Genomic DNA, 144,179 nt, shown 5'->3' on the forward strand with positions numbered 1-144,179 from the left:
ATGAAGACTGACTTCAAAACTGTTTTGTTCACCGATGAGTGCCGGCTATGGCGCCAACAAGGAGGAGGTGGAGTAATGTTTTGGGCTGGAATCATGGGGAGAGAGATTGTCGGCCCCTTTAGGATCCCTGAAGGGGTAAAGATGAACTCCATAATGTATGTGGAGTTTCTCAAACAGCACTTCCTGCCATGGTTCAAGAAGAAGAACCGTGTATTCCGCAGCAAGATCATTTTCATGCATGATAATGCACCGTCTCATGCTGCACATAACACATCTGCATCTCTGGCTGATATGGGCATAAAAGGGGACAAACTTATGGTGTGACCCCCATGCTCCCCTGACCTTAACCCCATTGAGAACCTCTGGAGCATCATCAAAAGGAGAGTCTATGATGGCGGGAGGCAGTTCACATCTAAGCAACAGCTCTGGGAGGGTATTCTGTCCTCATGCAAAACAATTGAAGCAGAAACCATCCAAAACCTGACAAATTCAATGGACGAGAGAGTTCAGAAGCTCCTTTCGAACAAGGGGCCCTATGTGCAAATGTAACATCACCTAGAATAAAGTTTTGAGTTGAAAACTGTTTGATTTCAGTTTCTAATAACCTGCTAATGCTTATAATTTCAAAAATGACCATTGTTTTGTTCTTTATTAAAATGAAAAGATGGATGTAAGAGAGTGGCAACCCAGTAGCCAGGATTATTTCGAATTCTGACAATCTGAGGGTCATGTTGCAGGTAGTGCAGCAAGAAGGCACTCATGTGTCTTGCGCATCCAGGAGCACCAAGTCCCTGTTTTGTTGGTGGCGAGGTAACAATCATGCTTCCTTCCTCTGCCCTCTCCCCCCAACCTCGCACAACAGAAATGTGATCAAGGTCTCCCTCATCTGATGAGTCTTCCATCAGTTCGTCCTCCACTTCCTCCTGGGCTCCTGCACCTTCCTCACTAGTTTAGCTGCTACCATATGCCCTGGTAAAACCATCTCCCCCACCCTCACATGCCTGCCGCCTTGGTGCTGCCAACCGTCTGGACCTTGCAGATGTCAGCCATTCCGCATACAACTCCTCCTCCTCTACTTCCTCCACCTCCTCTTGTGCCACCACCTGACTCCGAATTCTGTTTAACATGTGCTTAAGCATGTAAATCACCGGAATAGTCATGCTGATAATGGCATCGTCAGCACTAAACATCTTCGTCGCCATTTCAAAACTGTGCAGAAGGGTGCGTTGGTCCTTGATCTGAGACCACTCCTCCAGCGTGATTTGCCCCACCTCTGGATCTCGTTGGCCCAGGCTATACGTCAGAACATATTGCACCAGGGCTTGTCGATGCTGCCACAGTCGCTGCAACATGTGCAGAGTTGAATTCCACCGGGTAGGCACATTGCATTTTAGCCGGTGAAGTGGCAGGCTCAACGACTTCTGTAGAGATGTAAGTCGCTGAGCTGCAGGATGCGAACGGCGGAAGTGAGCACACAGCGACCATGCCCTCTGCAGAAGGCCATCTAGTCCGGGATAGTGGGCTAAAAATTGCTGGACAACCAGGTTCAACACGTGAGCCATGCAATGCACGTGTGTGACATTGCCCCTGCGAAGGGCCGCACCCAGGTTTGCAGCATTGTTGCACACGGCCTTCCCTGGTTTCAGGTCCAGTGGAGACAACCATTCATGAAACTGGTTCTCCAGAGCTGACCACAACTCCTCAGCTGTGTGACTCACATTTCCGAGACATTTCAAAGTAAAAACCGCCTGATGACGTTGAGACCTGCTGCCAGCATAGTAAGGAGGTATGCAGTATCCCTTCTGCGCAGTTAGAAAGCTTGTGGCATGACCAGACAGGCTTTGGGTGCAGGTGGAGGACTGAGAGGAGGTTGAGGAGGCAGAAGCAAATGGAGGAACTTCGAGATAAAGAGGATTCACGCACAACTCGTGGGGACGGCAAGACTTGGACAGCAGCCCCTTGTCCTGCTGTCACCATAGTTACCCAGTGCCCAGTCAGCGACATGTAACGCCCCTGTCCATGCCTACTCATCCAAGTGTCTGTGGTGAAATGCACCCTGTCACACACAGAGTTTCTCAAAGAAGCGGTGATGTTGTGTGCGACATGCTGTTGGAGCGCAGGCACACCTTTCTTTGAGAAGTAGTGCCGACTGGGCATCTGGTACTGGGGCACTGCGACAGACATAAGGTCTCGAAAATCCTCTGTGTCCACCAGGCGGAAAGGCAGCATTTCTGTAGCCAAGAGCTTGCAGATGGTGAAATTCAACCTCTTAGCTTTCTCATGGCTGGGAGGAAATGGTCTTTTACTTGTCCACATCTGAGGGACCGAGGACTGGCTGTTGTGCTTAGACGGGGTTGAGAAGAGTGTCCCCGGCAAACTGCCGATCTGTGAGGAAGATGCAGGTGGACATGTTAGGTTGCCTTGATCTAAAGGTGGTGCTATCGATGTCGGACTGCGCTGAACACCAGCTGGTGTTTCCACCTCCAAAGAAAATGATGACCTGCCAATCACGCTGGCTGTTGCGGGTAAAGAGGTGGCAGGTCTGCGTCCCAAAACACGTGTGACTGCTGTCCCCCCAGTCACAGAGGATGAAGAGGCCGCGGATGCACATGATGTGGCAGACGGTGGTTGGCCTGGCCGGCTAGGCCGCATTGTAGCACAGTGAGCTTCCCACTGCAACTTATGCTTCATATCCATGTGCCGGTTCATGCATGGAGTACTCAAACTATGTATTTTTTGGCCTCTACTTAGCTTTTGCTGACAAATGTTACAGATAACACGAGCTGGGTCAGCCTTAACGATCTGAAAGAATGCCCAGGCTATGCAAGGCTTAGCACCCATGCGACCTGAAGAGCCACCACGACATGTGGTCAGAGGCAGAGTTGTGTTTGAGGATGCAGTTGTTGACGTGCTTCTAGTACTACGTTTCTGTCCAGGAAGGCGCAACCTGACCTCGTCGTCACTAGCATCCTCCTCCACCTCCTCGACTGACCTCATCGACTGGCTGACTGTGGGTTGACAGTCAGTGGGATCTCCAACCTTGTCATCATCACCCTGTGTGTTATCACACCCGTCGTCCTCAGAACCAACCTCTTCCTGCCCTGACTAAAAACTCAAGTTGTCGCTCCAATCAGGTATTTGAGTCTCATCATCGTCTTCCTCATTGTCTCCACCAACAGGAGTCACAGTTTGGGAACGAGGGTCTACATTATGGTCAGAACCTTCTGCGTCTGTTCCTGGATCCGACTCATAAAGATTCTGGGCATCAATGCAGATCATTTCCTCGTCTGGATTCACAGAAGCTCTGGAGCTGACCTCTGATTCCCAGGCTATAGTATGAGTAAACAGCTCTGCAGACTCAACCATCTGTTCTACCCCATACTCAGACGGGCAGCTGGAGACTTGGGAGCTGTGAGGAAGCAAGTGCGATTGGGGTGACACCTCTGAGGACTGGAGTATTTGTGATGTTGAAGTTGAGGTGGAGGAGAGCTCATTTAAAGGAGCACTTAATATCCGTTGAAGCACCTGCTGTTTTTTTTTTGCCTCATCTGGAATTTGTAGCGATTGGCGTGGCCGTAAGAAAGGGATCTTATCACATTGTCCGCTAAAAAAAGTTGACATCTTAGTTTGGCTGGAAGATGGTCTTTCTTCTGCAGATGTTATCGTTGCTTTAACACCTACCCCATGGACACAACCTTTTTTTCCCTTCCCAACACGCCTATTTCCCTTTCCACCAGCAGCAGGCCTTTTTCCACTCATTTTGGTGGTTAACTAATTGACAACTCTGGAGTTGTTTGCACAAAAAACAATGGATGGGAACCGAGCAGAGCTGAGTGACCAAACTGTGGTATTAGCCCAAAAGTATTGGCTGGGTTAGATGCAGTAAAACAATTTTATTACATACACAGGTGGTGGAGGTTAGTATAGATGGACTAATAGAACATGTCCCACACACTGCTACAAGCCCAAATATTTTTTCAGAGCTAGATGCAGATAAAAATTATTTCGAATTTGCAACCTGGTGGAGGTTAGTATAGATGGACTAATAGAACAAGTCCCACACACTGCTACAAGCCCAAATATTTTTTCAGAGCTAGATGCAGATAAAAATTATTTTGAATTTGCAACCTGGTGGAGGTTAGTATAGATGGACTCATACAACAAGTCCCACACACTGCTACAAACCCAAATATTTTTTCAGAGCTAGATGTAGATAAAAATTAATTTGAATTTGAAACCTGGTGGAGGTTAGTATAGATGGACTAATAGAACAAGTCCCACACACTGCTACAAGCCCAAATATTTTTTCAGAGCTAGATGCAGATAAAAATTATTTTGAATTTGCAACCTGGTGGAGGTTAGTATAGATGGACTAACAGAACAAGTCCCACACACTGCTACAAGCCCAAATATTTTTCCAGAGCTAGATGCAGATAAAAATTATTTTGAATTTCCAACCTGGTGGAGGTTAGTATAGATGGACTAATAGTACAAGTCCCACACACTGCTACAAGCCCAAATATTTTTTCAGAGCTAGATGCTGATAAAAATTATTTTGAATTTGCAACCTCGTGGATGTTAGTATAGATGGACTAATAGAACAAGTCCCACACACTGCTACAAGCCCAAATATTTTTTCAGAGCTAGATGCAGATAAAAATTATTTTGAATTTGCAACCTGTTGGAGGTTAGTATGGATGGACTAATATAACAAGTCCCACACACTGCTACAAGCCCAAATATTTTTTCAGAGCAAGATGCAGATAAAAATTATTTTGAATTTGAAACAAGGTGGAGGTTAGTATAGATGGACTAATAGAATGATGCTATGCCCAAAAGGTTTTACTTGGCTAGGTGCAGTAAAAATTTGTATTCTATACACAGGTGGTGTAGCTTTCAACAAAGATAGGCTACTCCACTGACTAACACACACTGCAAGAGGCCAAAAAGGATTTGCTTAGCTAGATTTAGCCAAATGCTGTGAAAAAAACTTGCACAGCGCTGGCACAGACCTGCCTGGCAAAAAGTGATAGGAACTGATGTAACCTAGTCCTCAAAAGGACTGCAATCACAACTATTCCCTACTCCCAAGCTATCTGTAGATTTGTGCGAAAATTGGCTTGAAATTAACACTCAAAGTATAGCGCACACAGCAACAGCGGTGCCGTCTAACATGCAGCTGCAGCAGTGAGAAAATGGTGGCTACGTGGAAAATGGCTGGGTCTTATAGGGCAAGGACATGTGACATACACTGCCAATAACACATGCCCTTGCTTGTGTGAAAAAAAGCAGTTCGCTCCGCGTGTGCGCTGCTGATAGGCTGACAGATTGCACCTCCCCACTGTAAATGCAGGAAAGAGAAAAAAAAATGGAGATCTTCTTTATTTATGCATAGATCCATCCCCTGCCCCTCCCCCCGCCCCGCTGTTCACTCAAACTGGGTATTAACATTAATTTTCAGCATTACTGAGAAAAAATCCAGTTATGATTTTGGTGCACGAACAGTTATCGAACATAACCTCGAACAGTCAAATTTTTTTCAAATTGTTCGTGTTCGCCGAACGGCTCGAACACCACCCAAAACAGCTCGAATTTGAGATTGGCGAACAGTTCAAGTCGAACACCGCTCATCTCTAGTTATATTGGCTGTGTGCTTAGGATCATTGTCTTGTTGGAAGGTGAAACTCCGGCCAAGTCTGAGGTCCAGAGCACTCTGGAAGAGGTTTTCATCCAGGATATCTCTGTACTTGGTGGCATTCATGTGTCCCTCAATTGCAACCAGCATCCTGTCCCTGCAGCTGAAAAACACCCCCATAGCATGATGCTGCCACCACCATGTTTCACTGTTGGGATTGTATTGGGCAGGTGATGAGCAGTGCCTGGTTTTCTCCACACATACCGCTTAGAATTATCACCAAAAAGTCATATCTTTGTCTCATCAGACCAGAGAATCTTATTTCTCATAGTCTGGGAGTCCTTCATGTGTTTTTGAGCAAACTCTATGTAGGCTTTCATATGTGTTGCACTGAGGAGAGGCTTCCATCGGGCCACTCTGCCATAAAGGCCCGATTGGTGGAGGGCTGCAGTGATAGTTGACTTTGTGGAACTTTCTCCTATCTCCCTACTGCATCTCTGGAGCTCAGCCTCAGTGATCTTGGGGTTCTTCTTTATCTCTCTCACCAAGGCTCTTCTCCCACGATTGCTCAGTTTGGATGGACGGCCAGGTCTAGGATGACTTGGTCTCAAACTTCTTCCATTTAAGGATTATGGAGCCCACTGTGCTCTTAGGAACCTTGAGTAATGCAGAAAGTCTTTTGTAACCTTGGCCAGATCTGTGCCTTGCTACAATTCTGTCTTTGAGCTCCTTGGGCAGTTCCTTTGAGCTCATGATTCTCATTTGGTCTGACATGCACTGTGAGCTGTGAGGTCTTATATAGACAGTTGTGTGCCTTTCCAAATCAAGTCCTATTAGTTTAATTAAAAACAGCTGGACTCCAATGAAGGAGTAGAACCATGTCAAGGAGGATCACAAGGAAATGGACAGCATGTGACTTAAATATGAGTGTCTGAGCAAAGGGTCTGAATACTTATGACCATGTGATATTTCAGTTTTTCTTTATTAATAAATTTGCAAAAATTCCTGCATTTCTGTTTTTTTCAAGCAAGAGGGGGTGCAGAGTGTACTTTGATGAGAAAAAATTAACTTTTTAGAATTTACCAAATGGCTGCAATGAAACAAAGAGTGAAAAATTTAAAGGGGTCTGAATACTTTCCATACCCACTGTAGATCCCTTTGATCTATATTTTAGCACCATTATTGCTATGATTTTACTTTTGATTTCAAATTTGCAGTGTACAGAGATATGTGACAATAGAGACTTCAAGGTCTTTAAGCCTATCCAAAAAGTCATATAAATCCTAAAGACACCTATCCTGTAATATTGTAATAATAGGCTGCAAAAAGAATCTACATAAATTGCGAGGGGCTGTAACAGTGAATCATAGTTATACACTGTAGAGCGTCTTGGGGGATTTAACAAAGATTTATGAATTTTTGGAAGTAAGTATAATACTGGTACTCTAGAACAATTAACAATCAAGCATTTTTAAACCTTTTCAGAGATTATTCCATCCAAAACACAATCTAAAATAAAGTCATCAATTTCCTTCTTAAATATTAGGGTAGGATCTGTAGGTAATGTTCTGTACATGCTCTCATAAAACAATTGATTCAACACTTCAGAGACTTAGGATGTGCAATCCAAAACAACGATCACACCTCCCTTGCCATATTTTTCTTTATCACAATGGATGTCACGTTTTAAATTATTAAGTACTTCCTTTTCTCTTTTAGAAGGATTGCTCATAATATCAGGGCCACTATTCTGTGAGTTTCTTACTTTAGTTGAAACAATCTGCTGAAAAACATCAAAGGAATCATTTTTAAATAACAGATCTACAGTTCTCCTGACTTTCAGTTTGTCGTGAATATCATCAAGAGGAGACAGATATGCAGATTATTTTTGATTGATGTTAAGAAACGTTATTTTAAAACTATTTTGAATTTATTAAATTGTATAAACCGCATGATGTGAACACTGGTGATGCTCAAAATGGGATTATATGTGAAAAAAAAGTGATTTCGGAGATACATCTGTTGCTAGACACTTTTTATGACTGCCGACATAATATCAATGAACTTTGTTATCAGGTGTCAGAGGAAGTAGATATTATTTGAGATGAGACAGCTAACAAGAAAAGTCTATTACAAGGTGAGATTTATTGGATAGTCCAACTTAAATCTATGCAACACAAAGAGTTAAATGAAAGATTCAATTTCAACATATTCTTATGATATCTCTCTCTAAATTGTTGGAATTTGAATGATTATAGCTTTTTTTATATTATATCATAAACTCAATGATGTTTATTACCATATATCTATAGTAACTGGTGCTTATAAAACAGTCTGGCTGATTCATCCTTCACGAGGAGGGGAGTGTGTCTTCTCGAAACATTGTGTCGGTGTGATATCATGTACAAGCTGTTGGTTGCTGTTACCACTTATTGGTTTATTTAGTAACGAATGTCATAAAAGCCTGCAGATATTTGCCCATTATACTCTGCATTTGTTGGTGAACTTGCCTGTCAAGTCTGTGATAGCCTGAATCTGGGTGTTGTTGTTTGATCAATACATTCCATATGGTATGAGGTGCTGTATGATTGATGGGGCTCGTGGAGATGACCTTATTTTCGGTCCAAGCACGATCCAACAAAACATCGGATCGCACCCAGACCAATGTTATTCTATGGGGCCGTGCACATGTCTTATTTTTTACTTGGCCTGAGTTTGTCCAAGGAAAAAATCACAGCATGCACGATTTGCATCCGTAAATTGGATCGCACTCAGCCATGCAAGTATATGGGTCTATGGAAAACAACAGACTGCACTCAGATGACATCAGAGTATGGTCCGATTTTCAGACCCTAGCCTTAGACATGTTTGCCACTCAAATCAGAAGTGACTTATTGATTTTGGAAAAATTTATCACAAAACCAGGCTCACTTATCTACCCAGTAACCAGAAGTGAGATTGAAGTAATATAAAATATCAATTTTTATTAATACATCAGTTTTCAAAATAATTTTAAAACAGTAAAGGTGCTGACATATGAGGGACACAAATTGTGAACGTATTAAGCATAGAAATCTGTGTGACTCTTGGCTACAGGTTTGAAACAGGCAATTGCATTAATAAGTAGTGTTGAGCCACCCCCGTAGTGTTCGAGATTGGTTCGGTTCGTCGAACACCCGTATGTTCGCCGAACTGTTCGTCGAACTGTTCGTCGAACACCTTCGAACACCATTAAAACCAATGGCAGGCAAACAAAAACACATAGAAACACATAGAAAACACCTTCAAAGGTGTCCAAAAGCTGACAAACTGCTCAGAAGACACAACTAACACATGGAAAAGTGACAAGTACATATAGTCATGCGAAAAGAAAAGAGGTGGAGGAGTAAAAGGAGGGGGAGACACAGATATAGGCATGTCATGCCCTTCTAAAACCAAAAAAGTGCGAAGCCGACACGGCCAGTCCGTTCCTGCCCGTGCGACCTCCGTGTCACTGGGTTTGTGCCAGAGCTGCAGTGGACCCTGACGGCCAGCCCCCCTCTCCCAATACTGGTGCCTGTCCGCTGGTGGGTCGAGCGATCCCCCCTGCGGTGGAGGCAGGTCTAATCTTTTTAATTTAAATTGTCTCTCTAATTTGAATGAATACACTTTAAATCCTTTAACAAGGATCTATTGGAGGGCAAGTCTCATGCCAGCAGCCGTGGTAATTCCAGCTCCAGTAGCATCCACTAAAGCTGCTGCAGTTAAAAAGCTTTTATAAGGATCGAGCTTGGCCATTCTTCACTGAGTGTCCCGGGGGCCCGAATCATTTCCTTTGAAAAAATTAAGTGTCCAAACTACAGGTGGTGTAGCTTGCTTAACAGGTGGGATAATCCGCTGACTAGCAGACACTGCTGCTAGGCCCAAAGTATTGCTTGGGCTAGATGCAGTTAAAAATTTGTAATTAGATACTCTCGTTGGATGCTGAGAAAGCATTCCATAGAGTCTCCTGGCACGCCATATATTATTCTCTTTAAAAGCTTGGGGTAGGGGACCCTTTTATAGCCAAAATCATTGCCCTGTATCGCAATCCGTCAGCTAGGCTGAAGATAAATTGAACATTATCATCACCTTTCATAATCACCAAAGGGACAAGGCAGGGATGTCCTCTGTCCCCTCTCTTATACATCCTAGTGATGGAGCACCTGCTCTCATCAATTCACGATAACCCCAATATTAGGGGGATTGAGGTGGGAGGCACCGAGTACAAGTGCTCTGCATTTGCTGATGATGTCCTAGTATATATCTGTAATGCACACGTCCGGGCTGAGCGGCGTGTGCGTGTGATTCCACTGGACCGTGCCGGAGAGTGAATGCCTGGAGGGGACGTAACTAGGTATTCACCCTATCTGACCAGGGTCGCACCACGGCATACGACGCCAGTGCACCAAGGAGGAACCGAGCAGAGGGACCAGGTGCTACTCCAGGACAGACCCCGGACACGGCTGTTGACCCACACAGAGGAATACAGGAACAGACAGGTTAGGCTGGCACACAGACTGGTGGGTATAGGCAGGCACGACTGGTATGCAGGCAGGCGGGTATGCAGGCAGGGGGGTACAGGCAAGCACGGCTAGAGTGCAGACAGGTAGGCACTAGCAGGTAGGAACACAGGCGGGATAGGACCCAGTACACACTGGGACTCAGGAACAGAACCACAGATGTGGCGGACAAACACAGCAGAGTAAGGCCGCCCAGAGTGGTGAGCGAGAGCAGGGCAAGATGAGACCGCCTAGAGCGGTGAGCGAGAGTAGAGCAGAATGAGGCCGCCTGGAGCGGTGAGCGAGAGAAGAGCAGGAGGAGGCCGCCTGGAGCGGTGAGCGAGAGAAGAGCAGAACGAGGCCGCCTGGAGCGGTGAGCGAGAGTAGAGCAGGAAGAGGCCGCCTGGAGCGGTGAGCAAGAGTAGTCAGAGCAGAGCGAGACTGCCGGAGCAGTGAGCAAGGGGTCATAGCGGAGCGAGACTGCCGGAGCAGTGAGCAAAGGGTCAGAGCAGAGCGAGACTGCCGGAGCAGTGAGCAATGGGTCAGAGCGGAGCGAGACTGCCGGAGCAGTGAGCAAAGGGTCAGAGCGGAGCGAGACTGCCGGAGCAGTGAGCAAAGGGTCAGAGCGGAGCGAGACTGCCGGAGCAGTGAGCAAAGGGTCAGAGCGGAGCGAGACTGCCGGAGCAGTGAGCAAAGGGTCAGAGCGGAGCGAGACTGCCGGAGCAGTGAGCAAAGGGTCAGAGCGGAGCGAGACTGCCGGAGCAATGAGCAAGGCAGAGCAGGCTAGTACCGCCGGAGCGGTGAGCAAGGCAGAGCAGGCTAGAACCGCCGGAATGGTGAGCAAGGCAGAGCAGGCTAGAACCGCTGGAGCGGTGAGCAAGGCAGAGCAGGCTAGAACCGCCGGAGCGGTGAGCAAGGCAGAGCAGGCTAGAACCGCCGGAGCGGTGAGCAAGGCTGAGCAGGCTAGAACCGCCGGAGCCGTGAGCAAGGCAGAGCAGGGGGGACAGGGCTCTGTTCACACGGAACAGACAGGAAGGGAAAGGCAGAACCAGATACCCACAGGGTACTTGCAGAGAAGTAGCAAGTGGACCACAAACTCTCAAACGGAAGTACAGTGACAACGAGCAGGAGTTAGTTACGAGTTCAGACTGTGCAGAAAAAGGAAAGGTATGGACATAGAGAAACACAGGAAACAGGCTAGAAGAGTATACAGACAAGAACAGACACAGTAGCAAGGTACAGGAGCGGGTCTAGGTATGCAGCCCCTAGAAGGCGGGAGGAACAGGCTAGGAGCGTGTTCAGACAGGACAGACAAGATACGGGAGCGGGTCTAGGTATGCGGCCCCTAGAAGGCGGAACGAACAGGCAAGGAGCGTGTTCAGGCAGGACTGGAAATCGAGCCTACAAGAAAGGCAAGCAAGCAAACACAGAGAGGGACCTGGCACATTCAGAGTGAAAGAGCACACTGAATGAAACACAATGCTCAGGCAGGGATTCATTGGAGCAGCTGGGTTAAATACCAGGTGACAGACAGCAATAGGCTGAGGACGCACAAGGGGTGTGCCCGCAGCAGGTACAAGAAACAGGAAGTGATCGGGCGCCGCCCTTAAGCAGCAGACACAGAGGCAAGCAGACAGCATGGAGGGAAGCCAGGCTAGCAGACTGGACTGGAGATCAAGTGCGCGCTCTTGCACAGTGGGAGATGGACCACTATGCAAGGACGCCGCCAGGTATGTTACAATATCACTCAACCACATATATCCATCACTGCTGTTATGGCTGAAATAGATCACTTTGGTACATGGTCAAATTTTAAAATCAATGCAGCGAAGTCTGAGGCCCTCGATGTCTCCCTCCCCAAATCCATACAGGATTCCATCCAGTCCAACTTTCCCTTTGCCTGGCCCTCACAGTGTATCAAATACTTAGGAATTCATATTCATAGAGACCTCTCCCGTCTATTGTATCTTAATTTTGGGCCCTTTATTGAACAACTCCATAGAGATCTTACTTCTTGGCCGGTGAAGGATTTTTCCTGGTTCGGCAGAATAAATATACTAAAAATGAACGTCCTACCTAAACTCTTATACCTCTTCCAAACCATTCCCGTGGTAATTCCCTCAAATTTTTGGAAAAGACTACCCAGTAGCTTTTGCAGATTTATCTGGGCAAGTGGGCGTCCACGCATTCGGGGGGGACGTTCCGATCAGACACAAACAAAAGGGGGGCCTTAGCCTTTCGGATTGTAGAAGGTATTACATGGCAGCAGTACACACTAGAATCCTGGACTTCTTCCATCATTCGGAGGGGAAATTGTGGGTCAAAATAGCTCAATCCATTTGTCCTAAAGCTCTTACCACTCTCCCATGGTGCGCCCATTTAATTGTCCCCTCTCTTGGCCTCATGTCATATAGTACTTATGCCACTGCATTGGCTTTGAGATCCCCAAAAAAAGCTTATCCTCAATCGACCCCCAGGGCCCCTTGCTCCCGATTTCAGATAATCCAGATTTCCCACCAGGACTATCTGCAAATAGATTTCTCGGTTCAAATAAATCCCATCCAATATTATTTTCTCATGTCATCTCCAATACTTCGCTGCTCCCCCTCAATGACTTGTTAATAGGGAAGAGCCACTTCCCCGAAGGCTAATTTTGAATATAGCCAGTTACAACACTTCTATTCAACTGTGAAGAAGCGCACACATCTTCATAGAGATCTCACAAACTTTGAAAAATTGAGCCTATCATTGTCACCCCCTACACACTCCATCTCCCTACTGTATAATCTCCTCATTGCCCAGGTAACTGACAATAGGCCAGGAATCTGCGGTGCATGGGAAAGGGAACTGGGGAAGTCCTTCTCTGACTCACAATGGGATAAATGTTTCTTCCTAACACATAAAACCTCAATAGGGTCCAAAGCTCAGGAAACCTCCTTCAAAATTATCTCTAGATGGTACTGGGTACCAGCAGTCCTTCATAGATGGTATCCAGTAGTCTCAGATAGATGTTGGAGATGTGGGGAGGGGGAAGGGACAATGTCACACATATGGTGGGCATGCCCTATAATAAATGCATTTTGGGCAAAGGTGGTTCCCATGATTGAGAAAATAACTGGTTTGACTATCCCTAATACGCCAGAAGACTTCCTTTTATCAATGTTACCAATAAGCAAACGTAGTTATAAATGGTCATCAATAGGCTACCTAATACAGGCTGCTAAGAATGTCATTCCACGACACTGGAAAAGCAGAGACCCACCCACTGTGGAGGAATGGTTTGCGGAGATCTGCCTCCTTAATAGGATGGAGCATCTGATTGCCATCTCATCGGCTGATGTTGATAGATACTGTGTGATTTGGAGGGATTGGATTGATTTGCAAAACTCTGACGCCTACTATCTAGCCCCCAACTAAAGTTATCCGTGATGTCGGCACAACAATGATCATTATCGCACTCTATTGATTGGTGGTCTGCCGTGGTCCGCTCCCTCTCTCTCTATCTTTCATATGGAAAAATACATGCTTGATCTGGATATTGATGGAAAACCCTCACTGTACCCCCCAATGTACTGTCGTTATGCATAGATTTATAGTTATACTACCCCTTTTACTATGTATATTGTATTTTCTTGTACTTTTTCAACACAAAATTAAAAAAAAACTTGAATTTGACAAAAAAATTTGTAATTAGATCTACAGGCGGTGGCTACTCCGCTGACTAGCAGACACTGAAGCTTTGGAGCAGACCTCTGATTCCCAGGCTATAGTATGAGTAAACAACTCTTCAGACTCAACCATCTGTGTTACCCAAGCCATAGTGTATGTAGTTTATTACGGTTAAAAGGGGGGGGGGGAGACCCGACCCACCTGGAATTGACGATGGCAAAGTCATGTAAAACACAGCAAGGGGACTCCAAAAAGAGTCCCCATTTTTTCCCATTTGTGGCAAAGACACCACTTAAGTGGCATCAATTGTCCCAGAGTTGCTTAAAATGGTTGGTGAGGTGATTTTCCAAAATCCTGAAGTTTTTAGTCTCCCCAGAATGACACAGGTGGGGCAGATGGTGGTTGTCCCGGCCCGCTAGGCCGCTTTGTAGCACAGTGAGCTTCGCACTGCAACTTATGCTTCATATCCATGTGACGGTTCATGCATGAAATACTCAAACTATGGATTTTTTGGCCTCTACTTAGCTTTTGGTGACAAATGTTACAGATAACACGAGTTGGGTCATCCTTATCGATCTGAAAAAATGCACAGGCTATGCAAGGTTTAGGGCCCATGCGACTTTGCTACTAGCAATACTATCAAATGATTGTCTGGGTTAGATGCAGAGCGTCTGGGTTTGGTTGGGGGTCCCCACAGTCTGCCTAGGCTAGATGCAGTTAAAACTATTATTAGATACACAGGCAGTGCAGCTTGCTTCGCAGCTGGGCTAATATGCCCAAAGTATTGGTAGACTCTATACTAAATAAGGAAGGATTCACTGACTGTGGTGGCCCCTCCGTGGGCCGTGGCGATTGGTGGAGATTTGGTGGATGATTATAGGAGAAAGCTCCTTAATAGAGAAAGTTGGTGGATTTATACTTTAAATACACGTGTACCAGCGGGTTTAAACATCAGACATGATTTGATGTATCATTATGAATGATCATTTATAGATTATATTATATATATGTTCCTTTTTTCTTCTTTTCTTTTTCTTTTGGATTATTTACATTTATATGCATTGTTTCTATGCTATACGATTTTAACATGGTATGTGTGTTTAAATTTCTGATTAACTCAGCCTTGAACAGGTGCATAGCAGGGCATGACATATAAATACCACTTCCTTGCTGTTTTTTTGCTATGCAATGATTAAGAACCTTTAGTTCGAAACGCGTTTGCTGTTCTTCTCCAAGGTGGACTTTTAAAATATTTTTTGTATGACCCAATAAAAAGTGGATTTTAAAAGATTTGTTCAGCTGGATCTTCCTGGTTCCTCATGTTCATCTGGTAGCACTCCTGGCTCCGTGCTGTTGATCTTCTAGGTGAGTGAGCTGATTTTTTCCATTCTTTTTCTGCCATGTGGTGATTGGTCATCCACTTTCGCTGCCCCTTACTCAATGAATTCATAAACATCTCCCGTCAGTTTGGAGTCCCATTATGCCCAACCAAAAACATAGGCCCCACAACTAAAAAAAATTGTTCTTAGGCATCGAAATCGACACCACAGCAAGGTTGTTCCGCCTCCCATGGGAAAAAATACCAAAACATTACACCTGATCTAGGTTTTTTGCGCAGTATCGAAAGTAACACTACAGCAGATGCAAGTATTACTAGGTCTGCTCGTGTTTGCGAGCCGGGTGATGCCAGTTGGAAGGGTTTTTTCTCTTCATTTATCGCCCACTACAAAAGGGGCATCTAAACCGAGTCATACAATCAGAATCAGCAGGCAGCTACGGGCGGACTTAGAGGTGTGGAAAACCTTCTTATAATCATTCAACGGTCACACGTTATTTATGTCAGCAGAAGAGTCCAACATTCAACTAAGATTATTCACCGGGGTGGCAGAATCAGGCGGATATGCAGTGATACTAAATAACCAATGGTGCACAAGCTTATGGCCTCCGTATTGGGCAGAACAAGTGCTGACAAAAAACAGACAGTCCTGGAACTGTTTCCAATAGTGGTAGCAATAGAAATATGGGGCGCGTGCCTGGCTAACAAAAATATACTCTTCTTAACAAAAAACGCCAGCCTAGCGCACTTCATTAATAATATGGCATCATCGTCTCTCCCAGTGCTAGGCCTACTATGCCGGCTAGCATTCCTGTGCCTAAAACACAATGTATGGGTACGCGCTAGCCACGATGCTGAGGGGTCTAACGCTGCTGCTAATGCTTTATCACAATTCAATTGGCAGATTTTCACAGAGCTCCTCCCCAACGCCCACTCATCAGGCAACAGTTGCCCAGCCTCCCTATGGGATCTAGTGGAGAATAGTTGATGCCATTAATCAGAGCGTCAGTTGCCCCGTTGATGTGGCAAGCATACGGTAAGGCAAGGGAACAGTGCAGGGGCGGACCTACCGCCCGTGCAGCCAGTTCATTGAACGGGGGCCCCCAAGGGAGAGGGGGCCCCTCCAGCCTCCAGCAGGGCCGCCATCAGGGCATGACTGTCCTGACTCCAGCATGGGGTCCGGCCGGTCGGGGCCCCCTCGGAGCCCCGTTGGGGCCCTCCTCTTGTGCGTCTTCTCATGGGGCCCCCCCGCAGGATCCCCACGCCGTCACATGACCGGAGATGTCCCTGCGCTCAGCATGGTTCCCCGGCCCCATGCTGAGCGCAGGGACATCTCCGGTCATGTGATGGCGCCGGCACAATATTTACCCCTCCCCGTGCCTCCGCAGCATCTTCCGCATCCTCTGACTGTGACATCTCAGGTCAGAGGGCGCGGTGATATGTTTATGTGGCGCCCCTGAGGGTTCGACCGCCACAGGAATGCTGCACTTCTTTAATGGAGTGTGGTGTTCCTCCTCTGAGGTAAGGCCGGTGTGATTGTAGTGACCTAGCCTTTTGCATCCAACACCACATTCCACCAGAGGGAGCTAGTATGCACTAGTGCTGCTCCCCTGGTTACAGGGAGACTGGGGAACACAAAGTGGTAGGAACCAGTTAGTGGGTGTGGGTGGAGGAACACTAGTAAGTTACACTTCAAATTTCATATTTAATAGAATGCCATCTTTGATCTTTGTTCTTGGTCTGTCAAGTGGTCGTACTGTGCTGTCAAAATACTGTGTGCAATGTGACTTCCCTCCGGGAGCGCAGATCCTGTGTGGGCCTGCACCGGTATGGGACACAGCCCTCGTACCCCGATCTATGGGACGAGAGGAAGGTTGCAGACAAGGAATGTCTCAACCCGGCCAAGGACCAGGATCAAGAAGGCCCGGGAGCTTTAGAGTGTGGCTCCCTAGCAAATGGGTCCCGGGGAGGATGCAGACGGAGCGGAGCACGCCACCTGTCCTCGCCTACCTGATCTATTCAGAGGGATTCCGGCTGCAAGAGGGGTACCGGCCCCCGACACCCGACCTCGCACTCTATGTCCAGGACGGGAAAGCCTGGTTAGGCCCTGAGGATCCCGCCGGGCCTCGGATGGAGAGGAATTGCCACCCGAGCCCTACACCTGAGAGGAGCTCAGAGGGAGACCCGGCCTATCTACACACGCACAGACGGGAAAGGGTAAAGTCTGTAGTGCAGGAACACTCTGGTGTAGGGATGCTACCTCACACTGGACTTCCTCGGAGGTAGTCGGACCCCCGTCCCTGGTGGCCGCAGGACTCCGTGAGGAGCAGGGAGAAACCTTGCGCTGCTTGAGAGAGAACTGTGAGTAAAGCCTTGGAAGTTCATCCCTATGGCCTCCGGACTGTTCATTACGCGCCATACCACGCGACGCGGTGCCCTTACTCCCCGCACTACTAACCCTCCTCAATCCTGCCTTGCCTGCCCTGAGGCCACGCTCCGCCTGTGGAGACCAGCGAGAACTCTAGCCGCCATGACACCGGGCCTCAGCGGACTGTAGCGGCGCTGGTGGCGCATCACCAGACACCACAGGTGGCGTAGTCGACAATTACCACTCAACCCGGAAAGCCCTAGCATCATTTTTAATGTGATGGCCCTGGGCACGGAACGGGTCCAGGCCACGGCTGCATCCCCCCTGCAACATCTGACCCGGCTCTGAGTATCTCCCATCTTCCCAGGGCATGGCTTGCGAGCGTCACATTTACACCGCGCACGATCTCTCCTGAGCTGTCACAGCGGGAAGACGCGGGCGATGCTGGAGTCCGGATCAGCAGCAGGTAAGAAGTGAGGTGAGTATTTGATTTTTTTTTTTTATGCATGGGGCCATGGGGCATTATATGGGGGGGGGTGACATCCTGCATGGGGCATTATATGGGGGGGTAACATCCTGCATGGGGCATTATATGGGGGGGTAACATCCTGCATGGGGCATTACATGGGGGGGGTAACATCCTGCATGGGGCATTATATGGGGGGGTGACATCTTGCATGGGGAATTATATGGGGGGGTAACATCCTGCATGGGGCATTACATGGGGGGGTGGTGTGACATCCTGCATGGGCCATTATATGGGGGGGTGACATCCTGCATGGGGCATTATATGGGGGGGTGACATACTGCATAGGGCATTATAAGGGGGGGAGTGACGTCCTGCATGGGGCATTATAAGGGAGGGGTGTGACATCCTGCATGGGGCATTATAAGGGAGGGGTTGTTACATCCTGCATGGGGCATTATAAGAGGGGGAGGGGGGAATTGACATCCTGCATGGGGGCATTATATGGGGGTGGGGGTGTGACATCCTGCATGGGGCATTATAAGAGGGGAAGGGGGGGAAGTGACATCCTGCATGGGGCATTATAAGGGAGGGGGTGTGACATCCTGCATGGAGCATTATAAGGGAGGGGGTGTGACATCCTGCATGGGGCATTATAAGAGGGGGAGGGGGGAATTGACATCCTGCATGGGGGCATTATATGGGGGTGGGGGGTGTGACATCCTGCATGGGGCATTATAAGAGGGGAAGGGGGGAAGTGACATCCTGCATGGGGCATTATAAGGGGGGGTGACATCCTGCATGGGGGCCTTATAAGGGGGTGGGGGTGTGACATCCTGCATGGGGCATTATAAGAGGGGGAGGGGGGAATTGACATCCTGCATGGGGCATTATATGGGGGTGGGGGCGAGTGTGACATCCTGCATGGGGCATTATATGGGGGTGGGGGGTGTGACATCCTGCATGGGGCATTATAAGAGGGGAAGGGGGGAAGTGACATCCTGCATGGGGCATTATAAGGGGGGGTGACATCCTGCATGGGGGCCTTATAAGGGGGTGGGGGTGTGACATCCTGCATGGGGCATTATAAGAGGGGGAGGGGGGAATTGACATCCTGCATGGGGCATTATATGGGGGTGGGGGCGAGTGTGACATCCTGCATGGGGCATTATAAGAGGGGAAGGGGGGGAAGTTACATCCTGCATGGGGCATTATAAGGGGGGAAGTGACATCCTGCATGGGGCATTATAAGGGAGGGGGGTGTGACATCCTGCATGGGGCATTATAAGGGGGGAAGTGACATCCTGCATGGGGCATTATAAGGGAGGGGGGTGTGACATCCTGCATGGGGCATTATAAGGGAGGGGGTGTGACATCCTGCATTGGGCATTATAAGAGGGGGAGGGGGGAATTGACATCCTGCATGGGGCATTATAAGGAGGGTGGGTGTGTGACATATTACATAGGGCATTATAAGGAGGGGGTGAGTGTGACCTCCTGCATGGGGCATTGTAAGGGAGGGGGTGGTCTGACTTACTGCATGGGGCATTATAAGGGATGGGGGGTGACATCCTGCATGGGGCATTATAAGGGAGGGGGTGTGACATCCTACATGGGGCATTATAAGAGGGGGAGGGGTGAATTGACATCCTGCATGGGGCATTATAAGGAGGGGGGTGTGTGACCTCCTGCATGGGGCATTGTAAGGGAGGGGGTGGTCTGACATACTGCATGGGGCATTGAAAAGGGGGGAAGTGACATCCTGCAAGGGGCATTATATGGGGGGGAGAGCTAACATCCTGCATGGGGCATTTTATGGGGGGTAGAGGTGACATCCTGCATAGGGCATTAAAAGGGGGGTGTCATCCTGCATATAAGGGGGGAACAGCCTGCATGGAGCGTTACATGCGGGCCAATATTCTGTATGGAGTGTTATATGGGGGTCAGTATTCTGTATGGAGCGTTATATGGGGGTCAGTATTCTGTATGGAGCATTATATGGGGGTCAGTATTCTGTATGGAGCGTTATATGGGGGTCAGTATTCTGTATGGAGCGTTATATGGGGGTCAGTATTCGGTATGGAGCATTTTATGGGGGCCAGTATTCTGTTTGCAGTGTTATATGGGGACCAGTATCCTGTATGGAGCGTTATATGGGGACCAGTATCCTGTATGGAGCATTATATGGGGACCAGTATCCTGTATGGAGCATTATAAGGGGGTCAGTATTATTTATGGAGCATTATATGCTGCCCATAATACTGTATGGAGGACTATACTGTCCGGTCTGCACTGTGCGCTGTGAGGATTCGCCGGTTTCAGAGCTATTGTAGAATTTACAATAGATATCGCTCGAGTAATGGGGCATTATAAGGGGGGAACAGCCTGCATGGAGCGTTATATGGGGGCCAATATTCTGTATGGAGCGTTATATGGGGGTCAGTATTCTGTATGGAGCGTTATATGGGGGACAGTATTCTGTATGGAGCGTTATATGGGGGCCAGTATTCTGTATGCAGTGTTATATGGGGACCAGTATCCTGTATGGAGCGTTATATGGGGACCAGTATCCTGTATGGAGCGTTATATGGGGACCAGTATCCCGTATGGAGCATTATATGATAACCAGTATCCTGTATGGAGCATTATAAGGGGGTCAGTATCCTGAATGGAGCATTATATGGTGCCCATAATACTGTATGGAGGACTACACTGTCCGGTCTGCACTGTGTGCTGTGAGGTTTTGCCGGTTTCTGAGCTATTGTAGAATTTACAATAGATATCGCTCATGTAATGTAGTAAGTGAAATCCTTGGCCTTGTACTATATATATATTTCTCTGCGGTATCTGTGCATCATGAATCATGGTATGTGTTAAAGGGGCCACTGAAACTCTGTCGCCCAGGGCCCACAAAAACCTGGAGCCGGCCCTGGGTGTAAGTATAACAAGTTTTATTTTTTTTTAAATACAATTAATTAACTAGGAATGGGGGGAATCAGAGATGCATGGGGGGATGAGAGATGCACGGGGGGGGGCCCTTCATGCCCCCTATGAAGGACAGGGAAGGGCCCCAAAAAAATTCTTGCACAAGGGCCCACTACAGTCTGTGTCCGCCCCTGGAACAGTGGACACGACTAGTAGCAGGCAGACGGGTTGATCAATGTGAACAAGCCAGATTACAAGTCACCATAGAATTTCTCCACCAGCTAATGATGAGGGGAAAATCAGGGGCGTCAGCGCAGCGGTGGCTGACCGGAGTAGCATTTCACTTCCAACTACTGAATTGGGGACATGTGACAAAGAGATTCATCATCAGACAATCCATAAAAGGGTGGAAAAGGGGTCAGCCAAGTTAGGAGTGTAGACGTCCCGTCCCGTGTCACTAAAACTGATTTCTCACATCATATCCCTAACACCATTAACATGATACTCACAATTCGAAGCAACACTACTGTCTACTGTATTTGCGATCGCCTTCTTCGGGGCGCTATGCATAAGTGAATTAGTCCCTCAATCCAAAATTAACACCAGTGGAGGCTTATTACACCAGGACGTAGTCATAGCCAATAATGCAATACATCTACGCATACGCAAATCGAAAATGGTTCCAGTGGGCAGGGGCACTTGGGTACTTCTACAACCCACAAATGGTACGCTGAGTCGGGTAACAATAGTAAAAACATATATAACCATCAGATCACAAAGTAATTTCTTCCTATCACACATTGATGGAACGCCATTATCAAGATACCAGTTCCAAGCTATATTTAATAAATGCATAACATCAGCAGGGAACCACCCCAAAGATTATGGGACACACTCATTCCGCATAGGCGCGGCCACGGAAGCAGCAAGAGCAGGACTGTCACAAACGGAAGTTCAGAGGATAGGGAGATGGCGATCCACGTGCTTGGCGAGATACATAAGACCGGACTTGTTATCCTAACGTGGTTTGTTTCTTTTACAGGTGACGCTAAGCCAACAGTGTGAGTGATAGGCCACTCGTATATATATTAGGCAGAAAAAAGGGCGAAAGTCCGCCCAGGCGGGAGGAAATTAGAGTTTCATAACACATATTTGAACTGGAGAGGTATTAGAGGCCTGCAATGGCCACAGGTACTAATGGAGGTAATCAAGGTAGGAAGAGAGGCAAGAGGTCCGGTCATCTTAGTTATACAGGCCGGGGGAAACGACCTAAGTTATCACAAGAGCGCATAACGAATGGCAATAATGAAACTAGACACTGAGCGCTTCAGAGAATTGTTCACAAAAATAGTCAGAGATTGTGCCGAGCGCAGTATGGCAAGGTGCCCGAGACATCACGGCCATCGAACGGACAAGGCGGCTAATAAATATTTTGATGCCAAAATTTTTAAGAGACAGAGGCGGACAACTGGAAGGAGATAAAGCAGGCCTCATACGGCCCGACTGTGTTCACTTAATGGATATTGGACTGGACATATTCCTGTCAGGACTCCAGGATGGAGTGGAACAAGCGTTAAGAGTGACGGATGGGGGTCAGAGTCCTGCATACGAGTACGCAGGATCCTCCGTGGCCTGGAAATAGAAAGGACATGTTGGAGAGTTACACTTGTTGGCCAACTTGCCGTTGTGGAGACTGGAGACACAGGGCATGCTACAACAAGCTGAATTATTTTAGAAATAAAATGCCTTTCTAATGTAATGAGTATAAACAGTTAATAAAGCTGTGACCGATCCTCACCCATCCAGTTGTAAGAGTTACATGATTGTATTGTCAATGAAAGGGAGGCGGTAGGGGGCTGAGCGTCTGAGTTTGGTTGGGGTCACCACAGTCTGCCTAGGCTAGATGCAGTTAAAAATCATTATTAGATAAACAGACGGTGCAGCTTGCTTCGCAGCTGGGTTACTACGCTGACTAGCAGACACTGAAGCTTTGGAGCAGACCTCTGAGTAAACAGCTCTTCAGACTCAACCATCTGTGTTACCCCAAGCCATAGTGTATGTAGTTTCTTACGGTTAAAAGTGTGGGGTGGAAGACCCAACCCACCTGTAATTGACGATGCCAGCGTCACGTAAAACACAGCAAGGGGACTCCAAAAAGAGTCTCCATTTTTTCCAAAAATTTGGGGCACTGACACCAAATAAGTGGCATCAATTGACCCAGAGTTGCTTAAAACGGTTGGTGAGGTGATTTTAACAAATACTCAAGCTTTTACTCTCCCCAGGATGACACAGGGGAAGAAAAGTCCTTGCGGATCCATGATTTGTTCATCTTTATGAACGTGAGTCTGTCTACATTGTCAGTGGACAGCCGCGTGCGCTCATCTGTCAGCACACCACCAGCAGCGCTGACCACACATTCAGAGAGAACGCTGGCTGCGGGGCATGACAATATCTCCAAGGCGTGAGTGGCGAGCTCCGGCCATTTATCGAGATTGGAAGCCCAAAAAGAGCAAGGGTCCAGTGACACAGTCATGGCTTCGATGTTCACTTGGAGATAATCCTGTACCATCGTCTCTAGGCGTTGACTATGTGTCAAACTTCTTGTCTGCTGTGGCCTTGCAAAGAATGGGCTAAAAAAGTGGTGAAAGGATTCCGCAAAATTGCTGTTACCAGCAGATACTGTGTTTGTGTTATGGTTTGAGTGCTGAAGACTCGACAGTCCCACAGTTGGCAAGTTAGAACTGTGAGATTCACTACGAGCACCACTGGTGTTTTGTGGAAAAGCACATGTAAGATTCTGCAACAGTCTCTGCTCTATACTCCTGCATGCGTGAATCCCTTTTTATGGCAGGAATTATTTCGGCAAATTTACTTTTGTACCGAGGATCTAAGAGTGTGGCTACCCAGTAGTCAGGATTATTTTGAATTCTGACAATTCGAGAGTCATGTTGCAGGTAGTGCAGCAAGAAGGCACTCATGTGTCTTGCGCATCCAGGAGCACCAAGTCCCTGTTGTGTTGGTGGTGAGGTAAGAATCATGCTTCCTTCCTCTGCCCTCTCCCCCAACCTCGCACAACAGAAATGTGATCAAGGTCTCCCTCATCTGATGAGTCTTCCATGCCCATCGCCAGTTCGTCCTCCACCCCTTCCTGGGCTCCTGCACCTTCCTCACTAGTTTGGCTGCTACCATGCGCCCTGGTTAATCCCTCTCCCACACCCTCACATGCCTGCTGCCTTGGTGCTGCCGACCGTCTGGACCTTGCAGATGTTAGCCCTTCCGCATACAACTCCTCCTCCTCTACTTCCTCCACCTCCTCTTGCCCCACCACCTGACTCTGAATTCTGTTTAACATGTGCTCCAGCATGTAAATCACCGGAATAGTCATGCTGATAATGGCATCGTCAGTAGAGATGAGCGGTGTTCGACTAGAACTGTTCGCCAATCTCAAATTCGAGCTGTTTTGGGCGGTGTTCGAGTTGTTCGACGAACCCGAACGATTTGCAAAAAATTCGGCTGTTCGAGGTTATGTTCGATAACTGTTCGTGCACCAAAAGCGTGTCCTGCATGTCTGGTGCTATTTAGAGCACCAATCATGCAGGGATTGTCTGCCACTCACTGTAATGCCACAGCCATGGTGGTTGTGGCATTACAGTGATTGCCCAAATCGATGGGAACAGTGCCAACAGTGAAACATGAAAAGCCGGCAATTCAGCAGCGGCATACACCGGTACCCGACAATTTAGAACCGAAAGAATAGAGCTTCACACATAGATTAGATAGATATAAACATGTCAGCCACATATATACGAAGTACAGTGAAAGTGCTGCTTAGTGTACTTTTCATTTAGTGTAAAGGATTTATCAAAAAAAATAATAGTGTTTTCATGCACCGTCTCTTTAAAAAAGCCGGCCGGCAATTCAGCATCTGTACCCGACAATTTAGAATAGAAGGAATAGAGAATCACACATAGATTAGATAGATAGAAACATGTCAGTCACATATATATGAAGTACAGTGTTGCTTACTGTACTTGTCATTTAGTGTAAAGGATTTATTAAAAAAAATAATACTGTTTTCATGCACCGTCTCTTTAAGAAAGCCGGCCGGCAATTCAGCAGCGGTACCCGACAATTTATAACAGACAGAATAGAGCTTCACACATAGATTAGATAGATAGAAACATGTCAGTCACATATATATGAAGTACAGTGATAGTGTTGGTTACTGTACTTGTCATTTAGTATTAAAATAAAGGATTTATTATTAAAAAAATTGGCGTGGGGTTCCCCTTAATTTTAGTCCCTAGCGGAGGTTAAGCAGACAGCTGGGGCAGATGTTTGAAGCCTGGGAAGGGGGTAATACCCACGGAGCTTCCCAGGCTACTAATATCAGCCCCCAGCTGAATACATAGCCTTTACTAGCTATTAAAATGGGGGACCCCCCCAAAAAAATGACGTGGGGTCCCCCCTAATTTAATAGCTAGCAAAGGCTAGGCAGACAGCTGGGGGCTGATATTAATAGCCCAGGAAGGGAGCCATGAATATTGGCCCCCTCCCAGGCTAGAAACACCAGCCGTCAGCCGCCCCAGAAATGGCGCATTCATAGGATGCGCCAATTCTGGCACTTAGCCTCGCTCTTCCACGCTGGCCTGGTGCGGTGGCAGGGGGTAATAGGGCTGGGGTTGATGTCAGCTGATAATGCCAGCTGACATCAAGCCCAGGTTAGTAATGGAGAGGCGTCTATAAGACACCCCCATTACTAACCCCATAATCAAAGTTAAAAAAAACACAAACACCCAGAATAAAGTCCTTTAATTGAAATAAAGACACAATTCTTTATTGTTCTAAATTAAACCATACTTACCATCACGCCCATTCCAGCTGAAGCCAACGATCTCCTGTAATAAAAATAAAATAATAAAGCAACCTCATCCTTACCTTTCCATGGTTCCCACGACAGCTTCAGCTCTGCTACATCGAGATGACAGGCTGGACCGCAGCAGAACGCTGCCATCCAGCCTGTCATCCCGCAGACACTGAGAAGCGCAGGCATGCTTGCGCTCTGCAGTGTCTGGCTGTGACGGCATAAAGATGAGACGAGTTCATGTCCAATGAACTCGGCTCACCTCATGCACGTCACTGACAGCGTGGGAAAATTCTCACGCTGAAGCGCTGAGTGCAGGAGAATTCTCCCACGCTGTCAGTGAGGTGCATGAGGTGAGCTGAGTTCATTGGACATGAGCTCACCTCATGCACGTCACTGACAGCGTGGGAGAATTCTCCTGCACTCAGCACTTCAGCGTGAGAATTTTCTCACGCTGTCAGTGACGTGCATGAGGTGAGCCGAGTTCATTGGACATGACCTCGGCTCATCTGGATGCCGTCACAGCGAGACACTGAGGAGCGCAAGCATGCCTGCTCTTCTCAGTGTCTGCAGCATGACAGGCTGGATGGCAGCGTTCTGCTGCGGTCCAGCCTGTCATCTCGATGTAGCAGAGCTGAAGCTGTCGTGGGAACCATGGAAAGGTAAGGATGAGGATGGTTTATTATTTTTCTTTTATTGCAGGAGATCGTTGGCTTCAGCTGGAATGGGCGTGATGGTAAGTATAGTTTAATTTAGAACAATAAAGAATTGTGTGTTTATTTCAATTAAAGGACTTTATTCTGGGTGTTGTGTTTTTTTTAAATACTTTACTAGAAATTCATGGCAGTCATGTCTAATACTGGCGTGACCCCATGAATTTTGGGCTTGGGGCCAGCTGATAATACCAAGCTGGCCCTAACCCCTTTATTACCCAGTGAGCCACCGCACCAGGGCCCTGTATGAGTTGGGTACAGCGCCAGAAGATGGCGCTTCTATGAACGCGCCATTTTCCGGGGTGGCTGCGGACTACAATTTGCAGCGTGGGGGGGCCCAGAAAGCTTGGGCCTCCCTGCGCTGCAGATTCCAGCCCCCAGCTGCCTAGTTGTACCTGGCTGGACACAAAAATAGGGCGAAGCCCCACGTATTTTTTTTTTAATTATTTCATGAAATTCATGAAATAATTAAGAAAAAAAGGCCTTCCCTATATTGTTGTGTCCGGCCAGGTACAAATAGTCAGCTGGTGGTTGGGGGCAGCCCGTTCCTGCCTGCTGTACCTGGCTGGACACAAATATAGTGCGAAGCCCCACTTCAATTTTTTTTAATTATTTCATGAAATTCATGAAATAATTAAGAAAAAAAGGCCTTCCCTATATTGTTGTGTCCGGCCAGGTACAAATAGGCAGCTGGTGGTTGGGGGCAGCCCATTCCTGCCTGCTGTACCTGGCTGGACACAAATATAGTGCGAAGCCCCACTTCAATTTTTTTAAATTATTTCAGGAAATTCATGAAATAATTAAAAAAAAATTGACGTGGGGCTTCGCACTATATTTGTGTCCAGTCAGGTGCAGCAGGCAGGAACGGGCTGCCCCCAACCACCAGCTGCCTATTTGTACCTGGCCGGACACAACAATATAGGGAAGCCCTTTTTTTCTTAATTATTTCATGAAATAATTTAAAGAAAATTGACGTGGGGCTTCGCCCTGTTTTTGTGTCCAGCCAGGTACAACTAGGCAGCTGGGGGCTGGAATCCGCAGCGCAGGGAGGCCCAAGCTTTCTGGGCCACCCCCGCTGCAAATTGCAGTCCGCAGTCACCCCGGAAAATGGCGCGTTCATAGAAGCGCCATCTTCTGACGCTGTACCCAACTCATCCAGGGCCCTGATGCGGTGGCTCACTGGGTAATAAAGGGGTTAGGGCCAGCTTGGCATTATCAGCTGGCCCTAAGCCCAAAATTCATGGGGTCACGCCAATATTAGACATGACCACCATGAATTTCTAGTAAAGTATTTAAAAAAACCACAACACCCAGAAAAAAGTCCTTTAATTGAAATAAACACACAATTCTTTATTGTTCTAAATTAAACCATACTTACCGTCACGCCCATTCCAGCTGAAGCCAACGATCTCCTGAAATAAAAGAAAAATAATAAAGCAACATCATCCTTACCTTTCCATGGTTTCCATGACAGCTTCAGCTCTGCTACATCGAGATGACAGGCTGGACCGCAGCAGAACGCTGCCATCCAGCCTGTCATCCCGCAGACACTGAGAAGCGCAGGCTTGCTTGCGCTCCACAGTGTCTCTCTGTGAGGGCATCCAGATGAGCCGAGTTAATGTCCAATGAACTCGGCTCACCTCATGCACGTCACTGACAGCGTGGGAAAATTCTCCTGCACTCAGCGCTTCAGCGTGGGAGAATTCTCACACTGAAGCGCTGAGTGCAGGAGAATTCTCCCATGCTGTCAGTGACGTGCAGGAGGTGAGCTGAGTTCATTGGACATGAGCTCACCTTATGCACGTCACTGACAGCGTGGGAGAATTCTCCTGCACTCAGCGCTTCAGCGTGAGAATTTTCCCACGCTGTCAGTGACGTGCATGAGGTGCGCCGAGTTCATTGGACATGAACTCGTCTCATCTTTATGCCGTCACAGCCAGACACTGCAGAGCGCAAGCATGCCTGCGCTTCTCAGTGTCTGCGGGATGACAGGCTGGATGGCAGCGTTCTGCTGCGGTCCAGCCTGTCATCTCGATGTAGCAGAGCTGAAGCTGTCGTGGGAACCATGGAAAGGTAAGGATGATGTTGCTTTATTATTTTTCTTTTATTGCAGGAGATCGTTGGCTTCAGCTGGAATGGGCGTGATGGTAAGTATGGTTTAATTTAGAACAATAAAGGATTGTGTCTTTATTTCAATTAAAGGACTTTATTCTGGGTGTTTGTGTTTTCTTTTAACTTTGACTATGGGGTTAGTAATGGGGGTGTCTTATAGACGCCTCTCCATTACTAACCTGGGCTTGATGTCAGCTGGCATTATAAGCTGACATCAACCCCAGCCCTATTACCCCACTGCCACCGCTACAGGGCAGCGTGGAAGAGCGAGGCTAAGTGCCAGAATTGGCGCATCCTATGAATGCGCCATTTCTGGGGCGGCTGACGGCTGGTGTTTCTAGCCTGGGAGGGGGCCAATATTCATGGCTCCCTTCCTGGGCTATTAATATCAGCCCCCAGCTGTCTGCCTAGCCTTTGCTAGCTATTAAATTAGGGGGGACCCCACGTCATTTTTTTGGGGGGGTCCCCCATTTTAATAGCTAGTAAAGGCTATGTATTCAGCTGGGGGCTGATATTAGTAGCCTGGGAAGCTCCGTGGGTATTACCCCCTTCCCAGGCTTCAAACATCTGCCCCAGCTGTCTGCTTAACCTCCGCTAGAGACTAAAATTAAGGGGAACCCCACGCCAATTTTTTTTAATAATAAATCCTTTATTTTAATACTAAATGACAAGTACAGTAACCAACACTATCACTGTACTTCATATATATGTGACTGACATGTTTCTATCTATCTAATCTATGTGTGAAGCTCTATTCTGTCTGTTATAAATTGTCGGGTACAGATGCTGAATTGCCGGCCGGCTTTTTTAAAGAGACAGTGCATGAAAACACTATTATTTTTTTTAATAAATCCTTTACACTAAATGACAAGTACAGTAAGCAACATTGTCACTGTACTTCATATATATGTGACTGACATGTTTCTATCTATCTAATCTATGTGTGAAGCTCTATTCTGTCTGTTATAAATTGTCGGGTACAGATGCTGAATTGCCGGCCGGCTTTTTTAAAGAGACAGTGCATGAAAACACTATTATATTTTTTAATAAATCCTTTACACTAAATGACAAGTACAGTAAGCAACACTGTCACTGTACTTCATATATATGTGACTGACATGTTTCTATCTATCTAATCTATGTGTGAGGCTCTATTCCTTCTTGTCTAAATTGTCGGGTACCGGTGTATGCCGCTGCTGAATTGCCGGCCGGCTTTTTTAAAGAAAGCGTCTTCTGAGCAGTTTCTCAGCTTTTGGACACCTTTGAAGGTGTTTTCTATGTGTTTCTATGTGTTTTTGTTTGCCTGCCATTGGTTTTAACGGTGTTCGACGGTGTTCTAAGGTGTTCGACGAGCAGTTCGACGAACAGTTCCTCGAACATCCCGGTGTTCGACGAACCGAACCGAACCCGAACACTACGGGGGTGGCTCAACACTAATCGTCAGCACTAAACATCTTCGTCGCCATTTCAAAACTGTGCAGAAGGGTGCATAGGTCCCTGATCTGAGACCACTCCTCCAGCGTGATTTGCCCCACCTATGGATCTCGTTGGCCCAGGCTATAAGTCAGAACGTATTGCACCAGGGCTTGTCGGTGCTGCCTCAGTCGCTGCAACATGTGCAGAGTTGAATTCCACCGTGTTGACACACCGCATTTTAGCCGGTGAAGTGGCAGGCCCAACGACTTCTGTAGAGATGTAAGTCGCTGAGCTGCGGGATGCGAACGGCGGAAGTGAGCACACAGCGACCGTGCCCTCTGCAGAAGGCGATCTAGTCCGGGATAGTGGGCTAAAAATTGCTGGACAACGAGGTTCAACACGTGAGCCATACAAGGCACGTGTGAGACATTGCCCCGGCGAAGGGCCGCACCCAGGTTGGCAGCATTGTCGCACACAGCCTTCCCTGGTTGCAGGTCCATTGGAGACAACCATTCATGAAACTGGTTCTCCAGGGCTGACCACAAATCCTCAGCTGTGTGACTCACATTTCCGAGACATTTCAAAGTAAAAACCGCCTGATGACGTTGAGCCCTGCTGCCAGCATAGTAAGGAGATGTGCAGGATCCCTTCTGCGCAGTTAGAAAGCGGGTGTCATGACCAGACAGGCTTTGGGTGCAGGTGGAGGACCGAGAGGAGGCTGAGGAGGCAGAAGCAGTGGAGGAACTTCGAGATAAAGAGGATTGACGCACAACTCATGGGGACCACAAGACTTGGACAGCAGCCCCTTGTCCTGCTGTCACCATAGTTGCCCAGTGCCCAGTCAGTGACATGTAACGCCCCTGTCCATGCCTACTCGTCCAAGTGTCTGTGGTGAAATGCACCCTGTCACACACAGTGATTCTCAAAGAAGCGGTGATGTTGTGTGCGACATGCTGGTGGAGCGCAGGCACACCTTTCTTTGAGAAGTAGTGCCGACTGGGCATCTGGTACTGGGGCACTGCGACGGACATAAGGTCTCGAAAATCCTCTGTGTCCACCAGGCGGAAAGGCAGCATTTCTGTAGCCAACAGCTTGCAGATGGTGAAATTCAACCTCTTTGCTTTCTCATGGCTAGGAGGAAATGGTCTTTTACTTGTCCACATCTGAGGGACCGAGGGCTGGCTGTTGTGCTTAGACGGGGTTGAGTAGGGTGTCCCCAGCAAACTGCTGGTCTGTGAGGAAGATGCAGGCGGAAAAGTTAGGTTGCCTTGATCCAAAGGTGGCGCTCTCAATGTCGGAGAGCGCTCAACACCAGCTGGTGTTTCCACCTCCAAATGAAATGATGACCTGCCAATCACACTGGCTGATGCGGGTAAAGAGGTGGCAGGTCTGCATCCCAAAACAAGTGTGACTGCTGTCCCCCCAGTCACAGAGGATGAAGAGGCCGCGGATGCACAAGATGGGGCAGACGGTGGTTGGCCCGGCCTGCTAGGCCGCATTGTAGCACAGTGAGCTTCCCACTGCAACTTATGCTTCATATCCATGTGCCGGTTCATGCTTGAAGTACTCAAACTATGGATTTTTTGGCCTCTACTTAGCTGTTGGTGACAAATGTGACAGATAACACGAGTTGGGTCATCCTTATCGATCTGAAAAAATGCCCAGGCTATGCAAGGCTTAGAACCCATGCGACCTAAAGAGCCACCACGACTTGTGGTCAGAGGCAGAGTTGTGTATGAGGATGCAGTTGTTGACGTGCTTCCAGTACTACGTCTCTGTCCAGAAAGGCGCAACCTGACCTCGTCATCACTAGCATCCTCCTCCACCTCCTCTGCTGACCTCATCGACTGGCTGACTGTGGGTTGACAGTAAGTGGGATCTGCAACCTCGTCATCATCACCCTTTGTGTTCTCACACCGGTCGTCCTCATAGCCAACCTCTTCCTGCCCTGATAAAAAACTCAAGTTGTCGCTCCAATCAGGTGTTTGAGTCTCATCATCGTCTTCCTCATTGTCTCCACAAACAGGAGTTACAGTTTGGGAACGAGGGTCTACATTATGCTCAGAACCTTCTTCATCTGGTCCTGGATCCAACTCATAAAGATTCTGGACATCAGTGCAGATCATTTCCTCGTCTGGATTCACAGAAGCTCTGGAGCCAACCTCTGATTCCCAGGCTATAGTATGAGTAAACAGCTCTGCAGACTCAACCATCTGTTCTACCCCATACTCAGATGGGCAGCTGGAGACTTGGGAGCTGTGAGGAAGCAAGTGCGATTGGGGTAACAACTCTGAGGACTGGAGTATTTGTGATGTTGAAGTTGAGGTGGAGGAGAGCCCACTTAAAGGAGCACTTGATATCCGTTGAAGCATCAGCTGTTTTTGTGCCTCATCTGGAATTTGTAGGGATGGGCGTGGCCGTAAGAAAGGGATTGTATCACATTGTCCACTAAAAGAAGTAGACATTTTAGTTTGGCTGGAAGATGGTCTTTCTTCTGCAGATGTTACTGTTGCTTTAACACCTACCCCACGGACACAACCTTTTTTTCCTTTCCCAACACGCCTATTCCCCTTTCCGCCAGCAGCAGGCCTTTTGCCACTCATTTTGGTGGTTAACTTATTGACAACTCTGGAGTTATTTGCACAAAAAACGATGGATGGAAACCGAGCAGAGCTGAGTGGCCAAATTGTGGTACTAACCCAAAAGGATTGGCTGGGTTAGAAGCAGTAAAACAATTTTATTAGATACACAGGTGGTGGAGCTTGGTATAGATGGCCTAATAGAATGAGTACCAAACACTGCTAAAGGCCCAAAATTATTTTCCTGGCAAGATGCAGCTAGAAATTATTATTCATTTGAAAGCTGGTGGAGCTTAGTATAGATGGCCTAATAGAATGAGTACCACACACTGCTACCGGCCCAGAATTATTTTCCCGGCAAGATGCAGCTAAAAATTATTAGTAATTTGAAAGCTGGTGGAGCTTAGTATAGATGGCCTAATAGAATGAGTACCACACACTGCTACAGGCCCAGAATTATTTTCCAGGCAAGAAGCAGCTAAAAATTATTAGTAATTTGAAAGCTGGTGGAGCTTAGTGTAGCATCGGCGTCTCTGTCCCTTGCTAGGCAGAGACGCCGTCCCTCTCACCTCCCCGTTCCTGGCGCGGCGTCCTCCAGCCCTTCTCTCCCCGCTGCTTCTGGCACGCACTCCTTCCCTGGCAGTGTGCTTAGTGTGCACGCGCACGCTCCCCCTCTCTTAAAGGGACCGCGTGCACCGTCCTAAGGAGTCCCCGGCCAATTGCCGGAGGGCCTCCCATATATAAGTCACCTTCTCCAAAATGGAGGTGCCCAAGCAAAGTTGTTTGCACTGTGTCTGATCTGTGCTTCAGTCCTCAGGTCCCGCTGCTAGCCTGACTTCTCGTCCTCCCTGCCAGCCTGTTATCTGCCCGTCACCTGCCGAGCCTGCCAGCCTGCTCACCTGATGCGCTCACCTGTTACCTGCCTGCTACCTGCCTTGGCTATCTGTCCACTCACCTGGGAGCATCCGCCTGCCTTGTCTGTCAGACCGCTCACCTGGGAGCGTCCACCAGGTACCTGCCTGTTACCTGCCTTGAATGTCAAGACCGCTCACCTGGGAGCGTCCACCAGTTATCTGCCTGTTGCCGTCTTCCAAGAACTGGTCAATGACATCTTCCGTGACCTTCTTTACTCCTGCGTGGTGGTATACCTGGACGACATCTTGGTCTTCTCTCCGGATCTTCCCACACACCGGAGGGATGTTCGTCAGGTCCTGCTTAGCCACAGGCAGAACCACCTCTATGCTAAATATGAGAAGTGCCTTTTTGAGCAGACCTCTCTTCCATTCCTGGGCTATGTTATCTCCCAGACAGGCTTGTAAATGGATCCCGAGAAGCTCTCTGCTGTCCTAAAGTGGCCCCGTCCGGAGGGCTTGAAGGCGATACAGCGATTCCTGGGCTTCGCTAATTACTATCGTCTCTTCATTCCTCACTTCTCGTCTCGGATTGCTCCCATTTCTGTGCTCACCTGTAAGGGAGCAAATCCCAAGGTATGGCCACCCGAAGCTGAGGAGGCCTTCCTTTCCCTGAAGCAAGCCTTCTCCTCTGCCCCTGTGCTGCACCGTCCGGACTGCAACAAACAGTTACCTGGAGGTTGATGCTTCCTCCTCTGGAGCCGGAGCGGTGCTCACCCAAAAGTCTTCATCTGGGAGAATGGTAACCTGCGGCTTTTTCTCCAAAATCTTCTCCTCCTCTGAGCGCAATTACTCCATAGGAGACCGAGAACTGCTGGCCGTCAAATTGGCGCTGGAAGAGTGGCGCTATCTACTTGAAGGGGCTCTATACCCGGTGATCATCTACACGGATCACAAAAACCAAGCATATCTCCAAAATGCCCAGAGACTTAATCCACGTCAGGCCCGGTGGTCTTTGTTTTTTGCCCGCTTCGATTCCATCCGTCATTTCCGCCCGGCGGACAAGAATGTCAAAGCTGATGCCTTGTCCCGATCCTTCCTGTCCTCCGACCAAGAGGAGGAGCCTATGCACATTATCGACCCCTCCAAGGTGATGAATGTGGCCCCCTTGGATTTGACTCGTCTTCCACCCGGCAAGACGTTCGTGGCGGCTCCTGACCGTGAGAAGGTTCTTCGCTGGGGTCATTCTTCTAAACTAGCTGGCCATGCCGGCCAAAAGAAGACCTTCCTACTCATTTCCCGGCATTACTGGCCGTCTACCCTGCGTAAGCATGTGGTAGACTTCGTCTCTGCCTGTTCATCTTGTGGCCGCAACAAAGTTCCCAGACACTTACCAGCTGGTCATCTCCTGCCGCTTCCCATACCTGTTGCCCCGTGGCAACACATCGCTATGGACTTCATTACCAATCTTCCTGTTTCTGCTGGGTGTACTGTCATTTGGGTGGTCGCGGACCGCTTTATTCCCCTGCCTGGTCTCCCGTCTGCACCTGAGCTGTCTAAGGACTTTATCCGCCATATCTTCCGTCTCCATGGCCTACCCCTCCACATCGTGTCGGATCGAGGGGTTCAGTTCACCTCACGCTTCTGGAGAGCCACATGTAAACTGCTGGACGTCACCCTGGATTTCTCCTCCGCTTACCACCCTCAGTCCAATGGTCAAGTGGAGTGGATCAATCAGATCCTTACCAGCAATCTCCGGCACTTTGTTAATGCCCACCATTCTGATTGGGTGGACTTCCTTCCTTGGGCCGAATTCTCTTATAATAACCACGAGAGCGAATCCTCTTCCAAGTCCCCTTTCTTTATTGTCTATGGCCAGCACCCCCGAATTCCGTTTCCCGTCTCCGCCTCTGTGGACAACCCTGCCGCGCAGTCTCTTGTCAGCGAGTTTTCTACCATTTGGGAGAGTACTAGGTCCGCACTTCTTCAGTCCTCCGAGCGGATGAAGAGATATGCTGATAAGAGACGTCTGGATCCGCCTCAATTCCATCCGGGAGACAAGGTTTGGCTCTCCTCCAAACATGTACAGCTCAAAATACCCTCGTACAAGTTAGGTCCTCGTTTCATCGGCCCTTTCGAAATCCTCAGGCAAATTAATCCAGTGGCATACAAATTAAAACTCCCGGCCACCTTACGGATTCCCAACTCCTTCCACGTATCTCTCCTCAAACCCGTTGTCTTAAACTCTTTTTCCAACAATCCAGGTACTCCCCCTGCTTCGGTTTCTGCTGAAGACGTCTTTGAGGTAGAGAGTATTCTGGCCACCAAGAGGGTAAGAGGAAAGACCTTTTTTCTGGTAGATTGGAAGGTGTTTCGTCCTGAGGAGAGAACTTGGGAACCCAGGGAGAACATCAATGCCCCGCTTCTCCTTGAAAAATTTCTTTCTGGCCTATAAAAGATGGGGCCTAAAGGGGGGGTACTGTAGCATCGGCGTCTCTGCCCCTTGCTAGGCAGAGACGCCATCCCTCTCACCTCCCCGCTCCTGGCGCGGCGTCCTCCAGCGCTTCTCTCCCCGCTGCTTACGGCACGCCCTCCTTCCCCGGCAGTGTGCTTAGGGCGTGCGCGCGCTGGCTCCCCCTCTCTTAAAGGGACCGCGCGCGCCGTCCTATGGAGTCCCCGGCCAATTGCCGGAGGACCTCCCATATATAAGTCACCTCCTCCAAAATGGAGGTGCCCGAGCAAAGTTGTTTGCACTGTGTCTGATCTGTGCTTCAGCCCTCAGGTCCCGCTGCTAGCCTGACTTCTCATCCTGCCTGCCAGCCTGTTATCTGCCCGTCACCTGCCGAGCCTGCCAGCCTGCTCACCTGGTGCGCTCACCTGTTACCTGCCTGTTACCTGCCTTGGCTATCTGTCCGCTCACCTGGGAGCATCCACCTGCCCTGTCTGTCAGACCGCTCACCTGGGAGCGTCCACCAGTTACCTGCCAGTTACCTGCCTCGTCTGTCAAGACCGCTCACCTGGGAGCATCCACCAGTTACCTGCCTGTTACCAGTCTCGTCTGTTTGCCTGCTCACCTGGGAGCGTCCAACAGTTACCTGCCTGTTACCTGCTGTGTCCGTCAGCCCGCTCACCTGGGAGCACCTGCCTGTTTCCTGCCAGCCTGCCTGGAGACCCTGCCGTCACTTGCTGTGACCACCTTCCTGGTAAACCTAAAGACTGCTACTTGCCCTGCTTTCTCGAACTGTGACCACCTGTCAGCTACCAGAGACTTCCGCCTGCTTGCCGTGTCCATCCGCCCTACCGGTCAGTCCCTGCCATCTGACCCGTGGGAGCCACCTGCTCTCTTACAAGGTCGTCCCCAGAGTAGCACCTGGTCCCTCTGCCCGGATCCTCCCTGGTCACGGTGTCGTTAGCTGCCGTGCAACCAGGGTTGGTTCGGGTGGATACTTAGTCACGCCCCTCTGGGTCCCTCCTTGCACCTCGGCACAGAGGTTCCACCACCCGGACCTGTAACACTTAGTATAGATGGCCTAATAGAATGAGTACCACACACTGCTACAGGCCCAAAATTATTTTCCAGGCAAGATGCAGCTAAAAATTATTAGTAATTTGAAAGCTGGTGGAGCATAGTATAGATGGCCTAATAGAATAAGTACCACACACTGCTACAGGCCCAAAATTATTTTCCAGGCAAGATGCAGCTAAAAATTATTAGTAATTTGAAAGCTGGTGGAGCTTAGTATAGATGGCCTAATAGAATGAGTACCACACACTGCTAATATGAAAAAAATGTTTTACTTGGCTAGGTGCAGTAAAAAATGTGTATTACATACACAGGTGGTGTAGCTTGCAACACAGATAGGCTACTCCACTGACTAACACACACTGCTAATATGCCCAAAATGTTTTACTTGGCTAGGTGCAGTAAAAAAGTTGTATTACATACACAGGTGGTGTAGCTTGCAACACAGATAGGCTACTCCATTGACTAACACACACTGCTAATATGCCCAAAATGTTTTACTTGGCTAGGTGCAGTAAAAACTTTGTATTACATACACAGGTGGTGCAGCTTGCAACACAGATAAGCTACTCCACTGACTAACACACACTGCTAATATGCCCAAAAGGTTTTACTTGGCTAGGTGCAGTAAAAAATTTGTATTACATACACAGGTGGTGTAGCTTGCAACACAGATAGGCTACTCCACTGACTAACACACACTGCTAATATGCCCAAAAGGTTTTACTTGGCTAGGTGCAGTAAAAAATTTGTATTACATACACAGGTGGTGTAGCTTGCAACACAGATAGGCTACTCCACTGACTAACACACACTGCTAATATGCCCAAATGGTTTTACTTGGCTAGGTGCAGTAAAAAAATTGTATTACATACACAGGTGGTGTAGCTTGCAACACAGATAGGCTACTCCACTGACTAACATACACTGCAAGAGGCCCAAAAGGTTTTGCTTAGCTAGATTTAGCCAAATGCTGTGAAAAACACTTGCACAGCACTAAAACAGACCTGCCTGGCAAAAAGTGATAGGAACTGATGTAACCTAGCCCTCAAAAGGGCTGGAATTACAACTAGTCACTACTCCCAACCTATCTGTCTATTTAAGAGCACAGACCTGCCTTCTAAAAGTGCTAGGAAATGCTGTAACCTAGCCCTCAAAAGGGCTGCAATTACAAACTAGTCCCTACTCCCTAAACCTTTCTGTCTATTTAAGAAAAAATTTGCTTGCAATTCACAGTTACACAATATAGCGCTAACAGCAGCAGCAGTGCCGTCTAACACTCAGCTGCGGCAGTGAGAAAATGGTGGCGATGGGGAAAATGGCTGGGTCTTATAGGGCAAGGACATGTGACATACACAGCCAATGACACATGCCCTTGCTTGTGTGAAAAAAAGCACTTCGCTCCGTGTGTGCGCTGCTGATAGGCTGACTGACTGCACCTCCCCACTGTAAATGTGGGAAAGAGAAATAAAAATGGAGATCTTCATTATTTCTGCAGAGATCCATCCCATGCCCCTCCCCCCGCCCCGCTGTACACTCAAACTGTGTATTAACATTGATTATCAGCATTACTGTGAAAAAATCCAGTTACGATTTTGGTGCACGAACAGTTATCGAACATAACCTCGAACAGCCGGATTTTTTTTAAATCGTTCGGGTTCGTCGAACGGCTCGAACACCGCCCAAAACAGCTCGAATTTGAGATTGACGAACAGTTCGAGTCGAACACCGCTCATCTCTATTAATAAGTACTTTCAACCAGAGCACAGAATCTATTATATTTGTTAAAGTATTATCACTGTCAATTAATGCAAATAATTGACATTTTATTATCCATCTTTCTATCTGGTAAAATTCCAGGATATCAAATTGATGGGACAATACACATAAGACTATGAATTTACAAAATTAGCAGCATTTCGCTGGGCGAAATGCGCGTCGGGGCAAGGGGATGCAGCTCTGTATCAACATGTTTAGTGGCATCTTTATCAGGTAAATAAGGTCTTTTGATCTTTCTCATTCATGGCATTAATGCACTTCAAGTATTAAAAGCACTTTATTTGATGCCCACATGCAAAGGCACTGAAAGCTCCTTCTTTGCTGTTCATGAGCACAGGAAATAAGTGGATAATAAAATGTCAGTATTTTTTTCATTTTGAGGACTGGTCTACCATTAAAACCTCCCATTGAATCTTATTGGGTGCAGGTGTAAAGGGTATTTAAGAAGGCCTCCATACAATTTTCAGTAATTATATCACTTTTCCTTGCTTACCCACAGCAGTATTAAGTGATAGTATAATTTGGCATACATTTTATGCCCTGTATTGCCTCAAAGCCTTCTATAAGCAGAACAGAGGAGAACCAAAGCAGGGGCTTATAAATATGAATTAACAGAATTGGAGTACAGAGGCAGAGTAGATAGGAGATCATAGAGCAAAATAAAATATTTTCTCACTATTGGTCCAGTTGATGGTTAGGGCAGGGAAACAAATGAGGGACTAGACATGTACCCACAGTATTGACAGTGAATTGCTTATTGGGGCTGAACACTTGCCTCCTGAGACCTTCCAAACGTGCATTTGCCACCAATCTAAACAGCATACATAGGTTGCGATTCATTATTTATTATTATTTCCCCAGTTTTATTGAGTAATTTGCTTCTTTTTTAGTGGCTTTAGTATTTGCGGCTTATTCTCTACACATTTTGGGTCACGTTTTAAATTGTGTTTTGTAAGACTTTTTTTTCTTCGACCACTATGCTTATCCAGATGTTTTAGACGGATTCATGAATCGACTTTTACTAGATGTCACAATTTTTTGGATGCAAATCAATCCAGTACCCCCACTGGAGTAAGGTTTTTGAAGGAGTTTTCAATTTGGCACATTTTAGCGACATTTTAATGGAATTGTGGAATTTTTTGACCTGAACAAACGCAAAAAAAAATGTTTGAAGACAAAAATAAATTCATGGACAGCTTGCCCCATTTTGAAGAATTAGGCTATGTGCCCACGATGCCGAAATGAAGCAGAAAATTTCTGCAGCATTTCTGCATCTCCCTGGCACAAAAAACGCATGCAGATTGTGCATGCGTTTTTCCTGCAGAATACATGCGGATCCACATGCGGATTCACATGCGTTTCCGCATGCAGATTGACAAGCGCTTTCCAGGCGATAGCATCACTTGGAAAGTGCTTGACAACTAGGTCACACTATATAAATCCATGCACCCAGCATGGATTTATACAGTGTGAACCGTAAAAATTAAAACAAATAAAGCTATACTCACCCCCGAGGCCCCAGCGTGGCTGCAGCGCTCGTTCCTCTCTGCTTCCTGGATGCCGGCATATCGCGAGACAGAGCGGTGAAGGGCCTCAAGCGATGCCGGCATTTAGAGAGAAGCCTTCGGAAAGGTGAGTATAAACTTTATTTGTTATTTTATTCTTTTTTTTTACAGGTTGAATGGTACCCAGGTCTGGATGAGAGTCTCCTCTCCTCCAGAACTGGGTACCATCCGCACATAGAGACGCATAGAAGCCGCTTGTACAAATGTAGAGTCGCGGTTTCTATGCGTCTCAATGCAAGTCAATGGCGGGAGATCTGCTGCGCTTCCGCAAAATTAAATGACATGCTGCGGATTTTTGTACGCAGCATAAACGCTGCGGAAAAATCCGCAGCATGTGCATAGAACATGCGGAATCCCCTTGGGGACCATGGGGTGCGGATTACCTAGCGTTTCACAAGCGTTTATGCTGCGGAAATTCCGCAGCATAAACGCTTGAAAAACGCTACGTGGGCACCCAGCCTAAGGCACAAAAACCGCCAGTGGATACCACAAGACATAAAAAAGGGACTTCAATAAATTGCAAATGATGGCCCACAGTCTGTATGTTAACTTACTTGGTAGCTAACTGTTAAAATACCAGGATACAGCAAATATTTAAAGTGGACTCGTCAGTAGACTACAAGAGACATGTATAGTATGCTAGAATTGTCTAGACACCATAGTAATAATAATTATATCCTAATATGGAAACATTTTTTATTTCACACAGTAACAAGTTACTTTATCTCTTGATACCATTCACATTGAGTGTTTATATGATTCAGCCTGTCAGAAAATATGAGGCAACGGCTTTATAATTTGATTAAAATAGTCTACACATCAGTGTTATTGGAGTAAATTATGCATGCAAAATATAATTATGTCACTTAGTCTTCCAATCAGCACAATGGAGATGATTTGTTGAACATGACAAACTAAAGGGTCAATCTTGAAAACCTTTGTCAAAACCTAATGCAGGCAAAAAGATGGGCTTCCAAATGACAAGTTGGTGCATATGACAACTGTATAAAATCATAGTCTCTCCAGCAAAATGGATTTATAAAGTAATATCTCTACATTAATGCAAAATGCTTCCCAAGAATATCTTGGAACCCAGCAAAAAGGAATGTTTATAAGGCCTCATTCAGACATCTGTGTTGAACTTACATGTTGCATTTTTTTTTCATGGATTGAACACATAGCCATTATAGCCTTTAGGGCTATTCATACAGTGGGTACGAAAAGTATTCAGACCCCATTACATTTTTCACTCTTTGTTTCAATGCAGCCATTTGGTAAATTCTAAAAAGTTCATTTTTTTTTCTCATTAAAGTACACTCTGCACCCCATCTTGACTGAAAAAAAAACAGAAATGTAGAAATTTTTGCAAATTTATTAAGAAAGAAAAGCTGAAATATCACATGGTCATAAGTATTCAGACCCTTTGCTCAGACACTGATATTTAAGTCACATGCTGTCCATTTCCTTGTGATCCTCCTTGAGATGGTTCTACTCCTTCATTGGAGTCCAGCTGTGTTTAATTAAACTGATAGGACTTTATTTGGAAAGGCAAACACCTGTCTATATAACACCTCACAGCTCACAGTGCATGTCAGACCAAATGAGAATCATGAGCTCAAAGGAACTGCCCAAGGAGCTCAGAGACAGAATTGTGGCAAGGCACAGATCGGGCCAAGGTTATAAAAGAATTTCTGCATTACTCAAGGTTCTTAAGAGCACAGTGGCCTCCATAATCCTTAAATGGAAGAAGCTTGGAACCACCAGAAGTCTTCCTAGACCTGGCCGTCCAGCCATACTGAGCAATCGTGGGAGAAGAGCCTTGGTGAGAGAGGTAAAGAAGAACCCCAAGATCATTGTGGCTGAGATCCAGAGATGCAGTAGGGAGATGGAAGAAAGTTCCACAAAGTCAACTATCACTGCAGCCCTCTAAAAGTCAGGACTTTATGGCAGAGTGGCCCGACGGAATCCTCTCCTCAGTGCAAGACATATGAAAGCCTGCATAGAGTTTGCTCAAAAACACATGAAAGACTCCCAGACTATGAGAAATAAGATTCTCTGGTCTGATGAGACGAAGATAGAACTTTTTGGTGATAATTCTAAGCAGTAGGTGTGGAGAAAACCAGGCATTGCTCATCACCTGCCCAATACAATCCCAACAGTGAAACATGGTGGTGGCAGCATCATTCTATGGGGGTGTTTTTCAGCTGCAGGGACAGGACGACTGGTTGCAATTGAAGAAAACATGAATGCGGCCAAGTACAGAGATATCCTGGATGAAAACCTCTTTCAGAGTGCTCTGGACCTCAGACTTAGCCGAAGGTTCACCTTCCAACAAGACAATGACCCTAAGCACACAGCTAAAATAACAAAGGAGTGGCTTCAGAACAACTCTGTGACCATTCTTGACTGGCCCAGCCACAGCCCTGACATAAACCCAATTGAGCATCTCTGGAGAGACCTGAATATGAGAGAGACCATCTAACCTGACGGAACTGGAGAGGATCTGCAAGGAAGAATGGCAGAGGATCCCCAAATCCGGGTGTGAAAAACTTGTTGCATCATTCCCAAGAAGACTCATGGCTGTACTAGCTCAAAAGGGTGCTTCTACTCAATACTGAGCAAGGGGTCTGAATACTAATGACCATGTGATATTTCAGTTTTTCTTTTTTAATAAGTTTGCAAAAATGTCTACATTTCTGTTTTTTTCAGTCAAGATAGGGTGTAGAGTGTACTTTAATGAGAAAAAAAAACTTTTTAGAATTTACCAAATGGCTGCAATGAAACAAAGAGTGAAAAATTTAAAGGGGTCTGAATACTTTCCGTACCCACTATGTGTCCATGCTTTTTCACACAGAGATACAATGTATGTCCTTTTTTCTGGCAGTTTAGATGAAAAATGCCAATAAAAGTTTATGGATCTGTGAAAAACACACAACACGGATGGCAAATTTAGCATTACAAATTATAGGAGAAGCTTTGTAATTTATTTAATTTTGTCCTTCTGTAAAAAACACTGGTGACACATTGACCACATACTGATGATGACACACAGATCCAAAACACTGATGACACCAGTACCATTTTTTTGCGTACGTGAAAAAGGCTTAATGCTGATATTGATTTGTATCTAGCAGTGCCAAATATATACTGTAGATACTTACTTGGTAGCCAGCTGTTAAAATGCCAAGATACAGCAAGTGTACACAGTGTATAGAGATAGCACACCACAACTCCATACACTGTGTATTATGTGTTTTCCAGTGCTCTTTTTCCTACTAACGCCATCGTATGGCTATAGGGATATTTACTCCTGCGTTATAGTCCATAGCACAGTCATGGCCAAAAAGTTTTAAAAACTGACAAATTTTGGTTTTCACATACTATAATTTGCTGCTTCAGTGCTTTTAAATAATTTAGTCAGGTGTTTCTGTGGTTACTGAACTACAATTCTAAGTATTTTATAAGTTTTAAAACTGACAAATACATCAAGTTTATGCAAAGACTTAATATTTATAGTGTTGACCCTTAATTTTCAAGACATCTATAATTTTCCATGACATGATGGATATCAAATCCTTACTGATGGCAATACATTCTTGTAGAATCAGTGCTCAGAGTTTATCACAATTTCAGTTCTTTTGTTTGTGTACCCGCTTTTTAGGATTGACAACAGGTTCTTAATTGGGTTGAGATCCTGGGAATTTCCTGGCCATGGTCCCAAAATGACAACGTTTTGTTCCCTGAGCCACTTAATTATCACGTTTTCTTTGTAACATGGTCTCCATCATGCTGGAAAAACATTGTTCTTCACCAAATTTCTCCTGGATCGTTGGAAGAAATTGCTCTGAAAAGTGAAAGAAAGAAGTGAAGAAATTGTTCAGATGCCATTCTTTATTTAAGGCAGTGTTCTTAGTAAAATTTGTGAGTGAACCCACTCCCTTGGATGAAGAGCAACCCCACACATGAATGGTCTAAGGATGCTTTACTGTTGGCATGACACAGGATTCATGGTAGCACTCTCCTTTTCATCTTCAAACAATCATTCTTCCAGATGTCCCAAACAGTTTGAAGAGGGCTTCATTAGGGAAAATAACTTTAACCCAGTCCTCTGCAGTCCAATCCCCATACTTCCTGCAAAGTTATTTTCTCTGATGAAGCCCCCTTGAGACTGTTTGGGACATCTGTAAGAATGATTGTCTGGAGAAGGAAAGGGGAGCGATAGAAGCATTTTGAAGGTTGTGAAAGGGATGTGCATCCCTCTCTCAACCCATTGGCACAACTGCAACACAATCACTGGGTGCAGATGGTTGTTTTCATAACCAGAGATCAAAGAATGACCTACGGCTCCACCAGGAAGGTGGCCTTTTAGGCCTTTCCATAAGCAGGGTCTAAAAGAAATTTTGTCAGTTTAACACGAGCAGGTGAGGTAACTGTGACGTCTTTACAACGCGCTCTCTCCTGAGCCGTCACAGCGCAGAACGGGAAGACGCCAGCAACGCAGTCCAGAGCAGCGGCAGCAGGTGAGAAGTGAGGTGAGTATTTGATTTTTCTTTTTTAATGTATGGAGGCATAGGGCATTATAAGGGGGGTGTGACATCCTGCATGGGGCTTTATAAGGGCGGGAGGGTGTGACATCCTGCATGGGGCATTATAAGCGAAGGGTGGTGTGTGACATCCTGCATGGGGCAGTATAAGGGGGGGTGACATCCAGCATGGGGCATTATAAGGGAAGGGGGGTGTGACATCCTGCATGGGGCATTATAAGGGAAGGGGGGTGTGACATCCTGCATGGGGCATTATAAGGGGGGGTGACATCCAGCATGGGGCATTATAAGGGAAGGGGGGTGTGACATCCTGCATGGGGCATTATAAGCAAAGGGGGGTGTGACATCCAGCATGGGACATTATAAGGGAAGTGGGTGTGACATCCTGCATGGGACATTATAAGGGAGGGGGGATGTGACATCCTGCATGGGGCATTATAAGGGAAGGGGGGTGTGACATCCTGCATGGGGCATTATAAGGGAGGGGGGTGACATTCTGCATGGGGCATTAAAAAGGAGGGAAGTGACATCCTGCATGGGGCATTATAAGGGGGGGTGACATCCAGCATGGGACATTAAAAGGGGGCAAGTGACATCCTGCATGGGTCATTATTAGGGGGGGTGACATCCTGCATGGGGCATTAAAAGGGGGCAAGTGACATCCTGCATGGGGCAATATTAGGGGGGGTGACATCTTGCATGGGGCATTAAAAGGGTGTGTGTGTGACATTCTGCATGGGGCATTATAAGGGGGGGGTGTGACATCCTGCATGGGGCATTATAAGGGAGGGGGACTGTGACATCCTGCATGGGGCATTAAAAGGGGGGAGGCTCATCCTGCATGAGGTATTAAAAGGGGAGGAGTGACATCCTGCATTGGGCATTATGGGGGGGGGTGACATAATGCATGGGGCATTATAAGGGGGGGTGACATAATGCATGGGGCATTATAAGGGAGGGTGACATCCTGCATGAGGAATTATATTGTGGGGAAAAGCCTGCATGGGGCATTATAAGGGGGGAACAGCCTGCGTGGGGCATTATGTGGGGGAACAGCCTGCATGGGGCATTATGTGGGGGGAACAGCCTGCATGGAGCATTATGTGGGGGCACAGCCTGCATGGAGCATTATATGGGGGCCAGTATTCTGTATGGAGCATAATATGGGGGCCAGTATCCTGTATGGAGCATTATATGAGGGCCAGTATCCTGTATGGAGCATTTTATGGGGGCCAGTATTCTGTATGGAGCGATTCGCCGGTTTCTGAGCTATTGCGGAATTTACAATAGATATCGGTCATTTAATGTAAGAAGTGAAATCTTTAGCATTGTACTATATACACTACCGTTCAACAGTTTGGGGTCATTTAGAAATTTCATTATTTTTGAAAAAAAAGCACATTTTTTTCAATGAAGCTAACATTACATGAATCAGAAATACACTCTATACATTGTTAAAGTAGTAAATCACTATTCTAGCTGCAAACATCTTGTTTTTATTGCAATATCTACATCGGTGTATAGAGGCCCATTTCCAACAACCACCACTCCAGTGTTTTAATGGTACATTGTGTTTGCTAACTGTGTAAGAAGGCTAATGGATGTTTAGAAAAGCCTAGAAAACCCTTGCACAAGTATGTTAGCCCAGCTGAAAACGGTTTGGCTGATCTGAGAAGCTATAAAACTGACCTTCCTTTGAGCTAGTTTTGAATCTGGAGCATTACATTTGTTTGTTCTATGAAACTCAAAATGGCTAGAAAAAGAGAACTTTCATGTGAAAGTCTATTCTTGTTCTTAGAAATGAAGGCTATTCCATGCGATAAATTGCGAAGAAACTGAAGATTCCCTACAATGGTGTGCACTACTCCCTTCAGAGGAGAGCACAAACAGGCTCTACCCAGAGTAGAAAGAGAAGTGGGAGGCCCCACCGCACAACTAAGCAACAAGACAAGTACATTAGAGTTTCTAGTTTGAGAAATTGACGCCTCACAGCTCCTCAACTGGCAGCTTCATTAAATAGTACACGCAATGTCAATGTCTACAGTGAGGAGGCAACTCCGGGATGCTGGCCTTCAGGGCAAAGTGGCAAAGAAAAAGCCGTATCTGAGACTGACTAATAAAAGGAAAGTATTAATATGGGCAAAAGAACACAGACATTGGATAGAGGAAGATTGGAAAAAAGTTTTATGGAGAGACAAATCAAAGTTTGAGGTGTTTGGATCACACAGAAGAACATTTGTGAAACGCAGAAAAACTGAAAAGACGCTAGAATGCCTGACGCCATCTGTCAAGCATGGTGGAGGTAATGTGATGGTCTGGGGTTGCTTTGGTGCTGGTAAAGTGGGAGATTTGTACAAGGGAAATGGGATTTTGAATAAGGAAGGCTATCACTCCATTTTGCAACGCCATGCCATACCCTTTGGACAGCGCTTGATTGGAGCCAATTTCATCTTACAACAGGACAATGACCCAAAGCACACCTCCAAATTATGCATGAATTAGGGAAGAAGCAGGCAGCTGGTATTCTATCTGTAATGGAGTGGCCAGCGCAGTCACCAGATCTCAACCCCATTGAGCTGTTGTGGGAGCAGCTTGACCGTATGGTACGCAAAAAGTGCCCATCAAGCCAATCCAACTTGTGGGGGGGGGATTCAGGAAGCATGGGGTGAAATTTCTCAAGATTACCTCAGCAAATTAACAGCTAGAATGCAATGCTGCAATTGCTGCAAAGGGAACATTCTTTGACGAAAGCAGAGTTTGAAGGAGAAAATTAATAAAAATTCTAACAAAAATCATTATTTCTAACCTTGTCAATGTCTGGACTATATTTTCTAATCATTTTGCAACTCATTTGATAAATAAAAGTATGAGTTTTGATGGAAAACACAAAATTGTCTGGGTGACCCCAAACTTTTGAACGGTAGTGTATATATATTTCTCTGCGGTATCTGTACATCATGAATTGTGGTATGTGTTAAAGGGGCCCACTGAGACTCTTTCACCTAGGGCCCACAAAAACCTGGAGCTGGCCCTGGTTTTGCCAATTAAATTTTTATGTAAAAACAAAAATAAACATAAAAAGTACACATATAGTATCAATATGATGGAAACAACAGATCTATAAAACTGTCACAGCATTTAACCTGAATAATGGACACTGTAAAAAAAACCAGCAAAAATTCAGTTTTTTCATAATATCTCGACACAAAAAGTAGAATAATCACAATTAAAAGTTGTTTGTGAAGAAAAAATGGTATAACCAAATATATAATTTTGTCCTGCAAAAAACAAGCCCTCAATCAGTGGAAAAATAAGTTGCAACTCTTAAAATATTGCAATGCCTAAACTATTTTTTTAACAAAATTTTTCTTTATGTGCAGTAATGCCGAAAGCACTAAGAACCCCTATATAAATCTGGTATCACTATTTCATATTTACAGCATGTCAGTTCTTTCACCATTTCTGCAATATTTTTTTTACCCATCCAAATGAATAAGCAAAAAACGCATCAAAACACATACAGAAAAAGCATAAAAAATATGTGTATGCAACGTAGCATTTTTCATGCCAAGAGATGAAATTTCTGATGCCAATATGAGAACAGTATTTGCTGCCTTTTTTGTTGCTATTGTATTGTATTGTACTGTTGCTATTGAATTTTTATATTTTTATTTTGTTCCCTACTTCCTGTGTGATGACATTTAATTTGATAATTCCAGTGCATTAGATGAATAGTAATGAGCTAGCAACACAAAGGGGAGAGCATTGTCAGCGTTTGATGTCAGAATCCCCTGTGGCATAGAGAATAGTGCCGCCCCCGCAAGTTATGTCTCTTGTGGGCGTGGCACTGTTCTCTGTAAGCCAGGTACCCTGACACCACACCCTAATAGGGCGCTCTCCTCTGTGTTGCTGGCACATTACTATTGGTCTGAGCTGGTAACACAGTGCTAGCTCTGTTGTGCTCATTCAGGCTTGGATTGGCCCACAGGAGAACAGGAAAATGGTCTGGTGGGCCCCTGTGCAAAAGTGGACCACCACCCTATTATATGAGCAGTAAGTGGCACAATATACTTGAATCACTATGTACAGACAGCATCTTATAAATTTAACAATCTACCTAGTTCATTGTTAAATAAGTTTGTGATTGAAGACAATTTCACATTAGCATGGAACTGAAAAGTGGGGCCTTGGAGTTGATAAACTAGTGGGTCCTTGGCACCGCAGTCCGACACTGTGCACACCGCAAAGTCCACAGTGGGCAGGGAGTAGCCCAGCCGCTGAAATGAATGTCACTGACGAGACTTTGTTTCAGGGAGGGGGCAAGTGCTGTGCCGGTGACCCCAGCCTCTACTTCACTTCCTGATGGTGTTTCATTTGAGTATCCCAGCATACACTGGGACTCTCAAATGAAGAGTCATGACACAGGAAGCAGGGAAAAAAATACAATAGCAATTTGGCCTCCTTAACACGTTCTGATATTTCTGGTACTTGAAAAAACAGTACTGGAGCTATCCGTGTCCGGGTCTCCGTTTGCAATATCAGTGTGGCATCCATGTGCTGTCCGTGTGCCACATCAGTGTGACACGTACCGGTGCCTGGGAAAAGCCGTACATTTAGCGCTGTTCCCAAGTGCCGGGTGCTGAATCCTACTATCATCATTGTTGCCTGGTCTTCCTGCGATCAGCAAGACCATGCGAGTCTAATGAAAGATTTTGTCAGCGGCTGCCATCTTTGTCTAGCGTATATTAAATAAATATTTTTTTTAAAAGTGGCCTGGGGTCCCCCATCATTTTCCTAACCAGCTAAGGAAAAGCTGACAGCTGGAGGCTGATGTTAATTTTCTAGGAAATAACCAACAGCTAAAAAAGGTTCCCAAGCTATTAATAACAGCTCACAGCTGTTTGCTTAGCCTTTACTGGTTTGTAAAAGTATTATTACTGACCAGCAAAGGCTAAACAGACAGCTGTGGGCTGATAATTACCGCCTGGGAAGGGGCCATCAATATTGGCCCTCTCCCAGGCTATGAACATCAGCCCTCAGCCGCCCCAGAAATGGCACATCCATAAGATGTGCCAAATTTGGTGCTTAGTCTCGGCTCTTCCCACTTGCATTGGTGCTGTGGAAAGTAGGGTAATATTTGTAGGGTCGATGTCAGCTTTGTAATGTCAGCTGACATCAAGCCCAGGGGTTAGTAATGGAGAGTGGTGATGAGCGAGCACTAAAATGCTCAGGTACTCATTAGTTGGGTCGAGCAAATCTTAATACTAGGGTGCTCGACCCGAGTAACAAGTATAATGGAAGTCAATGGGAAACTCGAGCAATTTTCCAGCGGGGCCCCCAAAAGGCCTGGAGGGGTCTAAAAATTGCTCAAATCTATGGAAACAGCTCTGAAATGGCATGGGAACAGCATTGGGAAAACCCCTGGAAGCATCTCTGAATCACAGGTCGCTGATGGGAACAATGTTGTCAGACTATTACGCCACTTTTTGGACTGATAACAAAACATACAAAACCAAAGCTAATATGGATTTTACTGGAAAGAATGTTAAGAAACATTCTTTCCAGGATAATGACTTGTATATAAGGCAAAATAAATAAGAGAAAAAAAATGCTCCTCCACACCTTGGGCTATGTTGACACGTAGTGTTTTTACTGCGCTTTTTGCACATTCGCATTGCTTTCAACCATGAAAAAAACATTCACCAGTAAATGTAATTTTAACATTTTAATACCTTATCTGGCCATGGGGTGTTTGAGAGATGGTCAGACACATCCCATTTAATTTATGAAGGAGAGACTCTGAAAGTCTAATTTTTCTTCAGGACCATCAGGCGGCCCTCACTATTTGTAGAGGGCCATCAGGCAGCCCTTACTATTGTTAGAGGACCAGAAGTCGGCCCTCCTTGTTGTCAGAGGGCCATTCGGCAGCCCTTCATTCCAATTTTGTAGGTCCAGCAGCTAACCCTGACTAAGCATTTTTGGAGGCCAGCAGTTGTGCTGGCATAGCCATATATTGCTACTGCAATATAATGTATCCATCTGAGGTGTTCAAATTTTCTTTTTCATATATATGTTGTGTGGAGTTTAAAACTTTGAGGGCCAGCAGCCAGCCCAAGATAGAGCTTTTTGTTAAAGCACATAATTCAACTGTTTACTGTAAATGAAATGAGGGCTACAAATAAAGACATTGGGTGCCTTGAATGTGTGCAAGGCATAATAAAATGTGAAGATTCCCAAAGGATTTTGGGTCGTATTGTAGTGCCCGGTGTTCGAAAGCTGGGTTTACATCCTAGGTCATGGGTCTTCCAGCAGGACAATGACCCCAAACATACTTCAAGAAGCACCCAGAAATGGAAAGAAACAAAGCACTGGAGAGTTCTGAAGTGGTAATTCCAGCTCCAGTAGTGTAAAGTCTCCCACCACTACCTCTTACATACAGAAGCTACAGAGAAACTAGGAATGGACGCATTAAATCAATTAATTTTTTCCTGCTTTGATGAATTTCTGAGTACAGATCACCGTAAAAATTATGAATCTGTCAATGAGTTTTTGGAAAAAAGCAATCAAGTTATATAATGGTGGCCAAAAGTATTGGCACCCCTGCAATTCTGTCAGATAATACTCAGCTTCTTCCTGAAAATGATTGCAATCACAAATTCTTTGGTATTATTATCTTCATTTAATTTGCTTGCAAGGAAAAAACACAAAAGAGAATGAAGCAAAAATCAAATCATTGATCATTTCACACAAAACTCCAAAAATGGGCCAGACAAAAGTATTGGCACCCTCAGCCTAATACTTGGTTGCACAACCTTTAGCCAAAATAACTGCGAACAACCGCTTCCGGTAACCATCAATGAGTTTCTTACAATGCTCTGCTGGAATTGTAGACCATTCTTCTTTGGCAAACTGCTCCAGGTCCCTGATATTTGAAGGGTGCCTTCTCCAAACTGCCATTTTGAGATCTCTCCACAGGTGTTCTATGGGATTCAGGTCTGGACTCATTGCTGGCCACCTTAGAAGTCTCCAGTGCTTTCTCACAAACCATTTTATAGTGCTTTTGGAAGTATGTTTTGGGTCATTGTCCTGCTGGAAGACCTATGACCTCTGAGGGAGACCCTGCTTTCTCACACTGGGCCCTACATTATGCTGCAAAATTTGTTGGTAGTCTTCAGACTTCATAATGCCATGCACACGGTCAAGCAGTCCAGTGCCAGAGGCAGCAAAGCAACCCCAAAACATCAGGGAACCTCTGCCATGTTGGACTGTAGGGACCGTGTTCTTTTCTTTGAATGCCTCTTTTTTTTCCTGTGCACTCTATGTTGTTGCTTTTTCCCAAAAAGCTCTACTTTTGTCTCATCTGACCAGAAAACATTCTTCCAAAACGTTTTAGGCTTTCTCAGGTAAGTTTTGGCAAACTCCAGCCTGGCTTTTTTATGTCTCGGGGTAAGAAGTGGGGTCTTCCTGGGTATCCTACCATACAGTCCCTTTTCATTCAGACGCCGACGGATAGTACGGATTGACACTGTTGTACCCTCGGACTGCAGGGCAGCTTGAACTTGTTTGGATGTTAGTCGAGGTTCTTTATCCACCATCCGCACAATCTTGCGTTGAAATCTCTCGTCAATTTTTCTTTTCCGTCCACATCTAGGGAGGTTAGCCACAGTGCCATGGGCTTTAAACTTCTTGATGACACTGCGCACGGAAGACACAGGAACATTCAGGTCTTTGGAGATGGACTTGTAGCCTTGAGATTGCTCATGCTTCCTCACAATTTGGTTTCTCAAGTCCTCAGACAGTTCTTTGGTCTTCTTTCTTTTCTCCATGCTCAATGTGGTACACACAAGGACACAGGACAGAGGTTGAGTCAACTTTAATTCATGTTAACAGGCTGCAAGTGTGATTTAGTTATTGCCAACACCTGTTAGGTGCCACAGGTAAGTTACAGGTGCTGTTAATTACACGAATTAGAGAAGCATCACATGATTTTTCAAACAGTGCCAATACTTTTGACCACCCCCTTTTTTAGGTTTGGTGTGGAATTGTATCTAATTTGGCTTTAGGACAATTCTTTTTGTGTTTTTTCATTGAAGACAAATTAAATGAAGATAATAATACCAAGAATTTGTGTTTGCAATCATTTTCAGGAAGAAACTGAGTATTATCTGACAGAATTGCAGGGGTGCCAATACTTTTGGCCACCACTGTAGATGGTGGAAGAGATATATGTGACCAGAATGACTCAGACTCATTTCCAGCAGATGATACCTATACTAAATGCAGATAACTGCTGTATTAATGGGAAATAGATTAGATTTTTTTTTTCGGTTGCAGTTCGGTTCGGTTAAAGCCTCCTCTTTAATTGTGAGCAGCGAGCGCTTCAGTAGACAGAAAAGAAGGATGGTTACACTTATCATGGCGTCACTGTCGCTCACCATCTTGGTCGAGTCCTCAAAGTTTTGGAGAATGGCACAGATGTCAGACATCCATGGCCACTCATCAGCTTTTATGTGCAGAGGCTGACAAGAATCCCAACAGGCATGTTGGAGCTTGTATTCAACTACTGCCCTCTGTTGCTCTCAAAGCCTTGCCAACAAATGTAACGTTGAGTTGCAACATGTGGTGATATTGCAAACCAGTCGGGGAGCTGCTGCAGTAGCGCCAGGGCGGTGGCAGCTGTACCTGACTTGCGGAAATGGGCACACACGCGCTATACTTTCACAAGTAGCTCAGGCTGATCTCGATAGGTTTTCAGAAACCTCTAAATCACTAAGTTGAGCACCTGGGCCACAAATTGTATTTGTGTAAGGTTGCTTAGTTTCAGAGCCGCCACCAGGTTATGGCCATTGTCACACACGACCATGTCACGGACTATAAGACAGACAATAATCCTTGACTAGATGCTTGCAATATGCTATCCCTTGTGCGATAGCTCACTGTACACGAATTGCAGATAAGAGAGGAAATATAGTAATATTGTAAAAAATAGAACAGATTTGAATTGACCCTGAAAAGAGATTTTTTTTGTACGTAGCAACACCAAACTGTGGAGGAACACAAGCAACCCTGCCTACTTACATGAATTTCTGAGTACAGATTACCGTAAAAATTATGAATCTGTTAATGATTTTTTTGAAAAAAAACAGTCAAGTTCTAGACAGTGTAAGAGATTTATGTGACTAGAATGATGACTCATTTCCAGCAGATGATACCTAGCACCTGTCCCTGTAGTAAATGCAGCTAATAGTGGTATTCATAGGGAAAAGAATAAATATTTTTTTCTCTTTTTTTTGGGTTGCAGTAGCACGGACTATAAGGCAATAATCCCTGACTAGATGCCTGCAATATGCTATCCCTTGTGCGACAGCTCACCCTGCACAAATTGCAGATAAGAAAGTAAATATTGTAGAGTAAAGAATAGATTTGAATTGCCCATGAAAAGAGGTTTTTCTTGTATGTGACAGCACCAAACGGTGGAGGAATGCAAGCAACCCTGCCTGCTTACATTAATTTCTGAGTACAGATTACCGTAAAAATTATGAATCTGTCAATGAGCTTTTGGAAAAAAGCAACCAAGTTAAAGATAGTGGAAGAGATGTATGTGATCAGAATAAAGTCCCTATACTAAATGCAGCTAGCAGCGGTATTAATAGCGAGTAGAATTTTTTTTTCGGTTGCAGTTCGGTTCTGTTAAAGTCCCCTCTTTAATTGTGAGCAGCGGGTGTTTCAGTAGATAGAAAAGCGGGATGGTTAGGCTATGTGCCCACGATGCAGAAATGCTCCGTATTTTTCCTGGGAGTTTCTGCATTTGGCATCTTACATGCGCTTTTCCTGCCAGGAAGAAGCGTATGTGCCGTGTTTTTCACATGCGATTTCGCATGTGGGTTGTCAAGCGCTTTTCCAAGCGATTTTAGCATCACTTGGAAAAGTGCTTGACAACTTGGCCACACTATATAAATCCATGCAAGGCACTGGGGAGATGGCTGTCATTACATCTTCAATAAATGCCCAAGTTTACATTGATATTTTGGACAGTTTTCTTATCCCATCAATTGAAAGGATGTTTGGGGATGATGACATCATTTTTCAAGATGATATTGCATCCTGCCATAGAGCAAAAACTGTGAAAACATTCCTTGAAAGAAGACACATAAGGTCAATGTCATGGCCTGAAAATAGTCCGGGTCTCAATCCAATTGAAAATCTTTGGTGGAAGTTGAAGAAAATGGTCCATGACAAGGCTCCAACCTGCAAAGCTGATCTGGCAACAGCAATCAGAGAAAGTTGGAGCCAGATTGATGAAGAGTACTGTTTGTCACTCATTAAGTCCATGCCTCAGAGACTGCAAGCTGTTATTAAAGCCAGAGGTGGTGCAACAAAATACTAGAGATGTATTCGAGTGTTCATTTGTGTGTTTGTTTTTCATGACTCCATAATTTTTTCCTCAGAATTCAGTGATTCCATATTTTTTTTCCCTCTGCTTGGTCTGAAAAAAATTACCCTTGCTGAGTGCCACATTTTTAATCTTGATTTCTTTTAATGTTTCTTAAAGCTCTAAAGTTGTCATTTGAAATGACTTTAGTTTTGTTCCATGTCTGTGATCTGCTTTTTTTCAACAACATTAGACAACTGAATGAACATCCTCTGAGCCCGGTGATTCCATAATTTTTGCCAGGGGTTGTATAGTGTGACCAAGTTATAGTTAAAAAGAAGGGTGAAAAATAAAAAATAAACATTATACTCACCTTCTGATGGCCCCCGGTCTCCTTGTCCGATGCGGCCGGTGTGTTGGGCGGCTCGCGGTGGTCTAAAAGGACCTTCCATGACGTCATTTAGTCATGTGACAGGTCACGCGACCACCAACGTCAGCGGTCACGTGACCTGTCACATGCCTAAATGACGTAATGGAAGGTCCTTTTAGACCATCACGAGCTGCCGGGAAGCCAAGACGCATCGTACCGGAGACCGGGGGCCATCAGAAAAGTATAATGTTTATTTTTTATTTTAAAATCTTTTTTTTTACAGGTACTATGGGACCCGGGTGTAGAGGAGAGTCTCCTCTTCTCCAGACCCGGGTACCATCCGCACATTGAATCGCTTAATATCCGCATGTGCCCATGTAGTCATGCGGATATTAAGCGATTCAATGCAAGTCAAAGGCGGCAAAAACGCTGCGCTTATGCAAAATAATTGGTATTTTTCCACAATGATAATCCGCAGCGGAAATTTCCGCAGCATGTGCACAGCACATGCAGATTATCATTGGGGAACATTGCAGACCTTCTACCAAGCATTTTTTAAGCATTTCAGCGGCGGAATTGCCGCTGCGGAAATGCTTAAAAAACGCATAGTGGGCACACAGCCAAACACTGATTATGGCGTCATCGCCGCTCACCATCTTGGTGGAGTCCTCAAAGTTTTGGAGAATCGCACAGATGTCAGACATCCATGCCCACTCATTAGCTCTTATGTGCGAAGGCTGTCTGGAGTACTGACGGCATGTTGAAGCTGGTATTCAACTACAGCCCTCTGCTGCTCACAAAGCCTTGCCAACATATATAACGTTGAGTTCCAACGTGTTGTGACATCGCACACCAGTTGGTGAGCTAGAAGTTGCAAACATTGCTGAAGGACTGCCAGGGCGGTGGAAGCAGTAGCTGACCTGTGGAAACAGGCACACATGTGTACTTTCAAAAGCAGCTCAGGCAGATCAGGGTATATTTTGAGAAACCGCTGAACCACTAAGTTGAGCACGTGGGCCAGGCATGGTATGTGTGCTAGGTTGGCAAGCTTCAGAGCCACCACCGGGTTAAGGCCATTGTCACACACAGCCATGCCTGGCTGTAGTTTCAGGGGCAAGAGCAACTAATCAGTCTGGTCTGTTAGACCTTTCAACAACTCTGTGGCGGTGTGCTTTTTGTCACCTAAACAGATTAGCTTCAGCGGATCCTGCTGCCATTTGGCCTAGGCAGTGCAGAAGTGCTTCCAGCTTCCAACTGATGTTGACATTTCGGAGAAGGAGGGTGAGAAGAAGGAGGTGCAGGGACTGCTGTAGAAGGTGGTAGTAACCCTGATAGGGAATAGAATAGACTTTTTTTTTGTTCAGTTGCATCAGCAAGGACTATATGGCAATAATCCCTGACTAGGTGCCTGTAACACGCTATCCCTAGTGCAGCAGCACACCGTACATGAATTGCAGATAAGAGAGGTAATATATTAATATTGTAGAATATAGAATACATTTGAATCAGCCCTGGAAAATGATTTTTTTTGTACGTAGCAGCACCAAGGACTGTTATTTTATCAACCTTGCTGGGGAATATAGTGGTGTTATGATCTGCAACAAGTACTAAGGAAAGAAGGGGAAAGCTTTCCCTACAGTAAGACTAAGGTGAATCCCTATAATGTAGCGGGCTGTCTGTTCCTTCTGAACGGACCCGCCTTAGTCCTAGGCTAGTCTGAATGAAGACCTATAGAATAAAGGGAAGGGGTCCCTAAAAGAGCTAAGGGCTGGAACAAAAATGGGACACCTCCTGAATAGAGAACGTTGTTGCAGAACACAAAAAGATAAACTTACAAAAAGGTACTAGAGGTCCCAAAAGGACCCATCGAACTGACAGAGATAGGCACAGAAGCACCTGGCTAGCCAAACAGTCAAACAACACTGAAGTCCAGCACAGCCAAAAAGGCGGAGCTGGAATATAAAGGCAGATGGTCACGTGACCACAAAACACAAGATGGAAAAAACAAACAGGAGGGTTCTAACAAGTGGAGCGTTTTGCATCTACTCAGCCTGATATGGAGGAGACCAGGATCTTCTGTACTTACTGTACAAAGTCTCCTGTCCCGGCTGTGAAATTCTGTCTGCAGTGTGTGAACTTCCTATGTGACGACCAACTCACAGCCCACAACAAGGCACTGGATCATATACCAATAGGACCCACAGGCTCTTTAGGTTTCCAAAAATGTTCCCTCAACTAGAAGGTGGAGCCTTAGAAAAGCATTTTTTCTCATTACGAAGAAGTGGATCTCCTAGACTGGTAAAGCATATGCACTAAGTGCAAGGGATGCCAAAAATTAGAAGGAGGCACTCCAATACCCTTTTGAAGAGATGTAGTCAAGGGCCTCACAAACATTTTTTTCCCATTATTAAGGAGTGGGTATTTTAGATTGCTAATGTGCATGCACTAAGTGCATCGGCTGAAAAACATTTACCCCTTGTATTCAACTACAGCCCTCTGTTGCTCACAAAGCCTTGCCAACAAATTTAACAGAGATCCAACGCGTGATAATGTAGCACCCCGAGGACTCGGCTGCTACAGGGGTACTGCACCTCGACCCAGAGGTGTGGTATTCCACTCCCGGGTAAGGATGGAGTGTGGGACTGAGCTCAGTAGGCTGCATGCACTACATACATCCCATTTCCGGGGGACAGAACTACGGTACTCCCACCAGATAAATGTGCAGGTACGACAGCGTCTGTCCCTGGCTGGAGTGGGAGGGGGGTGGAACATCCCAGTAGTGTAGGGGCAGATAGGGGAGGGGCTCTGGGCATAGAGATAGGAGCCCATTGGGTGCTAGTCACCTGGGCTCACACATAGAGGGAGTATATATGGTGGGCACCATCTTAGATCAGGGTGAGTTCAGCCTGAGGAGAAGCCGAGCAGAGGAGCTCAGCCAGGAGGGCTGACAGGGAGCTGTGGCTCCTGCTGGGCCCAGCTCCAGGGCCAGGCTTGTAGTGGAGGAGGAAGAAGAAAGGCCCAGAGACGCAGAGCCAGAGGGAACCCTGAGATCCCAGAATTAAGCCAAAAGGGTGAAGGGTTGGCAGAAGAGGGCACCGGATCCCAAGCTGGCGGAGGCAAAAGTAACCCTTAGCCAGGAACCGGAGGTCGTGGTCAAGCTTTGCCACGACCCTCACCACATCCACCAGGAAGGTACACCAAGAGTAGGGTCAGGAAAGCCAGAGAAGGTTTTGCCACCAGGAGGCCCAAGGGAACCCGGACAAAGGTGGATCCCTGGTGGGGACGGCCAGCAGAGAGAGAAAGAGAAGGGAGCTCAGGACCACGCTCCGGAACTGCCTGGGGGTTAGCCGAGTCCCACACCTGGTGAATGCAGCACGGCTCGGGTGGTCACTCAAGGCCAGAGTGACTGAAGGAACACCAATGAGTAAAAAATCCTGAAACTGCATCTCACGTCTCTGACTCTCCTTTCTGCACTATCACTACCCCCATCATCCGCACCAGCTGCCCTGGGGCCATACCCCTCCCGTTGGGGGTTATACCACCATCGCTGCACCCATACTACCGGCCTCAGCGGACTGTTCTGCAGCGGCGGCCTTGTGACCGCAAATCAACGGGTGGCATAGTCGACACTTAACAACATCTACAAAGACTGCCACACACTTAGTTTGACACCCTGGGCACGGACCGGGTCACCGCCATGAGGACTACTACCCCTGTCAGATCCGGCTCCGGGTATCCCCTGAACATGGCCCAGGGGGCGCGTCAACTTTGGCGTAGTCGGCAGGATCACGTGCCCGCAACTACCGGGTACTGCGTGCCTGAAGAAAAGTCTAAATGTACCCTAAAAAGAAGTCTCCCGCCAGTTCCGGAGGGTCCCCGCCATCGGACGCCATCTCGGATCATTTCCCGCCGGTTGCCCGCCATCTGCAGCTTTTTCCCGCCATCCACAGAGTTTCCCGCCAATGGGAGACGATTCCCGCCATCAGAGAAGATTTCCCGCCCTGGCAGAGCGGACGCCATTATGGGCGTGCCAGAGGGTGGCAAGAGACCACCTCCCATCGTGGGCCAGGTCCAAGAATGGCGCCAAAAGCGAAGACCGCCCCCACCATCAGAGACTGTAATGATTGAGATGTCCGTCAGCGTGGGGGGTCTGCCCCTGGGACTGACAATCACCAAGTTGCCCCAGGACCGCCCTGAGTGTGGGCGGATCAAGAACAAAAGAGTGAGGATGGGTGCAGCCTGGAGGAGTCTGGAGAGGTCGTACCCGGAGATGGATGGAGAGTCAGGCAGCACCGACCCTGTGGTCAGGAGCCTGTTGCAAGCCACCACCCCACAAGACCTGGTGGAGATCCTGGCACAGCTCCCCTGAGACCGGGAGAGTGCACAGACCGCGCTGGAGGGCCTCGCACGGAGAATGGCCCAGGTGCAGCGAGAAACGCTGACTGAGTGGAGTCGGGAGATGGCCCAGCAGCTGGAACCCGCCAGCGGAGCACGCCAACCGAGACGAGGAGTCTGACCGCCTCTGAGGATGGTGCAGGAGGAATGAAGGCCGGAGACGACGCCGTGGAAGGAGCTGAAGAGACGGAGGCAGGTAAAGGGGACGTCACTACCCCAAGCCTAGAAACCGTAAGCCTGCCCCAGCTCCCCGTCGCAGAGCCCAAAATTCCCCCTACCGTGCCCGTCGCTGCACCGCCACCGCTCCGGACTAGGCCTCAAGCAGGAGCCACGGCCACGCCCCCTGTGACGTCACGCGCCTCAACCCTGAGCGCGGCCAAGCAGGAGACGTCACCGGCCTGGTCGCAGGGCCGAGTACCCCCGGGCGCCGTTGTATCCAAAGCGCCCTCTACCTCCATCATGCCACCGGCCTGGTCGCAAGACCTGGTGGACCCGGGCGCCGCTGCCTCTAAAGCGCCCTTCACGCTCAGGATGCCTTCGGCCTGGACGCATTGCCAAAGTCCCCGGGCGCCACTGCCTGCACAGCGCCCTCTACCTCCACAGTGCCACACCTGGGCGAAGACCTGTACGCGCAGCACACTAGCCCGGACGGGCTGCCGTTCGAATGGCCACCGGAGTATACCAACCCACGACTCCGGAGGGAACGGCCCTTGTGTGAGCCCCTGATCCCGGCTCCGGCGCCTGTCAAGGTCGTCCCGCTCCCGTTGGAGGAGGCGCAGTTCGAATGGGACCCCACCGGAGAAAACCTCATTGGGTTTACCCACGAGACCCGGGCGGCCGCAGCCCAGCGAGCAGAGTGCTGCTGGCAACAGCTGGAGGTCTTCGACCGGGAACGGCGAGAGAGGCGGGACCGCGAGGAGCGGCTACAAGTGCAGAGCGCGGAGCAAAAACGCAGGGCCCGTCGAAACTCCCGTGCAGCCCATGGTCCCCGCGCCACCGGGACCGTAATTAAATTCCAACTGGAGCACGGTTGGGGTTTTATCCGGGACCACAGAACCCCCGGCGACGTCTTTGTCACCCGCAGGGACGTCGAGAGCCATCTGCCGGAGGGACACAGAGGACGTGATCTATACCTGGGTGATGAGGTCACCTTCACCCGGCATCAATGTGCCAAAGGTCCATATGCTCTCCATGTACACAGATTGACCGAGGAAGAGCTGCGGTTCGAGGAAGGTCAAGAGGGCCCGGACGGGTCTGAAGATTACCCTCAGGGAGGAGCAGGAGGATGCCATCATTGAAGTACGGCACAGTGGAGCTGTAAATAGTTACCCGTAAGGGTACAAGAACTGTTACCAGTAAAGTATGGTCCCCGTAGGGACCAGCAAACTGTTACCCGTGTGTCCCTATCCCTTAACAGGCTGAGGACTGTGAACAGCCATCCCTTATTCCCTCTACCTGGCCGAGGACTGAGAGCGGCCATACCCTTGTATATAGTTGCGCTTCCTAAGGCGCCCCCTACAGGTTTTATAGAAGAACTGTTTTCTTCCAAAGACTGTGGCACTATACCTGGTCACAAGTGCACAGTGGCCAGAAGCACAAGAACATTTTATATAAAAGAGTTTGATATGAAAAAGGTTATATTGCTAGAGTCTAATAATGTTTATAATGTTTTATATGTTCGTGTATGTTTTTAAAAAAAATTTTGTATGTTTATATGTTTTACTCTTTTACAGCCCGAGGACGTGCTGTGATTTACCAGGGGGGAATGTAGCACCCCGAGGACTCGGCTGCTACAGGGGTACTGCACCTCGACCCAGAGGTGTGGTATTCCACTCCCGGGTAAGGATGGAGTGTGGGACTGAGCTCAGTAGGCTGCATGCACTACATACATCCCATTTCCGGGGGACAGAACTACGGTACTCCCACCAGATAAATGTGCAGGTACGACAGCGTCTGTCCCTGGCTGGAGTGGGAGGGGGGTGGAACATCCCAGTAGTGTAGGGGCAGATAGGGGAGGGGCTCTGGGCATAGAGATAGGAGCCCATTGGGTGCTAGTCACCTGGGCTCACACATAGAGGGAGTATATATGGTGGGCACCATCTTAGATCAGGGTGAGTTCAGCCTGAGGAGAAGCCGAGCAGAGGAGCTCAGCCAGGAGGGCTGACAGGGAGCTGTGGCTCCTGCTGGGCCCAGCTCCAGGGCCAGGCTTGTAGTGGAGGAGGAAGAAGAAAGGCCCAGAGACGCAGAGCCAGAGGGAACCCTGAGATCCCAGAATTAAGCCAAAAGGGTGAAGGGTTGGCAGAAGAGGGCACCGGATCCCAAGCTGGCGGAGGCAAAAGTAACCCTTAGCCAGGAACCGGAGGTCGTGGTCAAGCTTTGCCATGACCCTCACCACATCCACCAGGAAGGTACACCAAGAGTAGGGTCAGGAAAGCCAGAGAAGGTTTTGCCACCAGGAGGCCCAAGGGAACCGGACAAAGGTGGATCACTGGTGGGGACGGCCAGCAGAGAGAGAAAGAGAAGGGAGCTCAGGACCACGCTCCGGAACTGCCTGGGGGTTAGCCGAGTCCCACACCTGGTGAATGCAGCACGGCTCGGGTGGTCACTCAAGGCCAGAGTGACTGAAGGAACACCAGTGAGTAAAAAACCCTGAAACTGCATCTCACGTCTCTGACTCTCCTTTCTGCACTATCACTACCCCCATCATCCGCACCAGCTGCCCTGGGGCCATACCCCTCCCGTTGGGGGTTATACCACCATCGCTGCACCCATACTACCGGCCTCAGTGGACTGTTCTGCAGCGGCGGCCTTGTGACCGCAAATCAACGGGTGGCGTAGTCGACACTTAACAACATCTACAAAGACTGCCACACACTTAGTTTGACACCCTGGGCACGGACCGGGTCACCGCCACGAGGACTACTACCCCTGTCAGATCCGGCTCCGGGTATCCCCTGAACATGGCCCAGGGGGCGCGTCAATAACATCGCACACCTGTCGGTGAGTTGCTACAGCAGAGCCAGGGCAGCGGCAGCTGTAGCTGACTTGTGGAAATGGGCACCCACAAGGTGTACTTTCACAAGTAGCTCAGGCAGATCTCGATAGGTTTTCAGGAACTGCTGAATCACTAAGTTGAGCATGTGGACCAGGCATTGTACGTGTGCGAGGTTGCCAAGCTTCAGAGTCGTCACCACACATTACCATGCCTGGCTGTAGGTTCAGGGGCTAGAGCAACAGATCAGTCTGGCATGTTAGATCTTTCAACAATTCTGCGGCCGGGTGTGCGGTTTGTCACCTAAGCAGATTATCTTCAGCACAGCCTGTTGCCGCTTGACCGAGGCAGTGCTGCAGTGCTTCCAGCTTGCGACTGATGTTGACATTTCGGAGATTGAGGCTGAGGAGGAAGAGGTGCAGGAACTGCTGTAGAAGGTGGGGCAACCCTGATTGAACCAGGATCGGCAATCCTCGTCGTGGGTAGGATGTGTTCCATCCCAGGGTCCGACTGAGTCCCAGCTTCCACAATATTTACTCAGTGTGCCATCAGGGAGATGTAGCTTCCCTGGCCACAAGCAGTTGTCCATGTGTCTGCGGTTAAGTAGACCTTCCCAGTAACAGCATTGGTCAGGGCACGGCTGATGTTATTGGACACGTGCTTGTGTAAGGCGGGGACGGCACACTGGAAGAAAAAGTGGCGCCTGGGGATCAAGTACCAAGGGACAGCCTCCGCCATGAGGTTGCGTAAAGCTTCATTCTCCACAAGCTTAAACAGCAACATTTCCAGGGCAAGCAGTCTGGAAAGTGACAATTTAGTATTGCGGCCTGTGGGTTGATGGCTGCGTATTTACTTTTGCATTCAAAGGACTGGGGTAAGAACGTGGATGTGGTTGCTAATGGTGGTTGCAAGCGTGCAATGACAGATGCAGGGTGGGAGGCATCTTCACCTGCGCATTGGACAGTTGATTGGCGTGCATGTAGAACAGGGAAGGAGGCAGTGGTGTCAACTGCAGATACTGTTTCTGGACCCTGACGTTCAGCCCAACTAGTCGGGTGCTTAGCTGTCATGAGCCTGAGCATGCTGGTGGTGGTCAGCTAGCTAGAATCTTAAATACGAGCGCCACGGCACTTTTTTCTATGGGTAACTTGGAATCAAATTTGTTGGACAAGACAATAGTGATAAAACTGTTTTTCCAGCACATAACTGCTTTTTCTCCTGTAGATTTACAGTAAAGTTTAAGTCCCGATTATTGCAGACATTACAGTAACAGTAATTGTTTTCACATTTTGTACAGACACAGTAATTCACAGTAATAGGCATTTAAGTCACCAACATCCCCACACTGATTGAATGTTTGTCTTTGTGTGCAGTCAGCATTACTATCTGTGCCTTCTATTATAGGATGTTCCACATCATAAGGAAGAGAAAAGACAGACTCGTCTACGAATGAAGAATTCCTTTAATTAAACAAAACTAATAACGTTGAAATGAGAACATGGATGACTGCTACTATCTTCCCGGAAATCACAGCTGAAACCAAACCAGTCATGTCTTTCTTTGACGTAGTTTTAATTTACTTGGATAGCAAACTTAGAATGATTACCAGTGTTATATGCACAAATCAGAAGATAGAAGCAGGCAAGTGGAAATGACAAATGATGGCACATTTTAGCAACATTTAACCATTCAGGCAGCTGCTAGCTTCCATCACTAACTGCTCTGATAAGGCTGTGTTCACATAGTGTTTGACCCTACATTCAGTGGTGCCGTTGGGGCTTACTTCTGAACCCCCACAAAATTTTAATTTTAGCACATGCGCTGATAGAGTCATTGACTATAATGATGGAGACAGAGTCTCCATCATTTGTGTACAGTTTGCCCTACTGTACACAATTTTCGCCCAGATACACCTACTTGAGGCCAGAAGCAAGACATAGTCGCCTAAATCTTGCTGCATACCTACAATAGGGGTATATAGCCGAAATAATGTACGACAGAGCATACTGTGACTTCATCTGGATCACTATAGTCAAAGGCCCTCATCAGCGCATACCCCAAAATCCTGTATTCCAGTGGATCGATCGTAAGCCCCAACAAAGCCATGGAACAGTGAAAAGAGCTGCACTTCCACAAGTAAAATAAAAGTGTAGCACCCTGAGGATTCGGCTGCTACAGGGGTATTGCACCTCAACCCAGAGGTGTGATATTCCACTCCCGGGTAAGGATGGAGTGTGGAACTGAGCTCGGTAGGCTGCATGCACTACACACATCCCATTTCCGAGGAGCAGACCGACGGTACTCCCACTTAGAAATGTGCAGGTACGACCGAGTCTGTTCCTGGCTGGAGTGGGAGGGGGGTGGTACATCCCAAGTAGTGTAGGGGCAGATAGGGGGAGCAGCCTGGGTAAAGATAGGAGCTCATTGGGTGCTGGTCACCTGAGCTCACACATAGAGGGTGTATATAAGGTGGGCACCAACTAAGAACAGGGTCAGATGCAGAGAACAAGTCAGCAAGCAGAGGAGAAGAGAGACCCAGAGTGAGAGAGGAGAAGAGAGACCCAGAGGGGGAAACAGAAAAGAGGACTCCAAGAACCCAACTTAAATCCCCGGGTGAAGAGTCGGCACAGGGTACCGGATCCCAAACTGGCGGGGGCAGAAAACACACCCTAGCCAGAGACCGGAGGCCGTGGGCAGCATCTGCCACGGCCACCCATCACATCCATCCCGAAGGCACACCACATGAAGGGTCAGGGAACCCAAGGCCAAGGGTGTCCCAACAGAAGGCCCGAGGGAGCTGGACCTAGGTGGATCACTGGTGGGGACGGCCAGAGAACGGGACAGAAGGAGAGCTCAGGGCCACGCTCCGGACTTGTTTGGGGGTTGGCTGGATCCAGGACCTGGTGGACGCAGCACGGCTCGGGTGGTCACTCGAAGCTGGAGTGACCAGTACAACATCTGCAGTAAGTAAACACCCTTAACTGCACAACCCGACTCTGTCTTCATTGCCGTCTGCACTGCACCACCACAACCCCCATCCTCTGCACCTGTCCCCCCTGAGGCTATACCCCTCCCGTTGGGGGTTATCCCACCAAGCTGCGCACCCACCATCAGCCTCAGCGGACCCTGCTGCAGCGGCGGCCACAGTGACCGCATCACAACGGGTGGCGTAGTCGACACAAAAGAACTCTTAATAACATCTGTAGGACTGCCACATAACACTGAGCTTGACGCCCTGGGCACGGGCCGGGTCACAGCCGCTCGGAGACTACAACCCCCCCATCTGATCCGGTGCCGGGTATTCCCCTCAAAAAGGAATATGTCCCAGGGGGTGCGTCAACTTTGGCGTAGTCGGCAGGATTACGTGCCCACAACCACCGGGTACTGCGTGCCTGAAGAAAAGTGCAAGTTTACCTCAAAAAAAAGTCTCCCGCCGGTTCCGGAGGGTCCACGCCATCGGACCCCATCACAGGTCGTTTCCCGCCGATTGTCCGCCATTTCCAGCTTGTTCCCGCCATCTGCAGAGTTTCCCGCCACTGGGCGACGCTTCCCGCCAAATCCGCAGATTTCCCGCCTTGGAAGAGCAGCGGACGCCATTATGGGCGTGCCAAAGGAGGGCAAGAGGCCGCCTCCCATCGTGGGCCAGGACAGAAAATGGCGCCAAAAGTGGAAACCGCCCCCACCAACAGAGACTGTGATGCTGGAGGTGTCTGTCAGCGTGAAAGAACTACCCCTGGAGCTGACAGTCACCGAGTTGCCCCGGGACCGCCCTCGAAGTGGGAGGAGACGAAAGAAGAGAACAAAGATGGGTGCCGCCTGGAGGAGTCTGGAGCGAGCGCACCCGGAGGCAAGAAGCCTGGAGAGGAGTAGCGGAGGAGCTTACCCGGAGATGGAGAGAAAGCAGAACAGCACCGGCCCGCTGGCCAGGAGTCTGCTAGAGACCGAGGAAGGAGAGCAGAGCAGCACCGGCCCGCTGGCCAGGAGCCTGCTGGAAGAAGAGCAGAGCAGCACCGACCCGTTGGTCAGGAGCCTGCTGGAAACCACGACCCCACTAGGCCTAGTGGAGGTCCTTGCACAGCTCCCCCGAGACCGGGAGTGTGCACAGACTGCCCTGGAGGGCCTCGCACGGAGGATGGCCCGGGTACAGCGAGAGACATTGGCGGAGTGGAGCCGAGAGATGGCCCAGCAAATCAAGACCCGGAGCACGCCAGCCAAGATGAGGAGACAGACCGCCTCTGAGGATGGCGCGGGAGGACCCAAGGCCGGAGACGGCGCCGAGAAGGGAGCCGAACGCATGGAGGCAGGTAAAGGGGACGCCTATACCCCAAGCCGGGAAACCGCCCACCTGCCCCAGCTCCCCGTCGCAGAGCCCGAAAGTCCCCCTGCTGTGCCCGTAGCCGCCATGTCACCGCTATGGACTAAGCCCTGACCGGAAGCCGCCGCAGCGACCCCTGTGACGTCACGCGCCTCGACCCGGAGCGTGACAAAGCAGGAAATACCACCAGCCTGGTCGCAAGGCCTAGTACCCCCGGGCGCCGCATCACCAACAGCGCCCCCTACCTCCGCGGAGCCTCCGGCCTGGCCGCAAGGCCAGGTAGCCCAGGGCGCCGCCGTCCTAACGGTGCCCTTCACCTTCCAGGTGCCCCAGGCCTGGCCGCAAGGCCTGGGCAACCCGGGCGCCACCACCACCGCGCCCGCGCCCGTAAAACCAAGGGTGCCACACCTGGGGGAGGACTTGTTCAGCCAGCTCACATGGCCGGACGGGCGGCCCTTCATCTGGCCCGAAGAATTCCATGAGCTGGAACGGCAGCAGAGACTAGGGCCCTTGTGTGAGCCCCTGATTCCGGCTCCGAAGCCCGTGGCACGGATCTCGCCCCCGCTTGAAGAGGCCCAATTTGAGTGGGACCCCACCGGAGAAGACCTAATGGGGTTCACTCAGGAAACCAGGGCAGCTGCAGCGGAGCGTGCTGAGTGTTGCCGACAGCAGCTCGAAGAGTTTGCGAGGGAGCGGAGAGAGAGGCGGGTCCGGGAACAGCAGGCCCAAGTACGGAGTGCCGAGCAGAAGAGCCGGACTAGGAGGGACCCCCGTGCAGCGCATTGTCCCCGCACCATCGGGACAGTGATCAAGTTCAACCAGCAGCATGGGTGGGGCTTCATCCGAGACAACAACACCCCCGGCGACGTCTTTGTCACGCGCAGAGACGTGGAGTCCCATCTGCCGGAGGGGCACAGAGGTCGTGACCTTTACATCGGGGACGAGGTTACCTTTACCCGGCACAAGTGTGCCAAAGGACCTTACGCCCTCCACGTACACCGCCTGACGGAGGAGGAGTTGCGGTGCGAGGAGGGGGAGCAAGAGGACCCGGACGGGTCTGAAGCTACAATCAGCTACAAGCAAAGAGCAGGAGGAAGACGCCGTTGAGTGCGGCAGAGCAGTAGATGTAAATAGTTACCCGACCGGGGTACAAAGAAACTGTTGCTACATATATATAGTCCCCATTGGGACCAGCATGAGTGAACTGTTTACCCGTTATTCCGTATCCATACCAGGCTGAGGACTGTGAGCAGCCATTCCCTTCCCTTTACCTGGCCGAGGACTGAGAGCGGCCAACTTCCCCTGTATATAGTTGCGCTTCCTAAAGCGCCCCCTACTGGTTTTATAGGAAAACCAGTTTTCCAGAGAGACTGTCGCACTTTACCCGGTCACACGTTGCACAGTGACCGGAGGAGGAGCCAGAGGCGACGAGAATGTTTTATAAGAAAGAATGTTTTGCTGCTAATGTATGTTATTTTATATGTTTATACGATGTTGTTGATATGAAAAAAATTTGTATGTTTTGGTGTTGTTTATGTCTTACAGCCCGAGGACGTGCTGTGATTTACCAGGGGGGAATGTAGCACCCTGAGGATTCGGCTGCTACAGGGGTATTGCACCTCAACCCAGAGGTGTGATATTCCACTCCCGGGTAAGGATGGAGTGTGGAACTGAGCTCGGTAGGCTGCATGCACTACACACATCCCATTTCCGAGGAGCAGACCGACGGTACTCCCACTTAGAAATGTGCAGGTACGACCGAGTCTGTTCCTGGCTGGAGTGGGAGGGGGGTGGTACATCCCAAGTAGTGTAGGGGCAGATAGGGGGAGCAGCCTGGGTAAAGATAGGAGCTCATTGGGTGCTGGTCACCTGAGCTCACACATAGAGGGTGTATATAAGGTGGGCACCAACTAAGAACAGGGTCAGATGCAGAGAACAAGTCAGCAAGCAGAGGAGAAGAGAGACCCAGAGTGAGAGAGGAGAAGAGAGACCCAGAGGGGGAAACAGAAAAGAGGACTCCAAGAACCCAACTTAAATCCCCGGGTGAAGAGTCGGCACAGGGTACCGGATCCCAAACTGGCGGGGGCAGAAAACACACCCTAGCCAGAGACCGGAGGCCGTGGGCAGCATCTGCCACGGCCACCCATCACATCCATCCCGAAGGCACACCACATGAAGGGTCAGGGAACCCAAGGCCAAGGGTGTCCCAACAGAAGGCCCGAGGGAGCTGGACCTAGGTGGATCACTGGTGGGGACGGCCAGAGAACGGGACAGAAGGAGAGCTCAGGGCCACGCTCCGGACTTGTTTGGGGGTTGGCTGGATCCAGGACCTGGTGGACGCAGCACGGCTCGGGTGGTCACTCGAAGCTGGAGTGACCAGTACAACATCTGCAGTAAGTAAACACCCTTAACTGCACAACCCGACTCTGTCTTCATTGCCGTCTGCACTGCACCACCACAACCCCCATCCTCTGCACCTGTCCCCCCTGAGGCTATACCCCTCCCGTTGGGGGTTATCCCACCAAGCTGCGCACCCACCATCAGCCTCAGCGGACCCTGCTGCAGCGGCGGCCACAGTGACCGCATCACAACGGGTGGCGTAGTCGACACAAAAGAACTCTTAATAACATCTGTAGGACTGCCACATAACACTGAGCTTGACGCCCTGGGCACGGGCCGGGTCACAGCCGCTCGGAGACTACAACCCCCCCATCTGATCCGGTGCCGGGTATTCCCCTCAAAAAGGAATATGTCCCAGGGGGTGCGTCAAAAGCACTATTTTATTTCTTTATACCGTAAAACCTGACATACAAAGATAAAAAACTGACTCATTTCCAACATCCTAGACTCCCTTAATCATAGCATAGTAATGAAATGACAATGGTCTTGTTTTAAGCTAAACACAGCCAACCACAGAGAAGCTGAAAATAACATGTGTAATTAGCAAGTGAGCAAGAACACAGAACATGCAATGAAATACAAAAAATAACCAATCAGTATAAATATCTAAATATAAATATATAATAGAGATCTATCTTCTAGTTCATACATATGAAATATTTTGCTATCCAAATTTAATATGAATCATCGAACGTACAGTAATGTACATAGAATGACAAATTAATATACAGTGAAGGAAATAATTAGTTGATCCCTTGCTGCTTTTGTAAGTTTGCCCATTGACATGAACAGTCTATAATTTTAAGGGTAGGTTAATTTTAACATTGAGAGATAGAATATCCCCCCCCCAAAAAATCAAGAAAATCACATTCTATAAATTAGAAACATTTATTTGCATTTTGCAGTGAGAAATAAGTATTTAATCCCCTACAAACCATTACGAGTTCTGTCTCCTACAGACCAGTTAGATGCTCCTAATCAACTCGTTACCGGCATTAAAAACAGCTGTCGTACATAGTCTCCTGTATAAAAGACTCCTTTCCACAGACTCAATTAATCAGTCAGACTCTAACCTCTACAACATGGGGTAGACCAAAGAGCTTTCTAAGGATGTCAGGGACAAGATCATAGACCGGCACAAAGCTGGAATGGTCTACAAAACCATAAGTAAGATGCTGGGTGAGAAGGAGACAACTGTTGGTGCAATAGTAAGAAAATGGAAGAAATACAATATGACTGTCAATCGACATCGATCTGGGGCACCATGAAAAATCTCACCTCATGGGGTATTCTTGATAATGAGGAAGGTGAGAGATCAGCCTAAAACTACAGGGGGGGAACTTGTTAATGATCTCAAGGCAGCTGGGTCCACAGTCACCAAGAAAACCATTGGTAACACATTACGCCTTAAAGGTTTAAAATCCTGCAGTGCCCGCAAGGTCCCCCTGCTCAAGAAGGTACATGTGCAGGCCCGTCTGAAGTTTGCCAATGAACACCTGGGTGATTCTGTGAGTTATTGGGAGAAGGTGCTGTGGTCAGATGAGACAAAAATTGAGCTCTTTGGCATTAACTCAACTCGCCGTGTTTGGAGGAAGAGAAATGCTACCTATGATCCAAAGAACACCATCCCCACTGTAAAGCATGGAGGTGGAAACATTATGTTTTGGGGGTGTTTCTCTGCTAAGGGCACAGGACTACTTCACCTCATCAATGGGAGAATGGATGGAGCCATGTACCATAAAATCCTGAGTGACAACCTCCTTCCCTCCGTCAGGACATTAAAAATGGGTCGTGGCTGGGTCTTCCAGCAAGACAATGACCCAAAACATACAGCCAAGGCAACAAAGGAGTGGCTCAAAAAGAAGCACATTAAGGTCATGGAGTGGCCTAGCCAGTCTCCAGAACTTAATCCCATAGAAAACTTATGGAGGGAGTTGAAGATCTAAGTTGCCAAGAGACAGTCTCAAAATCTGAATGATTTAGAGATGATCTGCAAAGAGGAGTGGACCAAAATTCCTCCTGACATGTGCGCAACCCTCATCATCAACTACAAAAAACGTCTGACTGCTGTGTTTGCTAACAAGGGTTTTGCCACCAAGTATTGTGTTGTTTGCCAGAGGAATCAAATATTTATTTCTCACTGCAAAATGCAAATAAATTTATCTAATTTAAACAAATGTGATTTTCTTGATTTTCTTTGGATATGCTATCTCCCAATGTTAAAATTAACCTACTCTTAAAATTATAGACTGTTCATGTGTTTGTCAGTGGGCAAACTTACAAAAACAGCAAGGGATCAAATACTTATTTCCATCACTGTATATAAAAAAGATTATTCCTATAATTCATACCTTTGGGATCTTTGCTATCTAAATTTAATATCCAGAATGCTTCTGGCAGCATAAGGCGTTTTTGCCAACTACCTCCTCTAGGGAGATATGGCACTCTTTCTATAACAAAGAATTTAAAGTGCGTTAAATAACCATTATGCATGGTAGCAAAAGCAAAGGCCACATATTACATTGGTTTCCATTACGCTTGAATAAACCTTTGGGTTTTAACCAACAGGTCTTTTTGGTCGGACTTTGGAACATGCTTGGAGAACGCATGTTGTCCAAAGTCCGGCTTCTTTTTGCCACAAACCTGCAGCCCTGAGATGATTTTTTTAAATGTGTCATTTTGGTTGATGAATGGAAGATTTTTTTCACTGAATCCGCATGGAAACAATTTAACGAAAACTTATCTTGATGAATGTGAATTGTTTAAAAATTTGAGTAGAATTGAATTCCACTCAAATATATTCACTCTTCTCTAGTCAATAATTGCCCATACCGCTGTGGTCTTCTTCTGAATATGGGCCCAGCTAACAAATTTACCATACAAATGCAGTTTATAATCATCAAAACATTATTCATATAAAGCACATAAAATGTACCAGTGTTACTTTACAAACATGAATATTTATGGGACTTGTTGGATAATGCTTCTTTATTCACTTTATTTATAACTATGAAAAATACAAGTAATCTAAAAATGAGTAATTATATGAAAAATGGCATCATTATGTTTACGAAATTCATCACTTAAAGATACTTACAGCACCCACCGGTAGTACACGAAATTCATCACTTAAAGATGCGTATAGTGTCCTACAGACACAAATGATCCATAAAGTTACATACATACATCACGTTTTATTTCTGTTCACTTCATAGATGAAGATTTGTAGGTTTTGTATGAAATCCTCCCACGTCATAAATGCCCATGCTTTGAGGCTTACACAAAACCTAAATTGCATCCCTCTTACGTGTTTTCTTCCATGTGCTCATTTATGCATATGTTTTATTGATTGCCAAATTATATTTGCACATAATGATTAAGAATGCAATGTACTAATTTCCACTTGGATTACAGCTGTCCAGGGAAATAGTACTATGGATTGAAGTCAAGTGCAAACTATATTCTTTTTATAAAGTTGGAATTGCAATAAATTGATTTCTGATTAATGTTTTCCTATGAGAGCCCTCTGACCTGAACCTAAATTACTCTGACAAGAAATCTGTTTTTTCAGATAGAAGATTCCAAACAGGTCGTGTTAGACAATTAATACATATTGTACATATTCAGAGTGTAATGTATGCAAAGCATGTGCAAATTAGTCACGTTAAAATAGCGATAGTTTACTAAGAATATTGGGTTCTTAAAGATGACCTATTAATTTTCCTCGCATGGCACTTTGATGTATCAGGGGCAATATTCCTGGATTAATTTTTGCTCTACAAAGTGTTTCTACCAAAAAACACTTTGGCGTTTTCACACTTGTTTCGGTGCGATCGGCCAACGTGGGCAGAACGGGGCGTGATGAAGCCCACATGGAAGATTCCTGAAAAGCTACACCTTGTCGTAACTTACACTAGAAATTTATTTCAGGGGGAGTAACATTCTTGGAGAGCCGCACATGATTGATGAGATGTGCCTAATTCATTAAGTGCATGCGCCTCTTCATCAGTCACATCTTACACCTGTAGGCCCATCATTAAGACTGGCATTCAAAATACCAGTCTTAATTATTCAGGCCCATTATGTCATATGCTTATAGTTCAGGTTCTCAAATACTGATTGTTGCCAGGGTTAAAATTTGGTCAACGGTAGAAATGAGGGGACATGACAAAATTCAAAGTCACCAAATAGTGCACATTTTCCTGGGAAATTTTTAGCAAAGTTATTCTCTGCAAATTGAATGTCCCTTATTATGTACAGTATAATAAAAAAAAAATTAAACCCATCTCACCACTCACCTGTTGGGCCCCTCCATTGAACAAGGCCCGCCATCAGTTACTCAGAGTCAATTGCACTCAAATAAATTCACTCATCTCTAGTTGATGGAAATATCTGCATTGAGCTTGTGTGTTTTCTCAGTGTTTATGTGTCTTTTGAGTTCTCCAGTTTGATCCTCCAAACAAACAATAAGCTGTTCATAAGTTTGTTACTTGTTCAATCCCATCTGCTCAAGCAGATCTGCTGTGGTGTTACTCTTGGGCACTGGTCTCAACTTCCCTTTGCTATACATGTAAGTGTTACCACTGAGACTAGTGATTGGCTGTGGTGGTCACGTGACGGTATATATTTGACGCACTGCTCGGTTAGGAGGAGAATCAACGGGTAAATTATGGTTATTTTACATCTCCTGCAGTTGGACAAGGCTATGGAAATCCAAGCCCACCACCTTTAGGCCTCATTCACACGTCAGTATTTTTGCATCAGTATTTGTATGCCAAAGCAAAGAATGGAATTTACAGAGAAAATATATAATTGATAGACTGACACCTGTTCTGTGTTTTGGAGACACTACTGGTTTTGGCATACAAATACTGATGAAATACTGATACAAAAATACTGACGTGTGAATAAGGCCTCACGATGACACATGTGCTGCTCATGTGAAATACTGCAGGTCTTTTTTTACCTCTGCCTAGGAATCCTTTGAACTTACTGCTACTAATGTTCTATGGCAGGAGTCACAGATCTAAGAATAATATGTTCTTCTACTGTTTTCTAACACATGATTTACATAATGATTTTTTCTATTTTAAATTTTTTTACTTCAATTTGGTAAAGATAACTGTAACTTTACTATACATAATGGGGTTGAGGTGCACTTCAAAATTCCAATTATAACAGCCCCACACAGAGATTGTTATTACTCACTCCAGACAGTCATCAGACAGTCATTATCGGACTGACAATTTATTTTTCCTAATTCAGACTCACATACTTGGACCTTTTCATTGTAAGCCACTGAAGACTGGCACAATAAAAATCTCTGAGTTCATCTTTACTTTTAAAGGGGAGGAGTGCTCAGCTAAGCATCAGGACCCCCACCCATCAAAACTTATTACTTGTACAATATGACAAATCAAAGAAAAGTTTTTTAAAATGACTAACTCTTTAACCAGTTCTGGACTACCAATAGACTTTTGACTTCAGGGCAGTCCGCACTTTACTCTGCAGTGACATTCTAAAATATCAATGCAGAGTAAGCATCTTGCAACAGGTGTTTGCAGTTTTGAAGGATTTTTGTGCAGGGAGCTGATTAGCAGACACAGCCAAAATCCCCACAGAGGAGGCAGACATGGTTTATGACCATCTCTGTCTTCTTGAGCACTGTATACTGTACACATCGCTGAACAAGTTAAGTGTATGCAGATTAGGAAGCATTGACAGTGCTTCCTCTCCCAGACCTAGTGATCATGTAATGGCTGGTTATAGGGAGAGAGCAAGAACAGTTGGGTCTGTGAAAACTTAATCAGCTTTACATTGCAGCCATTAGGCTGAATTTCCCCTATTACTTGGGCTGGTATATAAGCTCAATCAGCAATAAAAATAATGTATTAATATCTTAAAATGTGACCCCATGAGGTCTTTTTAGACCTTGTGGGGGCACAGTGTGTAAAATAAATTAAAAACTAAAATATAAAAAAATAATATATATATATATTTTTTTTTTAAAAAGGCAGTGCTTGTCTGGCTTCCTGTTTATAGCTCAGCCCCTGTTGAAAAAAAAGGGGGAAACTGGCCAAGTCCTGTATTGGTTAAGTAATCATTTCCACCATTTTACATACTGATATTTCCCTCCTTTTTATGGGGCTAACATCAACACTAGGACTCCTTACAGATGTGCAACATACCAGCACTGACCATTAAAGTATGTCAGAGGGAATCTGGACAAACTGCTGTCAAAAATGAAGCTGTTTTTATTAATGATAAAAACATATTAATCATATAAAACTAAATAATTGCTAAACAGAAACAAAGAAAAACAAATGTGTTTATTATCCGCCAGCAGATAAGGAAAAATGTTTATTTACAGAAAAATAACCCAGAATAGAATTGGTTTCAGCATATTCACCAAACTGCATAATTATCTCATTTGTCTGTGTGAAGAACACTGAGAATCACATCAATAATATGCAATAAATCCATTTCACACATGCAAATTTACCTAGTTTCCTCTGCTGACATAATTCTCTGGGATTTGGCTGCTTCAGATCTATATTATCTAGGATCAAGAAGTCTGACATACAATACAAATGGATCTATGTAATATTATTCATTCAATGCATTTCATTTTTAGAATAAATTCTGTTGTAAATTTTATCATTGCTAAAGATACAGTGACCACATGTAATTTTTTTTTTTTTGTTAATTTCCAAAATGGGGGAAAAATGGAAGAACACGCAATTGAGTCCAATTCAGTACAATTGTGGAGATATCAAACTTGTAATTTTTTTTTAGGTTTTTGTAACTTTATTTTTCCGTTGATGAACCTGCTCATGAACTTGTTTTTTTGTATGGTGACCGGATATTTTTATTGGTATCATTCTGAGTCATGTACAATTTTTCGATCATTTTTCATTGCATTTGTTAGGGATGTGCAACAACTGATAAAAAGCTAAAAGGCGTTAGGCTAAAACTCATGTAATCCGCACATGAAAACCAAAAAGAGACAAAAACCACAGCGCCAAAAATGAAATAGAAACACATGTAAAGAAAATATAAGCTAGTTTTCTTAATATGTACAGAAATGCTGAATAAAATCTGCAACATCAAAAACTTACCAAAGATCATCATGGAATCGTAGCCTTAGGTTATGTTCCCATGATGAGCTTTTAGTAAGTTTTTTATATTGTAGATTTTCTGCAGTATTTTTGCACCCATTGAGTAAATTAGGTTACATTTAAAATATGCGGTCCAGCACCGGAATATATAAAATCCCAAAATTTATTTGATTGACATTAAAAAGAAAAAGTAAAAACCACACACAAAGTCAGGATATGTAGCACCTTGCGTGTTTCAGATAGTAATGTCCTTACTCATAGGTGGTTTTAATTTTTAATGTTAATTGAATTCATTTTTTAATTTTATACATTCCGGTGCTGGACCACATATTTTTTACCTTTCTCTATACCTTTTAGTCCCTATACTCAAATTGGAGTCCTGGATTTAGAAGTTCCCTTTCAATCTGCTTCTACCGTATTATTTCACATCCAAAAGAAAAAAAAAGACTTAAAATGATCATTGCTTCCAGAGACTAACTTCACATTTACATACCAAATTAAAAAAGTAAATAAATTAATGGCAGAATTAGTTTTTTTTTAAATTTTCATCATAAAGTTTGCATTGCTTTATTTGCATTGATTTACAATTGGACCATGAAGTTAATACTGAAATTACCACATGTTTTCTGGTTTTATTACTGATAGAGTATATTCTACGATTGGGCTATTTTTTCTCCCATGCAGGCAGTTTGAGCATTTTTGCTAAAACACCTTCAGGATAATTTCTAGTGCTGAATTGTTATGATCTCAAAGCATAAACGCTGTTCTGTTATATTTCTGTACTAGAAAATTCACAAATAAACAAGTGCAGATGGTGCTGACTACTAACTGGTAATAAAAGAGCATAAAAAGGAAAATCAGGGCATAACACTATAGGACATTCATTATTACTGACATATGCAAGCTCTTCCCTATGGAGAGCGCACTAGATCTGACGTTTTGCGGTCAATTTTCTTAGTAGAAATGTGGTGATGTATGTTTAAAAATAGGTTGTGAACTCAGAAATTCCCTTTTTTTTTCAAGATATTTAAATGTGTTGAAAAAGTGGCTTAGGGTGGTTTGGCCCAAATTCCATACAACTCATTGTGATGTATATGTTGTAAAAATAACTTCTGTTATCACAATTTACTTTTTTGTCCTAATGTTTTTATGCATGAGGCTAATTATATGGCTATACATTTTTGTATACATGCCAGTGACCATAGTCTAAATTACTTGGATAGCCAGAGTTAAGATGCTGAGATATCTCAGTAAAGACACTGGTATGCTATCAACTGCTTTTCAAGGCTAGAACGGCATGGCAGTATCACTAGGAAATCAATCTTCTGACATTTCTACTTAATCCTCTAAGATCAATCCCAATATGTAGCAAGCGTAATTGCAATAATATTAGCCATTTCCTCCAATTAGAAATGTAGTATTGCAAAGACAACAGGTAGAGTTGTTCGGTGGAGAGATTGGCAGCGTAAGGGTGAGTGACCCGTACCCCATTGTGCTACCCCCCAAGAGTGAAATGATGATATGGTGTAGTGCAGCCATGGGCATCAGAGGCCAAGACTACCAGGCCTTGGTAGAGCCCGTTTACTCTGACAGCAGACCCACTATCCTGACAGCCCGAGAGGTGGTGGATGTCAGAAAGGGGAGGGTACCCATACGAGTATTAAATTGTGGGAAAAAGAGGCCAAATTACCCAGGTACTCTACAGTAGCCAAGCTCTTTACTGTTAGTAATAACGCATTCAGGCAGTATTACCCTTGGACCCGTCTGAAACGACGGAGGACAATGACTACTCAGGACGGTTGGAGGACTGGTGTCAGAAACTGCACATTGGTACTGATTCCACCCCTTCACATCAGAAAGATGGGGTATACCGGGTAGTCCAGGAATACGAAAGGGTATTCAGTAAGAACCCCCTGGATTTTGGGCAAGTAAAAGGGATTCAACACCATATCCCTACGGGAGACCACCCCTCTATTAAAGAGAGATACCGTCCTGTCCCACCGGCTTACTACCAGTGTGCCAAGAGCATCTTGCGAGAAATGAAAGAGGCAGGAGTAATAAGGGATAGTTGTAGCCCCTGGGCAGCCCCCTTGGTACTAGTCAAAAAGAAGGATGGTACCATGCGTATGTGCGTTGACTATAGGCAGATCAATCGCATCACCCATAAAAACGCTTATCCCTTACTGCGTATCGAGGAGTCGCTAGCTGCCCTGAAATCAGCTAAATGTTTCTCGACCCTAGATCTCACCAGTGGGTACTTGCAGGTTCCCGTTGCAGAGGCAGACAAGGAGAAGACCGCATTCACTACACCAATGGGCTTATGCTAGTTCATCTGTATGCTATTCAGGCCGTGCAATGCCCCTGGGACGTTCTAGTGGTCAATGGAGTGTTGCCTTGGGCATAAGAACTTTGAAATGGTACTGTTATACTTGGATGATGTCATTGTCTATTCCAGAACCTATGAGGACCATTTGAAACACCTGGCCGAGGTTTTCAAAGCCCTATCCAACTTTGGTCTCAAGGTGAAGCCGTTCAAATGTCATCTCCTGAAACCAAAGATACAATACCTAGGCCATGTTGTGAGTGCAGAAGGTGTGTCACCAGACCCGGATAAGGTTACCGTCATCAAGGACTGGCAGAAGCCAACTACCATTCATGAGGTACGACAATTTCTAGGGTTGGTTGGCTATTACAGATGATTCATCAAGGGCTTTACCAAGATAGCCGCTCCCCTTCAGGACCTCTTGGTGGGCCACTCCAAAAAGGCGAAGACCAAGAGCCCTCCGATTCAGTGGGATGACAGGGTGGAAGAATCGTTCAACCGCTTGAAGCTAGCTCTCACGGGAGATGAAATCCTGGCTTACCCCGACTATGGTCAGCCCTTTATCCTGTACACAGATGCCAGCAACGTTGGGGTGGGAGCCGTGTTGTCTCAAATGCAGAAAAGCAAAGAGAGCATCATCGCCTATGCCAGTAGGAAGCTTCGCCCTACCGAAAGGAACCCCACCAACTACAGTTCCTTCAAGCTGGAGTTCCTGGCCATAGACTGGGCAGTGACTGAGAGGTTCAAACACTACCTCGCCTCCTCCAGATTTACAGTCTTCATGGATAACAACCTGCTGACGCACCTGTAGACTACGAAGCTTGGCGCCCTAGAACAACGATGAATGGCTCGGCTGTCTAACTACGAGTTTGTGATCAAATATTGGGCGGGAAACAAGAACGCCAATGCCGATGCTTTGTCCCGTATGCTGAACTTACCAGACTCGGGAGAAGATTTGGAAGACCTCGAAGAAATTGACATGCCGACCTTCCACCACCAGCGTGCTTCCCAATGCTCCCATTGTGTGAAAAACAAGCAGTCGTCCATTCAAGAAGTCTCTTTCAACCCATTGCCCCACCTTGGACAGAAGCGCAGGACAGTGACCGGGCTGTCCGCATGGTGAAAGAACTGCTGAGCCAAGCCAATTCGTCCCCAGGCCCGGATGCACCACCAGAAGCCTTGCAGCTGTGGAAGGAGAGAACCAAGTTGTTCTTTTATGAAGGTAAATTGTGCAGAAGAACCATCAACTGCCGCATGTACGAGCTGGTATGGCAGGTAGTGGTTCCAAAGAAGGATGCGCCAATGGTCCTGGAAGCGTACCACGACGGGGCAGGACACTTCGGGTGGAAAAAGTTGGAGGTCCTGATCCGTGAGCGTTTCTTCTGGATGGGCTTGAGAAGGTCCATCGAGAAGTGGTGTTGAGAGTGTGGCCCATGTAATCTAAGACGAAGAGATCGTGGTAGCCAGAGAGCCACTTTACAACCCATCATCACAAGACAACCACTTGAAATTGTGGCCCTGGACCATGTGAAGCTGTCTCCGAGTCGGGATACACCTACGCCTTAATGATTCTGGACCACTACTCCTGTTTCCTAGTGGTTGTACCAGTCAAGGACCAGACGGCGAGGACAGCTGCTAAAGCCTTTCAAGAGCACTTCTGTCGGCTTCATTGGTATCCTGAGCAAGTCCTAACAGACCAAAGCCCAGCTTTTGAAGCGGAGATATTTCAAGAATTCTGCAACCTGTACGGTTGTAAGAAAATTTGGACAACAGCTTATCACCCGCAAACCAACGGTCTGTGCGAAAAGATGAACCAGGTGGTGAATGACTTGTTGAAAACCGTACCTCTGGGAAAGCGCAACCGGTGGCCCGAGAAGTTACCAGGCTAGGTGGACCGGTACAATCACATTCCGGTGAATTCGACCAACTGTACCCCAGCTTACCTGATGAGGGTTTGACCCGGTTTTCTTCCCATCGACCTGGACATGGGTGTCCTAACACCAGCAGCAAAACAGCCAGACACAGACTGGGACACTGAAAGACAGCTACAGTAACGTAAAGTCCAACAGTGAGTGGAAGAGAGTCTATTGCGAGCCAGACAGAAACAAGAGAAATATTGCAATCAGCAAGCCCCTGCCGCTCCCTTGTCACCAGGAGAACAGGTGCTGAAAAGAAAGCGGAGAACTCATAAGCTGGATGACCAGTGGGAGGCTGAGCCATATACCATCTTGCCCTCTCACTTTGACAACAGTAAGGTTTGCCTCATAACTAAAGATGGAGGGAGAACTTCTGCAACTGTATCTAGAGACCACCTGAAGGTGTGCCCAGATCATCTGCATGAAAGAGGTAGAGTTCAAGACACTCCTCAACAGATAGAAGAGGTTGAAGGGAAGGTCCGCACCGTATTAGGAGAATTTCCTTAGTCTTGGACTCAGGTGAACCAGGCAGTGGTTGTACCAGTATTGACATTTCCACCGATGACTACACGAGAAACAGCAGAGACCTTGGGTCCTCGTGAAGACCAATCGGCCCCAGAAACAGATGCCTCATCAGCAGCAGATCAGGAGAATCTACCCCCTGCTAGCGGTGAATCTGTCATTCCCATGGTGAGTCAAAGAGGTCGTAGAAGACTACCAAGCCTACCTGTGCTATGTCAGACTAAGCGTAGTGTAGTCCACAGTGAGCCTATCACACCTAATGTAGTCTCCTCAGATCAAGAAAGGTCAACAAAACCACTAGTGTTACGTACATCGCAGCGTAGTACACTAGGTCAGACCCTAGTTTGTTACAAGCATGGTTTATAGAGTATTATAAGAGTTAGCAAATGTACATATGACCAGGTTAAAATGTTGAAAAAGCTTGTGCCCACCTGGACTAAGTAATGTGAGACCCAGTAATCAATACGCGTAAACTACTTACAGAGACTACTGTATAAACTTCTAAGCTAAATTGAATAAGTGTACATACTAACCTGTTAATGGACAATTGGGCCATAGGACTAGGTGTGGCCAGGACACTGAAAATAAAAAGGGGGTTCACATCCAACCCTGACCTCAAAAAAACTGTCGGCGAGGCCGAAGAACCAGGTCGAACCATGGTCTTTGTGCCCTGTAGCCACGCCCAAGGACGAAGTTTGAGGTGGTTTGGGGCAGTTTCCACCAAGCTGCACTACAAACCTGTGAGGTGACGCCCCAGATAGGCGTTATCACGGGCACCTTGTTGAATGGTTTATATTTTGCATTTTTCTGATTTTTTTGTTGTACTTTTAGCACTTTTGATAATAATTAGTGTTGAGCGAGCACTAAAATGCTCGGGTGCTCGAAGCCCGGGCCGAGCTCGCCGTGATACTCAGGTGCTCGACCCGAGCAACGAGCCCAATGTTAGTCTATGGGAGACCTGAGAATTTTTGCGGCGGCACCCCCGGCAGTCTTTTAAAAGCCTAACAAGTGCCCAAAACGATAGTGACAGTGCTCAAATGACAAGGGGACAGCATGGGGATCGCCCCAGGAAGCATTTATGACCCCCAGGTCACTGTTGTCAACAACGTGGTCAGCGGTATTAAGCCACTTTTAAGGGCTCACAATAAAATGTTCAAAAACGAAACTGAAACTGTTTTCCTGTAAAATATGTTAAGGCAGTTCCTTTCCAGGGTAAAGACTTGTGTATAAGGTAAAATAAATAACCCCCCAAAAAAATATTCCTCCACACCTTGGCCTATGTTCACAAGTAGCATTTTTTATGCGTTTTTGCACTTTTGTATTGCTTTCAACCGTGACAAATGCATTCACCGGGAAATGTCATTTTAACATTTTACAACCTTATCTGGCCATGTGCTGTGTGACACATGCATACAGTGCTGAAAAGACATGGGAAAAGCATGAGGAAGACCCCTGGAAGCATCCCTGACACCCTGGTCACTGCCTAAAAGTGTGCCCATCAGAAGTCATCCTTGCCGCATCAGAAGATGCAGACTTGCAACTCTCCCCGTGCAAGTTCTTGTCCCAGGGCAATGTTCAATTGTACCTCTCCCATTCCTTGCAATGCAAGCGCAAGTATGCAGCCTGCCACCCACCCACCCCCAGGCTGCAATACCATACTGCTTGCATGAACTTGAAATTGGGCCTTTTAGGCATGTGGAGGCGGAATCTGACCACCACATCATGGCTGCGTTGGCGGCCTGGAATCCATACTCGGTCCCAAGTCGCCCCGCGGCCGGGTGTCCACACACGGTCCCCAGCCACCTGGGGGCAGCCGGGTGTCCATAAACGGTCCCCAGCCGCCCCTATTTCTCCTTAGAACATCCCCCCACACACTTTTCTTAGCCCGGCCTGCTTTAGGGCAGTATTGGACGAGCCCACCAGAGAACCAGACTCCTCCGGTGGGCCCTGGCTTCTCCATCAGGGGAGTTGAGAGTGCCAAGGTGAGAAGCATGATGATGATGATAGAAGTTAGCATCTGCTTTGTTTTCTTGGAATGCAAGCACAAGTGTGCAGCCTGCCAGCCACCCACCCACCCCCAGGCTGCAATACCATACTGCTTGCTTGCTTGCACTTGAAATTGGGCCTTTTAGGCATGTGGAGGCGGAATCTGGCCACCACGTCATGGCTGCGTTGGCGGCCTGGAATCCATACTTAGTGCCCAGCTGCCCGGCGGCTGGGTGTCCACACTCGGTCTCCAGCCGCCAGGGGGCGGCCGGGTGTCCATACTCAGTCCCCAGCCGCCCCGCAGCCGGGTGTCCACACACAGTCCCCAGCCGCCTGGGGGCAGCCGGTGTCCATAAATGGTCCCCAGCCGCCCCTATTTCTCCTTGGAACATCCCCCCACACATGTTTCTTAGCCCGGCCTGCTTTAGGGCAGCATTGGATGAGCCTACCAGAGAACCAGACTCCTCCAGTGGGCCCTGGCTTCTCCATCAGGGGAGTTGAGAGTGTCAAGGTGAGGACCATGATGATGATGATACAAGTTAGCATGTGCTTTGTTTTCTTGGAATGCAAGCGTAAGTGTGCAGCCTGCCACCCACCCACCCCCAGGCTGCAATACCATACTGCTTGCTTGCACTTGAAATTGGGCCTTTTAGACATGTGGAGGCGGAATCTGGCCACCACGTCATGGCTGCGTTGGCGGCCTGGAATCCATACTCAGTCCCCAGCCGCCCCGCGGCCGGGTGTCCACACACGGTCCCCAGCCGCCTGGGGGCAGCTTGGTGTCCATAAACGGTCCCCAGCCGCCCCTATTTCTCCTTGGAACATCCCCCCACACAATTTTCTTAGCCCGGCCTGCTTTAGGGCAGCATTGGACGAGCCCACCACAGAACCAGACTCCTCCGGTGGGCCCTGGCTTCTCCATCAGGGGAGTTGAGAGTGCCAAGGTGAGGAGCATGATGATGATCATAAAAGTTAGCATCTGCTTTGTTTTCTTTTAATGCAAGCGTAAGTGTGCAGCCTGCCACCCACCCACCCCCAGGCTGCAATGCCATACTGCTAGCTTGCACTTGAAATGGGGCCTTTTAGTTTGGAGGAGGCCAAAGCTGGCCACTAGCTCATGGCTTCTTCGGCAGCGAGGTATCCATACTCAGTCCCCAGCCGCCCCTATTTGTCCCGGTGTGCCTTATACATAAGATTAAGCGCGAATACCAAAACATGACCTTTGCCCTCCCCAGTGCATTTAGTGGGAAGGACAGCCTATTCTGCTGTAGTGTGTGCATGCCAAACCCCTGTTCATGGTACATGCGAAGATGCCTCCCACCCTGCACCTGTCGTTGCAGACTTGCAACTATCCCCATTCAAGTCCTTGTCCCAGGGCAGTGTTCAATTGTACCTCTCCCATTCCTTGCAATGCAAGCACAAGTATGCAGCCTGCCACCCACCCACCCACCCCCCAGGCTGCAATACCATACTGCTTGCTTGCACTTGAAATTGGGCCTTTTAGGCATGTGGAGGCGGAATCTGGCCACCACGTCATGGCTGCGTTGGCGGCTTGGAATCCATTCTCATTCCCCAGCCGCCCGGCGGTTGGGTGACCACATTCGGTCCCCAGCCGCCAGGGGGCAGCCGGGTGTCCATACTGATGATATAAGTTAGCATCTGCTTTGTTTTCTTGGAATGCAAGCGCATGTATGTAGTGGCGGCTAGGCCTGAGGTGGTCAGCGTTTTGGAGCATATCCTACCTCCTCCGAGGATTGCTGGATGTTTTCCTGCTACTATCCCAGTTCTATGACTCCCATTAAAACAAAGCTTCAGGTGATAAATTATGGATGAGGTAGTGGCAAAGGAGAAAGAGCAGGAGTAACAGGGAGGTCAGAGGGCCTTAACTAAACCGTTTTTTCCATTTATAGCAACTGGGTCTCCTGTACACTGTTGGCCTAAGCAGTGAATGGAAGGCTTTCCAAAAATTATGAGGAACAGCAATGCCCCTTGAAACAGACGTGGATTACAGAGTTCTAAAAACCTTCTACCCATTATTGGGGAGTGGGTCTCCCTTAGTTTTCGCCTTTGCATTGAAAAGCAATAGCTGACTAAAATTAGGAGGAAATGCAATGCCCGTTGGAAGAGTCGTGGAGGTTAGAGTTAATTAAAAACAACATTCAGTGCCCCTTGGAAGAGCTGTGGAGTTCAGAGTGGCTTAAGAAGACGCTTTTAATGCCCCTTTGAAGAGACGTGGAGGTCACAGAAGCTTAACAAGACGGTTTTAATGCCCCTCGGAAAAGACGTGGAGGTCCCAGTTGCTTAACAAGACGGTTTGAATGCCCCTTGGAAGAGACGTGAAGGTCACAGTACCTTAGCAAGACGGTTTTAATGCCCCTCGGAAAAGTTGTGGAGGTCGCAGTAGCTTAACAAGATGCTTTTAATGCCCCTTCCAAGAGCCATACAGTACAGCATATTACAAACATTATTCCCATTATTGGGGAGTGGGTCTTCCATAGTATTTGCTTATGCCTTCCAAGCAAAAGCTGCCAAAAATTAGGAGGAAATGCAATGCCCGTTCGAAGAGTCGTGGAGGTTAGAGTTAATTAAAAACAACATTTCAATGCCCCTTGGAAGAGCTGTGGAGTTCAGAGTGGTTTAACAAGACGCATTTAATGCCCCTTGGAAAAGTGGTGGAGGTCGCAGTAGCTTAACAAGATGGTTTGCATGCCCCTCGGAAAAGTGGTGGAGGTCACAGTAGCTTAACAAGACGGTTTTAATGCCCCTTCCAAGAGCCATACAGTACAGCATCTTAAAAATATTATTCCCATTATTGGGGAGTGGGTCTCCCACAGTCTTTGTTTATGCCTTCAAAGCAAAAGCTGACAGAAATAAGGACGGAGGAACTTTCAATAATGGCAACATGGACCACGGTCACCCTGGTGGTATAGTGGTGGTGGAGGCTGAGGATAAGGAGAAGAACATAAAACAGCCGAAATGAGGAAGCGTATACCCATGTGTGGGTGTGAAGCGGCGCATGTGAATATACCTATCGAAATAACACAGTGGATTTGACTTTATGGTACTTTGCTGTCATTTGGCTGTGATGAGAAGTCTGGCCCAATCCAGCCCTTGTTCATTTTGATAAGGGTCAGCTTGTCAGCATTGTCAGTTGACAGGCGAGTGCGCTTATCAGTTATAAGTCTCCCAGCGGCACTAAAAACACGCTCTGATAACACGCTAGCGGCATGGCAGGCCAGGACCTCCAAGGCGTACAGAGCGAGTTCATTCCAAGAGTCCAGCTTGGATACCCAATAACTAAAAGGCACAGAGGAATCACGGAGGACGCTGGTACGGTCGGCAAGGTACTCCCTCACCATCTTTTGAAACTTTCCACTCCTTGTGAGAGTACCCCGCGCCTCAGGGCCTGTAAGCTGGGCGGGTCTCAGAAAACTGTCCCAGAACGTTGACAGTGTTCCCCAGCCTGTGCTGGATTGGAGTTGCCTCTCTCTTGCTTGTACGCCTTGGGTGGTCAACGAACTGTGACCTCTGCCGCTAGCGTGTTCAGATGGGAATTTTTTTAACAGCTCTGCAGCAAGGGCCTTCTGGTACTGCCCCATTTTTGTAGACCTCTCCACCTCAGGAATAAGAGAGTGAAAGTTCTCCTTGTAGCGGGGGTCTAAAAGTGTCACCAACCAGTAAAGACTCTCACCCAACATTTTGACAACGCGAGGGTCACGGTTAAGGCAGCGTAACATAAAGTCAGCCATGCATGCCAGTCTGGTAATGGGCAAGACTTCCGTGTCCTCACCAAGATGACGACTGACCATGCTCTCCTCCTCCTCCTCCCCCTTGTCCTCAGGCCAACCACGCTGAACCGATGGTATGACAGTTGTACAGGTACTACCGTCTACAGCGCATGAAACAAGCTCCTGTTCTTCCTCCTCCTCCTCTCCCTCATTGTCCCCCAATGCACGTTGGGATGAGATGAGGCTGGGCTGTGTGTAATCGACCGCTATGGCTTCTTCATCCATCTCATCATACTCTGGCTGCAATGCCTCCTCTTTAATTCTCTGCAGAGAGCGTTGCTAAAGACAGACAAGTGGAATTATGACGCTAATGATGGCGTCATCGCCACTCACCATCTTGGTGGACTCCTCAAAGTTTGTCAAGATGGTACATATGTCAGACATCCAAGTCCACTCCTGAGGTCTTATGTGTGGAGTCTGACCTGAGTATCGATGACCTTGTTGCAGCTGGTACTCCACAGCTGCTCTCTTCTGCTCACAAATCCTTTGCAACATGTGGAGGGTAGAGTTCCAATGTGTGGGGACATCATACACCAGTCGGTGTGACGGAAGCTGCAAACACTGCTGCAACACAGCAAGGGTGGAGGAAGCTGTAGCCGACTTGCGGAAATGAGCTGACAGGCGGCGTACTTTGACAAGCAGATCTGGCAACTCAGGGTGCGATTTAAGAAACCGCTGAACCACGAGGTTAAGCACATGAGCCAGGCATGGTACGTGTGTGATCTCGCCTCGCCTCAGAGCCGCCACCAGGTTACAGCAATTGTCACACATGACCATGCCTGGATGTAGGTTCAGCGGTCTCAGCCACAGATCTTCCTGCTCTTTCACAGCTGTCCACAACTCACAAGCAGTGTGAGGTTTCGCACCTAAGCTTATGAGTTTCAGCACAGCCTGTTGCCGCTTGGCGTAGGCAGTACTGCAATGCTTCCAGCTTGTAACTGATGTGGTGATATCTGAGATGGAGGCTGAACATGAGGAGGAGGATGATGCGCAGGAGCTGTACACTGTAGGCGCAACTCTGACTGACATAGGGCCCGCAATCCTCGGTGTGGGGAGGATGTGTTCCGTCCCAAGGTCTGACTGGGTCCCGGCTTCCACTATGTTTACCCAGTATGCCATCAGGGAGATGTACCATCCCTGGCCACAAGCACTTGTCCACGTGTCCGTTGTCAGGTGGACCCTCCCAGTAACTGCATTGTTGAGGGCACGTCAGATGTTTTGGGACACATGCTTGTGTAGTGCGGGGATGGCACACCGGGCAAAATACAGTAGTGTCGGCTGGGGACCGAGTACCAAGGGACGGCCACCGCCATAAGGTTGCAGAAGGATTCTGTCTCCACCAGCCTAAAAGGCAGCATTTCCAAAGCAAGCAGTCATGAAATGTGCGAAGTTAGGACTGTGGCCTGTGGGGTGTTAGCTGCAAATTTCCGCTTTCGTTCAAAGGTCTGGGATATGGACAATTGAACGCTGCGGTGGGTCGTGGACGTTGATGCTGTTTCTTGAGAAACTGCCATAACAACTGAAGACTGAGAGGAGGGGGCATCTTTGCATGCAGTATGGACAGGGGATTTCCTTGCACCCACAACAGGGGGTTCTATTGCCTGCACAACAGCAGAAGAAGCAGTGGTGACACCCGCTGACACTGGTCGTGGACCATGGGGTTCGCTCCACAAAGTTGGGTGCTTTGCTGCCATGTGCCTGATCATGCTGGTGGTGGTCAGGCTGGTCGTTTTGTCAACCCTGCTGATGCTGGCATGGCAGGTGGTACAAATTGCCTTTTTGGGGTTATCAACAGAGCCTTTAAAAAAATTCCAGGCTCTGGAAGACCTACAGATTGTACTGGCAACGTCCCTCATGTTGGTGTTACGGGGAACTGTTGCCCACCTTCTGTGTGCGGCCACCACACTGCTTCTTCCGGCCTGTTGGGGTACTCTGCCTCCCTCACCCTGTGTGCTGCTGGCCTCGCTCTGCATGTCCTCCTGCCACCTTGGGTCAGTTACTAGATCATCCACCACCTCCTCCTCTTCCACTTGCACACTACGATCCTCCTCACTTCCTGGCAATTGTGTCTCGTCATCGTCCACCTCTTGTAACAAATTGTCAGCGTCAACTTCCTGTGGCCGTGGCATCGCTACATGGGATCTCCTCTTCCACCACTTCAAGCGGAGCAGGCGAGGGGCACAAATCTGTAAATGGACAAGTGAACAGCTCTTCAGAGTGTCCAAGTGTGGGATCAGTTGCTGTCTGACGACACTCAGCATGGTGGAAGGAAGAAGCATCAGGGTGAGGAGGAGTATGCGGTCGAGACTCACGGCTACTAAAAGTTGACCGCGTGGAAGACAGACCGGAGGTGGTGGTGCCCAGGTAATTGGAAGTATTATCTGCTATCCAATTAATAACCTGTTCACACTGATCAGTTCGCAATACTCGTGTTGTTCTGTGCTTCCCTAATAATTCGGTCAAGAAGTGGGAGCGAGAAGATGTGGCTGTTGGTTGTGGCACATTTTCACCTTGGCCACGGCCCCGTCCTCTGCACGCACCATCACCAGAACTTCCAGTTCCACGTCCCTTGCCACGCGCATTGCCCATTGTAAAGGAAGTAAAATAGCTTACACTCGCACTATAAATGGAAAAAGGGTATTAAAAAGTAGATTAGAACCGTGGAAGAGGAAAACCACAGTTCTATTTCTCTGGCCTACACCCGACTCTTTTAAACAATCTGAACAATCAGGGAGAAACTATTACTGTTTTTCTTTACGGAAAAAATACCAAAAGCTGAATAATAGAGATTTTTTACTGTGGAATGGTAAAACCACAGTTATTGTTTACTGGGGTATACCAGAAAATTTTAAATAGATATATTTGTGGCTGAACAGTGAGCGACACACTCAAACTGTTTTTTTTTAGTTAAAAATGGCCCAAAAGTGGATAAAACAGAGATTTGACCCGTGGAACTGCAAAACCCCACTTGTATTTCTCGGGCCTACGCCAGACTATTTTCAACAGATATATTTGTGTCTGAATAATCAGGAGACACTACTGTTTTGCTTTACAGCAAAAAATGCAAAAAAGCAGGATAATACAGAGAGATTTGACCCGTGGAGCTGCAAAACCACACTTGTATTTCTCGGGCCTACACCAGACTATTTTCATCAGATATATTTGTGTCTGAACAATCAGGAAACACTACTGTTTTTCTTTACAGCAAAAAATGCAATAAAGCAAGATAATACAGAGATTTGACCCGTGGAACTGCAAAACAACACTTAGACCAGACTATATTCAACAGATATATTTGTATCTAAAAAATCAGGGAGACACTGCTAGTTTTTTTTTTTACGGCAAAAAATTCCAAAAGCAGGATAATAGAGATTTTTTACCGTGGAACAGCAAAACCACAGTTATAATTTACTGGTGTATACCAGACTGTTTTCAACAGATATATTTGTGTCTGAACAATCAGGAGGCACTATTATTTTTTTTTACGGCAAAAAATGACAAAAGCAGGATAATAGAGATTTTTTACTGTGAAACAGCAAAACCACAGTTATAATTTACTGGTGTATACCAGACTATTTTCAACAGATATATTTGTGTCTGAACAATCAGGAAACACTATTATTTTTTTTTTACGGCAAAAAATGCCAAAAGCAGGATAATAGAGATTTTTTACCGTGGAACAGCAAAACCACAGTTATAATTTACTGGTGTATACCAGACTATTTTCAACAGATATATTTGTGTCTGAACAATCAGGAGACACTACTGTTTTTCTTTACAGCAAAAAATGCAAAAAAGCAGGATAATACAGAGATTTGACGCGTGGAACTGCAAACCACACTTGTATTTCTCGGCCTACACCAGACTATTTTCAACAGATATATTTGTGTCTGAAAAATCAGGGAGACACTATTAGTTTTTTTTTTACGGCAAAAAATGCCAAAAGCAGGATAATAGAGATTTTTTACCGTGGAACAGCAAAACCACAGTTATAATTTACTGGTGTATACCAGACTTTTCTAAATAGATATATTTGCGGCTGAACAGTGAGCGACACACTCAAACTGTTTTTTTTAGATACAAATGGCCCAAAACTGGATAATACAGAGGTTTGAACCGTGGAACTGCAAAACCACACTTCTATTTCTCTAGCCTACACCAGACTATTTTCAACAGATATATTTGTGTCTGAAAAATCAGAGACACACTTTTTTTTTGGGGGGGGGGGGGACACCAAAAGGTTAATAAGACGGGTATTTGGTATTTGTACAGTGTGAAGGAGGAAAAAAAAAAGAGGATTTAGATGGAAAAAAAAAGGATTTTTCCTGGCCCCCGGGACATGGAGCTAAGTCCAGCAATTTCAGCAACAGGAGCACACAGGACTGTAATGCAGCGTTTGCTGGTATAACCACTGCGTCTCCTATACAGCCTGCCTGCCTACCTGATATCTGGGATGAATATTAGTCCTGAGAAGGACTGTTTGTTTGATCTGGTAGCCTTTACAGACCCTACTCTAACTATTTCGCAGGATATATCTCTTCCTAAATCAGCAGCGCTGTCCCTTTACTGTCTGATCGGGAGCGACTGTGTCCAAGATGGCGGCGCCTGGTTTTAAATACTTGAGGTGACGCTGTGCAGCCAGCCAATCACTGTAATGCCCACAAACAACATGGCTGTGACGCGCCCCCTGGGCCTGTGCTGCTTCTGCTGCGCAGGGGGATACCCGGAGCCGGATCTGCTGGGGATAGTAGTCCTCGTGGCGGTGACCCGGTCCGTGCCCAGGGTGTCAAACTAAGCGGCGGAGTTTAGTATAAGATGTTATAGTGTTCGACTACGCCACCCGTTGAATGCGATTATGAAACCGCCGCTGCAGGGCAGACCGCTGAGGCCGGTGGTACGGTTGTGCAGCGTGGATAGTATAACCCCCAACGGGAGGGGTATGGCCTCAGGGCAGCGGACGTGGATGATGGGGATAGTAGAATTGCTCGCAGGCACCAGGAACCACTCAGAGACGGTGCGGTGTAGTTCAGGGTCTTTACTGGTGGCAAAGGTAGACCCTCCCGGGAGTACTGGCTAGCGATCGGGGCCTGGTCAGTCCGTGAGCAGATAGGATCTCCCCTGGCCAGGCGGAGTTGTAGGCCTCCCCACTAATTGTACTCTTCCTGGCTACCTTGGTAGAAGCGGGTAAAAGTAGCCCACGTCCCTGAGTGTACCGTGTGGTGCTCACCCGTATGGCCGGTGACTCGGGGCCTTCTGGTTGCCTCCGCTCCACGACAGCGGTGCTGGTCCCTTGCGTGTGACCGTGCCTTCGGGTTTCTTGGCCAGAGGACCTGAAATCCCCTGCCGGTCGGTTTCTGCTGCTGGGTATGGCTCAGTCCCCACAGCCTCGGACTCCGTGTCCGGTGAGATCTCTTCAGTCAGGACGAGCTCTACAGCTTCCAGTCTCTGACCCCTTTTATCACTGCTCCCACAGAGCTCCTGATCTTGCTCTCCCTGTATCAGCTCCACTCCAGACCAGACTGTGTCTCTGTCTGGGACTCCTCTTCTTCTCCCTAACCCCGCCTCAGCCCCAGTTTATATAGGGGAAGTTCTTCCCCTCCCAGGACTGGAGGTAGTGTGGGGAGAAAAATCGTACATTACACAAATTCATCTTAATAAACAGTCCTTCTGAGGACTAATCCATCTGCAAAGATATCAGGCAGGCAGGGTGTATAGGCAGGCAGTGTATATAGCTGACTGCAGTACATATAGCACAAGAGGCTCCATTCCAGTTCTGTCGGCTGCTGCGGTTAGATATTTCTAGAAATAGGCCCAGGTCTCAAGGGCCAGGAATAATTTTTTTTGCATTTTAATCCTCATTATTTGCTTAAAAAGCAATCCAGAGAACATGGTTTTTCTGCGCCATTTGCTTGTTGGCACTGCAGAATACAGTCAGGTCCTTTCCATATTACAGAGCTAAAAATCTATCTATTTAAAACAGTGTTTTCTCCGTCACACAGATCACATATACGTTTTCAGAAAATACTGCCATTTCTGGCCTCCATTAAATTTTTTTTCATTGTGTCAGCAAAGTGTTTGACACTGGTTGGCTGTTCAAAACAGTTAGCTGCAGGCCAGGTATTTAAAACTGTGTTTTCTCCGTCACACGGATTACATATACGTTTTCAGAAAACACTGCCATCTCTGGCCTCCATTAAAAAAAAGTTTCAGTGTGTCAGGAAAAGTTTTTGACACTGGTTTTGCTGTTCAAAACAGTTACCTGCAGGCCAGGTATTTAAAACTGTGTTTTCTCCGTCACACGGATTACATACAGTTAGGTCCATATATATTTGGACAGAGACAACATTTTTCTAATTTTGGTTCTAGACATTACCACAATGAATTTTAAACAAAACAATTCAGATGCAGTTGAAGCTCAGACTTTCAGCTTTCATTTGAGGGTATCCACATTAAAATTGGATGAAGGGTTTAGTTGTTTCAGCTCCTTAACATGTGCCACCCTGTTTTTAAAGGGACCAAAAGTAATTGGACAGATTAAATAATTGTAAATAAAATGTTCATTTCTAGTACTTGGTTGAAAACCCTTTGTTGGCTATGACTGCCTGAAGTCTTGAACTCATGGACATCACCAGACGCTGTGTTTCCTCCTTTTTGATGCTCTGCCAGGCCTTCACTGTGGTGGTTTTCAGTTGCTGTTTGTTTGTGGGCCTTTCTGTCTGAAGTTTAGTCTTTAACAAGTGAAATGCATGCTCAATTGGGTTGAGATCAGGTGACTGACTTGGCCATTCAAGAATATTCCACTTCTTTGCTTTAATAAACTCCTTGGTTGCTTTGGCTTTATGTTTTGGGTCATTGTCCATCTGTAGTATGAAACGACGACCAATCAGTTTGGCTGCATTTGGCGGGATCAGAGCACACAGTATGTCTCTGAATACATCAGAATTCATTTGGTTGCTTCTGTCCTGTGTCACATCATCAATAAACACTAGTGACCCAGTGCCACTGGCAGCCATGCATGCCCAAGCCATCACACTGCCTCCGTCGTGTTTTACAGATGATGTGGTATGCTTTGGATCATGAGCTGTACCACGCCTTCGCCATACTTTTCTCTTTCCATCATTCTGGTAGAGGTTGATCTTGGTTTCATCTGTCCAAAGAATGTTCTTCCAGAACTGTGCTGGCTTTTTTAGATGTTTTTTAGCAAAGTCGAGTCTAGCCTTTTTTGATGCTTATGAGTGGCTTGCACCGTGCAGTGAACCCTCTGTATTTACTTTCATGCAGTCTTCTCTTTATGGTAGATTTGGATATTGATACGCCTACCTCCTGGAGAGTGTTGTTCACTTGGTTGGCTGTTGTGAAGGGGTTTCTCTTCACCATGGAGATTATTCTGCGATCATCCACCACTGTTGTCTTCTGTGGGTGCCCAGGTCTTTTTGCATTGATGAGTTCACCATTGCTTTCTTTCTTTCTCAGGATGTACCAAACTGTAGATTTTGCCTCTCCTAGTATTGTAGCAATTTCTCGGATAGTTTTTCTCTGTTTTTGCAGCTTAAGGATCGCTTGTTTCACCTGCATGGAGAGCTCCTTTGACCATATGTTTACTTCACAGCAAAACCTTCCAAATGCAAGCACCACACCTCAAATCAACTCTAGGTCTTTTATCTGCTTAATTGAGAATGACATAACGAAGGGATTGCCCACACCTGTCCATGAAATAGCCTTGGAGTCAATTGTCCAATTACTTTTGGTCCCTTTAAAAACAGGGTGGCACATGTTAAGGAGCTGAAACTCCTAAACCCTTCATCCAATTTTAATGTGAACACCCTCAAATGAAAGCTGAAAGTCTGAACTTCAACTGCATCTGAATTGTTTTGTTTAAAATTCATTGTGGTAATGTCTAGAACCAAAATTAGAAAAATGTTGTCTCTGTCCAAATATATATGGACCTAACTGTATACGTTTTCAGAAAATACTGCCATTTCTGGCCTCCATTAAAAAAAAATTTCAGTGTGTCAGCAAAGTTTTTGACACTGGTTTGCTGTTCAAAACAGTTACCTACAGGCCAGGTATTTAAAACTGTGTTTTCTCCGTCACACGGATTACATATACGTTTTCAGAAAATACTGCCATTTCTTGCCTCCATTAAAAAAAAATTTCAGTGTGTCAGCAAAGTTTTTGACACTGGTTTGCTGTTCAAAACAGTTACCTACAGGCCAGGTATTTAAAACTGTGTTTTCTCCGTCACACGGATTACATAAACATTTTCAGAAAATACTGCCATTTCTGGCCTCCATTAAAAATTTGTTTCAGTGTGTCAGCAAAGTTTTTGACACTGGTTTGTTGTTCAAAACAGTTACCTACAGGCCAGGTATTTAAAACTGTGTTTTCTCCGTCACACGGATTACATATACGTTTTCAGAAAATACTGCCATTTCTTGCCTCCATTAAAAAAAAATTTCAGTGTGTCAGCAAAGTTTTTGACACTGGTTTGCTGTTCAAAACAGTTACCTACAGGCCAGGTATTTAAAACTGTGTTTTCTCCGTCACACGGATTACATAAACATTTTCAGAAAATACTGCCATTTCTGGCCTCCATTAAAAATTTGTTTCAGTGTGTCAGCAAAGTTTTTGACACTGGTTTGTTGTTCAAAACAGTTACCTACAGGCCAGGTATTTAAAACTCTGTTTTCTCCGTCACACGGATCACATATACGTTTTCAGAAAATACTGCCATCTCTGGCCTCCATTAAATTTTTTTTTCAGTGTGTCTGCAAAATTTTTGACACTGGTTTGCTGTTCAAAACAGTTACCTACAGTCCAGGTATTTAAAAGTCTGTTTTTTCTGTCACACGTATCACATTTAAATTCGCTCCAAACTCAGTGATTTTTAGTGAGCGTGGAAGATACTGTCCTCCATTTAAAATGGGCAAGGCACGTGGCAAGGGACGGGGAACTGGACGTGATGGTAATGGTGCATGCAGAGGCCGAGGACAAGGCCGTGGGCAAGCCGAAATTGTGCCACAACAAACACCCACATCTTCTCGCCTGACCTTCCTGTCCCAATTTCTAGGGGACCGCAGCACACCACTATTGAACCCAGAGCAGTGTCAAAAGGTTGTTGGTTGGATAGCGAATAATGCTTCCAGTCACTAAGCCACCACCACCACCACCCTGTCTTCCACACCGTCAAGTCTCAGTAGCCGTGAATCTGGACCGCATATTCCTCACCCTGATACCCCTTCCTCCCACCATGCCGAGTATCCAGAGACAACTGATCCCACACTTGGGCACTCTGAAGAGCTGTTCACTTTTCCATTTATAGATTTGGGCCTCTCGCCCGGTCCACATGAAGCGGGGCAAGAGGAGATCGCGTGTAGCGATGCCCAAATATTTGAGCAGCCACTGTCACACGAAGGCGACGGTGGGAAAGTGTCACAAGAGGTGGACTATGATGAGACACAATTGCCAGAAAGTCAGGAGGAGGACCAGGGTGCGGAAGTGGAAGACGAGGTGGTGGATGATATAGTAACTGTCCCAACCTGGCAGGAAGACATCCAGAGCGAGGACAGCAGCACACAGGGGGAGGAAGGCAGAACACCTCAACAGGCAGGAAGAAGCAGTGTGGTGGCCGCAGACAGAAGGCAGGCAAACATTTCCTGTAACACCAACATGAAGGAAGTTGCCAGTACAAATGTTAGGTCTTCCTGAGTCTGGTTGTTTTTTAAAGACTCTGCCGATAACCCCAAAAAGGCCATTTGCAACACCTACCAGGGCAGCATCAGCAGGGGTGGCAAAACGACCAGCCTGACCACCACCTGCATGATTAGGCACATGACAGCAAAGCACCCGACTTTGTGGGCCGAACCCCAGGGTCCAGGAACAGTGTCTGCGGGTGGCACCATTGATTCTTCTGCTGTTGTGCATGGAAGCCAATCCCCTGTCCATGCTGCATGCGAAGATGCCTCCAGCCCTGCACCTGTCGTTGCACACTCTCAAGTTGCAGCATCAGGAAGCACGTCCATGTCCTTGTGCCAGCGCAGCGTTCAGTTGTCCATACCCCAGTCCCTGGAACACTAGCGCAAATATGCAGCCAACATTTCATGACTGATTGCGCTTGAAATGTTGCCTTTTAGGCTCGTGGAGACAGAATCATTCCGCAACCTGATGGCGGCGGCCGTCCCTCGGTACTTGGTCCCCAGCCGCCAATATTTCTCCCGGAGTGCCGTCCCCGCATTGCACAAGCACGTGTCCCAAAACATTAGCCGTGCTCTCAACAATGCAGTTACCGGTAAAGTCCACCTAACCACGGACACGTGAACAAGTGCTTGTGGGCAGGGATGGTACATCTTGCTGACGGCACACTGGGTTAACATAGTGGAAGTCGGGACCCAGTCGGACCTTGGGACGGAACATGTCCTTCCGATGCCAAGGATAGCGGGCCCTAGGTCAATCAGGGTTGCCCCCATGGTCTACAGCTCCTGCACCTCATCCTCCTCAGCCTCCTCCTCCTCTTCAGCCTCCATCTCTGAAATGACCACGTCAGTTACAAGCTGGAAGCACTGCAGCACTGCCTCGGCCAAGCGGCAATAGGCTTTGCTGAAGCTAATATGCTTAGGTGAAAAACCGCACAATGCTGAAGAGTTGTGGACAGCTGTGAAAGAGCAGGCAGATCTGTGGCTCACACCGCTAAACCTACAGCCAGGCATGGTCGTGTGTGACAATGGGCGGAACCTGGTGGTGACTCTGAGGTGAGGCGAGCTCACACACGTACCATGTCCGGCCCATGTGCTTAACCTCGTGGTTCAGCGGTTTCTCAAATCCTACCCAGAGCTGCCGGATCTGCTTGTCAAAGTACGCCGCCTGTGTGCCCATTTTAGAAAGTCAGCTACAGCTTCTGACGCCATTGCAGTGTTTCAGCAGCGTTTGCAGCTTCCGGCTCACAGACTGGTGTGTTATGTCCCCACGAGTTGGAACTTTACATTGCAGATGTTGGGAAGGATTTGTGAGCAGAAGAGGGCAGTTGTTGAGTACCAGCCTCAACAAGGCGGTCGGTATTCAGTTCAGACTCCACACATAAGACCTCAGGAGTGGACATGGATGTCAGACATATGTACCATACTCCAAAAACTTTGAGGACTCCACCAAGATGGTGAGCGGCGATGACGCCATAATTAGCGTCACCATCCCGCTTCTCTGTATTCTGAAACACTCTCTGCTCACAATCAAAGAGGATGCATTGCAGGCAGAGCACGATTAGATGGAGCAAGGAACCATACAGGGTGATTACACATAGCCCAGCCTCATCTCATCCCAACGTGGATTGGGTGACAATGAGGAAGAGGAGGAGGGGGAAGGACAGGAGCTAGTTTCATGCACTATAGACGGAACTACCTGCACAGCTGTCATACCGTCTGTTCAGCGTGGATGGCCAGAGGACAGAGAGGAGGAGGAGAGCATGGTCAGTCATCCTCTTGGTGAGGACACAGAAGTCTTGCCTGTTAGTAGTCTGGCAAGCATGGCTGAGTTTATGTAACGCTGCCTTTCCCATGACCCTCGCGTTCTCAAAATTTTGGGTGACAGTCATTACTGGTTGGTGACACTTCTAGACCCACGCTACAAGGAGAACTTTATATCTCTTATTCCTGAGGCGGACAGGTCTACAAAAATGGGGCTGTACCAGAAGGCCCTTGTTGCGGAACAATTAAAAAAATTCCCATCTGAAAACGCTGGCGGCAGAGGGCACACTTCGTTGGACAACCAAGGAGTACAGGCGAGAGATACACAACTTCAATTCAGCAGAGGCAGGGGAACACTGTCAAAGTTCTGGGACAGTTTTCTCAACCCCTCCCATCGCACAGGCCCTGAGGCACGGGGTACTCTCACAAGGAGTACAAAGTTTGGGAAGATACTGAGGGAGTACCTTGCCGACTGTACCAACATCCTCCATGATTCCTCTGTGCCTTATTATTATTGGGTATCCCAGTTGGATACGTGGAATGAACTGGCTCTCTATGCATTGGAAGTCCTGGCCTGCCCTGCCACCAGCATTTTATCAAAGCGGGTTTTTACACTGTGTTCCAAATTACTATGCAAATAATATTTTCTCAGATTTTATCAAATTACCTAAATGAATTGCAGTCATTGTAATTTTCCAGTCAAATAACTATTAGAGTACAATTGAAAGGTTTTTGTACAAACTGCCTATGATAACAGTATATTTTTAAAAAAATCAAAAACTCAAACTGAACTGAAAATACATGTTCCAAATTATTATGCACAGCAGAGTTTTCAACCTTTTCATTTTAATAAAGAACAAAAAAATGGTCATTTTTGAAATTATAAGCATTAGCAGGTTATTACAAACTGAAATCAAACAGTTTTCAACTCTAAACTTTATTCTAGGTGATGTTACATTTGCACATAGGACCCCTTGTTCGAAAGGAGCTTCTGAACTCTCTCGTCCATTGAATTTGTCAGGTTTTGATGGTTTCTGCTTCAATTGTTTTGCATGAGGACAGAATACCATCCCAGAGCTGTTGCTTAGATGTGAACTGCCTCCCGCCATCATAGACACTCCTTTTGATGATGCTCCAGAGGTTCTCAATGGGGTTGAGGTCAGGGGAGCATGGGTGCCACACCATAAGTTTGTCCCCTTTTATGCCCATAGCAGCCAGAGATGCAGATGTGTTATGTGCAGCATGAGACGGGGCATTATCATGCATTAAAATGATCTTGCTGCGGAATGCACGGTTCTTCTTCTTGAACCATGGCAGGAAGTGCTGTTTGAGAAACTTAACATACATTATGGAGTTCATCTTTACCCCTTCAGGGATCCTAAAAGGGCCGACAATCTCTTTCCCCATGATTCCAGCTCAAAACATTACTCCACCTCCTCCTTGTTAGCGCCGTAGCCGTGTTTGCATGGGATCTATCATCCAGCCATCCTCCACTCCATCCATCTGGACCATTGAGATCATTTCATGCATGATAATGCCCCGTCTCATGCTGCACATAACACATCTGCATCTCTGGCTGCTGTGGGCATAAATGGGGACAAACTTATGGTGTGGCACCCATGCTCCCCTGACCTCAACCCCATTGAGAACCTCTGGAGCATCATCAAAAGGAGTGTCTATGATGGCGGGAGGCAGTTCACATCTAAGCAACAGCTCTGGGAGGGTATTCTGTCCTCATGAAAAACAATTGAAGCAGAAACCATCCAAACCTGACAAATTCAATGGACGAGAGAGTTCAGAAGCTCCTTTCGAACAAGGGGTCCTATGTGCAAATGTAACATCACCTAGAATAAAGTTTTAAGTTGAAAACTGTTTGATTTCAGTTTGTAATAACCTTCTTATGCTTATAATTAGAGATGAGCGTTGTTCTACTCGAACTGTTCGCCAATCTCAAATTCGAGCTGTTTTGGGCGGTGTTCGAGCCGGTCGGCGAACACGAACAATTTGAGAAAAATTCGCTGTTCGAGGTTATGTTCGATAACTGTTCGTGCACCAAAATCATAACTGGATTTTTTCTCAGTAATGATGAAAATTAATGTTAATACGCAGTTTGAGTGTACAGCGGGGCGGGGGGAGGGGCAGGGGATGGATCTCTGCAGGAACAATGAAGATCTCCACTTTTTTTTCTCTTTCCCGCATTTGCAGTGGGGAGGTGCAATCTGTCAGCCTATCAGCAGCGCACACACGGAGCGAAGTGCTTTTTTTCACACAAGCAAGGGCATGTGTGATTGGCAGTGTATGTCACATGTCCTTGCCCTATAAGACCAAGCCATTTTCCCCGTCGCCACCATTTTCTCACTGCTGCAGCTGCGTGTTAGACGGCACCGCTGTTGCTGTGTGCGATATACCTTGTTAATTTCAAGCCAATTTTCGCACAAATATACAGATAGCTTGGGAGTAGGGAATAGTTGTGATTGCAGTCCTTTTAAGGACTAGGTTACAGCATTTCCTACGACTTTTATCAGGCAGGTCTGTGCTCTTAAATAGATAGATTGTGGGAGTAAAGACTAATTGTAATTGGAGTCCTTTTCAGGACTAGGTTACATCAGTTCCTATCAGTTTTTGCCAGGCAGGTCTGTGCCAGTGCTGTGCAAGTTTTTTTCACAGCATTTGGCTGAATCTAGCAAAGCTAATCCTTTTTGGCCTATTGCAGAGTGTGTTAGTCAGTGGAGTAGCCTATCTGTGTTGCAAGATATACCACCTGTGTATAGAATACCAATTTTTTTACTGCACCTAGTGAAGTAAAATCTTTTGGGCATAGCATCATTCTATTAGTCCATCTATACTGACCTCCATCAGGTTGCAAACTGAATATAATTTTTTTCTGCATCTAGCTCTGAAAAAATATTTGGGCTTCTAGCGGTGTGTGGGACTTGGTCTATTAGTCCATCTATACTGACCTCCATCAGGTTGCAAATTAAAAATAATTTTTTTCTGCATCTAGCTCTGAAAAAATATTTGGGCTTCTAGCAGTGTGTGGGACTTGGTCTATTAGTCCATCTATACTGACCTCCATCAGGTTGCAAATTAAAAATAATTTTTTTCTTCATTTAGCTCTGAAAAAATATTTGGGCTTCTAGCAGTGTGTGGGACTTGTTCTATTAGTCCTTCTATACTGACGTCCAGCAGGTTGCAAATTGAATATAATTTTTTTCTGCATCTAGCTCTGAAAAAATATTTGGGCTTCTAGCGGTGTGTGGGACTTGGTCTATTAGTCCATCTATACTGACCTCCATCAGGTTGCAAATTAAAAATAATTTTTTTCTGCATCTAGCTCTGAAAAAATATTTGGGCTTCTAGCAGTGTGTGGGACTTGGTCTATTAGTCCATCTATACTGACCTCCATCAGGTTGCAAATTAAAAATAATTTTTTTCTGCATCTAGCTCTGAAAAAATATTTGGGCTTCTAGCAGTGTGTGGGACTTGGTCTATTAGTCCATCTATACTGACCTCCATCAGGTTGCAAATTGAATAAAAAAATTTTCTGCATCTAGCTCTGAAAAAATATTTGGGCTTCTAGCGGTGTGTGGGACTGGGTCTATTAGTCCATCTATACTGACCTCCATCAGGTTGCAAATTAAAAATAATTTTTTTCTGCATCTAACCCAGCCAATAGTTTTGGCCTAATACCACAGTTTGGCCACTCAGCTCTGCTCGGTTACCATCCATTGTTTTTTTGTGCAAACAACTCCAGAGTTGTGAATTAGTTAACCACCAAAATGAGTGGAAAAAGGCCTGCTGCTGGTGGAAAGGGGAATAGGCGTGTTGGGAAGGGGAAAAAAGGTTGTGTCCGTGGGGTAGGTGCAGAAGAAAGACCATCTTCCAGCCAAACTAAAATGTCTACTTCTTTTAGCGGACAATGTGATAAGATCCCTTTCTTACGGCCACGCCAATCGCTACAAATTCCAGATGAGGCACAAAAACAGCAGGTGCTTCAACGGATATCAAGTGCTCCTTTAAGTGGGCTCTCCTCCACATCAACTTCAACATCACAAATACTCCAGTCCTCAAAGGTGTCACCCAAATCGCACTTGCTTCCTCACAGCTCCCAAATCTCCAGCTGCCCGTCTGAGTATGAGGTAGAACAGATGGTTGAGTCTGCAGAGCTGTTTACTCATACTATAGCCTGGGAATCAGAGGTCGACTCCAGCGCTTCTGTGAATCCAGACGAGGAAATGATCTGCACTGATGCCCAGAATCTTTATGAGTCGGATCCAGGACCAGACGCAGAAGGTTCTGACCATAATGTAGACCCTCATTCCCAAACTGTAACTCCTGTTGGTGGAGACAATGAGGAAGACGATGATAAGACTCAAATACCTGATTGGAGCGACAACTTTAGTTTTTTGTCAGGGCAGGAACAGGTTGGCTCTGAGGACGACGGGTGTGATAACGCACAGGGTGATGATGATGAGGTCGGAGATCCCACTTACTGTCAACCCACAGTCAGCCAAGAGATGAGGTCAGCAGAGGAGGTGGAGGAAGATGCTAGTGACGACGAGGTCAGGTTGCGCCTTCCTGGACAGAGACGTAGTACTGGAAGCACGTCAACAACTGCATCCTCAAACACAACTCTGCCTCTCACCACAAGTCGTGGTGGCTCTTCAGGTCGCATGGGTACTAAGCCTTGCATAGCCTGGGCATTTTTTCAGATCGATAAAGATGACCCAACTCGTGTTATCTGTAACATTTGTCAGCAAAAGCTAAGTAGAGGCCAAAAAATACATAGTTTGAGTACTTCATGCATGAACCGGCACATGGACATGAAGCATAAGTTGCAGTGGGAAGCTCAGTGTGCTACAATGCGGTCTAGCCGGCCGGGCCAACCACCGTCTGCCATATCTTGTGCATCCGCGGCCTCTTCATCCTCTGTGACTGGGGGGACAGCAGTCACACCTGTTTTGGGGCGCAGACCTGCCACCTCTTTACCCGCAACAGCCAGCGTGATTGGCAGGTCATCATTTTCTTTGGAGGTGGTAACACCAGCTGGTCTTGAGCGCTGTCCGACATCGATAGCACCACCTTTGGATCAAGGCAACCTAACATGTCCACCTGCATCTTCCTCACAGACCGGCAGTTTGCCGGGGACACCCTTATCAACCCCGTCTAAGCACAATAGCCAGCCCTCGGTCCCTCAGATGTGGACAAGTAAAAGACCATTTCCTCCTAGCCATGAGAAAGCTAAGAGGTTGAATTTCACCATCTGCAAGCTCTTGGCTACAGAAATGCTGCCTTTCCGCCTGGTGGACACAGAGGATTTTCGAGACCTTATGTCCGTCGCAGTGCCCCAGTACCAGATGCCCAGTCGGCACTACTTCTCAAAGAAAGGTGTGCCTGCGCTCCACCAGCATGTCGCACACAACATCACCGCTTCTTTGAGAAACTGTGTGTGACAGGGTGCATTTCACCACAGACACTTGGACGAGTAGGCATGGACAGGGGCGTTACATGTCGCTGACTGGGCACTGGGTAACTATGGTGACAGCAGGACAAGGGGCTGCTGTCCAAGTCTTGCCGTCCCCACGAGTTGTGCGTCAATCCTCTTTATGTCATTTTTCCTCCACTGCTTCTGCCTCCTCAACCTCCTCTCGGTCTTCCACCTGCACAGAAAGCCTGTCTGGTCATGCCACAAGCTTTCTAACTGCGCAGAAGGGATCCTGCACACCTCCTTACTATGCTGGCAGTAGGGCTCAACGTCATCAGGCGGTTTTTACATTGAAATGTCTGGGAAATGTGAGTCACACAGCTGAGGAGTTGTGGTCAGCTCTGGAGAACCAATTTCATGAATGGTTGTCTCCACTGGACCTGAAACCAGGGAAGGCCGTGTGAGACAATGCTGCAAACCTGGGTGCGGCCCTTCGCCGGGGCAATGTCACACACGTGCCTTGTATGGCTCACGTGTTGAACCTGGTTGTCCAGCAATTTTTAGCCCACTATCCCAGACTAGATGGCCTTCTGCAGAGGGCACGGTCGCTGTGTGCTCACTTCCGCCGTTCGCATCCCGCAGCTCAGCGACTTACATCTCTACAGAAGTCGTTGGGCCTGCCACTTCACCGGCTAAAATGCGATGTGCCTACCCGGTGGAATTCAACTCTGCACATGTTGCAGCGACTGTGGCAGCACCGACAAGCCCTGGTGCAATACGTTCTGACGTATAGCCTGGGCCAACGAGATTCAGAGGTGGGGCAAATCACGCTGGAGGAGTGGTCTCAGATCAGGGACCTATGCACCCTTCTGCACAGTTTTGAAATGGCGACGAAGATGTTTAGTGCTGACGATGCCATTATCAGCATGACTATTCCGGTGATTTACATGCTGGAGCACATGTTAAACAGAATTCGGAGTCAGGTGGTGGCACAAGAGGAGGTGGAGGAAGTAGAGGAGGAGGAGTTGTATGCGGAAGGGCTAACATCTGCAAGGTCCAGACGGTCGGCAGCACCAAGGCGGCAGGCATGTGAGGGTGGGGGAGATGGTTTAACCAGGGCGCATGGTAGCAGCCAAACTAGTGAGGAAGGTGCAGGAGCCCAGGAAGAAGTGGAGGACGAACTGATGGAAGACTCATCAGATGAGGGAGACCTTGATCACATTTCTGTTGTGTGAGGTTGGGGGGAGAGGACAGAGGAAGGAAGCATGATTGTTACCTCGCCACCAACACAACAGGGACTTGGTGCTCCTGGATGCGCAACACACATGAGTGCCTTCTTGCTGCACTACCTGCAACATGACCCTCGAATTGTGAGAATTAGAAATAATCCTGACTACTGGGTTGCCACACTGTTAGATCCCCGGTACAAAAGTAAATTTGCAGAAATTATTCCTGCCATAGAAAGGGATGCACGCATGCAGGAGTATCAGCAGAGACTGTTGCAGAATCTTACATGTGCTTTTCCACAAAATACCAGTGGTGCACGTAGTGAATCTCACAGTTCCAACTTGCCAACCGTGGGACCGTCAAGTGTTCAGCACTCAAACCGTAACAGAACCACAGTATCTGCTGGTAACATCAATTTTGCGGAATCATTTCACCACTTTTTTAGCCCATCCTTTGCAAGGCCACAGGAGACAAGAAGTCTGACACATAGTCAACGCCTAGAGACGATGGTACAGGAGTATCTCCAAGTAAACATTGAAGCCACGACTATGTCACTGGACCCTTGCTCTTTTTGGGCTTCCAATCTGGATAAATGGCCGGAGCTAGCCACTTACGCCTTGGAGATCTTGTCATGCCACGCAGCCAGCGTTCTGTCTGAACGTGTGTTCAGCGCTGCTGGTGGTGTGCTGACAGATAAGCGCACGCGGCTCTCCACTGATAATGTAGACAGACTCACGTTCATAAAGATGAACAAATCATGGATCCGAAACGACTTTTCTACCCCTGTGTCATCCTGGGGAGAGTAAAAGCTTGATGATTGGTTAAAATCACCCTACCAACCGTTTTAAGCTTTCAAATTACTAATCATGTTTATCTGTATCTTGACTGGAAAATAATTTGGGCTTTGTAGCAGTGTGCAACACTGATCCTATTAGGCCATCTATAATAAGCTTCACCAGATTTAAAATTAAAAATAATTTTTAGCTGCATCTAGCCCGGAAAATAATTTTGGGGCTCCGAGATGCGCAAGACACATAAGTGCCTTCTTGCTGCACTACCTGCAGCATGACCCTCATATTGTCAGAATTCGAAGTAATCATGACTACTGGGTTGCCACACTCTTAGATCCCCCAAACTTTTCGATCAACCTTTTCATTTTAATAAAGACCAAAAAAATGGTCATTTTTGAAATTATAAGCATTAGCAGGTTGTTAGAAACTGAAATCAAACAGTTTTCAACTCAAAACTTTATTCTAGGTGATGTTACATTTTCACGTAGGACCCCTTGTTCGAAAGGAGCTTCTGAACTCTCTCGTCCATTGAATTTGTCAGGTTTTGGATGGTTTCTGCTTCAATTGTTTTGCATGAGGACAGAATACCCTCCCAGAGCTGTTGCTTAGATGTGAACTGCCTCCCGCCATCATAGACACTCCTTTTAATGATGCTCCAAAGGTTCTGAATGGGGTAGAGGTCAGGGGAGCATGGGGGTCACACCATAAGTTTGTCCCCTTTTATGCCCATATCAGCCAGAGATGCAGATGTTTTATGTGCAGCATGAGATGGTGCATTATCATGCAGAAAAATGATCTTGCTGTGAAATACACGGTTCTTCTTCTTGAACCATGGCAGGAAGTGCTGTTTGAGAAAATCCACATACATTATGGAGTTCATCTTTAGCGCCTTCAGGGATCCTAAAGGGGCTGACAATCTCTCTCCCCATGATTCCAGCCCAAAACATTACTCCACCTCCTCCTTGTTGGCGCTGTAGCCGTGTTTGCGTGGGGTGTCCATCAACCAGCCATCCTCCACTCCATTCATCTGGACCATCGAGCGCTGCACGGCACTCATCCGTGAACAAAACAGTTTTGAAATCAGTCTTCATGTAATGTTTGGCCCACTGGAGCCGTTTCTGCTTGTGTGAAGTGGATAGAGGAGGTCGACAGGATGGCGTATGCACAGCTGCAAACCTCTGAAGGACCCTGCATCTTGTTGTTCGGGGGACGTTGGAGGCACAAGCAGCTTCAAAAACTTGTCTGCTGCTATGACAAGGCTTTTTTGCCGCTGCTCTTTCAACCTGACGTAATTGCCTGTAGGAAAGAGTCCTCAATTTGCCCTTATCAGCACGCACACGTGTGTACTGTGAATCAGCTACATACTTCTTGATTGCCAAGACACTTCATCCTGATCATCGCACAATGTTGATTGTAGTCATGCCTTGACCTAAACACTCCACAATTTGTTGCTTCTCAGCAGCTGACACATCCTTTTTCTTTCCCATTTTGGCAGAAAATGTAGGCTGCTTAATAATGTGAGAGAGCCTTCTTAAGTAGTCTTGCCTTTCATTGGACACACCTGCCAAACTAATTAGCACAGGTGTCTGCAATTGCTTACAGTGATATAAAGAGCCCTGACACACATCACCATCAATGAGTTTAACTGACAAACAAACAATTTCTTCCCTTATCACTCCTAAACACTTTTTGCATAATAATTTGGAACGCGGTGTACATGTGCTTTTCCACAAAACACCAGTGGTTCACGTAGTGAATCTTACAGTTCTAACTTGCCAACCGTGGTCTGTATGGAATTGTTCAATAAAGGGCCCAAAATTAAGATAACATAGATGGGAGAGGTCTCTATGAATAGGAATTCCTAAGTATTTGATACCCTGTGAGGGCCAGGCAAAGGGAAAGTTGGACTGGATGGAATCCTATATGGATTTAGGGAGGGAGACATCGAGGGCCTCAGACTTCGCTGCATTGATTTTAAAATTTTACCATGTAACAAAGTGATCTATTTCAGCCATAACAGCAGGGATGGATATATGTGATTGAGTGATATATACTAGGACATCATCAGCAAATAGAGAGCACTTGTACTCGGTGCCTCCCACCTCAATCCACCTAATATTGGGGTTATGGCGAATTGATGAGAGCAGGTGCTCCGTCACTAGGATGTATAAGAGAGGGGACAGAGGACATCCCTGCCTTGTCCCATTGGTGATTGTGAAAGGTGATGAAAATGTTCTGACGCACCCCCTGGGCCTTGGGACACCCGGAGCCGGACCCTTTTTGGTGGATGCTGGTGGTTGTAGTCTTCGTGGCGGCGATCCGGTTCCGTGGCTCAGGGCGGTCAAACCAGTGTCGGAACTATTTATGTGGTTTTGATGTTTAAATGTCCGACTACGCCACCAGTGGATTGCGGTCAGAGTGAACCGCCGCTACAGGGCAGACCGCTAAGGCTGGTGTTGTGGGTGCAGCAGAGCGTAGCATAACTCCCCACGGGAGGAGTATAGCCTCAGGGCAGTGTATGCGGAGGATGGGGGTGATGGTGCAGGGCAGCAGCAGTAACGACACGGAGTCAGTGATGCAGTTCAGGGCCTTTACTCACAGTTCTTATTATCCAAACCACGTCTGCAGGTAACGGCTGCCCACGTCGTACTGTGCTCACCAGGTGAGGGGCTCAGACAACTCCCAGATAACTTTGGAGCGCTTCACAGGACCCCCTTTGTGTGTCCTTTGTCTGGCCTTTCTTACCAACACTTCTGTCCGGCTGCCTCGGGCCTCCTCTTGGTAAACTTGGTGCCAGTTTCCCTGACCCTATGTGGTGCCTTCCTAGCGGGTGGAGCAAGGGGCTGCGCCACATAAAATGTCAGAGCCTCCGGTTTCTAGCTGAGGGTCGTTTCCTGCCTCCACTAGTTCGGGGACCGGTCTCCCCCTTTGGCCTGACCCCTCCACGCAGGTGGATTCGGGCGTGCGGTGGCGACTCGCCCGTCCGCACCCCTGGGATCCCTTCATTCCTCGTTCCTGGAGCCTTCTCCGCTCCTCTTCCTTCCTTCTCCCTCTTGCAGGCCTGGGCCTCTGTTACTAGGCCCGCCTCCGGAGCAGAGCTCATGCAGAGCCCCTGCTCCCTGCCACTTCTGCTCAGACTTCTCTGCACTGAACTAAGATGGTGCCCACCTTTTATACTCCCTTCTCAATGCACCCAGGAACTGCTTCCTCCCTGCTCCTGCACTGCAGGGTTCCCCTTCCTCAGTGTTCCCTCCCCCCACTCCAGCCAGGGACAGGGACTGTCGTGCCCATCTCAGGGGCATATTGGTCGCCCTGCCCCACGGCAATGTGGTGTAATGCATGCAGGTGTCGGGTCCTGATCCACACTCCATCCTTATCTGAGAGTGAGATATCACACCTCTGGGTGAGGTGCAATACGTCTGTAGCAACCGAGCCCTCGGTGCTACAGTTCCATTTATCTTCAGCCTAGGTGACGTATTGTGATACAGGGCCGTGATTTTGGCTATAAAAGGGTCCCCTAGACCCCTACCCCAAGCTTTTTAAGAGAATCATATATGGCATGCCAGGAGACTCTATGGAATGCTTTCTCAGCATCCAACGAGAGTATCTACTTACAAATTTTTAACTGCATCTAGCCCAGGAAATACTTTGTGCCTAGTAGCAGTGTCTGCTAGTCAGCGGATTATCCCGGCTGTTAAGCAAGCTACACCACCTGTAGTTTGGACACTTAATTTTTTCAAAGGAAATGCTTCGGGACCACGGGATACTTAGTGAAGAGCATCAGGAGGCACCCCAAGGCATAGGGGCTGGGACTGGCACTAGGATGCCTTGCGGTGGACAGCCGAGCTCGATCCTTATAAAAGCTTTTTAACTGCAGCAGCTTTAGTGGACGCTACTGGAGCTGGAATTACGCGGCTGCTGGCATGAGACTTGCCCTCCAATAGATCCTTGTAAATGGATTTAAAGTGTATTCATTCAAATTAGAGGGACAATTTAAATTAAAAAGCTTAGAGCTGCCTCCACCACAGGGGGGCTCTCTCGACCCACCAGCGGACAGGCACCAGTATTGGGAGAGGGGGGCTGGCCGTCAGGGTTCACCGCGGCTCTGGCACAAACCCGGCGACACGGAGGTGGCACGGGCAGGAGCGGACTGGCCGTCTCGGCTTCTCACTTTTTGGATTTTAGAAGGGCATGACATGCCTATATCTGTGTCTCCCCCTCCTTTTACTCCTCCACCTCTTTTCTTTTCGCATGACTATATGTACTTGTCACTTTTCCATGTGTTAGTTGTGTCTTCTGAGCAGTTTGTCAGCTTTTGGACACCTTTGAAGGTGTTTTCTATGTGTTTCTATGTGTTTTTGTTTGCCTGCCATTGGTTTTAATGGTGTTCGAAGGTGTTCGACGAACAGTTCGACGAACAGTTCGGCGAACACACGGGTGTTCGACGAACCGAACCGAACTCGAACACTACGGGGGTGGCTCAACACTACTTATAATTTCAAAAATGACCATTTTTTTGTTCTTTATTAAAATGAAAAGGTTGAAAACTCTGCTGTGCATAATAATTTGGAACATGCATTTTGAGTGCAGTTTGAGTTTTTTATTTTTTTAAAAATATACTGTTATCATAGGCAGTTTGTCCAAAAACCTTTCAATTGTACTCTAATAGTTATTTGACTGGAAAATTACAATGACTGCAATTCATTTAGGTAATTTGGGAAAATCTGAGAAAATATTATTTGAATAATAATTTGGAACACAGTGTAGTGCCGTTGGTGGAATTATAACTGATAAGCGCATCCGCCTGTCATCTGAAAATGCTGACAGGCTGACTCTTATAAAAATTAACAAGGGCTGGATTAGGCCAGCAGCGTAACATAAACTCCAATCCAGTGTCTTTTCTTGGGAGGTGTATTCCCATGCACCTTTTCACACCCACACATGGGTATAAGCTTCCTGATTTTGGCTATTTGCTCTTGTCCTCCTCCTTCTCCTCATCCTCCACCACCATATCACCAGGGTGACCGTGGTCCGTGATGCAGCACCAACCTAATTTTTTTAAAGGGTGTTTATGATGCTCGTAAAAAAATTTTTTATACAGTATGTTCATGTATACCCCCCAGGGGTAAATGTTTGTTAGCCCATACACTTAGTGCATGGACATTACAAGTATAGGAGGCCCGCTCCTTTCTAATGGGAACATTTTCTTATGAGGCCCTCCTCCACGTCTCTTCCAAGGGGCATTGAAGTGCCTCCAAATATTTGGCAGTCCTTGCATTCACTGCATTGGCCAACACTATAAGAGACCGTCTCCTTTCTAATGGGAATTTGTTGTTACTGTCGCCCTGCTCTGTGTGTCTTTAAATTCTTAGTGGGGTTTTTCCTAAAATTGGTCAGCCGTTGGACTCACTGCATACCCTATAACTGCATAGCAGACTCTCTCCTTTCTAATGGGAACATGCCGTACCTTGTTACTGTGGCCCTGCTCTGTGTGTCTTTAAATTCTTAGTGGGGTTTTTCATAAAATTGTCAGCTGTTGGACTCACTGCATACCCTATAACTGTACAGCAGACCATCTCCTATCTAATGGGAACATGTCGTGCCTTGTTACTGTGGCCCTGCTCCATGTGTCTTTAAATTCTTAGTGGTGTTTTAACTAAAATTGGTCAGCCGTTGGACTCACTGCATACCCTATAACTGTATTGCAGACCCTCTCCTTTCTAATGGGAACATGTCGTACCTTGTTACTGTTGCCCTGCTCCATGTGTTTTTAAATTCTTAGTGGGGTTTTTCCTAAAATTGTCAGCTGTTGGACTCACTGCATTCCCTATAACTGCAGAGCAGACCCTCTTCTTTCTAATGGGAACATGTTGTACCTTGTTACTGTGGCCCTGCTCCATGTGTCTTCAAATTCTTAGTGGGGTTTTTACTAAAATTGGTCAGCCGTTGGACTCACTGCATACCCTATAACTGTATAGCAGACCCTCTCCTTTCTAATGGGAACATGTCGTACCTTGTTACTGTGGCCCTGCTCTCTGTGTCTTTAAATTCTTAGTGGGGTTTTTCCTAAAATTGTCAGCCGTTGGACTCACTGCATACCCTATAACTGTATAGCAGACTCTATCCTTTCTAATGGGAACATGTCGTACTTGTTACTGTGGCCCTGCTCCATGTGTCTTTAAATTCTTAGTGGTGTTTTTCCTTAAATTGTCAGCCGTTGGATTCACTGCATAACCTATAACTGTATAACAGACCCTCTCCTTTCTAATGGGGTTTTTCTCAAATTTTGGCAGCCCTTGCAGTCACAGCATGGGCATTACCACTATAGGAGACACGCTCCTTTCTAATGGGAACATTTTTTTACTGAGACCCTCCTCTATGTCTCTTCAAAGGGGTATTGGGCTGCGTCCAAATTTTTGGCAGCCCTTGCAGTCAATGGATATGCAATAACAGTATAGGAGACCCACTTGTTAATAATGGAAACAACAAAGCATAGCCGGCTGATGGCTCTCTAACAATAGCTAGGGCCGACTGCTGGCCTTTTAAGAATAGTAAGGGACGTCTGATGTCCCTATAAAAATAGGCTTTATGACTTTCAGAGTCCCTCCATCATAAATAAAACAGGATGTGTCTGATGATGTGTCACACACCACAATGCCAGATAAGGTTGTAATATGTTAAAAAGACATTTCCCGCTGAATGCATTTGTCTTAAAAAAAAAAGTAAAAAAAACAAAAGAATAGGATCTTTCTTTAGTTTAAAAAACAGCGTCACCAATTTAACAACAATGTAATCACATTGTTCAGCTCATGCACCTCCTCCTCCATCTCCGAAATGACCACATCAGTCACAAGCTGACAGCACTGCAGCACTGCCTTGGCCAAGCGGCAACAGGCTGTGCTGAAGATAACATGCTTAATGCTTAATTGACAAACCCCCCAGCGCTGCAGAGTTGTTGAAAGCTGTAACACAGCAGCCTGATCTGTGGCTCTCACCGCTGAACATACAGCCAGGCATGGTCGTGTGTGACAATCGGCTGAACCTGGTGATGGAGAAATGACAGCCGGGGTAGATACGGTTTCCCTCTATGCCAGTCCTTTCACCGAGCTAAAGAATATGACTGTGGTGAAATAGAACTCCCACTGAGAAGCTGTTTCAGATTGAAAAACATTGTGCCCACCAGAGGATTTGATTCTGAGGGCTAAACTTTCTCCCCCGCTCAAGAGCCCCATAGCAGCTGCAAAGTTAGCGCTATCATGAACTCTCCTGAGGTAGAAGCCAAGGTACACCAGAGGATTCTCTGGTGGGACTGTCCAACCCTGCCAAGATGCAGTCCTGGCTAAGAAAAGTGTGTGGAAAGGTTCCCGGACACTCTATGGCTGCTTTTTTACTGAGGAGGAAACACATGCAAACACGGGGAAAAAATACAAAGTCCTTGCAGATGTTGTCCTTCCTGGGATTTGAACCCAGGATCCCAGCGCTGCAAGTTTTCAGTGCTAACCACTGATCCAATGTGCTGCCGTTCACCTTCTAATATCTAACAGGCTGGAGAAACTTGCGCCTACTGCCACTCTATCTTCAGCTCCTTTGTGAGAAACTAATGTATTTGGGCAGCCACTCAATCTACCAAATAAAATTCCTGATAAGGGAATTGGGGATGGTTTCGCTACTGTTACTGGGGGCAGTGCTAATACCATGGCGTCGTACCATAGTTTGCTGGAAATATTCCAGGCTGGTAGGAAGCAAGCAAATTCCCACAGAAAAGTACCAGCAGTAATGTTCAGGGACCCGCGCTTGTAGAAGACGGAGACAACACCGGGAGAAATAGTGACGGCTGGGGACACGAGGCATGAGGCATGTGGTTGTGAAAAGCTTCCGCCTCCACGAGCCTAAAAGGCCACAATTCAAGTGAAAGCAGCTTTACAGGACTTCCTGTGAGAAATTACATGCAGGGTAGATAGGGTTTCCATCTATGCCAGTCCTTTTACTGAGCTAAATACAACTGTCAGCAAAAAAAGTTGCGGACTGGCTCCGTACTGTCCCTGGCCACTTTCACCTGTCCACGTGTTTGTGGTTAGGCGGTCCTTCCCAGTAATTGCACTTGGGAGGGCACGGATAATGTTGTGGGACCCGTGCTTGTGGAAGGCGGAGGCGATCCCGGGAAATATAGTGGCGGCTGGGGACTGAGTATGGACACCCGGCCGCCGGCATGAGGTTGTGAAAAGCTTCCGCCTCCACGAGCTTAAAAGGCCATATTTCAAGTGCAAAAAGCTGCCCAGAAATCTGGCAGTTTAGTGTTGCAGCCTGTGGGTGGGTTGCTGGCTGCATACTTGCACTTGCATTCCAAGTAACAGAAAACTAAGCAGATGGTGGCCTCTATCATCATCATGGCCTCACCTCGGCACTATGAACTCTCCTGAAGGAGAAGCCTTGGCCCGCTGGAGAAGTCTCCGGTTCTCTGGTGGGCCCGTCCAACCCTGCAGAAAAGCAATCCTGGCTAAGAAGAGTGTGGGGGAAGGTTCCCGGACATTCTATGGCTGCTTTTTTTAATGTGGATTGGCCATGCTTATGCATGTTATTTCTCAAATCACATTACAGATCAGGCCATTGTCCAACTCTGTATTCAAGAAATTAAATGTGCAAAGAAAGATGTTTGTGTGTCAAAACACCACCGATAAGGGCGAGTTGATGTTGGATGGGCTGCCATTGCTTCTGCAACAAGCTGCATTACAGGACTTCCTGTGAGAAATGACATGCAGGGTAGATAGGGGTTCTCTCTATGGCAGTCCTTTCACAGAGCTAAATACAACTGTCAGCAAAAAAAGTTGTGGACTGGCTCCATACTGTCCCTGGCCACATTCACCTGTCCACGTTTTGGTGGTTAGGCGGTCCTTCCCAGTAAGTGCACTGGGGAGGGCACGGGTAATGTTGTGGGACCCGTGCTTGTGGAAGGCAGAGGCGATACCGGGAAATATAGTGGCGGCTGGGGACCGAGTATGGACAGCCGGCTGCCGCTGCCATGAGGTTATAAAAAGCTTCCGCCTCCACAAGCCTAATAGACTAAATTTCAAGTGCAAGCAGCTGTCAAAAATTTGACAGTATAGTATTGCAGCCTGTGGGTGGGTAGCTGGCTGCCTGCATACTTGCGCTTGCATTCCAAGGAATGGGATAGGGACAATTGAACGCTGCAGTGGGACAAGGACGTGGACGGTGATTGTTGCAAGTCTGCAACGACAGGTTCATGGCGGGAGGCATCTTCGCATGCACCAAGGATCACTTATGATGGGTACACTTTTAGGCAGTGACCAGGGAGTCAGAGATGCTTCCAGAGGTCTTCCCCATGCTGTTCCCATGACTTTTCAGCACTGTATTCATGTGTCTGATGATGTGTCACACACCACATTGCCAGATAAGGTTGTAAAATGTTAAAATGAAATTTATTGGTGAATGCATTTGTCTTGGTTGAAATCAATGCAAAAGTGCAAAAACGCATCAAAAATGCTATGTGTGAACATAGCCCAAGGTGTGGAGGAGTAGTTTTGTTTTTGGTTATTTATTTTGCTTTATATACATTGTACATGTCATGGAAAGAATGTTCCTGAACATATTTCCCAGGAAAATCCATTTTGGTTTTGTTTTGGTATGTTTTATTGTGAGTCCGTAAAAGTGGCGTAATACCTCTGACAATGTTGTTGACAGAAGTGACCGGGGAGTCAGAAATGCTTCCAGGGGTCTTCCCCATGCTGTCCCCATGTCATTTTAGCACTGTTCCCATCGATTTGGGCAATTTTTGGCCCTCTACAGACCGCCGGGGGGAGCCGCCTGAAAAATGCTCTAGTTTCCTATAGACTTACATTGGGCTTTTTGCTCGGGTCGAGCACCCGAGTATTCCAATTTGCTCGACCCGAGCTACGAGTACCCGAGCATTTTAGTGCTCCCTCATCACTAGTAAAGACTCCTGTAATGCCAGGTCCTAGTCCCCAGAAAATCTGTTCAGACAGCGGAGAACCGATGGAGGTTGGGGCGATGTCGCTCTGCTCTCAGGAAAGAGACCGGAGGTTCGCCGAGTGATTGTGTCTTTATTGTGGTAAAGCTGACCATTTGATTAAGTATTGTGAGCTTTGTTTAAGTAAAGAAAAAAAAAAGGTCAGGTATGCCCGTATAGCTTGTTTATGCTCTGCAGGAGTATTTCTTTCAGGAAGTACTACTTTGCAGGAAAATTTTATTGAATTTCAGGTATTTGTGGATTGTGGTTCAACACTTAATGTGATTGATAAGGGGTTTTCGGAAAATCTTAAATTGAAATCCAAACCTTTGTCATCACCTACAGTATTTCTGTGATTGCAATTGATAACACTCCCTTAAAATGTATTATTCACAAGGTTGCTGCATTTCCCCTGACTATCAATGGACTTCACCAAGAAATTTTGGACTTGGTTGTATTAAATAATTTACCCTCTCCGGTCATTCTAGGATTGCCTTGGTTAAAACTGCACAATCCTTTGCTGGACTGGTCTACTAATATGATAAAGTCTTGGAGTCCGAAGTGCTATGATAAATGTTGTAGTGGTCGCATTGCAGCTGTGGAAAAAGGGGAATTACCTGTACTTATTCAAGATTTTTGGAGGGTTTTTTCGGAGGAGGAGTCGCTAGTTTTACCTCCTCATAGGGATTATGATTGCGCCATTGAGTTTGTTCCGGGAGCTACTCTTGTTTAATCTGACTATCCCTGAAAGAAAGGCTTTGGAGGAGTGCATACAGACTAGCCTGGCTGCTGGTCACATTAGACCTTCTAAGTTGCCTGTGGCAGTTGGATTTTTCTTTGTTAAAAAATAGGACGGGGGTTTACGTTCATGTCTGGATTTTCGTGAAATTAATAAGATTACCGTATGCAATTCCTACCCATTGCCGTTAATTCCTGACTTGTTTAACCAGTTGGTGGGGGCCAAGTGGTTCTCTAACATTGATCTCCGGGGGGCATACAATTTGTCACGAGTTAAGGAGAGTGATGAATGGAAAACTGCTTTTAACACTCCGGTAGGTCATTTTGAGAATCTGGTGATGCCTTTTGGTCTTACCAATGCACCTGCATTTTTTAAGAACCTTATTCATGACATCCTGAGACCTTTGATTGGTAAGAATGTGGTTGTGTATTTGGATGACATTTTGATTTATTCACCAGATCTGCAGTCCCATTGGCAGAGTGTATGTGAAGTTTTGCAGTAATTGAGTGATAACTGACTCTTTGCTAAGCTGGAGAAATGTGAGTTCGCTGTGCAGAAAATTAGTTTTTGGGGCTACATTGTCTCCAGCGAGGGCTTTGAGATGGACCCGGTGAAGGTTCAGGCTGTGCAGGAATGGCCTAGGCCTATTGGTTTGAAATCTATACAGAGATTTTTGGGTTTTGCCAATTATTACAGGAAATACATTAAGAATTTTTCTGTAATTGTTAAGCCTCTAACCGATCTCACCAGGAAAGGTGCGAATATGGTCCAGTGGACTACTCAGGCCATTGAACGTTTAAGTATCTCAAAGAGAGGTTCAGTTCTGCCCCTATCCTTATGCAGCCTGATGAGACCAAGCCTTTTTTGGTCGAGGTCGATGCTTCATCGGTGGGGGTTGGAGCAGTTTTGTCTCAGGAGAACAGGGATGGAGTACATCCTTGTGCCTTCGTTTCGAAAAAAAATTCGGAAACCGAACTAAATTATGATGTTGGAAATCGGGAGTTGCTGGCTATTAAACTCGCGTTTGAACATTGGCGTCATTTTTTGGAAGGCGCTAGATTTCCTATTCAGGTTTTCACAGATCATAAGAATTTGATCTATCTGGATGCTGCCAAGCGCTTGAATGCCCGTCAAGCTAGGTGGGCACTTTTTTTTTTCGGTTTCATTTTTCTGTTACCTATATCCCTGGTACTAAGAATGTTAAAGCCGATGCTTTATCTCGCAGCTTCTCTCCTACGGTCGGTGCCGAGGAGGAGGAGAGTATTTTACAGAAAGGTGTTATTGTGGCGGCATTGGACTCCGTTTTGGAGAATGGGATTCTGAAAGCTCAAGATGATGCTCCAGCTAACACTCCCCATGGGAGGTTGTTCGTGACTAGAACCTTTAGGAGAGATTTGTTTGTGGAGTGTCATGAGTCATGGTTGGCAGGTCATCCAGGAATTTCTGAGACTAAGAGACTTATCAGTCACAGTTTTTGGTGGCCTGGATGGCAGAAAGAAGTCATCAAGTGGGTGCGTCAATGTACTTTGTGTGCTAGGTCAAAGGCTTCACATACTCCTGCTGCGGGGTTGCTTTTCCCTCTGGAGGTTCCTAGTGCAACTTGGACGCATCTCACATAGAATTTTATAACTGATCTGCCTGTGTCCGAGGGTTTTACTGTCATCTGGGTGGTTGTGGACTGTTTTAGTAAGATGTGTCATTTGGTTCCATTCATTAAGTTGCCCTGCACCAAGACACTTGCTAAGGCGTTTGTTAAGGAGATTGTCAAGCTTCATGGCGTTCCCAAGGATATTGTTTCTGACAGAGGACCTCAGTTTGTGACTTGCTTTTGGCATGCTTTCTGTGACAGGTTGGGAGTCCATTTGTCATTTTCATCTGGGTATCATCCTGAGTCTAATGGTCAGACTGAAAGAAAGAACCAGGATGTAGAACAGTTTTTGCGTTGTTTTGTGGCGGACAATCAAGAGGTGTGGTCTGAGTTTCTGCCTCTCACAGAATTTGCTCTTAACAATCATACATCCTCCTCAGCTGGGTGTTCTCCTTTTTTTTGTTGTACTGGGAGACATCCATCTTTTGGTTTGTTCTCTAAATTGGGGTCGGCGGTGCCGGAGGAGGAGAATTTTTCCAGTGATTTGGAGAGAGTTTGGACTAATGTACGTTGCAACCTTCAAGAGGCTAACAAGAAGTCCAAGAAGTATTTTAATAGGAAACGTAAGGAGGTTTTGTTTACTGTGGGTGACATGGTTTGGTTGACCTCAAGGAACTTGCGGTTGGGGATTCCCTCTAAAAAACGGAGTCCTTAGTTTGTGGGTCCATTTAAAGTGCTTCAGGTTGTTAACCCGTCTGCGGTTAGGTTGGATGTCCCTACTTCCTGGAAGATTAATCATGTGTTTCATGTTTCCTTGTTGAGAAAAGCTGATGTATCAGATAGGGATGCCACTGTCACAGTTCCTCCTGTGGTGGAAGACGGCGAATATGAAATTTCTTGTATCTTGAATTCTAGATGGCATGAGGGAGATTACAGTATCTCGTCTCCTGGAAGGGTTTCGGTCCCGAAGATAACTCCTGGGTAAGGGCGGATGATGTCTCCGCTCCTAGGCTTGTTAGAGCTTTCCACAAGAGGTTTCCAGATAGGCCTGGGCCTGGAGGATCCGGAGGATCCTCATAAAAGAGGGGGTACTGTTAGAACCCTCCTGTTTGTTTTTTCCATCTTGTGTTTTGCGGTCACGTGACCATCTGCCTATATATTCCAGCTCCGCCCTTTTGACTGTGCTGGACTTCAGTGTTGTTTGACTGTTTTGCTAGCCAGGTGCTTCTGTGCCTATTTCTGTCAGTTTGCTTGGTCCTTCTGGGACCTCTAGTACCTTTTTGTCAGTTTATCTTTTTGTGTTCTGCAACAACCTTCTCTGTTCAGGAGGTGTCCCATTTTTGTTCCAGTCCTTAGTTCTTTTAGGGACCCCTTCCTTTATGCTATAGGTCTTTATTCAGACTAGCCGAGGACTAAGGCGGGTCTGTTCGCAAGGAACAGGCAGCCCGCTACATCATAGGGATTCAGCTTAGTCTTACTGTAGGGATAGCTTTCCCCTTTCTTTCCTTAGTATTTGTTGCAGATCATAACACAGATTGCTTCCAGGCTGACCGGACCCTCCTGGACCTAGTGAGCAGTGCCCCGGACTCCACAGCTTTTTCTGCAGTAAAGGTAATTGAACTACATTCTTCATGTCTGTCTTCTTCTGCGCCTCCCCGCAGCTGTACTACCACCGCAACTATCATCACTGCTGCGTCCCTGCTCTCTGCACCCTGTTTCCCCTGCCGCCATCCTTCATATAAGCTTTCTCAATCCCTGGGGGTCCACTTCACCTGTGGGAAGTGTTTCCTCCCAGCTGCTATACCATCTATCCCCCAGGGTGCACACAGCAGCACTGGTCATCCCTGACTAGGCACCACAGGTGGCGTCACATAAAGACTACGAATACCCTGTAAATGCTCCCTTCATCTGCTCGGCCAGGACCACAGACCTGGGCCACTGCCACCGTGACCTCCCTGGAAGACTGCCGGCCCTGCTACTGAGTACCCTAAGCCCTTACGGCCGCTGCACAATCATCTCTAAAACAGCCGAGAACCTTTGTGGGTATGGATGCTTCTCTAGAATTCTGGGCGGATACTACAGCAGCGGCAAACTGCCTAAAGTCTGGAATCTCGTCACCTTCGAGCACCTCATCGTCATCTCTCTTCGGGCCTGCTTTTGTAATTCGGGACAGAGTATCTACATGCGTGTTCTGGGACTTAGACTGGTAGAAGATCTAGTACTGATATTTGGACTTTGTTGCGTCCCACCTCTGTTTGAGTGTGCCCAGCTTCATATTCTCCGAGTGGGCCAGTGGATTGTTATCCGTCCGCATGTGTATTTCTCATCCAGACAAATATTCTGCAAATTTTTCTGTCATAGCCCACACCAGTGCCAACAACTCCAGTTTTAAATGAACTATATGTGACATGCAGAAGTAGTGCTGTTGCAGAGTGTGACATGCAGAAGTAGTGCTGTTGCTTTAAAAGCATTCAGCAACTATTAGAAGTGACACAAGCACAGGAGACAGGAAGTGTTGTGCTCCAGAAACATCCAGAAACTAGAGGGGTTAACACAGTTACTGGAGAAGGGGAGTGTTTTAGCAGAGCCCCAGGGGGATTGCTGGGAAGTTGTTTACTGCCTGGCTGGAGCCAAAGAGAAAGGTGGTGTGTGTGTTCTGTATCTTACAGAAGCGCCCCTGCAAGAGAAAAGGATTAAAGTCAGGAGTGAAGTTAAACACAGGTCAGGTAGAGTTCCTGAAATAGCAGTGCAGAGTATTGTCAGGCAGAACGATAAGGACTGGAAGAAATGGTGTCACAGAGTTCTAAGACAGAGCAGAATTATCTCTTCATGATACAGAAAGAGAAGAAATGTGACCCAGAGAAGCAGGAGGATCGAGAAGCAGTCAGCACCCATACTGCTCAGGAACCAGTATCAGGCTCTCACACAGGAGAACCATGAAGAAATACAGCAAGATAAGACTTTGCCCACAATGAATAACCTTGTAAACCCTCAGAATCTTCCTGGACGGAGAAAGAAAAATGTTGTGAAGAAAAAATGGAGAGTGGTGGTCATGGGGGATTCCCTGTTGAGAGGAACAGAGGCAGCTATCTGAAGACCAGACATAACCTCAAGAGAAATGTGCTGTCTTCCAGGTGCAAAAATTAAAGATGTGTCTGACGGGATATCAAGACTCTTCAGACCTACAGATCACTACCCATTCCTACTAATACATGTGGGGACAAATGACACCCCAAGAAAGGACCTGGAAACCATCTGCAGTGACTTTGAAAACTTAGGCAAGAAAGTGAAAGAATTGGGAGCGCAGGTGGTCTTCTCATCCATCCTCCCAGTGGATGGCCATGGAACAATGAGGTGGAATAAGATTCTACAGGTGAACAACTGGCTATGTCGATGGTGCCATCAACAAGGATTTGGATTTCTGGATCACGGAATGAATTACCTATATGATGGACTACTTGCTAGAGATGGGGTGCACCTTACGAAGACTGGAAAAACGTGTATTTGGAAGTCGCCTTGCTACACTCATCAGGAGAGCTTTAAACTAGAACAATGTGGGAAGGGAAGCTAAAGGCCAGAAAAAGCTATACAGCTGAAAAATACTATTGAGATCTCTGCTATTGGAAGTGGAAAGAAAGAACAAAGACAAAAAAATCTAAATAATAAAAATATGGGAGGAAAAGAAACCAATCACAAGCTAAAATGTTTTTATACAAATGCACAAAGCATGGGCAACAAACAAGGAGAATTGGAACTACTAACGCAGGAAAAGAAATATGATGTCATTGGAATCACTGAAACTTGGTGTGACAATACACATGATTGGAATACAAGGCTAAAAGGATACAACTTATTTGCAAGAAACAGACTTGATAAACATGGAGGAGGTGTCGCATTGTATGTTAGAAAAGCGTATATCTGCACAGAGATTGAAGCTTCAGAGACTGAGAGTTCTGTGGAAACTGTTTGGGTAAGAATACAAGGAGAGAACAACGGAAAGGACACCATTGTAGGCATTTACTACAGGCCACCTTGGCAAACTGAAGATATGGATGAACTCTTTATGTATCAAATGACCAAGTTCTCCAAAAAATATGACGTAGTAGTCATGGGAGATTTCAACTATCCAGACATTTGTTGGGAATCTCTCTCAAGTAAAACTAACAAGTCAAGCAAATTCTTATCCTCTCTTGCCGACAACTTTATCTTCCAAAAGGTAGGGGAGAAAACAAGGGGATCTGCTACTTTAGATCTAATCCTTATAAACAGGGAGGAAATGGTTGAGGAGGTAAAAGTGGCTGGGACCCTAGGAGGCAGCGATCATGCTATTATAGAATTTTGGATAACTAGAGGAGAAAGACATGTGAAGACTCAAACTTCAAGGTTAGATTTCAGAAAGGCAGATATTAAGCGACTCAGAAAGAGAATAGGAGGGATCCAATGGCTGGATGTCCTTAAGGACAAAAATGTCCAGGAAGGATGGGAAATTTTTAAAAATTAGATTCTCAAAGCACAATCGTTAACAATCCCGAAAAGTAGGAATAATGGGAAGCATTTAAGGAAACCAGGATGGATGAACACAGAACTTAAACACATGCTAAAAAGAAAGAAAGAAATGTTTATCAAATGGAAAGAGGGAGGCATATCTAAAGAAGATTATAATGCAGTCTGCAGAACCTGTAGGGCACGTATCAGGTTAGCTAAAGCTGACAATGAATTAAGGCTTGCAAGAAATGTCCAAAGCAATAAAAAAGGATTTTGGGGGTATGTCAAAAGTAAAAGAAAAGTCAAAGATGCTATAGGATTTTTACAGGATGAAAATGGTGAAATGGTAAGAAAGGATGTTGAGAAGGCCGAACTTTTTAATTCCTATTTTGTATCAGATTTCTCTCAGAAATAAAATGTAAAATCAACTGATCTTCACTGTCCTATTAACCCCTTTACCCCCGAGGGTGGTTTGCACGTTAATGACCAGGCCAATTTTTACAATTCTGACCACTGTCACTTTATGAGGTAATTACTCTGGAACGCTTCAACGGATCCCCCTGATTCTTAGATAGTTTTTTTTCATGACATATTGTACTTCATGATTGTGCTAAAATTTCTTCGATATCACTTGTGTTTATTTGTGAAAAAAACAGAAATTTGTCAAAAATTTTGAAAATTTAGCAATTTTCAAAATTTTAATCTTTATGCTCTTAAATCAAAAAGATATGTCACACAAAATAGTTAATAAATAACATTTCCCACATGTCTACTTTACATCAGCACAATTTTGGAAAAAAAATTTTTTTTTAGTAGGGAGCTATAAGGGTTAAAAGTTGACCAGCGATTTCTCAGTTTAACAACAAAATTTACAAAACCATTTTTTTAGAGACCACATCACATTTGACGTGACTTTGAGGGGCCTTAATGACAGAAATACCCAAAAGTGACACCATTCTAAAAACTGCACCCCTCAAGGTGCTCAAAACCACATTCAAGAAGTTTATTAACCCTTCAGGTGCTTCACAGGAATTTTTGGAATGTGGAAGAAAAAAATGAACATTTAACTTTTTTCACAAAAATGTTACTTTAGACCCAATTTTTTTTATTTTCGAAGGGGTAACAGGAAAAAATGGACCCCAAAGTTTGTTGTGCAATTTCCCCTGAGCATGCAGATACCCCATATGTGAGGAAAAAACACTGTTTGGGTGCACGGCAGGGTTTGGAAGGGAAGGAGAGCCATTTGACTTTTTGAATATAAAATTTGCTTGAATAATTAGAGGACGCCATGTTGCGTTTGGGGAGCCCCTGATGTGCCTAAACAGTGGAAACCCCCCACAAATGACACCATTTTGGAAACTAGACCCCTTAGGGAACTTATCTAGATGTGTAGTGTGCACCTTGAACCCCCAGGTGCTTCACACAAGTTTATAACATTGAGCCGTAAAAGTAAAATTTTCACATTTTTCCAACAAAAATGTTTTTCAGCCCCCAATTTTGCATTTTCATAAGGGTAACAGGAGAAATTGCACCAAGAAATTTGTTGTGGAATTTCTCCTGAGTAAGCCGATACCTCATATGTGGGGGAAAACCACTGTTTGGATGCACGGCAGAGTTCGGAAGGGTAGGAGCACCATTTGACTTTTTGAATGTAAAATTTGCTTGAACAATTAGCGGATGTGCCCCTGATGTGCCTAAACAGTGGAAACCCCCCATAAGTGACACTATTTTGTAAACTAGACCCCTTAAGGAACTTATCTAGATGCGTGGTGTGCACCTTGAACCCCCTGGTGCTTCACAGAAGTTTATAACATTGAATCGTAAAAACCACATTTTCACATTTTTTCAACAAAAATGTTTTTCAGCCCCCAATTTTGCATTTTCACAAGAATAACAGGTTGCGTTTGGGGAGTCCCTGATGTGCGTAAATAGTGGAAACCACCCACCCTCCCCCCAGTGACTCCATTTTGGAAGCTACACCCCTCCAGGATTTTATCAAGGGGTATAGTGAACATTTGAACCCAGAGGTACGACACAGAATTTGATAACATTAGGTCATCATATTGAATAAGTTGTCATTAGTCTTGAGTGCAAGTGCTCGCTATTTGAGTTTGCATCGGGTACTAGGGTATGCACCAAGTATTGCGGGTGCTCAAGTGACATGCTCGAGTCCCTGCCCCGCATCTTTTTTTTATTAGACACCCAAAAAAAACATGCAGGGATCGCTCGTGCATGGCAGGCAATCCCAGCAAGGTGTTTTTGGCTGTATAACAGCTGCAAAACATTTGGGGAGGAGACTCGAGCATGTCACTCGAGCACCCGCCATACTCGGTGCATACCCAAGCACCCGATGCAAACTCAAGTAGCGAGTACTTGTGCTCACTAGTCGCCATATCGTCGTCATTTTTTTTTCTTTACTTCTGAAAAAATCCCAACCCGAACCTTAGCCCAGCCCTAACCCTAGCCTAGCCCTAACCTTAGCCTAACCCTAGCCCTAACCCTAGCCCAACCCTAACCCTAGCCCAGCCCTAACCCTAGCCCAACCCTAACCCTAGCCCAACCCTAGCTCAACCGAAAACCCAACCCTAGCTCAACCTAAAACCCAACCCTAGTCCAACCCTAACCCCAACCCTAACCCCAACCCTAGCCCAACGTTAACCAAAACCCTAGCACAACCCTAGCACAACCCTAACCTTAGCACAACCCTAACCCTAAAGTTTATTTTTTACGCCGTTCCTCGTGTGGTATAAGTGATTAGACGACGTTATTCTTCGGGTCGGTGCAATTACAGCAATGCCAGATTCATATAGGGTTTTTATGATTGACAGCTGTCACACACTAAAAGACGCATTTTTTTGCAAAGACTAGTTTTTGCATCGCCATATTTTGAGAGCTATAATTTTTCCTTATTTCAGCTGACAGAGTCATGTGATGGCTTGTTTTTTGTGGGACAAGTTGACATTTTTATCGGTATCATTTTCAGGCATGTGATATTTTTGGATCGCTTTCTATTCCGATTTTTGGGAGGAAGAATAAACAAAAGCCAACAATTCAGGAATTGTTTTTTTTGTTTTTTTTTATGCCGTTCTGCATGTGGTAAAATTGATAAGGTAGCTTTATTCTTCAGGTCAGTACGTTTACAGCGGTACCGCATTTTCTATTTTTTTTTTTATATTTTGGCGCTTTTACACAATAAAGACAATTTTATAGAAAAAAGAATTGTTTTTGCATCGCTTTATTCTGAGAGCTATAACTTTTTTATTTTTCTGTTGTTGGAGCTTGTTTTTAGCGGGACAAGATTACGTTTTCAGCGGTACCATTTTTATTTACATTCATCTTTTTAATCGCGTTTTACTCCTTTTTTTGTTTGGCGGTATGATGATAAAACATCGTTTTATGTTTCTTTTTTTTCTTTTACCGCGTTCACTAAAGGGGTTAACTAGTGGGACAGTTTTATAGGTCAGGTCGTTCTGGACGTGGCGATACCAAATATGTGTACTTTTATTGGTTTATTTTTTTTTTTCATAAGATTATTTATTTATGGGTACAATATATATATTTTTTTAGTATTATTTTATTCATTTTTTTTAAAATATTTTTACAATTTTTTTTTTTTCACTTTCTGACATTTTTAGAACTTGTTCACATTGTCCCACTATGGGACTTTCACTTTTTGCAGCCTAATCGCCTGCATGGCATAGAGAGCAGCAGCTCCCTATGCCATGCAGCCTGTCAGCGCTGCACAGGGAGAAGTTACTTTGGTCGTGCACTGCGCATGACCAAAGCAACTTCCTGCCTCCTGGTGACCTGGATGTTGTCATGATGATGTCGGGTCACCATGGCAACATCCGGGACCGGATTCAGACGCCGCTGGACGCCGGCAGAGAAGGTAAGTATCGCGCTTACCTCCTCTTGCCACCGGAATGCTGTGATCGCATTTTGATCGCAGCATTTCGGGGGTTAATGTGCCAGGAGCGGTGCGGGACCGCTCCCTGCACATAGCACAGGGTGTCAGCTGTAACAATTAGCTGACACCCGGCGGCGATCTTGCCCGCACCGCTTGTGTGCGGGCAAAATCGCCAGGGCGTATTAATACGTATCAGGCCCATAAAGCCCAGGGTACAGATACTTACTAATACGCCCTGGGTCAGAAAGGGGTTAAAGGAATAGAAGAATCCAGGTTATCTGTAAACAGAAAGATTTTGAGGGAATATTTAGCTAAGATAAATGAGTTCAAGTCTCCAGGTCCAGATGAATTACACCCCAGAGTACTGAAGGAGATCATAGAAGAAATTTTAGAACCACTCTCCATAATCTTTGAAAATTCTTGGAGAACAGGAGAAGTCCCAGAAGACTGGAGAAGAGCAAATGTTGTTCCTCTCTTCAAAAAGGGGAAGATGGTGGACCGAATGAACTATAGGCTGGTGAGTCTGACTTCTATACCAGGAAAGATCTTTGAACAAGTTATTAAACAACATGTATGTAAGTACCTGTATAAGAATGAAGTGATTAACCAGAGTCAGCATGGGTTTGTAACTAACAAGTCATGTCAGACTAACTTAATTTCATTCTATGAAAGAATCACTGACTGGGTGGATCAGGGAAATGCTGTAGATATAGTATATCTTGACTTCAGCAAAGCATTTGACAAAGTATCTCACACCATCCTTATTGAAAAAATGACCAAGTATGGAATGGACAAGGTAACTGTTAGGTGGATTCAAAAATGGCTTAGAGATCGGACTCAAAATGTGGTCGTAAATGGCTTCACATCCAGTTGGATGAATGTCTCAAGTGAGGTACCACAGGGCTCTGTCCTGGGACCAGTATTGTTCAACATCTTTATCAATGATATAGATGAAGGAATTGAGGGTATACTGATTAAATTTGCTGATGACACAAAGCTAGGAGGGATAGCTAACACTAGAGAAGAGAGAGAGAGGATTCAAAAAGACCTAAATAAACCGGAGCAGTGGGCAGCAACTAGCAGAATGGTTTTTAACAGGGAAAAATGCAAAGTACTACATCTGGGCAATAAAAATGAAAAAAGCATATACAGAATGGGAGGAATAGAGCTAAGCAACAGTACATGTGAAAAAGACTTAGGTATACTAATAGATCATAGACTGAACATGAGTCAACAGTGGGATGCAGCAGCAGAAAAGGCAAATACAATTCTGGGATGTATTAACAGAAGCTTACAGTCTAGATCACGTGAAGTCATTATTGCACTTTACTCCTCTTTGGTCAGACCTCATCTGGAATACTGTGTCCAGTTTTGGGCACCACATTTTAAAAATAACATTGACAAACTGGAGCAAGTTCAGAGAAGAGCAACCAGAATGGTGACCGGTCTGCAAACTATGTCCTATGAGGAACAGTTACAGGATTTGGGAATGTTTAGCTTGCAAAAAAGAAGACTGAGAGGAGACTTAATAGCTGTCTACAAATATCTCAAGGGGTGTCACATTGTAGAAGGATCATCTTTATTCTCATTTGCACAAGGAAAGACTAGAAGCAATGGGATGAAACTGAATGGGAGGAGACACAGATTAGATATTAGAAAAAACTTTTTGACAGTTAGGGTGATCAATGAGTGGAAAAGGCTGCCACGAGATGTGGTGAGTTCCCCTTCAATGGACGTCTTCAAACAGAGGCTGGACAGACATCTGTCTGAGATGATTTAGTGAATCCTGCTTTGAGCAGGGGGTTGGACCAGATGACCCAGGAGGTCCCTTCCAACTCTACCATTCTATGATTCTATGATTCTATGATCTCCCTCAGCAAACGCTCCCCCCCTCCTCCATCTCACTGTGCTGTAAAGAATGCTGTGTTCATTAATGTGCTTTTGCATTAGAAATGTGCCGTCCTATACTACTGGGAAGACTGTGAACTGCTGTGCTGCTGAGGAAACTGTACTGTTTGTCACTTGAGCCTGTTGCTCATAAGACCTAACTTGCACTGGCTGTGCGGCTTCTTATTAAATTCTACTATTCTACCGTTTATGAGGACTCTTGTCAAGTGTGTCTGGTCAGCAAGTGAAACAACCTACGTGTCTGTGCCTGAGGGTTAATACCCCTGTGTGCCTGAGAGACGCTGCAGCACATGGTCTATTATCGGCCTGAGTAACGGTTCCCTGAGGATTCCAAAGAATTCATGTAACCTGTCTCGCCCCTATCTGAACCTAGCGGCGTGCGTGTAACATTAATGGCCCGTACGGGGAATCCTGAGCGGGAATTAGCGTGTAGAGGGAAAAGAGGAAAAGTGTCTGGGAAAACACAGCAGCACAGCACTTCAACTCAACTCTGCTACACCAGTTAAAGGGGACCAGCCCTAAAGAAAACTCACTAGTAGAAATGGATGTGGAAAAACAAATGGACAGAATTAGTGAGCTGCTTCTTCAGTTAACCCGTGAAGAACTGAGAACAGTAGCAGAACATATAAAGATGTCAGAAGAACAGATTTCCAAAGCACACAACCGCAGGCAACTGTTAGCTGCCATTAATGCAAAAAAGGATGAGCTGGGGAGAAAGAAGCTGAAGACGTCATGGGGACAATCCTCCAGGAACTAACACAGTTTCTAACCAGGTTGAAGTTGGATGATGGAGGGGCGGCACCAATTACCAAAAGCGGGAATCTCTGTCCGCAGACAGAGCTACAGGAATTGAAAGAATAATTCAAAGTCCTAACAACAGCCCTGCAGGAATCAACCAAAACCTCTGAACGGGTGATAGACTCAGACAGGACCTTTAACCTGCTCAGGTTAGATAAATCAGGAAGACAGTCATCTCTAACACCACAAATCACCATAAGGAAAGAATTCAAGATCCTAGGACAGATTGGAGAGTGTGAACAGGAAGAGAAACGGTCTTATATGAACTTGTTGCACCAGATCGATGCAGGCTTACAGAAAGGCTACCAGCCAGATGAGATCATTGAGGGGGTGGTGAAAGCGATTATCCCAGGACTGAACCTCCGTAGTATGCTAGAAATGAAGAGTCAATTGACCTTGCAAAAGCTGAAGATTATTTTAAAAGGGCACTATAAAGAAGAGAGTACTTCTGAATTGTTCCACCAACTCATTAACCTCTCACAGAAAAATAATGAATCACCCCAAAGTTTCTTGTTCAGAGCATTTAAACTGAAGGATAGACTGTTTGCATCCAGAGATGTAGAAGCGGAGGAGATGTTTGATGCTGGACTAGTCCAGAAGAAGTTCTTGAGATCATTGGGAACGGGATTAATCAGCAAAGATACCAAGTTGCAGCTGAAACAGTACCTAGAAGTTCCTGGCATTTTGGATGAAGTCCTAATTGAAAAAATGAATGAGGACGCTAGTTTGGATTCAGAGAGCGAACAGAAGTTAAAGAAAGGCTCTGCTCCTAAAATCACCAAAATGAGTCAGCTGAAGTTGGAGATATCCGGAGGCCAGTCCAAAAGATCATTAAAGAGACCCTCCAGCGCCACCTCCGAGAGGGAACCTTAAATCACCAACAAAAGAGAGGGCCGCCAGCGCTGACTGGAAGGAAGTAATAGGAGAACTGCGAGCAGAGTTGATTGAGGTGAAAAAGTTGATTCATTCCAGGCAAGAACAGATATCCCTCAGACCCAGGAGTGGGTTCCAAAACAGAAGATACCCGGCTTGTGAAGCGTGCCATTCATCAAATCAGAGTACGGTGTGTGTCCACTGTCTAAGATGTGGTGAGGAAGGACATTATGCCAAGGAATGCCAATGGTCACGGTCGTTTGGGTTAAAAGACAGGAGGTTACCAGTGCGGCACCCGATACCAAAGATCCAAGATATGCTGGATAGCCTATCAGGAAGTACCTGGTTCTCTGTCCTCGATCAAGGTAAAGCATACCATCAAGGGTTTGTCGAAGAGTCCAGTAGACCTTTGACAGCATTCATCACACCATGGGGATTATATGAGTGGATCCGCATACCGTTTGGGCTCAGTTCAGCTCCAGCAGAATTCCAGTGGAGCATGGAGACAGTTTAGAAATTAGAAAGACTGAGGGACGATATTTGCCAGCCGTACTTGGATGACAATGTGATACACAGCAAAACCTTCCGGGAGCATGTTGAACACGTGAGGACCGTATTACAACATTATCAACAACACTGAGTTGAGTTGACCCCAAAGAAGTGTGAACTGTTCAAAAGGCAAATCCGATATCTAGGGAAAATTGTGTCCGGCGAAGGATATACCATGGACCCAGCAGAAATCGCTCCGGTACTGGCCTTATAAGACAAGTGTCCCTCTACCGTCGGGGAGTTGAGGCAGATATTAGGATTCCTCTCCTACTATTGTACTTACATTAGGAACTTCTCCAGGATGGCCGCCCCACTATACCTCCTCTTGGGGGGGAGACTACAGAGACAACAACACCCATGGAGAAAAAGAAGAACGCGGGTAGGACAGGGCTTAAAAGAAACAACGCTGTTTCGTCCCAACAGCCCATTCTCTGGACAGCAGACCACCAGGAGGTATTGGAAGAACTAGTAGACTACCTGGTAAAACCACCCATCTTGGGATATCCTGATTTCAATTTACCATTTGTTCTTCATTGTGACGCTTCTCAAGTTGGACTGGGAGCTGCCCTGTATTAGCATCAAGATGGAAAAATGAGAATCATCGGTTACGGTTCTAGAACGTTGACAGACGCCGAGAAGAACGACCATCTACATTCCGGAAAATTGGAATTCCTGGCATTGAAATGGGCTATCTGTGAACGATTAAGAGATTATCTTTACTACAGCAAAGAGTTTGAGGTATACACTGACAACAACCCGTTGACCTATGTCCTTACTACAGCCAAACTGAATGCAACGGGTCAGAGATGGGTCGCTGAACTAGCTGACTTCAATTTCAGCATCAAGTACAGGCCAGGAAAATGCAATACGGATGCTGACGGATTGTCAAGAATGCCACTAGAGCCTGAGGAGTAGAGATGAGCGGTGTTCGAATCGAACTGTTAGCCAATTTCAAATTCGAGCTGTTTTGGGCAGTGTTCGAGCCGTTCGGCGAACGCAAACGATTTGAAAAAAATTCGGCTGTTCGAGGTTATGTTCGATAACTGTTCGTGCACCAAAATCATAACAGGATTTTTTCTCAGTAATGCTGAAAATTAATGTTAATACGCAGTTTGAGTGTACAGCGGGGCGGGGGGAGGGGCAGGGGATGGATCTCTGCAGGAATAATGAAGATCTCCATTTTTTCTTCTCTTTCCCGCATTTACAGTGGGGAGGTGCAATCTGTCAGCCTATCAGCAGCGCACACACGGAGTGAACTGCTTTTTTTCACACAAGCAAGGGCATGTGTCATTGGCAGTGTATGTCACATGTCCTTGCCCAATAAGACCCAGCCATTTTCCCCGTCACCACCATTTTCTCACTGCTGTTGCTGTGTGCGCTATACCTTGTTAATTTCAAGCCAATTTTCGCACAAATCTACAGATAGCTTGGGAGTAGGGAAGAGTTGTGATTGCAGTCCTTTTAAGGACTAGGTTACAGCATTTCCTACGACTTTTATCAGGCAGGTCTGTGCTCTTAAATAGATAGGTTGGAAGTAAAGACTAATTGTAATTGCAGTCCTTTTCAGGACTAAGTTACATCAGTTCCTATCAGTTTTTGCCAGGCAGGTCTGTGCCAGTGTTGTGCAAGTTTTTTTCACAGCATTTGGCTAAATCTAGCAAAGCAAATCCTTTTTGGCCTATTGCAGAGTGTGCTAGTCAGTGGAGTAGCCTATCTGTGTTGCAAGCTACACCACCTGTGTATAAAATACCAATTTTTTTACTGCACCTAGTGAAGTAAAACCTTTTGGACATAGCATCATTCTATTAGTCCATCTATACTACCCTCCATCAGGTTGCAAATTGAATATCATTTTTTTCTGCATCTAGCTCTGAAAAATATTTGGGCTTCTAGCAGTGTGTGGGACTTGGTCTACTAGTCCATCTATACTGACCTCCATCAGGTTGCAAAAGAAAAATAATTTTTATCTGCATCTAGCTCTGAAAAAATATTTGGGCTTCTAGCAGTGTGTGGGACTTGTTCTATTAGTCCATCTATACTGACCTCCATCAGGTTGCAAATTGAATATAATTTTTTTCTGCATCTAGTTCTGAAAAAATATTTGGGCTTCTAGCAGTGTGTGGGACTTGGTCTATTAGTCCATCTATACTGACCTCCATCAGGTTGCAAATTAAATATAATTTTTTTCTGCATCTAGCTCTGAAAAAATATTTGGGCTTCTAGCAGTGTGTGGGACTTAGTCTATTAGTCCATCTATACTGACCTCCATCAGGCTGCAAATTCAATATAATTTTTTTCTGCATCTAGCTCTGAAAAAATATTTGGGCTTCTAGCAGTGTGTGGGACTTGGCCTATTAGTCCATCTATACAGACCTCCATCAGGTTGCAAATTCAATATAATTTTTATCTGCATCTAGCTCTGAAAAAATATTTGGGCTTCTAGCAGTGTGTGGGACTTGTTCTATTAGTCCATCTATACTGACCTCCATCAGGTTGCAAATTGAATATAATTTTTTTCTGCATCTAGCTCTGAAAAAATATTTGGGCTTCTAGCAGTGTGTGGGACTTGGTCTAATAGTCCATCTATACTGACCTCCATCAGGTTGCAAATTAAAAATATTTTTTATCTGCATCTAGATCTGAAAAAATATTTGGGCTTCTAGCAGTGTGTGGGACTTGTTCTATTAGTCCATCTATACTGACCTCCATCAGGTTGCAAATTGAATATAATTTTTTTCTGCATCTAGCTCTGAAAATATATTTGGGCTTCTAGCAGTGTGTGGGACTTTGTCTATTAGTCCATCTATACTGACCTCCATCAGGTTGCAAATTGAATATAATTATTTTCTGCATCTAGCTCTGAAAAAATATTTGGGCTTCTAGCAGTGTGTGGGACTTGGACTATTAGTCCATCTATACTGACCTCCATCAGGTTGCAAATTGAATATAATTTTTTTCTGCATCTAGCTCTGAAAAAATATTTGGGCTTCTAGCTGTGTGTGGGACTTGTTCTATTAGTCCATCTATACTGACCTCCATCAGGTTGCAAATTGAATATAATTTTTTTCTGCATCTAGCTCTGAAAAAATATTTGGGCTTCTAGCAGTGTGAGGGACTTGGTCTATTAGTCCATCTATACTGACCTCCATCAGGTTGCAAATTAAAAATATTTTTTATCTGCATCTAGATCTGAAAAAATATTTGGGCTTCTAGCAGTGTGTGGGACTTGTTCTATTAGTCCATCTATACTGACCTCCATCAGGTTTCAAATTGAATATAATTTTTTTCTGCATCTAGCTATGAAAAAATATTTGGGCTTCTAGCAGTGTGTGGGACTTTGTCTATTAGTCCATCTATACTGACCTCCATCAGGTTGCAAATTGAATATACTTTTTTTCTGCATCTAGCTCTGAAAAAATATTTGGGCTTCTAGCAGTGTGTGGTACTTGGACTATTAGTCCATCTATACTGACCTCCATCAGGTTGCAAATTGAATATAATTTTTTTCTGCATTTAGCTCAGAAAAAATATTTGGGATTCTAGCAGTGTGTGGGACTTGGTCTATTAGTCCATCTATACTGACCTCCATCAGGTTGCAAATTAAAAATAATTTTTATCTGCATCTAGCTCTGAAAAGATATTTCAGCTTGTAGCAGTGTGTGGGACTTGTTCTATTAGTCCATCCATACTGACCTCCATCAGGTTGGAAATTGAATATAATTTTTTTCTGCATCTAGCTCTGAAAAAATATTTGGGCTTCTAGCAATGTGTGGGACTTGGTCTATTAGTCCATCTATACTGACCTCCATCAGGTTGCAAATTAAAAATAATTTTTATCTGCATCTAGCTTTGAAAAAACATTTCAGCTTGTACCAGTGTGTGGGACTTGTTCTATTAGTCCATCTATACTGACCTCCATCAGGTTGCAAATTCAATCTAATTTTTTTCAGCATTTAGCTCTGAAAAAATATTTGGGCTTCTAGCAGTGTGTGGGAATTGGTCTATTTGTCCATCTATACTGACCTCCATCAGGTTGCAAATTAAAAATAATTTTTATCTGCATCTAGCTCTGAAAAAATATTTCAGCTTGTAGCAGTGTGTGGGACTTGTTCTATTAGTCCATCTATACTGACCTCCATCAGGTTGCAAATTAAAAATATTTTTTTTCTGCATCTAGCTCTGAAAAATGATTTCAGCTTGTAGCAGTGTGTGGGACTTGGTCTATTAGTCCATCTATACTAACCTCCATCAGGTTGCAAATTGAATATAATTTTTTTCTGCATGTAGCTCTGAAAAAATATTTGGGCTTCTAGCAGTGTGGGGGACTTGGTCTATTAGTCCATCTATACTGACCACCATCAGGTTGCAAATTGAATATAATTTTTTTCTGCATCTAGCTCTGAAAAAATATATGGGCTTCTAGCAATGTGTGGGACTTGGTCTATTAGTCCATCTATACTGACCTCCATCAGGTTGCAAATTAAAAATAATTTTTATCTGCATCTAGCTCTGAAAAAATATTTCAGCTTGTAGCAGTGTGTGGGACTTGTTCTATTAGTCCATCTATACTGACCTCCATCAGGTTGCAAATTCAATATAATTTTTTTCTGCATCTAGCTCTGAAAAAATATTTGGGCTTCTAGCAGTGTGTGGGACTTGGTCTATTAGTCCATCTATACTGCCATCCATCAGGTTGCAAATTGAATATAATTTTTTTCTGCATCTAGCTCTAAAAAAAATATTTGGGCTTCTAGCAGTGTGTGGGACTTGGACTATTAGTCCATCTATACTGACCTCCATCAGGTTGCAAATTGAATATAATTTTTTTCTGCATTTAGCTCAGAAAAACTATTTGGGCTTCTAGCAGTGAGTGGGACTTGGTCTATTAGTCCATCTATACTGACCTCCATCAGGTTGCAAATTAAAAATAATTTTTATCTGCATCTAGCTCTGAAAAAATATTTCAGCTTGTAGCAGTGTGTGGGACTTGTTCTATTAGTCCATCCATACTGACCTCCATCAGGTTGCAAATTCAATATAATTTTTTTCTGCATCTAGCTCTGAAAAAATATTTGGCTTCTAGCAGTGTGTGGGACTTGGTCTATTAGTCCATCTATACTGACCTCCATCAGGTTGCAAATTAAAAATAATTTTTATCTGCATCTAGCTCTGAAAAAATATTTTAGCTTGTAGCAGTGTGTGTGACTTGTTCTATTAGTCCATCCATACTGACCTCCATCATGTTGCAAATTCAATATAATTTTTTTCTGCATCTAACTCTGAAAAAATATTTCGGCTTCTAGCAATGTGTGGGACTTGGTATATTAGTCCATCTATACTGACCTCTATCAGGTTGCAAATTAAAAACAATTTTTATCTGCATCTAGCTCTGAAAAAATATTTCAGCTTGTAGCAGTGTGTGGGACTTGTTCTATTAGTCCATCTATACTGACCTCCATCAGGTTGCAAATTCAATCTAATTTTTTTCTGCATCTAGCTCTGAAAAAATATTTGGGCTTCTAGCAGTGTGTGGGACTTGGTCTATTATTCCATCTATACTGACCTCCATCAGGTTGCAAATTAAAAATAATTTTTATCTGCATCTAGCTCTGAAAAAATATTTCAGCTTGTAGCAGTGTGTGGGACTTGGTCTATTAGTCCATCTATACTAACCTCCATCAGGTTGCAAATTGAATATAATTTTTTTCTGCATCCAGCTCTGAAAAAATATTTGGGCTTCTAGCAGTGTGGGGGACTTTGTCTATTAGTCCATCTATACTGACCACCATCAGGTTGCAAATTGAATATAATTTTTTTCTGCATCTAGCTCTGAAAAAATATATGGGCTTCTAGCAATGTGTGGGACTTGCTCTATTAGTCCATCTATACTGACCTCCATCAGGTTGCAAATTAAAAATAATTTTTATCTGCATCTAGCTCTGAAAAAACATTTCAGCTTGTAGCAGTGTGTGGGACTTGTTCTATTAGTCCATCTATACTGACCTCCATCAGGTTGCAAATTCAATATAATTTTTTTCTGCATCTAGCTCTGAAAAAATATTTGGGCTTCTAGCAGTGTGTGGGACTTGGTCTATTAGTCCATCTATACTGCCATCCATCAGGTTGCAAATTGAATATAATTTTTTTCTGCATCTAGCTCTAAAAAAATATTTGGGCTTCTAGCAGTGTGTGGGACTTGGACTATTAGTCCATCTATACTGACCTCCATCAGGTTGCAAATTGAATATAATTTTTTTCTGCATTTAGCTCAGAAAAACTATTTGGGCTTCTAGCAGTGAGTGGGACTTGGTCTATTAGTCCATCTATACTGACCTCCATCAGGTTGCAAATTAAAAATAATTTTTATCTGCATCTAGCTCTGAAAAAATATTTCAGCTTGTAGCAGTGTGTGGGACTTGTTCTATTAGTCAATCCATACTGACCTCCATCAGGTTGCAAATTCAATATAATTTTTTTCTGCATCTAGCTCTGAAAAAATATTTGGCTTCTAGCAGTGTGTGGGACTTGGTCTATTAGTCCATCTATACTGACCTCCATCAGGTTGCAAATTAAAAATAATTTTTATCTGCATCTAGCTCTGAAAAAATATTTTAGCTTGTAGCAGTGTGTGGGACTTGTTCTATTAGTCCATCCATACTGACCTCCATCATGTTGCAAATTCAATATAATTTTTTTCTGCATCTAACTCTGAAAAAATATTTCGGCTTCTAGCAATGTGTGGGACTTGGTATATTAGTCAATCTATACTGACCTCCATCAGGTTGCAAATTAAAAACAATTTTTATCTGCATCTAGCTCTGAAAAAATATTTCAGCTTGTAGCGGTGTGTGGGACTTGTTCTATTAGTCCATCTATACTGACCTCCATCAGGTTGCAAATTCAATCTAATTTTTTTCTGCATCTAGCTCTGAAAAAATATTTGGGCTTCTAGCAGTGTTTGGGACTTGGTCTATTAGTCCATCTATACTGACCTCCATCAGGTTGCAAATTAAAAACAATTTTTATCTGCATCTAGCTCTGAAAAAATATTTCAGCTTGTAGCGGTGTGTGGGACTTGTTCTATTAGTCCATCTATACTGACCTCCATCAGGTTGCAAATTCAATCTAATTTTTTTCTGCATCTAGCTCTGAAAAAATATTTGGGCTTCTAGCAGTGTGTGGGACTTGGTCTATTAGTGCATCTATGCTGACCTCCATCAGGTTGCAAATTAAAAATAATTTTTATCTGCAACTAACTCAGCCAATACTTTTGGCCTAATACCACAGTTTGGCCACTCAGCTCTGCTCGGTTCCCATCCATTGTTTTTTTGTGCAAACAACTCCAGAGTTGTGAATTAGTTAACCACCAAAATGAGTGGAAAAAGGCCTGCTGCTGGTGGAAAGGGGAATAGGCGTGTTGGGAAGGGGAAAAAAGGTTGTGTCCGTGGGGTAGGTGTTAAAGCAACAGTAACATCTGCAGATGAAAGACCATCTTCCAGCCAAACTAAAATGTCTACTTCTTTTAACGGACAATGTGATAAGATCCCTTTCTTACGGCCACGCCAATCGCTACAAATTCCAGATGAGGCACAAAAACAGCAGGTGCTTCAACGGATATCAAGTGCTCCTTTAAGTGGGCTCTCCTCCACCTCAACTTCAACATCACAAATACTCCAGTCCTAAGAGGTGCCACCCCAATCGCACTTGCTTCCTCACAGCTCCAAAATCTCCACCTGCCTGTCTGAGTATGGGGTAGAACATATGGTTGAGTCTGCAGAGCTGTTTAATCATACTATAGCCTGGGAATCAGAGGTCGGCTCCAGAGCTTCTGTGAATCCTGATGAGGAAATGATCTGCACTGATGCCCAGAATCTTTATGAGTTGGATCCAGGACCAGACGCAGAAGGTTCTGACCATAATGTAGACCCTCATTCCCAAACTGTAACTCCTGTTGGTGGAGACAATGAGGACGATGATGAGACTCAAATACCTGATTGGAGCGACAACTTTAGTTTTTTGTCAGGGCAGGAAGAGGTTGGCTCTGAGGACGACGGGTGTGATAATACACAGGGTGATGATGATGAGGTTGGAGATCCCACTTACTGTCAACCCACAGTCAGCCAAGAGATGAGGTCAGCAGAGGAGGTTTAGGAGGATGCTAGTGATGACGAGGTCAGGTTGCCCCTTCCTGGACAGAGACGTAGTACTGGAAGCACGTCAACAACTGCATCCTCAAACACAACTCTGCCTCTGACCACAAGTCGTGGTGGCTCTTCAGGTCGCATGGGTGCTAAGCCTTGCATAGCCTGGGCATTTTTTCAGATCGATAAAGATGACCCAACTCGTGTTATCTGTAACATTTGTCAGCAAAAGCTAAGTAGAGGCCAAAAAATACATAGTTTGAGTACTTCATGCATGAACCGGCACATGGACATGAAGCATAAGTTGCAGTAGGAAGCTCACTGTGCTACAATGCGGCCTAGCCGGCCGGGCCAACCACCGTCTGCCACATCTTGTGCATCCGCGGCCTCTTCATCCTCTGTGACTGGGGGGACAGCAGTCACACCTGTTTTGGGACGCAGACCTGCCAACTCTTTACCCGCAACAGCCAGCGTGTTTGGCAGGTCATCATTTTCTTTGGAGGTGGTAACACCAGCTGGTGTTGAGCGCAGTCCGACATCGATAGCACCACCTTTGGATCAAGTCAACCTAACATGTCTGCCTGCATCTTCCTCACAGAACGGCAGTTTGCCGGGGACACCCTTATCAACCCCATCTAAGCACAACAGCCAGCCCTCGGTCCCTCAGATGTGGACAAGTAAAAGACCATTTCCTCCTAGCCATGAGAAAGCTAAGAGGTTGAATTTCACTATCTGCAAGCTCTTGGCTACAGAAATGCTGCCTTTCCGCCTGGTGGACACAGAGGATTTTCGAGACCTTATGTCAGTCGCAGTGCCCCAGTACCAGATGCCCAGTTGGCACTACTTCTCAAAGAAAGGTGTGCCTGCGCTCCACCAGCATGTCGCACACAACATCACCGCTTCTTTGAGAAACTCTATGTGTGACAGGGTGCATTTCACCACTGACACAGCTGACTGGGCACTGGGTAACTATGGTGACAGCAGGACAAGGGGCTGCTGTCCAAGTCTTGCCATCCCGACGAGTTGTGCGTCAATCCTCTTTATCTCAAAGTTCCTCCACTGCTTCTGCCTCCTCAACCTCCTCTCGGTCCTCCACCTGCACCCAAAGCCTGTCTGGTCATGCCACAAGCTTTCTAACTGCGCAGAAGGGATCCAACACACCTCCTTACTATGCTGGCAGTAGGGCTCAACGTCATCAGGCGGTTTTTACTTTGAAATGTCTGGGAAATGTGAGTCACATAGCTGATGAGTTGTGGTCAGCTCTGGAGAGCCAATTTCATGAATGGTTGTCTCCACTGGACCTGAAACCAGGGAAGGCCGTGTGCGACAATGCTGCAAACCTGGGTGCGGCCCTTTGCCGGGGCAATGTCACACCCGTGCCTTGTATGGCTCAAGTGTTGAACCTGGTTGTCCAGCAATTTTTATCCCACTATCCTGGACTAGATGGCCTTCTGCAGAGGGCACGGTCGCTGTGTGCTCACTTCCGCCATTCGCATCCCGCAGCTCAGCAACTTACATCTCTATAGAAGTCGTTGGGCCTGCCACTTCACCGGCTAAAATGCGATGTGCCTACCCGGTGGAATTCAACTCTGCACATGTTGCAGCGACTGTGGCAGCACCGACAAGCCCTGGTGCAATACTTTCTGATGTATAGCCTGGGCCAACGAGATCCAGAGGTGGGGTAAATCACGCTGGAGGAGTGGTCTCAGATCAGGGACCTATGCACCCTTCTGCACAGTTTTGAAATGGCGACGAAGATGTTTAGTGCTGACGATGCCATTATCAGCATGACTATTCCGGTGACTTACATGCTGGAGCACATGTTAAACAGAATTTGGAGTCAGGTGGTGGCACAAGAGGAGGTGGAGGAAGTAGAGGAGGAGGAGTTGTATGCGGAAGGCCTAACATCTGCAAGGTCCAGACGGTCGGCAGCACCAAGGCGGCAGGCATGTGAGGGTGGGGGAGATGGTTTTACCAGGGCGCATGGTAGCAGCCAAACTAGTGAGGAAGGTGCAGGAGCCCAGGAAGAAGTGGAGGACGAACTGATGGAAGACTCATCAGATGAGGGAGACCTCGCCACCAACACAACATGGACTCGGTGCTCCTGGATGCGCAACACACATGAGTGCCTTCTTGCTGCACTACCTGCAACATGACCCTCGAATTGTGAGAATTAGAAATAATCCTGACTACTGGGTTGCCACACTGTTAGATCCCCGGTACAAAAGTAAATTTGCAGAAATTATTCCTGCCATAGAAAGGGATGCACGCATGCAGGAGTATCAGCAGAGACTGTTGCAGAATCTTCCATGTGCTTTTCCACAAAATACCAGTGGTGCACGTAGTGAATCTCACAGTTCCAACTTGCCAACCGTGGGACGGTCGAGTGTTCAGCACTCAAACCATAACAGAAACACAGTATCTGCTGGTAACATCAATTTTGCGGAATCATTTCACCACTTTTTTAGCCCATCCTTTGCAAGGCCACAGGAGACAAGAAGTCTGACACATAGTCAACACCTAGAGACGATGGTACAGGAGTATCTCCAAGTAAACATTGAAGCCATGACTGTGTCACTGGACCCTTGCTCTTTTTGGGCTTCCAATCTGGATAAATGGCCGGAGCTCGCCACTTACGCCTTGGAGATCTTGTCATGCCCCGCAGCCAGCGTTCTGTCTGAACGTGTGTTCAGCGCTGCTGGTGGTGTGCTGACAGATAAGCGCATGCGGCTCTCCACTGACAATGTAGACAGACTCACGTTCATAAAGATGAACAAATCATGGATCCAAAACGACTTTTCTACCCCTGTGTCATCCTGGGGAGAGTAAAAGCTTGATGATTGGTTAAAATCACCTCACCAACCGTTTTAAGCTTTCAAATTACTAATCATGTTTATCTGTATCTTGGCTGGAAAATTATTTGGGCTTTGTAGCAGTGTGCAGTACTGATTCTATTAGGCCATCTATACTAAGCTCCACCAGATTTAAAATTAATAAACATGTTTATTAGTGTTGAGCGAGCACTTAAATGCAACGAGCCCAATGTTAGTCTATGGGAGACTCGAGCATTTTTGCGGTGGCACCCCCGGCAGTCTTTTAAAAGCCTAACAAGTGCCCAAAACGATAGTGACAGTGCTCAAATGACATGGGGACAGCATGGGGATCGCCCCAGGAAGCATTTCTGACCCCCAGGTCACTGCTGTCAACAACGTGGTCAGAGGTATTAAGCCACTTTTACAGGCTCACAATAAAACGTTCAAAAACGAAAGTGAAACTTTTTTCCTGTGAAATATGTTAAGGAACATCCTTTCCAGGGTAAAGACTTGTGTATAAGTTAAAATAAATGACCAAAAACAAAAATACTCCTCCACACCTTCGGCTATGTTCACAAGTAGCATTTTTTATGCGTTTTTGCACTTTTGAATTGCTTTCAACTATGACAAATGCATTCACCGTGAAATGTCATTTTAACATTTTACAACCTTATCTGGCCATGTGCTGTGTGACACATGCATAAAGTGCAGAAAAGACAAGGGAACAGCATGGGGAAGACCCCTGGAAGCATCTCTGACTCCCAGGTCACTGTCTAAAAGTGTCCCATCATAAGTGATCCTTACCGCATCAGAAGATGCAGACTTGCAACTATCCCCATGCATGTTCTAGTCCCAGGGCAGTGTTCAATTGTACCTCCCCCATTCCTTGCAATACAAGCTCAAGTATGCAGCCTGCCACCCACCCACCCCCAGGCTGCAATACCATACTGCTTGCTTGCTTGAACTTGAAATTGGGCCTTTTAGGCATGTGGAGGCGGAATCTGGCCACCACGTCATGGCTGTGTTGGCGGCCTGGAATCCATACTCAGTCCCCAGGCGCCCGGTGGCCGGGTGTCCATACTCGGTCCCCAGCCGCCCCGCAGCCGAGTGTCCACACACGGTCCCCAGCCTCCCCTATTTCTCCTTGGAACATCCCCCCACACACTTTTCTTAGCCCGGCCTGCTTAAGGCAGCATTGGACGAGCCCACCAGAGAACCAGACTCCTCCGGTGGGCCCTGACTTCTCCATCGGTGGAGTTGAGAGTGCCAAGGTGAGGAGCATGATGATGATGACAGAAGTTAGCATCTGCTATGTTTTATTTTAATGCAAGTGTAAGTATGCAGCCTGCCACCCACCCACCCCCAGACTGCAATTCCATACTGCTAGCTTGCACTTGAAATGGGGCCTTTTAGTTTGGAGGAGGCCGAAGCTGGCCACTACCTCATGGCTGCTTCTGCAGCGAGGTATCCATACTCAGTCCCCAGCCGCGCATATTTGTCCTGGTGTGCCTTATACATAAGATTAAGCGAGTATACCAAAACATTACCTGTGCCCTACCCAGTGCATTTAGTGGTAAGGAGAACCTATTCCGCTGTAGTGTGTGCATGCCAAACCCCTGTTCATGGTACATGCGAAGATGCCTCCCACCTTGCACCTGTCGTTGCAGACTTGCAACTATCCCCATTCAAGTCCTTGTCCCAGGGCAGTGTTCAATTGTACCTCTCCCATTCCTTGCAATGCAAGTGACGCGCCCCTGGGCCTGTGTCGCGCTGCATTGCGCACGCGGGAGCTTACCCGGAGCCGGATCTGTTGAGGGTTGTAGTCTCGTGGCGGTGACCCGGTCCGTGCCCAGGGTGTCAAACTAAGTGGCAGTCTATGGCAGAAGATGTTAACTTGGATGTCGACTACGCCACCCGTTGAGTGCGGCTTTGCAGCCGCCGCTGCAGAACAGTCCGCTGAGGCCGGTGGTATGGGTGCAGCGATGATGTTATAACCCCCAACGGGAGGGGTATGGCCTCAGGGCAGCAGGTGAAGATGATGGGGGTTGTGACGGTGCGGTAAGAAGAGTCAGAGTCAGGAGATGCAGATTCAGGGTTTTTACTCACGGGTGTTCTCTCAGTCACTCTGGCCT

This window comes from Phyllobates terribilis, unplaced genomic scaffold, assembly GCF_046119375.1.
Source record: "Phyllobates terribilis strain yellow unplaced genomic scaffold, ASM4611937v1 Scaffold_9__5_contigs__length_417890890, whole genome shotgun sequence".
NCBI classification, from domain to species: domain Eukaryota; kingdom Metazoa; phylum Chordata; class Amphibia; order Anura; family Dendrobatidae; genus Phyllobates; species Phyllobates terribilis.